Here is a 144179-nt window from a genome sequence, read left to right on the forward strand (position 1 = left end):
AAAGTAGCAGCCAACACAGAGAACCAGCGGCCCCCATATAAACAACTCAAAAAGTGAAAAACAACTGTTCCAGTTTTAACTGCCAGTTTTCCAGGTCATGTTATAGGGAAGGGAAGATGATTACTTCAGGAAACGGTGATGCATTGTGATTGATGTTACGTTAATGAGAGTTTGGATTATCCTTACCTATTTATTTCAGTGGGTAGTAAGTGATTACACTTCACACAATACTGACACTGTTAAAGAATAAAAGCATATTTACTTCTCAGCCTTTCTGTGAATGAAATATAAAATGAAATACATGCTGGAAAATGTTCCCAAGCTAATTTTCTGTGCCACAGAATCTAAACAGCCATGCAATGGCATTACCTTACAATCCCATTGTGACAGAAATAAATAATACAAAGGCACTATAGCAGCTAGCTGTACATTCTGATCTTGATATTAGCTACACTTTCAAGAAGAATTTAGTCAGTGTCATGTGCGTGAAAATGAGACACATTCAATGATCAAAGTATTTGTAGCAATAGGGTTCAAAAAGGGAACAGTGATTGCTATAATTTTATTATACCCTGAAATATCTTTCCTTGTATTGCTTTTATATTGTCATAAAGAGGAAGATGACAATCTATTTATTTCATAGCATCCATCATGAAGAAGTCACAGACAGCAAATGTTGGAGGTGTGAAGGGGAATAAAGCGATAATTGGGAACAAATTTTCTGGAAGTGCAGTGAGTTGGCTGACTTTAAGGATTCCTTGCGGAACGCACTGTCGAGTATGCTGGGTGGGCAGATTGGTCTGACGAGGGGAGATGATTTTTCTGAGCTATGATTTTTCTGAGCTATGATGCAGAATCGGAATTGCCTAGACATGGTAAGGCCTTGCTGTGTCTTATAATGGTGGCTGCCAAAAAAGCAATTACTAGAAAATGGAAATCAAAATTTAAACCAACTATACTGGAAGTACTGAATATAGTAACAGGGATAAAACACCTGGAACTGAGATCTTTAGAAAAGGGTAGGAGCAAACTACATAGAAAAACAATGGGAATCGTGGGAGCAATACATACAAGGGAGAAATGAGGTTTAAAAGACAGCAGGACTTAAATGAGCTATGTACATACCTATCAAATGTCCAGAGCTTTGCAGAATGTCCATATTCTTGCCTCACATTTTTGGTCAGTTCCTCATAAAATTTGTGGTCTTCTGGCACATCATGGAGGACTGAAGTTACTAAATAATGACTTACATTTGAGTTTCAGACTTCATGTCTTTCAGAAATTGAATATTAACAAAAGCCTTTCTAAGTTCATAAGACCAATATTTAAAATGTGTCCCCATTTTTGGGCCTGTGTCCCTCCATTATTTTATGCTTTGTCCAGATTTCTTGAGCTCAGAGGTTGAGAGGTATGGCCTATGTAATATTTGCGTGGGACAGATTGGGTAGATTATAATTGATGTATAATATTTGCAAATGGGAGTGTGTCAGTATGGTTTATGATGTAAAATGCATGTAACTAGGTTTGTGTCTGTGTGGCTTGTTTTCATTTATATAAATGTATGATTGCCTCTGTAGTAAGTGATGGTTTAATAAAGGTGTATCTTGTTTAAAAAAAGGCAGGAATTGAATAACTTATGCAATATTGCTTAGGTTGTATGATAGCAATATATCTTTGAAGGGCGGCCGCGATGGTGCAACAGTTAGCGTTGCCACCTCACAGCAAGAAGTTCTCTGGTTCGATCCTCGGCTGGAGTGCATTCTGTGCGGTGTCTGCATGTCCTCCCTGTGGTCGCGTGGGTTTCCTCCGGGTGCTCCGGATTCCACCCACATCCCAAAGACATGCTGTATGACATATGCGTGTGTATGTATCTATAACATATATATATATATATATATATATATATATATATATATATATATATATAAGCGCTACAAAATCCTGAAAGCCCAAAATCCTGAGACCAAAATCTTGAAAGTTCAAAATAATGAAAACTCAAAACACTGAAAACACACAGAATACCAACACTTACTATATTCCAGCACAAGTACATACAGAAACAAATAAAACACAAACCATATTACTCTTCTCCAAGTATAAGCAGGAGAGCAAGCCCCCATGCACTGCACTTGCGGGGGGGGGGGGGTTCACCTCCCTCACCTCCCGCTACTTAAATATATCAACTCTGAGATTGCACCTAAATATTCCGACTCCGGGACCACACTACATTGAGGTAAATGGAAATCTCCCCCTTCCATTTATCTGCACTTTCGATGTTGTGGTGCCGACAATATCATCTTCGATATTGTCGGCTTTCGACATCGTGATGTAGACCCATTTAAGTAGCAGGGGGTGTGGGGGGCATTTCCATCCTGCATATAGTTAAAGGGTAATATGTTTCTGTATGTAGTTGTGCTGGAATATAGTAAGTGTTGATACCCTGTTTTTCAGGATTTTGGGTTTTCAGTATTTTGAACTTTCGAGATTTTGGTGTCAGGATTTCGGGCTTTCAGGATTCTGTAGCGCTTATATATATATATATATAGAGAGAGATATAAATATATATATATATATATATATATATATATATATATATATATATATATATATATATATATATATATATATATATATATATATATATATATATATATGTATATTTTTTTTTGGCTAGTGTGCACACTATTTTAACTGCTGTGACACACAGCAGCAAGCAAGATCCCTATATAGCTAAACAAACTTCTTGACTACTTGAAAGATGAAGATAATTTTAAAAGACTAATGAATATTGTTTTCTGCTTTAGGTTGTTCCAGATATGCTATTCTGGTTCAAAACTATCATATGCAATCAATAATAATAATAATTTTGAATGTCGATCATATGGTCTCAGCCATATGGTTTTCTACGTTCTGAAATGTCAACCATATCAAGTAGATCTATATATATATATATATATATATATATATATATATATATATATATATATATTTAATATTTGTGAAATAATTCCTCCTTTTAATGATTTAAATATTGCTGTGTAGTATATTAACTGCTGTTGGAGGAAGTAGTTTACATCTAAAAAAGTTTGGTTAAGTATTTAGTGTCTACATACAGTCTCTCTCTCTCTGACAAGCGCGCACCCCCCACACACACATGCACATAAGTGCTTTTAAAAACACAAGATTGTAGTAAGTTAATAATGCCAGCCATTACAAGTTTCATACCAATAGCTCTCAACTGTACTGATTTTCGCAGAATGTCCATATTTTTTGCCTCATTTTTTTTTGGTGTCTTCCTCATAAAAATTGGATTTACTCGCAAATCATTGTTCAAGTCATTAAATAATGAAGTATATTACAGTTTCAGACCTTAATATCATTCAGATAACACATTTAACATAAATTGTGTTATTACACCAACTTTCTAATTGTATTACCGCAATGTTTAAGATATGGCCCTTTGAGACTTTGCCCCACATTATTTTAGACATTATCTGCATTTCTTGAGCTAAGAGGTTGAGAGGTATGCATACCTCTTAATTTTAAATAACTTGCATCCACTGCTGGATCGATATATCTCTCTTGTGTGCTCACTCGCATGTGCACACACACACACACACACACTTGGCTTTCATGCATGCAAGTACCTATACACACACACACACACACACACACACACACACACACACACACACACACAGAAAAATAAGCACACACTTCTGTTTTTTTAATTATACGTTTGTTTTCATTTTACACTCACTAAACAGCAGAAGCACTGCTTAGCAAGTGTAAACCACGATTGGTCTCATTCTCGTGCATGCATAAACTCACACACGTCCTTTTTTTCTATTTTTTTATTTTACACTTGTTAAACAGCAGAAGCTCTGCTTAACAAGTGTAAAATGATGGTGGCCATTAGCTTTCTTTCAGTCTGAACTCCACTGCAGCTGAATATGCTGCAGTGAAGCAGAGGACTCGTTTTTCAGTGGGCATTATTTGTAGAATAACACCTTGCTAGAGAATGTTCATTTTCCATTCAGGGTGCTGATTTACAGGTCACCCATTCTCTGAAAATAAAAGCATTCTAGAACTGAAAGGGAATGTGTAAGTGTAATGCGTAGCAGTGAGATCTGCAGATACATAAAGAGTATTGCTCATGAACCTCTGCCTGGACACAAAGACTACACCAAATTGAGGAGTGACTAACATGTTTATTTGTCAGACCAGTAAAATCAACATGCTACAGCTTTATTTGAAATTCAGTAAAAAAACTGCAGTAAAGCATTTTATAGAACAAATGCAGTTTAATAAATTAATATGGTGGACAGTGGTCACTGACTGCTCATCATACCTCTCAACATCTTAAATCTGGACAGGTCCTAAAACAATGGGTGACAAAGACCCAGAAATAGGGACAGACTTTAAATATCGCTCTTATAGACTTGTAAAAATGCTAAGATAACATAATTTTTGTTAACATGCATTTTTTAAAAGCTATGAAGTTTGAAACAAAAGTCTGTGCCATTATTTAGTGACTTCAATTCTCAGTTATTTGCCAGAAAACCACAAGTCTTATGATGAATAGAGAAAAAATGTGAGACAAAAATCTGAACATTCTGCGAAAATCTTGACAGTTGAGAGGTATGCTGTTCACCCTCTTAAGACAGTGTTAAGGATCTCTCACTCTTATTGCAAACTGCATCAGTAAATCTCCAGGGCCCTACTGAGTTCAAACAATACTAAACTATCTGGAATTTCTCTTAAGCACAATCTACTCACCAGATTATCTGCATGGCAGAATTTTTTTCACTTTTCTTCTGTGAACCATTCACTTAACCCATGTATGTTAGGGAATTCGCAACTATATCTTTAAGTAACAATGAAGTATGAACATTAAGCAGAACCAAACAAACATCATGTATGTGTATGATTAACATTTTAAGGGATTTTATGGAATGTGTTTTGTTAAATAACTTTATTTATTTTGAAAGGTCCATTTTTCATCAAAAGACTGGGGTAGCGATGAGATCATCATATGCCCCAGTGTTCATAGGTTCATACTAGGCTGTTGATAATCAGGGTCTTTACAAGCCCAGCTGTGCAGCCCAACCCAGTTTTATCCCAGAGTTCCTTTGACGCCTATATGATGGGGTATAATAGTAAGGAGGTAGCAAAGGATTATGTGAGTAGGGGTATGTTAGTTGGGGATTAATTGTCCAGTGATCATGGTTTCTTTTGAACAGGGTCAGGGATGAACTCTGCTTCATGTATCCACTATTCCATAGTGCAGGGATCCTTTGAGACCTATATCGGTCCCTCCAGTAGGTTCTATTTATGGTGCAGACAAAGTTCAGGTCCTTGGATCAAGTGTTTTTGGTGGTGTTTGTCTTGTGGATGTGCAAGAGTTCCATCAGTGCTGGACCTGAAGGCACCTTATATGGTAGGCATAGAGCGCTTCTTGCTAACCTGCAGGAGACTGAGTACAGAGACAAAACCTTAAGGCATTCTGTGTAGGACAAGGCCTGGATTCTCCTAGTGAGAAACTTTTGAGGGCGTTCCAACTGCTGCAAGGGCCTGGCTAGGTACATGAAAAAGTGGACGTTGTACTCAATGATGAGTCTAATAAGAGCTAAGTAGAGTGGTACTATTACTTCCTTGGACTTGGATGCCATACCCCTGCTTATGAATTGGGTGACACAGAATTATTTTCTTACTGTCTTGGCTATGTGTTGGTCAAATGCCAGATGACTGTCTGCGTATGTTCCCAGATCCCTAACTATGAGGTCAACTCTTAGGGGTGTTTTATCAGTGAAGTAGTTAGCTTGGGTGAATGCTTTCCCAAATGGCACTACAACGCATTTCTTTGCATTGAATTTTAATCCATGGCTTTCAGACCAGTCATTTGTTTTTGTTAGACCCTGTTGTAGAATGTTGGTGTCACGGGGGGAATCTATGATACCTCTCAACTTACAGTCATCTCCAAACTTGGTGAGCAAGAGGCCTTTGATATTAGCCTTGACTTTCGAAAAATAGATACCATATATGAGTGGACCCAACACAGAGCCCTAGGGTACTCTACTGGTGACCGGTCTCTTGCTGAGGGGGTCTCACTGATCCTGACTTCTTGGGTCCTATCTGCGAGCCACCTGACAATCAAGCAAATTATATATGGATTTATACCTAATTCTGAGTTACTCAACAATATCTGATTAATGTATTATATTGAATGCCTGGGCAAAGTATGCACCATTTCCCCTTATCCATAGCCAGGGTGACCCCCTCAAAGCAGTCTGCAAGGTTAAATAGGCAAGACCTTCCCTTGACAAAGCCAAACTGAGATGGGTCCAGTTTTTTTTCAGGTTACCAATGTCCTTATTGATCATTTCCATAAAAATTAATTCCATGGTTTTCGATATTAGACTTGTCACACTGATTGGTCTGTAGTTGCTGGGGTCAGCTGATGGTCCACCCATATAGGTTCATAGGATGTTACTAGGCTATTGACCCAAGGTCTGTACAAGCCTATCCATTAAATCCCAATATAATAGTAAATAAGAGATATCATCTATGACCAAGATTTTTCTAGCAAGGGCTGCCCATGTCCAGGAGAGAAGCAGGGGCAATCCCCAGCAGAAATTTACAGTTTCCCATCTAGTTGTCTAGGTTGCGCTTAAACAGGGTCATGGAGGTGCTCTACTTGACATGGATTGGAAGCCTATTCCAGTGGAGTGGCAACCTCTGACAGACGTATCTGTCTCTCTAGCATGTCCTATTTATATCAGAAACTAGATCACGGTCTTTAGAACGAGTGACTCTAGTCCCATTTGACTTACGGATGTGCAGCATTGTCATTAGATCTGCATCAGAGACAGCCCTGTAAATCAGATATAAGTTGACTCTAAGCAGTCTATACATTACTGAGTACAGTGACAGTGACATCAGTCTGTTCATATAAGACATGTATGGAGACCCTGAGCCAGGTGTCTGTTACAGTACATACCAAAGGGTATTCAATAATAGAACCAAACCAAAAGCAAGAGCCAGCAACTGCGAGCTGTGTAAAAATTGTTTAATGGAAAACAAGAAAATAACAGACAGGTTTCGGCTATGGAATTAACCTAGCCTTCATCAGTGTTAGTATGCCAAACATCTTGTAGTCCTTATATACAGATACAAATAATTAGTCAAGAAAATTTAATTGGTGAGCTCATAAATATTCATTTAGACCAGGCTGGAACAATCCACCTAACTTTACTATCCATTTTTTCTCTTTAGCATTTAATTTGCTCTGCCAGCCAGATTTGTTAGTTCTATCACCTACTATCTTATCAATGATAGTAAAATGAAATGTTGCTGTGGTATGTTTTAAAGTGTGTTTGTATAGGGCATTACTCATCCTTTTACATTTGACATCACTAACATGTTCAGAAATACGTAATCTGAGGGGTCTGGATGTCTGTCCTATATAAAATGCATGGCAGCTACAAGTAACCAGATATATAATCCAATCTGTACTGCAGTTTGCAAAAAAACTACCGTGTATATAATGTGTTCCTCTATGTAAGCCATCTACAGATCTGCATATATGGGTACAAAGGATGCCCCCATTGCAGTACCCCCGCACTTGGAGGTAACATTGTTGACCATAGAAGAAAACATTCTTGGTGAGAACGTGTTCCATCAGACAGATAAGGAAAGTGTTAAAGCCGGGTTTGTATAGACCTGATTTTTGTAACCAGTATTCAAGGGCTTCAAACCCTGTCCAGTGTGGTATATTTGTATATAATGCAAGACGTCTAATTATTTATGATGTTACACATAATATTTACTTGGGGGAAATTGATATATGGCGTAGGTACCTGGATGATTGCTGAATGGTGTGGAGGTCTGATGTTGAATACCGCATGGAATTTGTGGGGTATCTAAATGATAACAACTGGGATTTACAATTTACCATCAATTATCACTCATGCAAAATTACTTATTTGGATGTACTCATTTGTAGGAATGATGACAACACCCTACGTACTGATGTATTTCGTAAATACCCAGAATATTACACTTTACTCCATGCATCCAGCTTTCATCCGGCCCATATCACAAAAAATATTCCCAAGTCTCAATTTATTAGGATGAGACGTCTGTTCAGATGAAAACACATTTAAATTCTTTCACAAAGATTTGGCTCATAGGTTTCAGGAACGAGATTACAGCATGGGCTATGTACACACGACAAGCAATTATGCTGCCAGTTTGGATAGAGAGGACCTTCTTAAATATAAACAGAAATTGCAACATAAAAACAACACCTTACGGTTTATCACCACATATGGTAGGAACACCAACAGAGTCATTGATGCCATCAGATGACATTGTAATATCCTTTTAACAGATAATTTTTTGTCACAACATCTAGCTGACACTTGCAAGTTTTCGTTTAGGAAAGGGAAGAATCTAGGATCTTATTTAATCATTACAAGCATCATCATGAACCACCACACCAGAACATGATTCAAATTTCCATTTCTGGGGATAAGCTAATTGGCTGTATGCCATGTGGCCACTGCAGCCATTGTAAACATGTGTTGAAGACCAAACAATTGTCTAGCAGTAACTGTGGGACTATATTTGATATAAGGTTTTTTGCAAACTGCAGTACAGATTGTGTATAGTACAGTACAGTGGCGAAGTCCACTGGGCCAAGAGGAGCCCGTTTTCAGTGGGGGCTCATGGAGAAAAGCTCCATAGACAATTACAGACACACTGCTTTGTTGGGGGAGGGTATGCTAGAGGGGATTTTACAAGGGGTAGTAGGGTATTTCTGTACACTATTAAATATTACCTTTAAGATTCCTGATATAGCTGAAGAAGGCTTTGTGATTGTCCTTAGCTTGAGAGGCTATCTTGACATTGTATTTAGCCTTACTGAACTTTATTGGACCTCTTAGTTTCTTATTTAGTTGAATCAGAGCTCTCATCTCTTTGAGAGTTGCTTTTTCTGATTTTGGCCATAACTTTTTTTCTTTTGTTACATAGCTTGTTGAAGTAAGGATTCAGCTATTGTGGTTAGTTTTTGGTATTAGATCTGGGCTTATGTCTGGTAAGTGTTTTATTAGAACTTGAAAATAATCTACAGTTTCTAAGTGCAAACAGGGTTCATTTTCAGAAAGGACTGTTAATTGTTTTACTTCATTGCCAGAGAGAGTGAAAGCTTTGTGTGCCCTAGCAAATCTAGAAAACATAATTAAGTTAACTTAGATTTCCTTCTGACTTCTTAGGTCCAGCTTGCTTTGTGATTGGCCATCAGATGAATGACATTTGCTTTCATCACTAAGAATTCCAAGCTTTTGTGCTGTCAGAACTTCTACCTTTTAAAGAGCCAGGTCAGAAACTAGTTAGCATTTCTAAATGTCTTTATTTAGTAAACACACATAAGCTGAAGCCCAGCTCTCAGCAGTACCTCATTGTGGATAATGTCCCTCATTTTGTCTCTTCACTGTTCCATGTTAAAAGGGTTTGGAAATTGGAATACATTCACTATTAATATATTTTAACAAATATCCAGTATAAATAATGCTGAGTAATACTGAATGGTATTAATTAGTGTTCTACATTTTTGAGTTAGAATGTTGAGCGTTATGAGTTAAAGGCCAAATTTCTGAATGAAAATAATTTGTTACTTTATCAACTTAAATGATTTTTAGGTTATGTTTGCTATTATTATGAATTTTTTTAATATACCCAGTGTACTAACATAATATAGTAGGACTGAAATTTATATTTGGCACATTACAGTTTTATTTTTGTAGAGCCTGTTTTCACACTTGAAATTTAGAATTGTGTGCCCAAAAATGATGACCAAATGCAGCAAGCTAAAAGAACTTTCTTTATTCCAACAAATAACACAAGTACTGAGTACTTTCACAGAAAGTATCTGCTTCTTCAGGTGATAGCATCTGTACTTTTCATGTAGCTGTTTTTTATACTTACATTAGTTGAATAATCATCTAGTTAAAATTATTAACTTTTAAAGGTGTATTTCTTTATAAGCTTCAAATATGCATACTTATATAAACATAGACATAAAACAGAAACAAAACACATTAAAATACTAATAAAATGTTTAGTATATTCACTTAATACAATTATGTAAGTTATTTAATTCAGGTTTGAGACAAAATATTTCATTGAGACCGGGGGGGGAGGGTTCTTCGTATATTGAAAATGCCAGCATATGGCAATTTATATACAGACTTACTACATCAATGGCAAAATTGAACTTGAATCTTTCTATGCAGTATATGAAACTTATGAATGAGTTTTTTGAGCCAAAGGAGCAGCAGCTAAAGGAAGATATCCTTACTTTATATACTGAACTTTATGAACTAAGTGAAAATGCCATATTTTTATCTTTGTTAACTGAAACACTCCATAAATCAGTTAAATTTGAAGCCATGCTTGTGCAACAGAAGAAACGAAAACTAAAATGTAATTTAAATGATTTTAAAGCAGGCAATGTGTTCTTTTGGCCGAGAAAGCAGACCCAAAATGATCGTGAGAAGAACCCAGAGACATCAACCAGTCAAAATCCATTGAGTGAAGTGAGAGACGTCACAATTAGAGTGCAGGAAGGAGAGAAAGGAACTGATCATGCCTGTAACACAATGGAGACTGCAATGAAGATGATATTAGCATCTGGTGAGCGTACATCAGTTGATGCTAATCAAGTATCTGCTTTGGATCCTGTAGATACAACCATGCCACTTAATTTGAATGCTTCTAATTTTTTGTTACAAAGAAGATCCATTTCCACTACCACCGAAACGCAAACATTCATACAGTCAACGAGAACGGAAGAGAAGCAACCAGATCAGTTAGAACATTTTCAAACAGGTATTAATAATGAAAACATTGTTTTTAATATATCACAATGTCAGCTAACTGAAAGTGAAATAGCAGTGTTAAACTGAGGCTTAACTTTTGTACCTGCAACCAGTATGGATATTTCAAAAACGCTTACAGATTTTAAACTGTTTACATGTAAATTGCATTTAAATGGGTTCTTTTCCTGTATGCAAGCAAAATAATCTAATGTTAGAAGTAGCAAACATTATAGAAGTAGTACCTTTGAAAAAATGTTTGAAAAGGATAAATATATATATATATATATATATATATATATATATATATATATATATATATATATATATACTTTTCCATGAGAAACATAAAAAATGCTTCTATAACCTGAATGAAATGGAATATCGAGCTATAGACTCTTTACAACAGAATGACCAAATTATTATAAAGCCAGCTGACAAGGGAGGGGGGATAGTTGTACTTGATAAAGATTATTACGAAAATACAATGCTAGCTATGTTAAACACTAATGACTATGCATGTATAAGAAGAACTTATGTTTATATATATCCAACAGATAGTTGCTAATAAACTAGAGGAACTATATGAAAATAAATTGCTTACAGAACAACAGTATATATATATATATTTATATAGAGAGAAACCAGTGATTCCAATTATTTATGGAGTCCCAGAAATTCACAAAGATATGTTAAGACCACCATTGCACCCAATAGTTTCAGCAAGGGGCTGGGTAACAGAAGCTGTATCTAAATATTTAGAATCAGAACTGAAATGTTTATTAAATACATCTCTTAACATTATCAAGGACAGCACAGAGTTTCTAAAGGAATTATTTGAATGGAATGAAAATAATTTGGCAGCTACTTGCTACTTGGTCACACTTGATGTTAATTCCTTATTTACTTGCATTCCCAATGACTAGGAATAGAGATGATTAGGAAATATAGACGTTCATATTGAACTGAAACATCTAAAACTAGATTTAATATGTGACTTATTACAACTAATATTAGAACATAATGTGTTCATGTTTGGAAATAGATACTATAAACAAATGTCAGGAGTAGCTATGGGAACATCGTTAGCTAATACGTATGCAAATATAGTCATGAGTATGTGGGAAAAGGACAGCATTATGGATGCAACCAATAAATACATCAATAAGAATCTGTCATTCTACAAGTGTATTTGGATGACATTTTTCTCATTTGTGATGGTCCATTGTGTCAATTAAATGAATTTATAGAAGAAATACAGAGCAACACCACATTTTTAACATTTAAAGAACAAGTTGACTATAAAACCACACATATATTGAACACAAATGAGCAGCATGTATTTAAATTTTTAATCTTAGAAAATGTTTCTTTAACAAAGAAGAGGTAGAGACATCAAGAACTATATTGAAAGAAAGGAAAATAAGTGGATATTGCACTTTAATGCATGTACCCCCCCCCCCCAGGTCTCAATGAAATATTTTCTCTTAAACCTGAATTAAATCACTTACATAATTGTATTAAGTGAATATACTAAACATTTTATTAGTATTTTAATGTGCTTTGTTTCTGTTTTTATGTCTATGTTTATATGAGTATGCATATTTGAAGCTTATAAAGAAATACACCTTTAAAAGTTAATGATTTTTAACTAGATAATTATTCAATTAATGTATTAATTAGTAAGTATAAAAACAGCTAGATGAAAAGTACAAATGCTATCACCTGAAGAAGCAGATACTTTCTGTGAAAGTACTCAGTACCTGTGTTATTTGTTGGAATAAAGGAAATTCTTTTAGCTTGCAGAATTTGGTCATGATTTTTGGATATTTTACTGCATTGGATTGACCAACCGACTTGGTACTTGTTTTTACAAAATTTAGAATTACACACATTTCAGTTCATTACAAGGATATGTCTGAAAGCACTGCATTATTTCTTTTTTGTTTGTTTTAATGGTGACTTACATGCATACATACATGCATACAAATATTACATGCATGGGCATTAATGTCCTAGATTAACAATCTACCAAACAGTTTTTCCCATAATAAAAGTCCAGGTTGTTCTTAAAAGTATCTAAACTAGTGCTTGCTTTAATGTAATTTAGGAGTCTCTTAGACAGCCAGTAACACACTTCTGATTCTTAAAGAATTTTCTACATAGGTTGTCTGATGATTTTCTACTACTTTTTGATAACTCCAAGTGTTCCCAGAGGAAGTTGTATCTAAATGCTTATATACCTGAATAAGGTTTCCTCTTAAATATCTGTATGAAACACTGTAAAAGTTCAGATATTTTAGTCTTTTATAATAACTTATATTTTCATATCCACAGGTGCCTTTGGTATATTTCTTACTTTTTCTAGTTTACTCATACCTGTTTTCCATAAGATTTCCATATTATTATTTTATACTCATATTTGGGATGAATATAACTAACAAACAATGATTTCATCATTTCTGATTCCTAGACTTTTTCTATGTTTTTACACAACCTCTGTTTCTATAATTATCATTAACCAATTGGTCGATATGATTAGAAAATGGCAGACTTGGATCTCCCATGTACCCAGGTCCTTAAACGGTATGAAAAGGAGTATGAGCACCTGATGTTGGGGGCATTATTCATACGTGTTACACTCTGGTGCAGCCGGTATTTGTGCATGCTGTGCATCAGTGTAGCAAAGGTGCAATTCAGAGACAGTAGCGGTGCTTAGGCACAGCTCCTTGACACAATCTAACAAGTCTTATGCAAATGATAACAATAAGATGTAAATGTGGAATGTTTGAAAAATCTGTGACTGTAATCTGTAACTTAGGAAATCCTTTGAGTGATTCATAGTCACTTTTTATGTGCATCTGTGCCATGCACATAAGGATTATAGGAGAAATATCACACCTATTCTATCCACTTTGTTATCTATGGAGATGCTTGCTTAGACTGTCAGCTTAGATGTTTCACATTCTGAGGTGCTTGTTTCAGTTGCTCCAGTGCAAAATGCACCCTCTGATAATCGCTAGTCAAGAAGACAAAAATATGGGCATAAGCCAACCCATCTGAAGTTTGTGAGCAGGTTTGGAGTGGAGAGGGACACAGTGTGGGCTTTGCTGAGTTTGAGTTACAGATGAGAACAGGTATATGCATGGCCTTCCTATACATGTGGATACCAAGATATGTATAACTCTCGCTATTCCTGCTGCAAGGACCTTTCATTTGAAGACGTGTGCACACTGGGTGTTTTGAGAATACTTCAGCATTTCTTTAACATACTCTTGGCACATATAGGTCAGTACCTCTGTTTTCTAGTGTCACCTCAAGACTAAGCTAATAACATGTATGCCTTCCATGGAATGTCATGCTTTCCTGAGTTGCTGGTGGGATAAATGTCACCCATGTTTTTATCAGAGCACTATGTGGACCATAGGGGTAGTGGAAAAGGAAGAGCTACTATTCCATCATCTCCCAGGTACTGTGTGATGCATGGAAGTGCATCACCAACATGTCTGTTCAGCATCTTGGCTGTGTTGGAATTCCTACATTTGGTACATAAGCTCATTATACTATTTCTTCCTGCAAAGTAGGATCCTCATTGTCACCTAGTTTAGGTACAAACTATTTACACTTTTTCTAACGTTACTTTGGCATAGGTAGTCCTGAATAATCACCCATCTTTTTTGTTATGCATCCTTTCCTCATTTAGTTTTCCAGGTGATGCAGGCTACCCCCTTAAATCTAGGCTAATGACCTAAGTCCATTACTTCCAGTGATCTACTTTGGAGTGTTTCAGTACCACCCTGTCCCAGACGCATCTGTATTTTCTGTTTCCTATTTTAAAGATAAAGGAAAGAACTGCAAAACTGGCCCTAGGAAAGTGACTGCTGGAAGAGTACTGTCTGTGTTATTGATGTTGAAAATGTAAGTTATATTTGGAAGGTGTTATACACAGTCTCCACAAAGTTAATATGGGTATTGGTCCCATAGATCATGAGCACATGCTAACATGTGACCTTGATGCTGGGTTGCGTTGATGACTGAATCTACAGGATGCAGGGGAAGCTCTTGACATTGACCTAACAGTGCTCTGGGACCTACACCTTGACTGAAATGTTCTACTACATATTGTGATGACAGACAAGGACTGTCTGTCTTCCTGTGTGATTCTACATGGGTGCTAACAGCAATTTCATGAGATAGGTTTGGTGCCTGCACAACTCATCCAGCATGTATGTGGGCAGTTCTTCTTCTATGTCCAGCTAACTTCGCAGTGTGTGTCTGGTGAATCTTTACAAGTGTGCCCATGTTGGCTGACATAGATCCTGTGTGTGCCATAGCTACCTTAATTCCCAAGTACCGGGGAAATTCCTTGCATATACCCTACAATGCTCAGTGGTAATAGCCTGGACCTGAACTATATCCTAGTACATATGATGCTGGGCAGCCAAAGCGTTGCCTTGTGACTAGAGCTAACTGTGAACTATGTCTTTTCCTGGCACTCCTGTGCACAAGTATGTCAATGGGAACTGCTACCTTGGCAAGGGTAGTCACTTCATCAAGAGGTCAGGCTGTGCACAAGAAGCAAGATTTCAGCTGTGTGGTGTTCTGCTCTCCTGTAATGTCATGTCCTCATTCTGTTTAGTCTGTACGCATATGTCACTGTCTACAGAGTTATCCACCTGCTGTGGGCTTGGGGGCCATGCCAGTATACATTGCAGCTGTGTCTCTGTCCTTAGGCTATGCCGTGAATATGAGAGTCATGGCATCGTCATTGACACTGCCACCAACAGCCTGCCATGTAGAACAACAGGATGCTTCTGTTTCTGATGCTGAGATGAAATGCTGCTGAATAAGAAGTTTCTTAACTGCACAACTGGTCTGGGGATTTGACCATATTTAATTTTGCTGTATTAATAAAGATACTTTGGGTATAGTCTGGTTGCTACTGCTCATTTTGTCCTTATGTTGAAATGTTGGATTTTGGATAATTCTGGTGCTGACCCTGTGAAGAAATATGTCAGTATGCTGCTAATGTGATTTGTGACAAGTGGAATGATTTGTACGTGAAGGTACAATGACTACACTTGCCATGCAGTGTCTCTATACTTTGGCATGACAGCTATGTACACACCACCATTACATGTTTCATCATCAGGTGTACCATCAACTTCAGGCATGCACAAAGACATATAAGTGGTTATTTTCAATGTATTTTTGCACTTTCTGATTAGGTAAAACAATATTTGCTGCATATCTGTTTGTTTAAACTGTCTAATCACAATTCAAAACACCAAAAACAAGCTTGGAACAAACAGCTTTCTGAAAGCTGGAAATACAGGCAACAGAATTGTACTTAAAGGAAAATTCCCTTAAAAACTTTTTCACTTGACAGTATGGCAACAAAGAACATTTTGGTAAAAATGACCCATCTTAAGGAGTGAACAGGGGATAATCAAAAATGTTGGCTCATGTCCACATGTGGTACATAAAAGGGGGAAGAATTTAAAGGCATTGTTCAAAAAAGGGTTGAGTATAACCAAGGTAATTATTAACAACATCAACAACCCTGGAATGTTCAAGTGTGGGAACTGCCCTCAATGTCAACATGTTCTTGTTAAGAAAGATTGGCTTATCTCCACCCGTGAAATCACAATTATAGGCATTTTGACTGCAACACAAAATGTGTGGTGTACTGTGCCCTTTGTTCAGCATGTACATGCTTTTACATTAGTAAGACATAGATAAGACTCAGGGAGAGATTCTATGAACATAGCTATGGTATTAAAAACAGAAAAATATAAGTGTACTGTTTAAATTTGTAAAGCAAAACCCTACCCATTGTTTTAATTTCATCATACTTGAGCAAAGTTCAGTGAACGAAAGAGGTGGGGGGACATTGGACTTTAACCCATGAAAAGCCTGAACTGTATTGGCAACTTTATTTGAATGCTGATCTCCAGCCAGGTTTAAATGAAAATATATCAATAGCTTGTTTATTAAAACTAAGGGCTCAACAGAGATAGTAAATGTATTTAACATGGTTTTATTGAGGAGCAATATTCAATGATAAGTTTGAACTTATATTTATAATAGCTACCTTTTATGGGGTGGTGTTGAGCTAGGTGCTGTCATGGGGCATCTGCAGCCTGGTGGCTTGCCCCAGACGAGAGTCAAACCGTGCACCTTTTGCTTGTCGGGTGAATAACATGACTGCTAAGCTAACCTCACAACAGTGTGTCATTCAAATTTTGTAAACTGCTATGAAGCAAGTGTTTTATGAATTGGGTGGAGCTTGTTGGAATGTTTGAAAAATCACATGATTTTATTAAATGATTTTTATTGGTCTAAAATACTTTTCAAACATGAGTGTAATTTGATTGTTTGTTTGATGAAGTCTTTTACATAAAAATATGAAAGCATTCATCATTTTATGTATAAATACAAGGACTGGATTTTAAATTTACAAGCAGTGATTTTAAAAAAAGTTTTTAAGGGAATTTTCCTTTAAGTACAATTCTGGTGCTTGTATTTTCAGCTTTCAGCGAGCCATTTGTTCCAAGTTTGTTTAAACTGTGCAACTGCATTTTACTGCATTTTTTTTAAATTGTCGGCTGATTGAATTCCTCTTACAACTGTAATTACTGTTCATCTGCTTGTTTTGTTCATTTTACTTGTTTGCTGCAATTAAAAAACAATAGCATAGCCTAGGTTCAGGTTTTTGCTGAATCTAGTATAGTTTGTGACATTTGGAGCTTGAACATCAGTTAATCTTTTGTCTGGAGAGCCACCCTGTACCCTTGTGACAGGATGGTACAGTTTTGACTGATCTACCTAGAGTTATAGTTGAAGGGCTCTGTTTAGGGCATTTTGATTGGATAATTTGAACTTTGGCTTGTTCCTAATTTTCTGCTTTAAACGCCCTGTGTTTGACCCAGTTTGTACTTGCTTGTGCCTGTTTGTGCATTGCACAGCATCAAGCACTACTGCTCAGAGGGATTGCTGGTTACACATGCTCACTCGCTTCACAAATATTACCTAAACCAGATCTCTTCATGCTGAAACCTAGTAATACCTTCCCCTGATGTATTCCCTCTTCAGCTGTTATAGCCAGAATGAGATTATTCCTAGGACCATGGACTGTCAGTTTCCTACCTTTTCTCTTACCAGCCCGGTTGACATGGGTCTACTGAGGCAGTGTAGCAATTGCCTTATGTACACTGACAACTCCTTACTTCTAAATCATTTCTGCACCATTTGTGAGAGATGCACCTACTTTATGAATCTGGAAATACAGCTCTCTCATGCAACAGACAGCAAAAAAGAGCGGGTTGTCAGCCCACCTACCACTCCTACTCATGACATACAACATACACATAGACCAACATATGCGCAGGTACTCAGAAAAAATCTACCTAAACACCAGAGAGACCTCCAAAACACATACATACTAAACCATCCATAACACCCAAAACACACAATACACATAATGACACAAGCACAGATGTCTCACCATCAAAGCAAATAAGGTAACACACATCCACTCGAAATATCTCAGTCATGGGAGACTCTGTAGTGAGACACACAGACATCACCCACACTATCTGAACAAGGAGAAAGTCATGGTCAGTTGTCTTCCTGGTGCCAGGATTCATCAGAACATACAGGCACTCAAGTCTCTCAATAGCAAGTATCATTATGATTCAGTCATAGTATATGCTGGTGTGAATAACTTGAGATGTATCTCCCTGGACTACATGAAGGGAGAGATGATCAAGATCTCTGATTATGTGTCATAGCAGGTATGTCCCTAGCCTTGACCAGCATATTAATCTCACCTAGGCCGATACCTCAATATAAATAGAAAATCACTGACTTCAATAATTGGCTTTGTTCTGGTGTCATTCTATGGGGATCCAGTTTCTGTCGGTCTGAGACAACATGATTTATGGACCTCAGTGCTTTTCCAGAGATGGTCTTCATCTGTCACCCCTGGGATTTCGGCTACAGGCACCACTTTTCTCATCCCCATAGTGCCTTTTTTAGGCAATGTCACAAGGACAAAGTTCCCAACCTAAACATTTCATCAAAAAACAACCTCAAGGTTATGCTGCTAAACACTAGAAATCTTACCATGGAATTGCACTCACTGGTAACAGTCCTCACCTTGAAAGACACTGACATCTGTGCTGTCACGGAGACCTGGTTCAAGACTGTGGACAGCACCCACATCATACTGGGTTACACCTGAAGAGAAGGTGTGAAAACTAAATGAGGAGGTGTATCAATATTCCTTAACAGTAAATACATCTCCATATTGGCTAAACAGTGTGATTCCCTGGAGACACTTCAGGAGCAACTAACTGCTGGTAGAACACCTGTTCAAGTCATTGTCAGCTGCAGGACCCCTCCATGAATCAGGGCACCCGCTCTGCCTACTTGGAACTACTGGAATCTATCAAGATAATCCGAGCACTATGAGTCTGGATGATTTTAATTACCCATCCATTGGTTGGGTAAATTACTCATGTTCAAACTCACTTGCCCAGAGGTTCCTCATATTCATTAACGCCAATGCCATGGACCAGCTGGTGGACAACCCACCTAGGGGCACCAAAATCCTGGATATGGTGCTTACTAATATGGGGGACCACTGTAGAACCCCCACTGTGAGGTATTTTCTTGTCAGATCTGACCACAAATCAGTCTCATTCAAAATAACTATCACAGCTGACCCCCTCCAGCAGTAACTAAACTAAAAAATCTTCTCCAAAGCAGATTATATCCTTCTAAGGGATGATATAAATAGCTTCTCTGCATCACCTGCCTCAAATGGAACTGGCAATCCTGCTGAGTCCTACACCAATGCTTTTTACCAACACCTGTATTACTGCTTTGACGTGGCCTTACCTGATAGGACCAAACCAAGCTCTTCAAGGAAGAGCAAACCTGCCCTGTGGACAATGGCCATTAACTGGCTTTACATTAGGAGGAAGAAATTTTTGTCCAAAGTAAGGGGGAGCATGCCCTAAACTGGAAACACTCCCTTCTCAGCTTAAACAAGCAAATAAGACTTCTTGTGTAGTCCTCCAAAGCAAACTACAAATCCAAATTAATGTGCTCAACTAAGGGCAGCCATAAGTTATTTTTAGTTACATCCATAACCTAAAAGATAAGACCCAGATGTGCATCATACTGGTAGTTAATATTACTACATACACTGAGCCTGTGGACATAGCAATCCTTTTAGATGACAAGTTCTGTGAAAACTTCACTCCTTTATCCCCAAACACACATACCTCATGACATTTCTTCCACCTGTCCCTCACCTTATATCTCTAGAGAGCAGGTCATATATGCCCTCTCTAAGGCCAAAAACACAGCATCTATGTGACCTGATAACATCCCAGGCTGTGTCCTACATGGGCACCAACAAGAACTAGCAACACAATTGGGCACTCTTTTCAGTCATATTCTAAGCACCAGCTTCATCCTAGCTGAATGGAGAATGGCCATTGTTATCTCCTTGCACAAAGGTGGTGCTTCCACTGACCCCAGGAACTGTACACCTATCAGGCTGACTAGCTTTATCTGTAAAGCCATGGAGTGAATCATCATGGACTTTATCAACAAAGATATAGGTAATCGCCAAACACTTACCTCTACTCAGTTTGGATTTATCAAAGGGAAATCATGCCTGTTAAACCTGGTGGACTTTGAGACAGTCTCCAGAGCCCTGGATGAGAGGAAATCTCTGCATACAGCCTACCTGGACTTGGCCAAAGCTTTTGATGTTATTCCCCAGTCAGGCATTATTGACAAACTCACCCAGCTAGTTATCAACCCTTATATCATTAGGTGGATTGCTAACTGGCTCACCAATAGAACACATACAGTCAAAATAGGGGAATCTACCTCCAACAGCAGACCTGTAACCAGTAGTATTCCATAGGGATCAGTCCTGGGACCTCTACTGTTTGGAAACTATTTCTCCAAAGGACAAGCAAAAACTAAAGATCTGTGGCTGACAGAGTTTGCTGATGGTTGCAAATGGGGAGTTGTCATAGAATCACTAAACGATGTAAATATCTTACAAGATGGTCTTACACAAACAAATGATTGGTGCCAAAGTCACAGGCTTAAATCAATGCAAAAAAATGTATTTTCATCCCTTTTGATGAGCGATGTACCAGCTAACTATCACATCAATAGAAACACCCTAAGCATGCACTCAGTGATGAGAGACCTGGGCACACAGGTTGAGAGCAACCTTGCCTTTGATCACCATTTCTCCACAGTGGTAAGAAGGGCATTCTATATTGCTCATCTCATAAGTAAAGGCATTGCCTCCAGAAAAAAAGAAGTTATAACCTCCCTGTACTCTTCCCTCATCAGGCCAATAATTGATTACAATGCCCCTTGTGGTATGTACCTTTCCAAGCACCTACAGCAATTAGAGAGACCACAAAGGTTTCTCACAAGGAGAATCCAAAGTCTTCAGCATCTTTCCTATGTAGATCGGCTGAAATCACTGTCACTTTACTCCATTTCATAGAAACTACTCAGAGGCAATCTCTGCCTTGTTTATAAGGCAATCTCTGACTCTGCTTTACTGGAAATGCTGCATATCCATAAGTCCAATGGCTAATGGGTTACTCAATTTAAAGACCTTAAACTGGTATGTGACATTAATAAAACCTAATGGGAGGGACAGATTTGTCTCCTAGAGGTTACCATACCTGCAGAACAGACTCCCAATTTATGTAAAGCAGAGCACCACATTGGCCCTCTTCAAGAGCAGTCTGGATAACTGGATGGGTAACCAAAAATTCCCTCTGGGGATTCCACCTGTGTCTCTCTTGGACAGGGGCAGTAGGTGCTGATTGTGGAAATAAGGGCAGAAATTGGCTAGGCTTGTAAGGGCCCTAGGGCCATTAGCCTGGTAGCTGCCTATAATCCTGTGATTTTATGACATCTCAGCATCATGTAGTAAAATCATCTACACTTTAATCTTCCACACTCCCTGATCATACCTCTTGACTGTAAAGATTTGCACAGAATGTCCAGATTTTTGCCTCATATTTTTTGTGTGTTCCTCCTAAAATTCTGTATTCTTCTGGCAAATAGCTGAGGATTCAAGTCATTAAATAATGACATACATTTGAGTTTAAGACTCCACATCCTTCAGGAAATTCATGATAATGCAAAACCTATTATTCTATCAACTTTCTAAATTTGTAAGAGCAATATTTAAAATCTGTCCTATTTATCCCCCCATCATTTTAGGCTTTGTCCAGATTTTTTGCTCTAAGAGGTTGAGTGGTAGGTGTCTGGTTGTCATTATTGCAAGGGTCTGGAGGTACTAATGTCCACACCACCTCTGATGAATGCAACAGCATCCTCATATGCATCAAAGTCATCACCCCTTATAGAGAGAAAAGATTACTCATCTGCTCATCACTGCTGCTACAGGTAACTGCATCCTGTCTAAATTTTGTCCTGGTACACCCTGTCATGTCATTTCCTCTTTTCCTTTACTGTGCTAAAATGCAGTTCCTTCTCCTTATAACATTTATGCCAGCCATTGTTTGATTCCATGCTTTTTTTTCTCATAGATTCAATGGTAAGTACTAGGCTAGCTGCTCTTAGGGGATATTTTAAGCCTAGCCACTTTCCCTTTTTGTCTTTGAATTAACCTATCCCATTTGGATAGAGATTGGCCTTACCCCTCCCATGATAGATAATTATATATATATATATATATATATATATATATATATATATATATATATATATATATATATATATATATATATATATATATATTACACCTAGTGATAATTTTTGGGAAGCCCTGCATGGAATGAAGCATTTAGTAGCCTCTTGTCATTAAGATGAAAAGGGCGAGTCCTAAGTTTAATTTACTGTTCCCCATCCACAGATCCAAGTTGTACTTGAAAATGGATAAGCATGAGCTTTGTTTTACATAGATGGGGAGTCTGGAATCTGTTCCAGAGCAGTAGTATCCTCTACAAGATAAACCTGTCCCTCCAACCCATTCTGATGTCGCAGAAGAGGTTTAGTATTTCTAATGCCATTTGACTTGCTGATGTGGTACCTCCTGGTACTATAGCGATTTAAAAAAAAAAAAAAAAAAAGCTGTTGCCTAAATGACAATTCACCTAAATTAGGAGATCCCACATATATATTTATATAGGATGTACAGGGCATATTAAAGAGCTAAACCTCTTTCGATTAATGTAACAGAATTAGCCACTTATTGAACTGCTGAAATGGACAAAATGCCTAGTAATTTTTGCCATAGAACCTGATAGGTTGTCTGAGATTGTTTCTATTTTTCTATTTAATAGCTTACTTTTAGAGGTATACTACTCTCATTAACCTTTGTTTTAAATGAATCAGATTGCCTGAACTTGATACTGTGTTACTATTCCTGTATTTTATCTGATGCATTGCATAACTGCATTTTGACTCTAATTGTACTGGATGATAGTAACAAACATAACGTATTTTCTGCTGCATTTCTCTCCCCGCTTTCTCTTGCATTCTCCCTTAAAAATTGCCTTCCTCTATCTTCACCTCATTTCTCAATAACTATTTTCTTTTTCTATCCTTACCTTACCATTTCAACTCTGCCTCAAACATACCCTTTCCTAGATCCACCCTCTTTGTCTTCAAGTTTTTCTCCTATTATTCTACTCTGCCTCCTACTATCTATATTCCCCCTCTTCCTTTTCTCTCCCTACTTCTTACAATTTTTGCCTCCTTCTATTCCCCTATACTTATTTTTGATTACTTTCCCTCTCTTTCTACAGTAATCCACCCCTGAAGGTCCTGCTCTACCTCCCAAACATTCAGACTATTTCCTGCAAAAGCTCAGTAAGCTCAACTGGTCGCTTTCCATGAAACTGGGCCCTCCTGAAAAGGAACATCGGATTGGAATCAATAAATAATTTTCAATAAATGTATGTAGTCTTATACCTACCTAAGCTTCCTTATTTGTTAGCCAGTCCCTCGGTGAGTGTGACACAGCAGCCTACCACAAACAGTATAAACTCCCTTACTAGCCTCAGTAAGAAACTGAGATGCCTCATAAAATCCTCCAAAGCTAGTTACGAAAATAAAATTGCCAAAGATTCCAAAGACAACCACAAAGCATTCTATAACTATGTCAAGAATCTAAATGGCAATGCTCAGATCTGCTCTGAGCTAAAACAGAATGGCATTAAATATACTGATCCGAAGGATATTGCCAATATCCTGGCAGATCGATTCAGTGCCAACTTCACCCCCCTCTCACCCCCTAAATGGCCCATCTCAATACCGGAAGATTGCCAAATTCCAGAAATAATGGCCACACAGGTACAATTTGACTTGCTGATGTGGTACCTCCTGGTACTAAAGCCAAGAATACAGCATCCATGGGACCAGATGACATCCCAGGCTGTGTACTACATGAACTACAATATGAACTGGCACCTCACCTAAGTGTCATGTTTAATCATAGCCTCACCTCAGGTTTCATGCCCACTGAGTGGCGCAGAGCTACAGTTATCCCAATCCACAAGGGGGGATCCACCTTGGATCCCGGAAACTACCGTCCCATCAGTCTGACAAGCCTTATCTGCAAGGCCATGGAGCGTATTATCATGGAACTTATAAACAAAGACATTGGCAACCTTCAAACACTGGACCCCACCCAGTTTGGGTTTGTGAAGGGCCGATCTTGTCTCCTGAACCTGATTGACTTCTTTGAATCAGTCTCCAGAGCCATGGACAAGGGTAAGGTGGTCCACACAGCCTATCTAGACCTTGCCAAGGCCTTTGACACCATCCCCACTCTGGAATCATAGATAAACTTACTAAGTTGGGCATTAATCCCTATGTCACCCAATGGGTTGCTAAATGGCTTACTGATAGAACCCACACTGTAAAAGTAACCAACTCCAAATCCAGCTCCAGACAAGTGACAAGTGGAGTACCTCAGGGTTCAGTCCTGGGGCCGCTCTTGTTTGGCATCTACTTCTCTGAAGTACAGGTCAACACTAAGGGACTCTGGCTAACAAAGTTTGCAGATGACTGCAAACTGGGAGCCATTATTGAATCCCCAAATGATGTGGATACTCTACAAAAGGGCCTTACAGAAACAGATGCTTGGTGCCAGAGCCATGGGCTCAAGCTCAATGCCAAGAAATGTATTGTTATCCCTTTGGGAAAAACATGTATCCATGAATTACCATATAGGTGGCAGTACACTAAACACAGAAAGTGTGATAAGAGACTTAGGGACACAGGTGGACAGTGGTCTCTCCTTCGATAACCACATCGCCACAACAGTCAGGAAATCCTTCTATGTGGCACACCTCATCACAAAGGGCTTTTCATCCAGGAAAAAGGAAGTCATTGTCCCACTGTACTCATCCCTCATTAGACCCATTATAGAATACAACGCCCCATTTGGTATGTACCTCTCAAGACATCTGCAACAACTGGAAAGGCCTCAGAAATACCTCACTGAAAGAATCACAGGCCTAAAGCAGATGCCCTACGCTGACCGCCTTAAAAAACTCCAGCTATACTCTGTCACATATCGTCTACTCAGAGGTGATCTCTGCTTAACATACAAGGCCATGTCAAACCCAGAGCTGTTGGACATGCTACACTTAAAGAAATCCCAATCCCTCAGAGCTACACGCTCCAGGGATCTAAACCTTGTCATCACAATAAACAAAACATGCTGGAGGGATAGTTTCCTGACCCAGAGACTCCCCAGACTCTGGAATAGATTGCCCATACATGTCAAGCAGAGTGCCTCTTTGGACCTCTTCAAGAGGAACCTTGACGATTGGATGGGAGAAAGGAAATTCACCCCAGGGATCACATCAGTCACCCTGCTAGACAGGGGTCCAGGAAAGTAAATAATGTGGGAAGAAATAGCCAGGGAATTGTTATGGCTAGGCTTGTATAGGCCCTAGGGCTGATAGCCTAGTACCAACCTATGAACCTATGAACCTATGAACTCCCCTCTCAGTGGTGCCTATGGCCCCCAATCCCTTTTCTGTGCTTAGACCAGCTACAGTGCAGGAGGGGAAAGTGTATGTGTCTCAGTCTTCATCTTAAAGAGACTCACATCAAGGCTGGTAAAGCAGCATGACACAGTAGAGCTATTTCATGCCCAAATAACCATCAGAAAGGTCCGGACCATCTATAAGCTAGCTAAAGATCTCCTTCTATGACCTAAGAAAGCCACATCTGTCTACAGGAAGTAGAATCACTTAGATTTAATTGCAAAGCCATTATTCCGAGGTGATTTTAAACTATCCAACAATACAAAGAGAAACCTACACCACCAATAGTGCACAAGCACAGATTCCTGGATTTTGTCAATACAAATGCCCTGAAAAAAGTAGTCAGAGTACCTACTAAGAGGAATAACATATTGGATTGTGTCCTTAATAAAATGGGACCATCTTGCCCTGTCTACTGCAGAACATTATCACTTGATAGGTCAGACTATAAAGCATATCTCTCAACCTGGAATCATAAAAATCTGGACAAAGGCCCATGAAAAATAGGTATAACAGACCAAAAATGTGTGTGCTAGTTAACATAAAATTTGAATAAATGATTATGCAACCCCACCTACTCAAATGGAATTGTAGGATACCAACTTTTAAATGCAAACTGAAGAACAGACAAAATATGAAACATGAAATAAACCAAGAAAATAAAAATGGATTGCCTTAAACACAAAATAAACAGAAGAACCACAGTGTTTTATATTTACATGATCAGAATGCAATTTTGCTAGAACAAGAGATTCTCTGTATGATACTTTTTTCTTCTGTCATTTGCAGCTACAGTAAGAGAATTTCAGAGCTAAACTAACACTGTCTCAGATACACAGTCACTGAAGGACATTTTGGTGTGATAGGATTGCCAGAACAAAAGTCATAGAATCGGAAAATAAATGTTCACAGTTATCATTATAGTACCCCAACAAATGGCAACACAGATGCTTGAGACAATACATAAACCACATCTTACAATAAATGAAGTGAAGGGAAAGAGCCAGTGATACAAGACACTGACCTGAAAGTTAACACAAAGGAATCTCATGGTGCAAACCTATAATGTGTGCAATGCATATCATAAAAATCCAGCAAGAGCTGTTAGTCTCTAAAGTGTCAGGTATTCAGCAAAGAAGAGTGGGCACAGATCATGAGTCTAAGCATCTTGGTGTGTTTAAAACGATAAATAGTAGACACGCAGTGTGATAAGTGTACTCAAGCCTATATTTTCAAGGCAAGATACACCCAATGTTACTGCGACAAACAATGGTCCGCAGTACTCCAAACATAATCTGAGGATGGTATTGGGGGTTAACTCTTCCCTATCCTATTCACTGTCCTCTGCATTCAGTTCTCTGCCATTATTATTTTGTTTGCATACTTCCTCTTTGATACATTATTCAGGTAAGAGTTTATAATAGCATTGGTACACAGATGACATATAATTGCACATCTCCTTCTATCAAGAATCTACATCTACTTTAACAAATTAGCTGCAGATCTGTAACATGGATATGATTGTTCTTTTAACCATTCAAAATGTTTCCACTTCATTTTTTAACTCAGTGTTATCTACAGTGGCTAAACATTGGAATTTGTATCAAAATTGTGGAGCCTTGGGTAAAGTTTTGACAGCCAGTTCACCCTTAAGGAATAGGTGGTCACTGTAGTTAAAGCTTCCTGTATTCATTTGAGGAATGTTGCCCTTATTAGCCATCCAATTCTGTCTATGAATCTTCAGACAGGAGTACACACCTTGATTTTCTCCAGATTCCGCTGTTGTGATATCCTGTACCTGCCAGCACTGGCTATCTCCCTGGTTTAGAAACATTTGCAGCAGTAGTCTGTTACTGAAATAATCTCCTAACAGCAATCTTAAGACCCAAAGCTAGCAAAATGAATTTGCTCTCTACCTTTCACACAGTCATAAACCAATTCTCTCCAGCTTCAGTTTTGCTGCCTGAGAATTTTTTTTTTTTGCATTGTTACCTGGAGCCGGAGAAAGACTCATCATGAGTGGCTGATCCTGGGTCTGGGTCTATCTGGGGTCTAGGTCTGGGATTCCTTCCTAGAGTTGCAGCAGATGTTGGGAGGACCAGTTTGGGACTCAGAAGTAGACTCTAGCTCTGCACTAAACTACATACAACCTGCCTTGAACTACCTTGCACCTTGCCTTGCTTCTTTGTGGCTTGGCTGCCACACTGCAGAAGCAGAAAGTTTAACCTAACTTTACTAATTAAATATAAACCAAAAAAAAAACTTTACACTTTTTACAGCTCCTGACCTCCACTTCACTCTATATGTACTGGTGTGCTGCTTTCTGTAAGTCTGCTGCTGCAGACGTTAATGTGTACAGTGCAACTGAATGTGCGTACCTAAGGGAAAAAAAAAAAAAAAAAAGGTAAACATTAACAGACACAGTCCACGGCGTCCTATTCTGACAGACAGGCAGTCTCCATCATGAAGCTGATGTCATCATACACGCCCTGCACATGATGATATCAGCGACTACTCAAAAAAACAAATGTTGAAAAAAAAGGGGAATTAAAGGGGCCACTCTGGAATTCGTGGCACCCCATTAGTTTGACTTCAAAACCGGTAAATACCAAGGAATTCAGTACAATTGAGAGGTATGCTATAAAGTTGTCTCCTTTGAAATAAAATTGAAACAGAGACCCCTTCTGTTGCTTGTTTTGTCAGGATAAAATAGACAAACATCTGTGGGTTCTGTTCAAGCAGCTTTATTACATGCAAACACATCAGAAATAAGGCTTTGTAACTTAAACTCAAACTTATAAACAGACTGTCTACCACACTCATACATGTTAACACTCTGGCTGTTCTCTCAAAATGGCACTGCTGCCTGCACATGCTTACTGTTTATATGCATGTCCTTATATCTGGAAATGCTTCTTAAAGTTGCATACACATGCTCTGATCTACATCCTCCCTTTTTGAAAAATGATTCATATATGAAATGACTATATTCAATGACATGCAATTTACAGAAATAGTCTTTTGACATGCAGTTATACAGAACTAATTATTTGAAATGCAATCATACAAAATTAGACATAAATAAAACAATCATGTCCAGGTTGATGTGTATTTTACACTAGGCCTGGAAATACGAGCTGATCGTGTAACATAAAAGTCAGAATTGTATCTAGCAATGGGGACTGTTTTAAAGGAATGTTCAACTTTAGGGACAACTGGGACATTATCAGGAATGAGAATGGACACTGTTGCATGTTCTTTGCTACAAACACTGTCAGGGTTCCTCTGAGATCTACAGTCTATATTACAGGTATGATGCTGCAATATAATTTCTGATACAGGAAGAAGATGTTTGCGGTTTCTCCTGTACTCTGCACCCTCAGATTCCACTAAGTAGGATCTCGGTTCAGCACATATAACTCTCACTTGACCAATTCAATCAAAGCCTTTCGCCTTTTGCATCCTCATTGTCTCTCCTTCTTTTAACGGACAAAGAAATCTGCTCATTTTATCATAGCTGTACTTTTGTGAAGAAAGCTTCTTAAAAAGTTGGGCTTTGATTGCTCTGTTGTTCTTAGCATTAGACACCAGCAAACTAGAATAAATAGGCAAGGTTGTTGTGGTTTGCCTAGATAGAAGTCTCTGATCAGGCAAGCCAAGTAGGTTGTCATAGGGTATATTTCTGAGATTAAGTAAATTCAAGAAGATGTTGGTATCGTCATACTTTGACCTCTCCAGGAATTGCTTTGCACTCTGTACTACACATTCAGCAAAGCCATTTGACTATGGATATTCAGAACTGCTAGTAATATGGATAAAGTCCCACTAGTTTGCTAATCTATAAAACAGTGGACTGGTAAAATGAGAACCGTTGTCAGAAATAACTTTTTGTGAACTCCCAAGACTGAGAAATGATGTTTCATCTTAGTAATAACAGCAATGGATGTTAGGTTAAATAGCAAATCAATCTCAAACCAGTTCAAATAAGACTCTACTAACACTATGTAATGTTGACTATTCTACTCAAATATGTCAGTTGCTGCTGTTGACCAAGGTAGTTCAGGAATTTAACAAAAAACAAGCCAAATGGCTCAAAAACTTGTAAACAGTAATAACAATAAAAAAAGCAAGCCACCAAGGCAGCATTTGCATGAAACACTAGTTTATTTAACATTAAACACTTTCAAAGTAAAACCACTAAGCGCTTCCACCAAGAAACATGAATTGGCTTCATCAGAGTCACTCAATTATGATGCAACTTCCTTTATTAATTACTTAAGCAACTATTCATGATTTTGCTTGCATCAATGAAATTACCCTGAATAAACTTAAGGCATACTTCCCCTGAATGTCTAATGTACACAATAACATGCTGTAAACCACAATAATGAGTACATTCAAGATAAAAATATTAGTAATAGTAATAATAATGAACATAATAATATAAAACATACTTAAAAAATAAACTTAAAAATTCAAAACATAGTAGATCTATTTGTTGCAGTCAGATAAGTGTTTTCACAGTACACTTAAAATTAAACCTCTGCTGCCCTTTGCTTCAAAAAGGGAGCTATTGAACAATAATCATTTAAACCTGGCTTGCAACAAACATTTAGTCTCAGTTGCCATTTAGTTTCTCTGGCTTCTAATTCTAATTCATCACCCCCCACCCATAGAGTCACTCTGTACTCTATCAATGACAAAGATGAAAAATCTCTTGTAGTTGGGACATTCTAGAGTGTAACATATAAAGCATTGTTGATTTTTTTATTTTTAATGTCTCTAAGGTGCTCAGTAATACAATTCCGTAGCCTTCTTTTGGTCTTGCCTATGTAGAAACCAGGGAATGATAAGCATGTAGCTAAATAAACAACCATAGTGATGTTGCAGTTGCACCTCCCAGGGTATCCTATAGTACGTTCAAAACTTCCTATAAAGACATTCATACCATCATTTATATTTTTGCAGGTTTGCAAGCACCACATTTGTACATCAATAACCTGTGCTTGCCTTGTTTTCTGTTGAGGTATTTCTGTGGCCTTTCCAGTTGTTGTAGATGTCTTGTGAGGTACATACCAAAAGGGGCATTGTACTCTATAATGGGTCTAATGAGTGATGAGTAGAGGGGAACAATGACCTCTTTTTTCCTGGATGAGAAACCTTTTGTGATGAGGTGTGCCACATAGAAGGATTTCATGACTACTGTGGCAATGTGATTATCAAAGGAGAGACTACTGTCTACCTGTGTCCTAAGGTCTCTTATCACACTTTTGGTGTTAAGTCGACTATAACCTATGTGGTAGTTCATGGGTACAGAGTTTTTTACCAAAAGGGATGACAATGCACTTTTTGGCATTGAGCTTGAGGCCATGGCTTTGACACCAGGCATCTGTCTCAGTGAGGCCCTTTTGTAGGATGTCCAAATCGTTAGGAGTTTTGATTATGGCTCTTAGTTTGCAGTCATCTGCCAACTTTGGAGTGGGATAATCGTTGCTGTGCGCCATTCAGTGGGCACAAAGCCTGACGGTGAGGCTATGATTGAACATGGTACTTAGGTGGAGTGCCAGTTTGTTCTGTAGTTTGTGTAGAACGCAGCCTGGGATGCTGTCAGGTCCCATGGATGCTGTGTTCTTGGCTTTGGAGAGTGTGTTTTCTTACCTGTGCAGTTGTGATTACAGGAACTTTGCATTCTTCCGGTATAGAGATGGTCCCTTTAGGGGGTGAGAGAGGGGTAAAGTTAGCACTGAACCTATCTGCCAGGATGTTGGCAATATCAGTTAGATCTGCTCTGAGTTACAGTACAATGGTGCTAAATATACAGACCCGAGTGTTGCCATTGAGATTCTTGACATAGCTATAGGATGCTTTGTGGTTGTCTTTAGAATCAGTGGCAATTTTGTTTTCGTAACTAGCTTTGGAGGATTTTATGAGGGATCTCAACTTCTTACTGAGGCTGACCTCAGAGTTCCTCCAATCATGGGATTTTACTATTTTTTGTAACAGTTTCTTTCTTCTGTTGTAAAGTTTGTTTATGGCAGGGGACCACCAGATTGGCTTCCTTTTTTGGAGGATAGCATCTTGGTTCTGTTAGGGATTGCACAATCCATGCACTCGTGTAAGTGCTTATAAAGTGCATTTGTATAGGATTCAGCAGTCATACCTCTATTGTCCGTCAGCATGGGTGTCGTGAAGTTTGCCACTTCTGTCTTAAGAAGCATGAAGTTGGCTTTGGAGAAATTTTTTACAGTGGTTTCCCTAATGGGGGGTGGGGGTGGGATGTGGATGTCCTGGGTGATTAGCTTCTGGTCGGATCTGACCAATGAGGAACTGACCTCTGGTGTGAAACACTGGTTACCCATGTTGGTAATGACCAGGTCTAGGATATTGCTGCCCCTGGTGGGGGTGTGGATAAGTTGATCCAAGACGTTGGAATTTATGAATTCCAGAAAATGTTGAGCACAAGAGTTGGTACATGAGTAGTTTTCCCAGTAAATGATGGAGTAGTTGAAATCGCCCATTATTAGGGTGTTAGGTTGTACCCTAATATTTTACAGTGTATCAAGAAATGAGGAGTGGGAATCCTGGGGCATGGTGGGGGATCTGTAGCAAGCTACAATTTGGATTGCGGTCTTGCCCATAGTAAGTTGCACTTGGATAATCTCAGATGCATTATGCTGAGCAACTAGCCTGGAGGTGTGGATATCCTTAATGAATATGGACATGCCTCCGCCTTTAGTGTTTCAGTCCAGGTTAGGTGGCCAAAAGGTGTGGCATGAATTATAGCCTGGTAATACAGGGGTGCTCTCTGGAGCCTTGAGCCAGGTCTCTGTCACTGCACAGATGTCAATGTTCTCCATTTTAAGGAGTGCCTCGAGTGAGTGCATTTTGAGGTTTAGACTTCTAGCATTAAGTAGCATTACCCTCAGATTTTGCTTGCTTGTACCTGTTATGGTGGTGAATTTGTCATTTGAACCTTGCCTAAAAAAGACACTATAGGGGTGGCAAGAGCCTTAGCCAGTATCCAGAATCCCAAGGGCAACAGGTGCAGGCCACCTCTGGCAAAGCATCGTGGTTTGTCGATCATGTCATCCCAGGCAGACAGATACTGGATCCCCTAAGAATGACACCAGAAGCTTAGCCAATTGGTGAAGTCTATCATTTTGTCCTTGTACTGTGGTATCATTTTGGGTGATGGCAAGATGCTACTCAGGGCTAGGGTCATACCTGACTGGGCTACAAGATCAGACAGCTCCTCCATGTCTCTTTTCATGTAGTCCAGGGAGGTACATCACAGGTCATTCACACCAACATGGACAATGACAGAGTCATATTTGTACTTATTGTGGAGTGACCTGAGTGCGTGCATTATGTGGTGGATCCTGGCATCTGACAGGCAGCTGACAGTAACTTTCTCCTTGTTTAGCCTGGTGAGTGGAACATCAGTGTGCCTGACTATAGAGTCACCTATGAGTAGAGTGTTGGGTACATTGTTATGCCTTATGGGCTGAGGTTGAGTGGCACACTGAGTTTGTGGGCTATGTGTCATTTGGGTTGTGTTGGGGGGTGGAGGTTTCTTGCATTTCTGCTTTGGAGGTCCCTGTTTCTTGGGTAGATTTTTATTGAGAGCATCCATGAATGTAGGTGTGTGTTTTGTGTTTCTATGTGTGTGTTTTGGTGGTGTAGGTTTGGAGGGACTATGTGATGAGTGTGGTGTGGTGCAAGTGTTTACCGTCTCCTCTTCACCCAAGACTGGACTAGACAGTTAAGAGAGCTTTGCTTCCAGTTTGGCTATATAAGTGCATTTCTCACAGGTTGTAGTGTTGGGTGGTCCTTAAAGAAACAGTTAAAAACATGTCAAACACATTCTTATTACTCAGTAAATATAATGATTATAAATTCATGGCTCTTTTCTTCAAAATAAGTAATAAAGATATTCAGTTAACCCTGGGAGAAAAAGGGAGTTTAACTTAACAATCCATTGGAATTATTTTACTTCAGTGTCTAATTCCCACCAACCACCCCTAACATTAATAGGCACTACCTGCAGGATCCCAAACTGAAATTGATTAAACCCTTGACATACTAAAGAGCATTTGTACAATGAATTGCTCATATTTGCCTTGGAAATTGCATGTACGTGTTCATACATTCTTTTTCTAAACAATCTTTCAGTTTTCCCCACATAATATATACCACTTTTATCACAGATTGCCATACAAATCAAACCTCGGGTGGCACAATTCCCATTACCTAATCTAATGTGTCTAGAAATACCCTTAACTTCCACAGGATTAGCTCCCAAAACATAGGGACATTGCTTACATGAACCACACCTTCTAGTACCCTTCAAAGCTAGAAAGGGTTCAATGTAAGTTTGTTCAAAAAAGATTTTTGAAATTCCTTCCAGTTTTATTTATGGAAAGGGATCTATGCCCCAAAATTTCCAGAAGGCCCAGATTCCCTTTAAAAATTATCCAACTTTTTGCCATAATATCCCTAACTTCTTTAGACCCTTTGGACTCTTTCCTAAAACAACAATTAAAAACATTTCAAACACAGTCATACCATATTATAGCCAACCTTACCAGTTTTATTATGTTGTTCTTTAAACATCTGTTGAAAATGTAACTTTCTCGTGAACAACTTAAATTCAGTTTTACCATCCACAACCCCCACTTTAAAAGAGGATATAAAGAATTCCAATGGATTGTTAAGTTAAACTCCCTTTCCCCCCCAAGGTTAAATGAATATCTTTCTTTATTGCCTATTTTGAAGAAAAGAGCCTTGGATTTATAAGCATTCTATTTATTGAGTAATAAGAATGTGTTTGAAATGTTTTTAACTGTTTTTTTTTTTTTTTTTTTTTTTTTAGGAAAGAGTTGTAAAAGTTTATTTTAACATTGTTAAGCATCAATTAACAAAGGAAATTGATTTGTGGTACTTTCTGTATATAAGGGTTGTATTTTAGTAGTTAACTGTTCTGATGAAGTCCCATAAATAGCTAAAAGGGGCAAACACGGTTAACGGTTATTGTTTTAATAAAGATTTTCTGGCTCTGGACCTTATTGTGTATTATAGACCTATGGTACCACTATTACTTTGAAGTTGTTTTGTTTTTGGTACTCCCTAAAGTGTAATTTTTTTTAAAATAGTGACTAGAGATTGATGGTCAGTTTCTATCATGTTAGCTCGACCATAAAAATAATCATGGAACTTCAAACATGCAAACACAATTGCCCAAAGTTCCTTATCAGTTTGAGCACACTGCACCTCAGTTTGGATAAGAAGTCCAGATGCATAGGCAACAGGTCTGCCCTCTTGAAGAATAACTGAACCAATACCAAACTTTGAAGCATCACAGGAAAGGTTTATGGACATCATAGTATCTTAATGAAGGTGGGTTAGAAATTTGCTGTTTGAGGTTATCAAATGCTCTCTGGTGTTGCTCTAACTATGACCAAACAAGATTTTTGTGTGTCGGCTCTCTCAAAGGCACTGATAACTCACTAACATCAGGAATAAATTTCCCCAAATAATTAACCATACCAAAAAAATGCTTTAAAGCTTGGACATTGTCTGTATCTGGCATCTCAAGAATGGCTGCTTGTTTAGAAGGATCTGTACTTGTAAATAAATGACCTACATAAATAACTTCTGGTAGTCTGAATTTGCACTGCAGAGGATTGAGCTTTAAGTTCACTTCATGCACTCTGTCCAGAACTTTCCTGAGGTTTTTGCCATGCTCTGCTTCACCATTACCTCCAACCAGTAAATCATCAACTATTATTGTACATGGCTAGCCTGTAAAAATTTGGTCCATTGCACACTGAAAGACTTCACTGACAGAATTTATTCCAAAAGGCATCCTGAGGAAACTACCAAATGAGGTACTAAATGTAGTCAGTAATAAAGATTTGTGATCAAGCATCACTTGCCAAAAATAACTTTTTGCATCTAAGACAGAAAAAGCAGTGGCATTTGTCATAAGGGTGGCAATCTCTTTGACTCTATGCATGGGATGATGAGGTCTCTTTAATGCCTTGTTCAAGTCTCTTGGGTCAATGCATATTCTGATTTCATCTGAATTTTTCTTATGAGCAGCTACCAGGAAAGATACCCACCCAGTTGGTTCTGTGACTTGCCATATGACACCTTGCTGCACCATTTTATCTTACTGGACTTTAACTTTGTCCTGCATAGCTACTGAAACTCTCCTTGCTGTTCTGATCACTGGACTGACCTCTAGGTCTAACTTCATGGAGTACACAATTAGACATTTGCCTAGCTTGTCATCAAAAACATCAGCATACTCTGAAAAAATAGCATCTGTAAAGCTGGAAATGAGTCATGTGCTTACATATGATGTACTTTGGTAAAAGAAAGCAGTTTCATTCTTAAACTGTCTCTGAGACCTAATTATGACTGCACCGGTTATCAGACTAAATAAAATTGTAAGCTGCAACTGTTCCTAGCCAAATAGCATGAAAGTACTACTGAGCCTTCAGTATGAATCTCTTCACCTCTATAAGCAACAGACTTTGCACAATTGATCAAATTAAGTTGCTCACCAGACCTCACTTTAGCAAATGTTTCTGCAGGCATCACATTACACATTGAACCAGTGTCTACTTTGAGCTCTGTGGGCTTTCCATTAATCAGAACAGTACAAAATACTTCATTCTTTGCCAATAAATCTACTACATTAAACTTTTCACCGACCACTTATACACCATCCAGATAGAAAGTAGGGTTGCAGCTTTCTACATGCTCATCTTGCTTTTTGAGAGACCTTTCTTGTTAACTGAATGAGGCATGCTTGATTTGCAAAACATTTGAAAATGGTTCCATTTTTTGCACTTGTGGCATTGCTGACCGAATGCTAAACACTTCTCTTTTTAGACTCATGATTGGCTCCACAATTATGACAGTTAACAATAAGACTTGACTTGAGTTTTGTTGACTCATTCTTATACTGTACTGAGCATGCTCTTTTTACAGAGCTAGTCTTGAAACTTGTTTTCTCTGTCAAACCCACAGGGGTTGCAGCTGCCATGTCCTTATCAGTGATACAAACTGCAAAAGTTTCGCCTGGCTTATGGTCTCTTGTATAAAATAAGAACCTCTCTAATGTAACATTTGTCTGGGAGTTGCACATTTCTCTAAATTTACATTTCAAGCACTCAGGGTCTTCCCTTGATTCAGCCAGGACCACAGTATGGTGGTTTTCCCCTTCTCCTGCATATATGCCTGGTACATACTAAATGAACGCTCTCATTCAATGGCCTCTGACCCAGCTAAGTTAAGCAAAATGAATGCCCTCTGACCCAGCTAATTTAAACAAAATGAATGCCCTCATACATGCATCTCTGTCAGAAAAAGTTGCTTGTATGAAAATATTATATTCTTGCTCAAATACACTCCAATTCTCTGCTATCTTATGAAAAAACACAAGTGGACTTGGTCTACAAAATGTCTCTGCCGTATCAACACATAGTAGTGAAGGTGCTTGAAATAATGTATGAATATACACAAATATATACATATATATATATATATATATATATATATATATATATATATATATATATATATATATATATATATATATATACATATATATATATATATATATATATATATATATATATGCCAGAACTTCATGCCACTACTTGTAAATATGCCCAATATCACACCAAACTCTATGAAATAACTGCACTTTGCCAAATAAGTCTCTGTAGCACAAGAACACTCTGAAATCACTTTACTTTATGAAACCACTCCTTATCAGTGTAAGAAATACTTTTAAATAATTGTATTTTGTGAATATAACTGTACACAGCACAAGAACCTTTTAAAATGGCTGTACTTTGACTGCACTTTGCAATATAACTGTACTTTTCACACAGCAAACTCTTTGAAATAATTGCACCATAATAAAGTACACACTCTGCAAACATTTTGCACACTCTGAGATACTTCAAACAACTCTAGTTATGCTTCAAATGGCTTTAGTCAATGAGAAATAGAAGTCTGTGCCCAAACGCAGTCTTTTACTAAAAAAAAAAAAAAAAAAAACATGCAGTTGCCTTGCTCTTTAAGCTTAATTTTGCCCTTTTATTGTACACGTTATGCCCTTTTAATCTCCTGTCATGCTCAGTATACTTTTCTTGTACCATTTTACTTTAAACATGCTAATAAAGCATACCAAGATAATTATGAATATCTCTACTAGTTTTATCAAACATCATGGTTTCAAACATTCTGTTTAACTAATACTGTGGTTTGTGCCCTTTATTTCATTAATAATACGTTTTGTGCTACTCGTTTGATTAATAATGCATTTTGTGCATTATAAATGTGCTGTTTAATTTTATTTGCCAAATAAATTATTTGTACAGTTTTCTTTATATTTAGCTTGTTTCTGGCCCTTTTCTATTTATCTGAGCGCCATTTGACTCAACCTGCTTAGTCTGCCTTCACGTTCAGCTCTGCACATCATGGCTTGAAGAAGTTGTTCTTCTAATCCCAGTTCTGACACCATGTCACTTATCTGGTCAGGATAAAACAGATGAACATTCGAGGGTTCAGTTCAACCAGGTTTGTTACACACAAACATATCAGAAATGAGGCTTTGTAAATTAAACTTAAATAAACTTTTAAGCAGACTGACTACCACACTCATACATGTTAACACTCTGGCTGTTCTCTCAAAATGGCACTGCTGCCTGCACGTGCTCACTATTTATATGCATGTGCTTACATCTGGAAATGCTTCTTAAAAGTACATACACATGCTCTGATCTACATCTTTCAAAAAAGGTTATTTTACAAATTTCTCTAAGACAAACTGCCCACTCATAAGTGATACACTGACAAGCTTCAAATCCACACCAAACCGAGGTAACTCCACTGAATACTCAGAAATGTACAGGCAAACCCCAGAAAATAGCCCCCCCCGGTGGAACCATAATATCAACATGCTTTACAATAAAAGGAAGAAAACTATGAGCAAAATTAAGAAAAGTAATTCACAGAATGATAGAACTCTCACCACTGAAATAAACACACAACTCAGAAGTTTAATAAAATCCACCAAAGTCAAGTTTGAGGCTAAAATAACCACCTACTCCAAAGAAAATCACAAGGTCTTTTTTGTTATGTTTGTAATATCAGAAGCAAAACACAGTACTGCACTAAGCTAATTGCAATTAATGTTACCTGCAATGAACCTGAAGATGTAGTTAATCTACTAGCTGATAAATTCAAACTTAGCCCCTCTCTCTGCACCATCTATCCTAAAATATATACCTGAAATCAATTCAGCAACAGCTATCACATAACACCAGGTCATGCAAGTGCCATTAAATCCTAAAAATACTACATTGATAGGTCCTGAGCCTATCCCCTGATGCATCTTAGTTAGCATGAAGCATAATTTAGTCACTCCTCCCCCAAAAAACCTTGCTCAACCTCAACTTCAATACAAGTTTTGTACCACACAAATGGAGAACAGCTGCAGTCGCTCATCTGCATAAGGGAGGACCTTACACAATCCAGGACAATTACAGACCCATAAGTCTGACCAGCCTTATATGCAAAGCAATGGAAAGACTTATCATGGTGCTAATCACTAATGATGTAGGGAACCTCCAAACACTGGACTTGTCCCATGTTGTATTTGTCAAGGGGTGGTCACACTTAATTAACCTTGTGGACTTATTTGAAGAGGTTGCTAAAGGTTGGTTAGGCTTTTGACACAGTCCCCTACCTGAGCATAGTAGAAAATATAAATTGTGATTAAATCCCTTCTCCACCCCCTGGATTGCCAACTGGCTCACAGGATGTAGGAGATAAAATATGGGAAACTATTTTCTCAAAGAGTCCAGTCACCAGTGGAGTCCCCTAGTTTTGGTGATGGGACCACTCGTATTTGTCATTTACTTCTCTGAAATGAAATACAGTACCAAAGGGCTTTGGGTGACTAAGTCTGCAAATAGCTACAAGCTAGGAGCAATTATTGAATCCACAAATGACTTAGACATCATGCAGGATGATTTGTCCCAAACAAATAACTGGTTCAAGAAACACTGACTGAAACTAAACATCAAAAAATGCATGCATTATTGTATTGTTTGTGAAGCTGTCTACCCTGGGAACTACCGCATTGACAATACACCACTGATATTTGACCCACATGATCAGGATTTAAGAACTGATGTGGGCAGTGACCTCATTTTCAACCAATATATGTCTACCACCACAAGAAAGCCCTTCTATATTTCTCAGTTTAAAAACAAAGTGATTGTAACTGGATCTAGTGATGTCACTGTCCCCCTTTACTTAGTTCGCATTAGGCCAGTCATTGAGTATAAAGCTCCCTTTGGCATATATCTCTTCAGAACACTTGCATCAATTGGAATCACAAAGAGATACCTTAATAAAAGGATGCAATCCTAAACAATATATATCCTACACTGACCCCCTCAAAGCTGGGTCACTGTACTTTATATCCTACAGACTGCTAAAAGGTGACCCAAGTGTGGCATACAAGCTACCCTCTGACCCAATACTGATGGATCTACTGCACATACAAACAACATCAAAAATCCTCTGTCCAGGGATGTAAAACTCTTCTGCAACATCAGCAGAATGGTTTGGACAAACAGATATATCTCAGAAAGGATACCACTGTTCTGTAATGGAATTATATATCCACATAAAAATCCCTGTCTATATTTAAGTGCAACTTGGATCTATTGATTGGTAATAGAAAATTTAAACCAGGTCTGTCCCCTGTACTACTAATAAACAGATACAGCACCTAAATACTTTATTATATGCATGGATCCCCTCAAATTATCTAGGTATGATCCTAGTTATTCTCAAAAGGGGTAATACATAATTACCAACCCTTGGAATTGTAAAGCCAGTCTAATACCAACTGGGATAAGTTAATTCAAGCACCAAAAAGGCTTAAAATGGCCCACAAGAATGTATAAGACTACTGTCAAAGCCATGGAATGTCCAGGTCCTTCAGCGACTTTTGTCATACAAGCATCCACTTATACTGGAAATATTTGGCCATTTAGGACTACCATTCCTTCACCAGGGGATAGCTGGGTTTGTATAAGCTAGTCACTCACACAGTCCCTTGCCCGGTACTTTCAGTATCCCACTGCTAGTCAGACTTGAGTCCTGGATCATAGTCAGTACCTCACCCCTCTATGCCACAGAGCCAGCGGTCTGATAGCATTCCTGAACTTATCTGACATGTCCGCCACCCAATGTAACATGAAAGAGTGCTCCACAGGACAGAACATACCTAAACGGTTGCAGATCTATACGTAAATTCATATGGCTCTAACAAATGTGGTTTAACTAAGACGTTGTTCTAGGACAAGAAATTATAACTAGTGAGCTGCATCATGACATAGCATATTATGAAAAATAATGTGATTTAAGAGTTTTACACTGTAAGATCTTATGTTTTTCCTAGCCATCCATCTTATTGTTTTGTCATAGCCACATATTAATGAGCACCAGAAAGAGGTAGATCAATTGCAATGATTTTTTCCCATGAATATTGCAGTTTCTGGTTATCTTTGTCATTATATTCACTGAGTCAACAGAGCCGTTATATACATAAATTTCATCACTGGTGTTTACATATGCTAGAGTGCAGTACTTTTCAATTATAAGTTGTTTGATCCTGCCAAGTTTTTTGGATAAGGATTAAGGTCCTTGCAGTGCAGCTTCTTGAAGTTAAGACATCAGCGCAGTATCATCTCCAGAAACTTTCTGAATGATACACCCTCTGTAGGTGCAGATAATGGATTAATGCTGTTTTGTGAGGGAGATAGCTTTCCACAGCTCTCTGCTTATCAAATACATCACCTTAGCATTTCTCTTCTTTTTACATCAGTCTTCTGTTACTGTGCCATACAGAGCGCATGTAAGTTCAGCTTTCTGGGTTTTAGTTGAATGCTGCTTGTCATTTTAAGAGTATAGTGCGAGTGTGAGTGAAGTGGATTATCAATATACTGAATTAAGTATCAGTCACCTGTATGCAGTCCAGTCCTGTGTGATATCTAAAAATAGGAAAAGTAAATTTAAACAAATCCAGCACTTCACCACAGCAGACACACATGCACTATCCATGTACTCCAAAGAAAAACAACTAAACTGAAAATCCAGGAAATACAGCAGCTTTATTCACAGTCAAACACTCACAACAAGCACTTTCACCATAACCTGACTTCCTTGCGGAATTAAGATTGCCACATCATATTAACCCTTGCCTCTGCATATTGTTTTGTAGTCAGGATGTTAGACACACCATTCTGCTTTAAATCTATATACAGTTTGTTACTGGATACCATATACTTGTAGATTACTGACCTGATATTGATATCTTTGTATTTTTCTTCTCTGTCTCTTTTTCTTTGTTTGGTAAATGGTCTCAGTATATTTGTGTATAACTGTTCAGTATTTCTTGTGAGCATAGTCATATACAGCTTTCGCACTCTGGATACTGTTGCACCGTGTAGACTGCTGTTAATCTGCTTAGTTACAGGGTATGCTATTCAAGGTCTTGTATTATTAATGGAGTTTTGTGGCAGCCCATCTACAGAAATGAAAGTCTGATTCTTGATGTAAGACTACATTTTCGCTGTGGCATTGTTTGCATGTATGAAGGTAAAATGACTGCTTCTCCTTAAGACGATTTTCTTCAACTGCATTTGCAGAAATTGCACTTAAAATTAATACTAAGTTGCAGGTGCAAATTCAGCCAGAAAATAGATTATCATGTAGTGTGAGCCTTTACCTGTCAAGTATTCACAGTTTTCCAGAACATTTGCATGTATTCCCTTACATTTGTTACTATTCATATCTTCCAAAAGATTTACTCTAACAGTCAGAGCATTCAATATCTTCTAAATCATTAATGTGTGTTCCCCTGACCTATCATGTCATTCAGATTGCAAAACACATGTGTTCTCTCACCACTCGTATCATTTACTCCCCTCAAAAACTTAGCCTGATTTTGTAAGGTGTTCCTCCCCTACACCCCCCCAACACATGCACAAATCTCTTACTTCAGTTTGGTACATTATTGTTGTTTTTCCTAATCTTATTTTGGCAAAGAACATTACAATCGTCACTGATGCAAGCAGATTCGAAGAGACATTTTGGAAACTTGTTCAGTTTGTCCTAATGAGTGTGGCTCTTAAAGTGATACTCATTTTCTGATGCCTACATGGAAAAATGGTTTTCTATTTAAAATGGATGATATGCTGTTAAAATATAATTCCTCATAAATAATTTAGTATCAAATACATATCCACTGTAATAGACCTTTGCAGCATGTTCATCTTTTTCCTGCTAATTGTGGATTTTCTATGTCTGCATATGCATTATGGGACTTCTTCAGTACTTCTGAAATTGTAGAAAATGTCTATCTGTCTTTCTCTCTCTCTCTCTTTCTCTCCCTTAGAGAAACAGCCACATAATGAAATGCAGCTTCTCTATACCAGTTTTGTATATATTTTCCTAAAATATTACTACAGACCCTAGTTTTCCAGAAAGTTTTAATATTGCACTGTGATCATAATGAATGAGAACATTAATTAAAGGACTTTTAGGGACTTGAATTCATTATAATAAATAAAAGGCACTGACCTGGTATTGTGAAGGGATTTAATTTTGCTGAAACAAATGCTTCACTGATTTTGAATCCATACATTTTAATAAATCTTTCATTTCTTTTTCATTTGCTGGTTTAACAAAGATAATTGAATCACAGTTCTAATGTCATTTCTACAGCTGGAAATTTGTTACAGCAATTAAATTCTGACACAACAAAAAACGAGTGAGATTAGAAGACGTGTTTCTTAAAAGAATATTTTGACTACCAAGGTCAAACATGTTCTATAAGTAATTCAGTCTGCAATGATGAAATAACTCTAGTTGGAAAATGTCAGAACTAAGGATAAAGCAGGCATCACTTATTTTTTAGTACGCAATGTGTTATAAAAAAAAGAACAGTCTAGAAACATGGGTGATGACATTAAAGGTTTATTACACCTCCTCTCAGACCTTAATTAATGTGTAGAGGTTAATGCAACTTCATGGCAACAGGAGAGCTGTTTGCATACTGCATATAGACAAATCTTGTCTTTTAGCACTTGATGGAGGTCCATAATTAGAAATGCCTACATTTTCCATTAGAATCTATCAATAATGTTGCCTTTACATGAAATCAGTTTACTTCAACTAATTAAAATGATATTGCCTGAGAGGGTACTGGGTCATTATTAACCACAGCTATAGTCAATGTACACATATTGCTTAGTGTGGCTTAATGTGCTACAAAGTGCTGCCCATCAGGATCATATGTTTTTGAAACTGTCTTGTACTAATGCCCTGTAGGATGTTCAAACACATCATTATAATCATATAATAAATACTAACTGGAAATGAATATTGATAAGGAAATTGTAACATAGGTGTGGTAACTAAGCACTAAGAAGACCCTTCTGTACATTATTTATGACTGACAATTCAGTCATGTTGATTGATTTCATCTGGACTTCAGTATTTCAAGCTATGTTGTAAAAGAGTTTTTTCTCATCTACTTTTACTTCTTCCCTTTAGCATAATGTACTTTTTTTTTTATTAAGAGAAGTAAAAACATTGCAAGAGTGAGGTATAGACTGAAATTTAAGTTACTGTATATATTTCTGATGCCCGTCCTTGTACTTTTCTTTCAATCCTGACTACCTAGCCCCACTGGTGCACCACTGACTCATCTGTTCCTACCATTCTACCTGGTGTAGCTACACATATTATCCCATGGGGGAATTAGACTTTCTGAAACCATACTTCTTGACTTATTCCTAGTCTTAAAGGAGATAAACAGTGAGAAAGAGATGGCCTTTGTCCATTTCCAAAGAGGATTTCCTTGATTCATCCTACTCCCCATTGTACTGTTGTACATGAAAAGTACGGTGTGTACATATGCTGACTATATTATTACAGGAAAAGTTCCCTTGAAATCACACTCTTCTGTTTCACAGACTCTTCCAACCCTCTTTGTTCATGCAGGTCTGACTTGGCCTAACTTGCTGGTGTCTAGCAACTTCCTTCCCTCTCTCCAGGGTAGAAAGACTTACCAATGGCTGCTCAGTATTCCCCTCTGACCTAATTCCTCCAATGCCATATGCACTGCACGAACCCATTTACTTACATTTTTGTCAGGAACACAACCTCTGCACTAGTGAATCTGGCAAATGTACATTGTGCTTTCTATAAATGAACTTTGAAACTTCTTGAGTGACAGCTACCACAAAGCAATGTCCTCAAAAGAAATTCACTGATGGTGTGCTCTTATGAAACTCTTATAGACCTACAAGGGAAATTCTTTTTTCAAGCATCCTTCCTTTTACTTACAGTAGTCATGCATATAGTATATTTGAAAAAGATCTAACATGGTGATTTCTCACAATACCTTTGTTGCCCCTTTTTTCAGTTTAATCTAACCTTGCAAGATTCTGTCACTTTATTACATTAGTAACGGTTCATATTTTCAGACACTTCCACTATTACTGATACTGCATTTCTTACACCTTAATCATATCTTCATCTGTCAAGACAATTATATAGGAATTTTACATTTAGTTGTTTAATAATTTCAGTCTTGCTTTTCATGGCACATTTCTTCAAGACAGCTCTATAGTAAATGAGTGAAGATATTTGACCTTCACTTATCACAGCTATCAAAAGTCATCATACTCCTAACTAGTTCTTATCTACACCTTTTACTTCTTTTGATGAAGCAGAGACATTTTTCCTGTCAAAATATTATGCACACATTCATTATTGATGTCCCTCTCTCTTAATTTCACAGGTATTAATTAATACTTCAGATGAGAGAGAATACTTACCTTCTCCACTATAGTCTCTTAACATTCAGTAATATCTTAAATTTAGTAATCAGTTATTTTCAGGTGCAAACTGAGTTTCCATAAGGATACATAGACAAAACTGTTGTTGAAATTGTTATTTCATTCGACTTGTATTTTTACAGTATGGATTTTAACAGTTGTCCATGAGCCCTAGTGAACTGCCCCTTAAGCCAGATCTATTTGATTACTGTATTACTGAATAGCATTTCTTTTGTATTTGTTAAAGTATTTTGTGACTTTGATTGTATTTAGTTTTAACCGCTGCTTATTTGTAAATGTAATAGAGTTTGTTTTAATTAAAAAATGGAAAAGAAACACTTTGCTTTATGATGGCTGGTGGTTCTGGAGAGAATTAGGAAAGATGGCAGGTATGACGAAGAGTCTGTAGTTCCATAGTTAAGTCATCGAGGATAATGAGGGGACAGAAGCTGGAACTGTTAACACTGGAGTCACTGATGTTTATAAAGATGCATTTAGGTAGGATGACAATAAAACAAATAGTTTGCTTGTTTTATCTGTTATGTTTGCTAACTAGGATACCAAATAGATCCAAGTGAACTTATTTTAGCCACTGCATGGAATACAACAATATTATTAGATTTGCATAGCAAACTACTATAAAACATGGTATAATCCAACTGGACCAATTTAACAAGGTGACTCACGGATGGCCTCTGTCAGATCTAATGGAGAATGGTGTCATTGCAAATTGCTAAGTAGCAGTTTCATCTGTCAGTGATGCTGGAGCATTTGAAAAAATGGTATAGTGTTATTGTCTTAAGTCAGGATAATGTACCTATAATGCAGAATATTGCTGCAGTAAATTTTACCTTCAAAGCAAGAAGCAGGATACCACTGGAAAGTTGAGCTTCAAGGTTCCATGGAAGAAATTACCTCACATCCAAAGGATGTTTTGATATGAATCGGTTATTACAAATACACTAGTTACTAATACTGTGAGTAGATTGTTGTGGGTTCTTTCCAAAACAGTTCAGGAAGGTACTGTAATGCCAAGAGGTGTATGAAGAAAGAATATAACATTTGCAAATAAGGGTATAAATGTTTTAAGTATAAAAGTGCAAGATATAAGAATGGTTATTCATATTGTAAAATACAACTCAGTTTATAATACATCGGTGACTCTAAAACTGTTCTTAGAGAAATGCAAAGTTAATGGGACTGATACGTGAAAGGCATACAAGTATGTAAGAAAAATTGTACCACTGCATGTCTGATTTCTAAACTCATGGACATATGTGGCATAAGGAGTTATGAGGGGATGAAGGAGAAGTTTTATACATTGTTGAAAGGCACTTTATTCAGATAAGTATCACTGATATTAAATGGCCTAGATGCATATTTCTTTACACAGGACAAACTGTCAAGCATTGCACTTGTAAAAAATATTGGACATATCTCCAATGATTGCCAGTTTAAAATATAATTTTTACATGGGGAACCTGGGCGAGGAAATATTGTACACCTATACGTAGTAAATGTGAAAAAAAAAACGTCATGTGACATGCTCATGAATTGGTGGGTTATGTTAAAGTATTATTAGAAGAAACTATGAATGAAATTGGAAAAAGCACATATCTGTGAATAAGAACAGTTAAAAATATCTACAGAAAAGAATAAATAATACAGTTTGTGTTCTAAAAATGTTGTGGGAGGATGGGAAATGAGAGCGTCAGAGTAACTATAGTAGAGTATGTGAGAAAAGAATAAATAATACAGTTTGTGTTCTAAAAATGTTCTGGGAGGATGGGAAATGAGAGCATCAGAGTAACTATAGTAGAGTATGTGTATATTTGTACAGTAGATGAGAGAACATGAACGAGGAAAAGATAAGAGAAGACGACCACACTTTATAAATAACAGAACAAGATCTTTTCCCCTTAATGGCAGTGGAATATTTATTTATTGACATTTGTTTACCAGGATAATCCAAGTAGATGAAACAAAGTCCATTTTCAATGGGGGCCCAGGGCAAAAAGCTCCAAAACATACAGACACTAGTAATACAATGAAATGTAAATACAAAGTGAATCAACATAGATATGGTGAGTTACAAGAAATACAATAACATTTAAAATACAAAATGAATTAAGGCATAAACAACAGGCTTGGATTTTTGCATATTCTGTCTAATACTAGATACCTGGAAGAACGTCATAGAGTTATAAAAGAAGAAAGACACATGAGCGTATTTACAGGTATGATTCCAATTGCTGTTTACTACAATGGAGCACTAGAGTAAGAGTTTTGAAACTGTAGTTTAGGACAGCAGGATTTAGTGAGGGGAGGTTATGGTTAGCTGTTACATAGAAAGGAAGAGTGAGAAGTAGGTTAATATGGGCTAGAGGAAGAAAAAGGGGAAATTATAAAAGAAAAAAATGCATATTTAGTCAGGTTTACTGCAGAAGAAAATCCAAGTCTTACAGAGAGATTCTTTTAAAGTAGTTTTAAATGAAGAAAAGTTTTGGTTAGCTCTGATTGTTAAGGGAAGAGAGTCCCAGGCTTTAGCTACAGAATAAGAGATTGCAACAACTTGAAAACAGGTACCTTAGGAAACGACTTTCAGATGTTAATGTATATGTATATAGGATTCTACTTTACTAACTGCAACATCATTTTAACAGGAAAAATGAATGATAGTGAATGGTACTATTATTTTGAAGATGACTATTGTACTGCAATATTATTTTTGGTTAGTAGGGATGATAAACTGCTGGATTTGTGACGTCTTCAGGATGAAAGGTATGCTTATATTACATACAGTGATGCTAAAAGTGGCATATATACAATTTTGAACAGTTACTAGTACATTTTAAATGTAAGAATTTGCAGCATGAAGCAACTGAAAGGGTGGATTGTTTAATGATGGGGCATTATTGGTAAATGACTGCAGCTGTGACCTTAGGAAATGAAAAAAGAAAATAAATTATAGTGAATTATTGTAAGAATTCCTATGTTAGAAATTATTGTAAGAATTCCTATGTAAGGAATCATTTCATTTTGTGTCACTGGAGGGTTACAGCTATTGGAGGAAGGGGTAGAAACTGATTACACAGTAGCATCTGAGGGGTTACATTTACTAAGTGTTGTTATCTAATAATTAGTCTGACGTTTAAACAGATATGGATATTTATTTTAGTGAAAAACATGAAAAATAATGGCAATGTCTTTTGAAAGAGTACGTAGAAATAAAACTTTATACTTGGAGAGAATGTCATGAAGCCTTAATTATTACATGTAGATTAATAGACTGAAAAATTCTGTGCTGAAAAGAGAAGTTATTTTGCAAAGGCAATATCATTAGAGTTTGGAAGAAAGAGAGATGCAGCAAATCTGACAAAAAAGGATAAGATTTTTAGAGTAAAACAGAGCAGAGTGCAACAGGAGCATAAATGATTACTGCTTGTTGCACAGGGTACTAAAAAACAAGTTTGTGTCTTACTAACAGGACAAAAGCAAAAAGCTTCTCGTATGTGTAGTGTTAGAAAGCCAGTTTGGAACACATAACCCAGCAGTGTGTGACTAACAGCCAAAATGTGGAACAACCTATTTTCATCCTGTGTAAAACATGAGGTAATGTTATGGTGAATATGTGAAAATCTTTTAAACAAATTATTTTTTTTAATCTCTATTAACTGGCACTTTCTACTGCATTAGGAAAGAAAATACAAAATAATGCAATGGGGTTGTGTATTCTGCGTAGTACATGATAAAAGACAGCTAAGCACCAGGAAGAAATTGAGAGTTGCATCAAAAGTAAAGCTTTAATATCTGTAGACCAGTTTCAGCATTAGAAATGCAGTGTCATAGTTTCATAGTTTAGTACTAGGCTATCTGCCCTGGGGCATTTGTAAGCCTAGCCATAGTGATGTGGCTTTCTAAATGGTACAAAAATGCACAGAATAGATTTAGAATACTGTGCCTCTGTCTAGTAGTGACACAATGAAGGCCCCCTTATATAATAGAATTAGTTTACTGTGCCCCTGTCTAGCAGTGACACAGATGTGAACCCTGGGGTAAACTTACGATCTCCCATCCACTCATCAAGATTTCACTTGAAGAGAGTCAGTGAGGGGCTCTGCCTGACATGAACTGGAATCTTGTTCCAGAGCATGGGAAGCCTCTGGGTTATGAATCTATCCCTCCAGCATGTCCTATTCATACTTGTGCCGAGGTATCGACTATGGCGCCTAGTTTGCAGTCATCTGCGAACATTGTCAGCCACAACCCTCCCATGTTTGCTTTAACATCTGAGAAATAAATACCGAACAAGAGGGGTCCCAGGACAGATCCCTGTGGGACACCACTTGTGACTGGCTTTGAGTCTGACATAGCTCCAGCGATTTTAACTTTATGGGTTCTGTCCTTTAGCCAGTTTGCAACCCATCTAGTGACATAAGGGTTTACGTTTAAGCTGTTGAGCTTATCTATGATGCCTGAGTGGGGTATTGTGTCGAAGGCCTTAGCCAAGTCCAGGTAAGCTGTATGGACTGCTTTGCCCTCATCAGTGGCTCTAGTGATTGTTTCGAAAAGGCAGGATTCAAAAGGCAGGATCTGCCCTTTACAAAGCCGAACTGGGTGGGGTCAAGTGTCTGTAGGTCCACTATGTCACTGTTTATGAGTTCCATAATGATTGTTTCCATAGCTTTGCAGACCAGGCTGGTTAAGCTTATGGGTCGGTAGTTCCCAGGGTCTGTAGAGGTACCCCCTTTGAGGAGTGGGACCACTGTTGCTGTACGCCAGTGTTCAGGTACATATCCTGTTGTAAGGCTAAGGTTAAATAGCATTTTTATGTGCGGGTTTAGCTCCTCTTGGAGTTCACGTAGCACGCAACCCGGGATACCGTCAGGTCCCATTGATGCTGTGTTTTTAGCTTTGTTGAGGGCGGTTCTCACTTGGACATCTGAGATGACAGGGAGATTACATTCAGCTGGGATAAGTATTTCTTCTTTTGGGGGTGAGGGAAGGGAGAAATTTGCACTGAACCTGTCAGCCAGAAAGTTGGCAATATCTGTGGGTTCAGTGTATTTTTTGTTGTTGTGTACTAACTCTGAGCATATATGAGGGTTTCCGCCCAGGTTTCTAACATAGCTGAAGAAGGCTTTGTGGTTATCTTTAGTGTCCTTAGCGATTTTTCTCTCAAAGTTGGCCTTGGATGTTACGTAGTTTTCTGCTAGTGTTGATCAGAGATGTCTTCCCTTTATGGGATTTTGCTCTGTCGTGCAGTAGCTTCCTTCTTTTGTTATACAATTTGTTAATGGCTGAGGTCCACCAGACAGGACGCTTGCCTTTGGTGGAGAGGGACTTGGATTTATTTGGGATTGCACGATCCATGCATTCTTGGAGATGTCCATAGAAAGCATTTGTGAAGGATTCGGCATTGTGGGATGTGGTATCCACTGGCCCAGTGGGCTTAAAGGATACCATCTCAGTCTTAAGAAGAGTGAAGTCTGCTTTTGAGAAGTTTTTCACTGTGGTCTTTTGTGCTGGGGGTGGAGGTGGGATATTTATATCCAGGGTGATTAGTTTGTGGTCAGATCTCACTAGTGAGGGGTATACCTCTGGTGTGGAGCATTTTGTCCCCATGTTTGTGATGATCAGGTCTAGTATATTATCTCCCCTAGTGGGAGAGGTGACTAGTTGTTCCAGTGCATTTGAATTTATGAATTCCAGGAACCTTTGGGCTAGGGTGTTAGGGCTAGAATAATGTACCCAATCTATGTTTGGGTAGTTGAAGTCTCCCAGTATGATGGTATTTTGTGATACATTCATATCCTCCAATGTCTTCAGGAAGGCTGAGTGGCCTCAGTACAATCTGCTAAAAAAAGTATTTGAATTTAAATACAATAACTTATCACATAAGATGGTTAAAATTTAAAGCATAATACCACAAAATGCACTAGATCAAAAACCAGTAAGCTGGCATATTCTCTCATTCAATCCATTCCCAATTGATAAAAAAATATACAAAATAATTTAAACCTGGAAAGAAGATCCCCCCCCCCCCCAAGTAAAGCAATCCTTCTTCTCCATTTCTTTAATAATAAATCCATTTCTTTAATAATAAATCTTGAATATATTTAATCTATACAGCTGTCGCTTAAAGTAAACTTGACCTATTATAACTGTATAATATACGCTTAAATTTGTGGGAAGCTGCATTAAGCTGGCGTTATTACTAACGTGTATAGCTGCTAAGTCGCTTTCATTTTTTAATATCAAGGCAGTTTCGCCTAGCGTTTCACTTGTTCTGCTAAGTCGCTCTCATCTTTTAATATCAAGGCAGTTTCGCCTAGTGTTTCACTTGTTCTGTACAGCTACCGCTTACACTCTAATTGCGGAGAAGGCATTGCTAGCTGGCATGATTTATAACCCTTTGAATGCTGTTTAGCTCCAGTAGTGTGAGCTGGCTGTGTAATGCGACTCTTTGAGGAACTTACACTGGATTTAATGTACGTGCACACCTGCTGATCTGTCTTGTTTATTTCTGTATTACATTTTGTCATCATCCTGTCAAGATACACCAATTGCTGTCTATGATATTTGTCTGAGTAACCCAGCAGGAATACCTGGCCTAACTGTAATGCATTTATATATGTGGGCTGTCTACGTTTGTTAAACATTTCTTTCTGTAATAATTGCTTGATACATGCAACAATCGACACTAAACCTTGCCTGTGGATTGTTAGAATCTGACTACTGTTGAATTCCTGTTTAGAATGGTCCCTATAAGGACCAGTATGTGTTAGAGGTGTTTATTTTAACATTATAACAGTCTGCTTTTTTCCTTAACTGTGACACTAACACCTAAATTGCCTTGCTTACCATCTCACCTAATTTAACCCTTGAATTTCTCTGACCTTACAGCTCTTAACCTCCTCACTGACCTAGGATTTTGGGAACCAACTTGCCTGTCTTTTAAGACTTCCATCTCAATCTGCACCCAGACTACTTGTCCTGTGCCATACATCCCACCTTGCTGAAGAAATAGAGAAAGTACGTTTGACCCCTTGATATAACTGTGGATACAACGTTCTGTGTTACTTAACACCAAGAGTGTATGATAAAGCTGCCCTCCTGAGCCAAGTTCCCAGCAGCCAGTTCCAACTCTCACCATCTTATCCTTTTTTCTCTCTTCCATAACCTTTATCCCCGTGGTTCTACCAATTGACTCACCTCTTTTTCTCTCTTTCTACCTAGCCAAGCTCTCTGATACTCAAGCTGTTGTCCACCAGGTGGCTCCACTACCTTGCATTTCCTTTTCTCCTTCCTCTCCATTAATATACTATCCCTCTTTAATGTCTATCTTATCCACTCTTCATCCTCCTTTTCATTACTCCCCCCTCATTGTACTCTATTCCCTTTTCCCTCTCTACTATTTCGGTGCTACTTTATACTATACTACTACAACTACTTTACACTCACCTGGAACTACCCAGAACTCCTGCACAATCGGTAGCTTTTCTGATTGACTCCAGGAGATCTTCTTTACTTGCTCTAACCCGCTCCGTTCGCCCTACGGGCTCACTCCACTCCCCACCCTACCCCCAATTCCCACCCACCCCCAGGGGTCCTAACCTTATACCTCACAGACCACACCCCCTCCCTAATTTCCACCACTCATAGTCCCACTTCCATCACACCACTCTCACACTTTTCCCGCCAAAACAACTAAAAATAAAAACTATAACTTAATCTTCATTCTTGTCTTTTACTTTTTCTTTTTTCAATACCATGACTTTAAATAAACAGTACACCTTAATCTACTTACAAATGTTATTCTTACTCATACTTCTACCTCCTCTTACACTCATCTACTCATTAACCTCCTATGAGCACCCTATATACACAAACTTATTAAATCCTACTAAATGTACTACCTCTATTCAACACACTTCTCACACTGACCACTTCAACATCACTTCCATACCCAAGCATCTATCACCTAAATACCATAGAACAGTCCACATTAGATACAACTTCCGTAACCTCAAAAGATATCCACCACTTATTTGCAAACTCACAAAGAAATTATATCTAACAATACTCCAATCTTTAAAAGACGGAGACATTCACCCAAATCCAGGCCCAAACACCACAAATACCATACTACTCAACAACCCAAACCCTTCTAACTCTCACCCACTCATAAAATCTCCAAACTCATTCTTAATAGCTCACCTTAACACACGAAGCATTAACAATAAAATAACACAACTCCATGCTCTATTGGAACTCTACTCATTTGATATCATATGTCTAACAGAAACCTGGCTAAAACCAGCAACAAAAGATAACGAAATTTTACCACCTGGTTATAACATCATACGCCTAGACCGTGTTAAAAAGAAAGGTGGTGGAGTAGCTGTACTATTCAAATCTGGTCTTGAAATAACCAACTTTAAACTTAAACCTCCCCAAGACCCTAATGCTGAAATACTTATTACCAAATTTCAACTAAACCCAGCTAAATCTATCTATATTATTACTATCTATGTTCCCCCCAGGAAACAACATCACTACCATAGAAAACATACTTTCCTGGTTATCTCTAAACCTCCCTCAAGAAACCATAATCCTAGGTGATTTTAATATAGACTGGAACTCTTGCAATAATAAATGCCCCACAAACCATATTAATCTCCACGGATTCACCCAAACTATTACCTCCCCTACTAGACTGAATAAACATACCAAAAAAAAAGCACCTTAGATTGGATACTTATTAATAGTCAACCACAGAATTATGAAACCGGAACCCTCCCTGACGACATAAGCGACCACTCCCTAACCTACATCATCCGACTAAAGACCAACCCACCCTTTCAACCCATATATAGGGACATTAGAACCAAGAAAAATTTTAACTCAGAATTATTCCTTACTGAACTGAAAACATGTAATTGGTCCCCACTAAAACACCTTTCCCTTGATGAAGCTGTTGATTACTTCAATAATAATTTTCTTGACATACTCAACCGTCATGCTCCTACCCGCTCTATTAGAATTAGAACTAAAGCTGCTCCATGGCTTACTAGGGAAACCAAACAAAAAATCCATCTCAGAAATAAATGCTGGAATAAATCACGCTTAACTAAAAACCATACTGACATCCAAAACTTTAAACAACTGAGAAATGAGACAAAAAAAGCCATAGTGACTGACAAAAAAACTACTATTTACAATATCAACATACCCACCACAATAAACCCCAAAATTCTGGTCAAGTATTAATCAACTATTACACCCAAGTCAATCACTCACACCTAACCCTCAAGGCACTGACAAAGACAATCCCGAACAAACTGCAAACACCTTCAATACTTTCTTTGTCAAAGCAATTCAAGATCTTGCTTGTCAACTCTCTCCCCACGACATAACATCCATCTCTAAGTATAACACACCTCCAGCTTTTCTCTTCCAACCTGTCCCCACATCATTTATTCTCACCCTTCTCCAAAAACTGAAACCATGTACTCCTTCTGCTGACCAACTACCATCTGAATATCTACAGATAGCAGCCAAATCTATTGCATACCCCATCTCCATCCTCATTAATAGAACCATCACTGAAGGATATATCCCTAAACTTTGGAAAGTCTCTCACATTATTCCCCTTCACAAAGGAGGAGACTCCACTGAATTCTCTAACTATCGTCCCATAGCCCTACTATCCCCTCTATCTAAGATCATGGAAAGATGTATACATAGGCAATTGCTAGACCACCTTCTCCATAACAACTTACTTTCCAACACCCAACATGGCTTCCGACCCTCCCATAGCACTACTACTGCCCTCCTCTCCTTTATTGACACCATAAATAACAACCGGAACCTTAACATGCTCTCCTCTGCTCTTTTCATAGACCTATCCAAAGCTTTCGACATGGTAAATCACACTATTCTCATTAACATTCTTAAATCTCTATCACTAGACACACTCGCCATTAAATGGTTCCATTCCTACTTAAATAACAGACATCAAGCAGTGCTATGGAAAAACACTCTCTCTACTCAACTACCAGTTAACATTGGAGTTCCTCAAGGCTCCATACTGGGCCCTCTTCTGTTCTCCATATTCATTAATGATCTACACCAAGTAACTCCACAAGCCACATGCATCCAATACGCAGATGACTCTACACTAATATGCACTGCATCATCTGTATCTCATCTTCACTCCCTATCTCAAGACACATTTAACTCTGTAGAACTATGGTTTACAAAACGCTGCCTCTTACTAAACCCCAAAAAAACCAAACTTCTCCTTTTCACACCTACCAGTAAATCTCCACCTATAGACTTCTCTCTATCATCTCGTGACGGTACACTAATAACCCAAGATCAAACTACCAAACTGCTAGGTATTACCATAGATAATAACCTAAACTTTGAGGCCCATATCAACAACATTCTGAAAACTACAAATAAAAAAATAGGCTCTCTCTTTAGGATCAAATCTTTCCTTACTCCTGCAACTAGAATTACCATGGCCCACACTCACCTTATGTCCACCCTTCTTTATGCTTCACCCATATTTACCAATCTGTCAAAAAATAACCTTAAAAAACTTGAAAACTCATTTAATAACATAGCCAGATTTGCCACAGGCAGCCCTTACAGAACTCATCACTGTATTAATCTTAAGCTCCTTGGATGGCTTGAACTTCAGCAGCATCTGAAATATAATCAACTTACCATCATCCACAAAATTCTGTATCAACCTGAAAGAACACCCATCCTAACAAATCTTATTCACCCCTATGTAAACCTTAAATCCCTAAGATCATCACAAAAATCTCTTATACACATCAACAAATCAAACAATAGAGCAGGAGACTCTCTATTTTCTGTTTCCATTGGAAAAACATGGAATCAACTTCCATCTGAACTGACCACAATTCCCTCAATTACTCTATTTAAAAATAGGCTTAAACTCCACCTAAAAACACACTGGATGTGCCCTGTTCTAAACCAGACTGACCAACCTATCTACTGTTGACTTACTCATCTAAAATTTCTCATCTCTGAACCTACTCTTTCACGAACTTATCTTATCCATATTTCTTTATTTCTATTTTTTTTTCTAGATACTACCATGCTTCCTCTCCTCACACTCCATACTACTACTACATCTTTTAAACTGACTCATATCATTACTACACACTTTACCTAACAACCCCTCCATATATTTTCATTATCTTCCTCTTTTATCTATATCAACACTTTTACTAACTTCTTTCCTGTAACTAATACTTTTTTTTTAGCAACACATAAATGTACCGTCTTATTAACTATTCTAAGCCTATTAAAATTATTCATTACTTATTATGTACTCATAAGTGACAGACTCCCTGTTAGTAAATGTATAAAATGTATAAATATGTTTTTTTCTATTATGTTGTTTATGTTAACATTGTTGAAACTGTGTGGAGCTTTTCTCCCCGGGCCTCTACTGAAAATGGACATATATCCAGCTAGACTAGCCCGGTCAACAAATGTAAAATAAAATAAAATAAATAAATAATTGTAATCAATATGAAACTGGGTTTTACCTATCAATACCAATAAATGTATAACAGGCAGTGTCATACTTCAAAGTATGTTGATAAAGAACACTGTTGCTTGTCCCTCTATAGTATAGATAATCAACAGGTGGGGGAGATTTCTCACAGGCTAGGTGCTATGTTACAGGCTTGGACACCGGCATCAAATGTCTCTGATTCCGCCTAAACTCTGCTCCTTGTGATTCTACAATGTGTGATCTTGGCTCTGGGCAAATACTCTTCATGACTCCAATCCAATCATAACCTGTGCATGTTTACATTCTCACTGACTTTCCTTCACATAATGAGTTGAGCAGTTTGCTGGACTTGTCATAATAAGACTTCTGGGATAAGCATATCTTTAACACATGGGCTTTTACAAATCTGTTATTCTTAGCACTTGCAACCAACATTCTACTGCTGATAGGTAATGTAGTTCTGGTTTGTCTCAACAGAAGTCTCTGCACAAGTGAACCATGATGTTTATCATGAGGAAAATTTCTGAGATTCAAGAGATTCAGGAAAACATCACTATTGTCTCATTTTGATTTCTCTAGTAACTGTTTGACACTTTGATCTGCACATTCTGCCAAACCCTTTGACTGCAGATACACATGACTACTTGTGACGTGAGTAAAGACCGACTGTGTACCATTGTAGGAAATAACTTTGTGGAAACTACTATAGACTGCAAAATGATGCTTCATCTTAGAAATGACAGTACTGGACACTAGGTTAGGAAGTAGGTCAATCTCAAATCAATTAGAATAAACGTCTACTAACAAGTAATGTTGCCCATTCCACTTGAAAATATCAGTGGCTACTGTTAACCAAGGGAGTTTAGGAATCTGGTTTAGGTGAAATGGTTCCTTCTGTTGATGTGTCTTTCTACTATTACATACAGAACAAGATAAAAGTACTCTCTCAATGTCTTGTGACATAGAAGACCAAAACACTAGCCTTTCCACCCTCCTTTTTGTAGAATTAGTTCCTGGGTGACTACAGTGCAAGATAGAAATATAGTCTGGTTGCAAAGACTTTGCAACAATGACTTTTGGACCTTTTATAACAATACCATTATCAGACAAAATCTCATCTCTGTATGGAAAATAAGATTATACTTCTTGTAGTAAACTAGATTGCTTTAACGGCCATCTTCTATTGATAAAGTGGTTGAGCTTCTGTAAAACAGGATCTGAGATTGTATGACTTCTAAGCTCATTGAGCTGTGTGAAAGAAAAATTACTCACTTCCATGACTTCAAAATTAAGTTTCTCATTCTCATGCTGTTCAGTGGTATTTCTGGGTGATCTGGATAATGTATCTACAAGATAAGGAAGTTTGCCTTTCGAGTAGACAAGACTGAAACTGTACTTCTGCAATCTCAACATCATGCATTGCAATCAAGCTGGAGCTGAATGCATAGGCTTTCTCAAAATAGTAACCAAAGGTTGGTGGTCTGTTTCGATCTGGCTAGGTCTATTAGAAATATAATCGTGGAACTTTGAATATGTAAACATAATTGCCAAGAGCTCTTTCTCTATCTGAGCATACTGCATTTCAGTTTGGGTTAGAGATCTGGATGCACAGGCAACAGGATGACCCTCTTGAAGAACGACTGTGCTAAGACCAAATTTAGAAGCATCACAGAAAAGAGTGAACATCATAGTATCTGAGAGTTGGCGGACTGACAATTCTCTGTTTCAGGACATCAAATGCTGTTTGGTGTTGTTCCAACCATGACCAGGATACATCTTTACATGTTAGCTCTCTAAGCAGTGCTGCTACATGGCTTAATTCTGGAATGAACTTGCCTAGATAGTTAACCATGCCAAGAAGACGTTGTAGGGCTTGTACATTGTCTGGAGCTGGCATCTCAAGAATAGCTGTTTGCTTGGAAGGGTCTTGTCATAAGCCTGAACTGGTAAACAAATGACCAACATAAGTAACTTCTTGTAACCTGAACTTGCACTTCTGTGGATGCAGCTTAAGATTCACTTGAAGAGCTCTTTCCAGAACTTTCTTGAGATTTTTATCATGCTCATCTTCACCATTACCTCCTACTAGAATATCATCTGCTATAATAACACAGAGGTACCCAGAAAAAATTTGCTCCATTGCACCTTGAAAGACTTCACTGGTAGAATTTATCCCAAATGGCATTCTCAAAAATTTGTACCTGACAAATGGAGTAATTAACATAATAAGCAGTGAGGATTTCTTGTCAAGCAAAATTTGCTGAAATTAACTCTCTGCATTTAAGACAGAAAAAGCAGCGGCATTTGGCATCAGAGCAGCAACTTCTTCAACTGTAAGCATTGGATGATGAGGTCTTTAAACTGCTTTGTTCAAATCTCGTGGATCAATACATATTCTAATATTATCTGAGCTTTTCTTATGAGCAACCACCATAGAAGATAGTCAGTTAGTTCTTTGATTGGATAAATTACACCTTGTTGCACCATTTTGATTAACTCGGCATTGATTCTTTTCTGCATAGCTACTGGAACTTTCTGGGCTGGTCTGACAACTGGACTGACCTCTGTGTCTAATTTCATGGAATGCACAACTTGAAGTTTGCCTAGTTTGTCTTTGAAAAGGTCAGCTAGGTAGAGAAAATATACTGGGCAAAATCTGAGCAGTGGTCTTTTAAACTAACATGATGGACTTCCTTATTAAATGAAAGCAGTCCTATTTTCAAACTGTCTCTGACCCCTAATAATGACTTGACATGCCTTTTGACCACATAAAATAACAAGTCACAGCTTCTCTCAGCAGAGCAACATGAAAGCACTAGTGAGCCTTCCGTTATTGAATCTCTTCACCACCATAAGCAACAAGCTTCACACACTTTGCCAAATCAAGCTTTTCGCCAGCACATACTCTAGTGAATGTTTCTGCATAGCATTGCACTTTGAACCTGCATCAGCTTTGAGCACTGTGGGTCTCCCATTTGTCCAAACAGTGCACAATACTTCATTTTTTGCCCATAAATCTACTGCATTGACTGTTTTATGAAGCACTGACACACCATCAACATAAAAAGTAGGGTCATGGCTTTCTAATTGATCAACTTGTTTCTTTGAATGTTTCCTTTTAATAAAAGAATGTGTGCCCTTTTTTGTTTTACAAAACCTTTTAAAATGATTCCACTTAGTGCATTTGTGTCATTGCTGGCCAAAGGTTAAACATTTTTCTCTTTTAGGCTCATGACTTCCTCCACAATTATGACAGTTGGCTATGAAACTGGGTGTGGGCTCATTCTTTGATTTTGCTGACTCACTGTTATGCTTCACTGAGACTGTGCAGTTTCCAGAGCACACCTTAGAACTTGCTAGAAAACTACTATGGGGTTTCCTCATGAGTATTGCAGGTTTACAGTTGCAGCCATGTGCTTGGGCCAGTTTCTGTTAACCACGTGCTGCATACTATCAACATGGGCTTTAGAAGTTACTGGAACCATATACCTTTCATCTGTAAGCATATTTGTCTGCTTTTCTGTAAGCTCACATATCTGACAAATTTCAATGGCCTTATTCAAAGTTAAATCACTGCCATGAAGCAAAATCTTTCTCACTGCATCATCTTTAATACCACACACATCTGTCTTTTATCAACTCATCCATTAAATCAGCAAATCTGCACATTTTAGCTTTGTTTCTCAAATCAGTTATATATGCTACAAAAGTTTCACCAGGCATTTTATTCCTTGTATAAAATAAGTGCCTTTCCATTGTAACATCCTTTTGGGGGTTACACATTTCTCTAAATTTACATTTAAGCACTCGGGGTCCTCCCTTGATTCAGCCGCTACAACCATATGATGGTTCCCCCCTGTCCTGCAAGGACAGGAGGTGCATACACAAGTGAACACTCCCTTTCTATGGCTTTTGAACCAGCTTAATTAAGTAGAATAAATGCCTTTGTATGGTCATCTTATCAGAAAATGCAGCCTGTATGAAAATATTGTATTCTTGCTCGAACACTCTCCAGTTCTCCTCAATATTATTATCAAACACCAATAGAGTTGGTTTTCGAAATCCATCTGCCATGCCAACAAATTATGCCCAAACAAATTGAAAAATATGGCCCTTGTGATTATGTATGAACATGCATACAGCTAACACTTGTAATAACATTCAAATGCACAATAAACTCTCTGAAATGCTTTACTTTACAAAATATGCTCTGTAATGGCTGTATTTTGTGAAATAACTGTACTGTAATACTGCAGAAACATGAAAACACTTCATACATTTCAGACAACTTGAATAACTGATTAATGCAAAAAAATAGTGCTTAGTGAAAAAATGCAGTAATTTACCTTATTTTATTCATTTTATGTGACTGAGACTTTATTTCAAACATTTTCTGTAGTTATTTCGAATAATTCTGTTAATATATCATAATATCGGATATATCTGCTACTTAGAAATTTGTTTAGAGTGTTCTGAATGCCTTGTTTCATATTTTATGAATAAGAAATAGCTTGAGCAGGTTTTAATACCTGAAATTCATCTCTAACCAGGTTTGCGAGTTATACATGCAGTAGGGATGATTCACTCCTATATATTCCTCCAGTGTTAACTGAGTGCCTCTCAGTTTCGAACTGAAGAATCTGGATTCCCTTCTGGCCAGGTGTCCTTTTTAGACGTGCTACTTCTGGCACCATGTTACTCGTCCCCCTCTAGTATAGATGATGAACAGCTGGGGTAGTTCATTTATATGCTTTATTACACAGAAACACATCAGAATGGATACCAGCTTTGCAAAATATAAAGAAACTGATTAACATACATATATGCTTACATCTCAACAGCTGACTACAAAATGGCAGTCAGGCTCGCACATGCTCAGTATTTATTTACTTGTGCAAGCCCCTAGAAAGCTTTTTAAAGTTGTAAACATACACTTATCTGCAAACACTATGTGTCTTCCTACACGTAACATCACCAAACTGAATTAAGATTCACTCTTTAAGTGTGCATGAAGACTTACCAGTGTAGAGCCCATCACAAGTGCACTGTGTTAAGTAAACAATGTACTATTACAGGAGATTCTACTTCTAATCCTACAGGCCAAGAATTTCTAATGCCAAAAAAGGTATTATTAAGTACATAAGGACAAAAATACATTTTCCACACAGTCAAGAACCAAGCATAATCATAGATGCCTTGGAAGCGATGGATCTATGGTTATATGTAGTTTTAAAAAAATAAAATATTGTAAAACATTTGTACTTATTCTAAAACTGTAAAGGCATCTAATTGTTGGCAACACAGGGTATGTTAACAAAATATCCCAATATTTATCAATAATCTCTTGTCATTTATTGCTATTAGATTCTTAAGTCGATAAAAATCTGATATATGAGGTTTGAGAACAAACCAATTTGTCAGGAGACATATTCAGGTGAGGTTCAGGTAGGAATAGTAATGGGAGTTAAGATGGCAGTGGAAGGGAGTTAGTGTGGTGGGCATGGAAAGGTTAAATTGGGAAAGTATAAGGGCTGGGAGGAAATGAGGTAATTGAAAGGAGGGGCTTAACTGCTTTTGTGTGAGTGTAAGTGGGTAAGGGATCAGAGTTTGGTGTGAACTTGTTACCCATCCTCCCTCTCTCTTTTAGGAACATTGTGGAGCATGTGGTTATTTTATAGGTTTGGTGTTTAGACAAAGAAGAGGGATAGGTCTGTCCCTCTTCTGTTCCCCCTCTAGTGTTGGATGTTTAGTTCAATGAGTTAGGGAATAAAAATGAGTGCTGGAATGCTGCTTGATAAGTAAAAATAAGCAAGCAAAGGTGAAGACCCTGTTTATTTTGTTATGGGGAGCGAGACTCTGCTGCCTAGTAAATGGTTATATGGATGTTTATGCTGTGGTCAATAAATTAAAATATTGTTCAATAAATATATGTTTATGGAAGTTTAATAAAGGTCGTAAAATGTCACTTGGTGTAGTGTGTTTTTTGAAGGGGACCAGGACAGATTTCTTTAAATTATTAGATATCTCCCTGTATCTCAAAACGTCCAGCACATTCTACTTCTGAAATCTCCTGAACAACTGTAACTAAATGTTTCTTATCATACATTCTCTGTTTAAATCCATGTCAAATGTTGATAGGAGGAAAAAAACAGCTACCCTTGTGTTATATATGTTTTGCTCTCATGTACTTTGCTTTGGGAATATTGTTAAGACTATGACAGGAGTTACAACTATCATATGACAAAAACATTATTCTTAAAAACTTCTTTCCTATGAATACAAATTTGAAAAGAACTATCATCCGGTCATTTGAAATCTTTGCATCAAGAAAATTAATAATACAAAAAAAAACAAAGTGTACAGTAAAAGTAAGTTCAAACTTATAATTAGTAAAAAAAACAGTTAAAATCATTACACATTTTAACTTCTCCATAGCTGGCCGGCTAACATCTACCTGAAATCAGCTGGACATATAATGAATTTAAGTACACTTTTATCTGCTCTTTTGCATATAGTACCATATTTAATTTATTTATTTGTGTTTTTCACTGAATATTAACTCAACTGAAGTTGTGGCTGTCTCTCTACAGAGTACTTTTTAGAATTTCTGTGTAGCCACTGATAGCAGTGGGGGGTAGTTTCAGCTCATCACTGACATCATGTCTTGCCTTATATAAGTGGTACATTTTGAGTTATCTCTGCTTAATATCAGACCCTTGGTCGGCTAACATCTACCTGAAATCAGCTGGACGTATAAGTTAATTTAAGTACACTTTTATCTGCTCTTTTGCATATAGTACTGTATTTAATTTATTTATTTGTGTTTTTCACTGAATATTAACTCAACTGAAGTTGTGGCTGTCTCTCTACAGTTAGTTCCCCACCCGACCTCCCTGTTCTTGTTTGGGTATTAATGTTGGTAGCTTTGAAATTGCCCGCCTCTCTTGTAGATTTGTATTTGGATACTCCTTCTGGGCCCATCTCATTTACTCACTCAACTGAGTGCCGTGAGATCATATTCTGATTTCAGGCACTCCTACTGTGTACAAAGAGAGCATTTGGGAAGGACAACCCCTGTAGCCTCTTAATCCTGCTCTGTTCCTTCCCCCCACAAAAAAAAAAAAAAAAAAAAAAATGATATATCTTATTCATCTGCTCTTACTGTAACTGTCTTAGTTGCTCTTCTGTGTGCTGTTATCTGTTCAGTCGCTCTTACTCTGCACTTATTATTGCTTGTTAGTAGCCTTCTAATTTACTGCCTTCTGCACTTGTTTTTCAGTCATTTGTTAATTTAATTGCACTTATTTGAACTGTATTTGCCATAGTGTTGCTACACGCTCGGTTGTGCTGGCCAGCATAACAATTTGAATTGTATTTACTGCTGTTTTAGCTGCTTTTCTGTAACAAAAAAAAAAAAAAAAACATTCTAAGCTTGTTTCCTGCCTTTCCTGTAACTAGTCATGTCCATATACAGATGCTGCATCCAGGACTGTTGGTAAGCTTCTGAGCCCCCCCAAGCCTTTCTGTGTTGGAGGGAAGCCATCTAGCTTATCAGTGGGAGTGGTAAGCACTAGGTAGCCTATCTACTATGGGAAGAGTGGGTTTTGGCCCTGAAATTGTAGTTCATAGGACATTTGGGAAGCTTTTCCATCTCTTTCTACTGTCTGGTTAAAAGCCCGTTTTGCGTTTGGTCCCCGCCTTTCCTATAACTAGTGCAATCCAGGTACAGATTTGCTGTATCCAGGCCTGTTAGTAAGCTTCTGAGCCCCCCCCCCCAAGCCCTTCTGTATTGGAGAGAAGCCTGAAGCCTTCTAGCTTATCAGTGGGAGTGGTAAGCACTAGATAACCTATCTACCATAGGAGGAGTGGTTTCTGGCCCAGAAATTATAGTTTATTGGCCGTTTGGGAAGCTTTTCCATCTCTTTCAAACTTCTGATTTAAAAGCCTGTGTTTGTGCTTGTTTCCTGCCTTTCCTGTTACTAGTCTAGTCAAGGTACAGATTTGCTGTATCCAGGACTCTTTGTAAGCTTCTGAGCTCCCCAAGCCTTTCTGTGTTGGAGGAAAGCCTTCTAGCTTATCAGTGGGAGTGGTAAGCACTAGGTAGCCTATCGTCCACGGGAAGAGTGAGTTTTGGCCCAGAAATTGTAGTTTATTTGGCCGTTTGGGCAGTTTTCCATCTCTTTCAACTTGCTGGCTTAAAAGCCTATGCTTGTACTTGTTCCCTGCCTTTCCTGTAACTAGTCTAGTCCAGGTACAGATTTGCTGTATTCCAGGACTTTTTGTAAGCTTCTGAGCCCCCACAAGCCTTTCTGTGTTGGAGAGAAGCCTTCTAGCTTATCAGTGGGAGTGGTAAGCATTAGGTAGCCTATCTACCACAAGAGGAGTGGTTCCTGGCCCAGAAATTGTAGCTATTTGCCACTTGGGCAGTTTTTTTCATCTCTTTTAATGTTCCGGTTTAAAAGCTGCACTTGCGCTTGTTTCCCACCTTTCCTGTAACTAGCCTAGTCTAGATACAGAGTTGCTGTATCCAGGACTATTGGTAAGCTTCTGAGCCCTGCAAGCCTTTCTGTGTTGGAGGAAAGCCTTCTAGCTTATCAGTGGGAGTGGTAAGCATTAGGTAGCCTGTCTACCACAAGAGGAGAGGTTCTTGGCCCAGAAATTGTAGTTTATTGACCATTTGGACAGTTTGTCCATCTCTTTCAACTTTTTGGTTTAAAAGACCACATCTGTGCTTGTTTCCCATCTTTCCTGTAACTAACCTACTGGGTAGCATGAAGCCTTAAACTGATACAATCCTTCTAGCTTAGGAGAGAGACTTTGGAGTGATTAAGTATCAGTTTTCTGTACTTTCTTGTTGTACTTAACTGTTTTCCACCTAAACTCAGATTTTCCAGCATTTATTGTGATTTAAAAGCTTGTTTTCTCACATATAGTACTTATTTGACTGTCTGCACTTTTAAAAAGTTTTTTGTTTATATAATTTGTTTAACTGTTGTAGGCTACACACTAATGTGTGATAGCCTTTTCTGATCATTTGTAGTCATTTAAAGCTGTTTTAAGTGTATTTTTTACTGTTTTTGCCTTATCTTTTCAAAAAAAACAAAACAAAATTCCTTGTTTCCCACCTTTCTAAGCTATTATAGTCCAGTTTTCAGGCTAGTGCTGAATTCAGGGCTGTGATACTAGTTTCTGAGTTGCCAATACCTTATGTGGATAGAAGGAAGTTTCTGTGATCACCTGTGAGAGAAGGAAGATTTGAGCAACCTGTCTGTCCCTGGAGGAGTGGTTCCAGCCCAGACATTAGTAGTTTATTAGCCACTTTGGGCTAATTTCTATCTCTTTCATTTCCCTACTATAAAAACCACGTTTGCACAATTTTGTGCACCGGGCAGTGCCAGTTAGCTTCGGTTAAATTATTCCCGGCTCCACTAAGTCTACTCTTCAGTTTTTCCCTTGAAACTAGTCTAACTCTCAACCTAAGCACTCAAAAAGCATCTTACAGCCCAGCACTTGCTCAGACCTAATAGCAAGCATTAATATACCCTGACACTGATTGCCCAGCAGGGCAAGGCTCTTTATTCACCCCTCACCAACCAAGTCACTAAGCAGCTCACCCTACTATTCAGGCATGACCAAAGGGCAACTTCAGGTGCACTCTCCAGTCCAGCTGGTGAATCTGGGTATCCTGAGGCAATGTTACAACTGCCTCATGTACGCAGACAACTCTCTCCTCCTACCACAAAACACTAATATATGTGAGAGGTGCAATTATACAGCCAAACTGGAAGCTAAGCTGTCTCCACCCAAGACTGGAACAGACAGTCAAGAAGAGAAGTTTAACAATTGCACCACAACTCCAGCCGCACACAGACCTGACCTGCTAAAACAGCACTGGCGAAGAATACACATAAATGCACAAAATCATACTCGGAGGTTCTAAGTAAAAAGCTGCAAAAGCATCAGAGACCTCCTAAGCAGACATCCAAACAACCTGCACTTCCCATTACAAACCAGATAACACATAAAACACAATATACGTGTGCCGCACAGTCACAGCCCTTAAGGCAAAATAACATACCTAACACACTAGTAATAGGTGACTCTATAGTCAGGCACACTGATGTCCCACTCACTAGGCTGGACAAGGAGAAGGTTACTGTTAGCTGCCTGTCGGGAGCCAGAATCCACCTCATAACACAAGCACTCAGGTCACTCTAGAACAAGTACAAATAGGACTCTTGTCATTCTTCATGTTGGTGTGAATGACCTGAGACGTACCTCCCTGGACTACATGAAAAGGACATGGAAGAGCTCTCTGATCATTTAGCCCAGGCTGGTATGACCCTGACCCTGAGTAGCATCCTGCCCTCACCAAGAATGATACCTCAGTATAAAGAAAAAATGATCAATTTCAACAATTGGCTAAGCTTTTGGTGTCATTCAAAGGGGATCTAGTGTCTGTCAGCCTAGAATGATATGCTTGACAAGCCGCGTTGCTTCGCAAGAGACATTTGCACCTGTCACCCCTAGGCTTTTGAATACTGGCCAACGCTCTTGCTGCCCTCATAGTGCCTTTTTTTAGGCAAGGCTCAAAAGTCAAACCCACCTACATAAACAGCACAATTAACAAAAAACTGAGGGTTATGCTACTCAATGCCAAGAGTTTAAATCTCAAAATGCACACACTCGAAGCACTCCTCAGTATGGAGAACGTCGACATCTGTGCAGTAACTGAAACCTGGTTCAAGGCTCCAGAGAGCTCCCCAGCACTATCGGGCTACAACTCATACCACATGTTTCGGCCATAGAACATGGACCAAAACACAAAAGGAGGGGGTGTATCCATATTCATCAAGGATACCTACACCTCCAGGTTAGTGGTGTAGCATGATACCTCTGAGATTATCCATGTGCAACTAACATTGGGCAAATCTGCAATGCAAATTGTGGCCTGCTACAGATCACCCTCCATGACCCAGGACCACCACTCCACCTTTCTGGAGACACTGGAAAACATGAAGGTCCTACCAAACACCCTGATATTGGGTGATATCAATTACCCTACCATTCACTGGGAAAACTACTCGAGTACAAATTCCCAGGCCCAGCGCTTCCTGGAATGCATCAACTCAAATGCCCTGAATCAGCAGATAAACTCCCTTACCAGAGGTGAAAACATATTCGACCTAGTCATCACCAACATGGGTGACAGGTGTTCCACACTGGAGGTCAACCCATCACTGGTTAGATCAGACCATAAACTAATCACTCTGGATGTCCACACCCCACCACCACCCCCAACTAAGAAAACCACAGTAAAAAACTTTTCTAAAGCAAACTTCACCTTACTTAAGAGAGTGGTGGTAAGTTTTACAGCCCCTACCCGAAAGGATAATGCTGCCCAAGATGCAGAAACCTTTACAAATGCACTCTATGAGCACCTACAAGGATGCATGGATCATGCCATCCCTAGCAAAACCAAGACTCACTCCTCTAAGAGAAGGAAACCAATTTGGTGGACCCCTGCAATAAACAGGCTATACAATAGAAGGAGGAAACTAGTTCAGAAAAAAAGCAAATCCCAAGAAGGAAAGACATCCCTGATCAGTATCAGTAAGAAACTGAGGTCCCTCATGAAATCATCCAAGGCTAAAATAATAAAAATAGCCAAGGATTCAAAAGAAAACCACAAAGCCTTCTTTAGCTATGTTAAGAATCTAAGTGGCAACTCGCAGATATGCACTGAACTAGTGCAGAATATACCACAAACTATACTGAACCTACTGATATTGCCAACATCCTGGCAGATAGATTCAGTGCAAACTTCACCCCCCTCTCACCTCCAAAATGGCCCACAACAATACAGAAAAAGTGTAGTGTCCCAAAAATCACAGACGCACAGGTGAAAACAGCCCTTTCAAAAGCCATAAACACAGCGTCAATGGAACCAGATGGTGTCCCAGTCTGCGTCTTGCATGAACTACAGAACGAACTTACCCCCCCCCACCTAACCACGCTGTTCAACCTCAGCCTCTCCACAGGCTACATGTCCATAGAATGGCATACAGCAATGGTTATTCCTCCCCACAAAGGAGGGGCCACAACTGACCCTGGTAACTATCGCCCCATAAGCCTAACTAGCCTGGTCTGCAAGGCTATGGAGCGCATCATCATGGAACTCATTAACAAAGACATTGGGAACCTCCAACCACTTGACCTGACCCAGTTCGGCTTTGTTAAGGGCAGATCATGCCTACTAAACCTGGTTGACTTCTTTGAGACAGTCACCAAGGCCATAGATGAGGGAAAGGTGGTTCACACAGCCTACCTTGACCTCGCCAAGGCTTTCGACACCATTCCCCACTTGGATATTCCAGAAAAACTCACCAGCCTGAACATAAACCCCTTCGTCACGAGATGGGTTGCCAACTAGCTTACAGACAGAACTCACATGGTAAGAATAGTGTGCTCCAGGTCTGACTCTAAACCAAGTCACAAGTGGTGTCCCTCAAGGCTCAGTCCTGGGACACCTACTGTTCAGCATATACTTCTCAGAAGTACAGGCAAACACAGGAGGACTATGTCTAACCAAGTTCGCCAATGACTGCAAACTGGGAGCCATAACTGACTCTCCGGCTGACATGGACATCCTCCAAAAGGGCCTTACTGAGATGGACACCTGGTGTCAAAGTCATGGCCTCAAGCTAAATGCCAAAAAATGCATAGTCATCCCATTTGGGAAAAACAAAGCACCCACAAATTACCACATAGGTGGCAGCCCCCTTAATACAGAAGAGGTAATAAGAGATCTGGGGACTCAGGGAGACAGTAATCTCTCCTTTGACAATCATATTGCTAAAGTAGTTAGGAAATCCTTCTATGTAGCCCATCTAATTACTAAAGGGTTCACATCTAGAAATAAAGAGGTTATAGTGCCCCTCTACTCGTCACTCATTAGACCCATCATAGAGTACAATGCCCCATTTGGGATGTACCTCACAAGACACTTCCAACAGTTGGAAAGACCAAAAAGTACCTCACCAAGAGGATTACTGGTCTCAAACATATGTCCTATGCAGCCCGACTGAAAAAACTCTGGCTGTACTCAGTGGCATATCACTTACTCAGAGGTGATCTCTGCCTGACTTACAAAGCCATGTCCAACTCAGAATTGATGGACATGCTCCACCTAAAGAAATCCAAGTCACTGCGAGTCACGTGCTCTAGTGAGCTAAACCTCACCACAACAATAAATAGAACATGCTGGAGGGATCGATCCCTGTCACAGAGACACCCCATGCTTTGGAACAAAATTCCAAATTACATCAGGCAGAGCCCCTCACTAACACTCTTCAAGAAAAACCTTGAAGAGTGGATGGGTAACAGAAAATGCACTCCTGGGATTACTTCATTGGCTCTACTTGACAGAGGATCAGTTAATTAATCAGTGGGGCAGCGAAAGCCGACATACTCTGGCTAGGCTTATAAATGCCCTAGGGCAGATAGCCTAGTACCTACCTATGAATCTATGAACCTATGAACCTATTATATCAAGAAAAAATGTAACTTTCTTAGGATAACAAGTCTGATATGGAGACTGGGAATGATATATGACCATTGTTATGGTCTGAAAGCAGTATAAAACAAGAATTATCTAAGGAAACAACTGCCAGAAGTATGGTAGAAGAGATAAGAAATTTGTAGTTGAAAAGTGTTAGGGAAGAAATTTTCACACATATAATGGAAGAGGAGCAAGATGAAAATAGCCAAAGTGCTCAAAATGGTAATAGAGATGATATCTTTGTACAAGATAACATGAATAGGATTGATGTTATGAGTCAAACGCTTGGTTTGGCAGAATGCTTTAGGTGTTCGCCTCACAGACAGGATGGACAGATTTTAATTCACACATAGCTTATAAGTCCCTGGATCTTAAGGTCCTATTTGGATACAGAAGATCAGAATTATTTTGGGAAAAGTCCCCTACCCTGGTCATTAGACTAGTAACAATCTATAAATGTATGAGTGCTTTGGATATGCAAAAAAGGGATGTAGAAGTACTTTGATGGGTATGGGGAAACTAAGATATGAACAAACATTTGCAATAAAATGTAAAGTTTGAGAAAAAGAGAGTCAAATCTCTCATTAAACCTTTTCTATTGGAATCAAAATTGCTAACTACTATTTTAAAAGATAAAGGAAAAAAAAGAAATGGTTTTATGGAACATGGAAGCCATAAAGTTTCCATTTTGTGAAATTCCACTGTGACATGTTTTTTTGATTATGAATTTACAAAACTCAGTGTTTCTAATGCCTGGCTAAGAAGACAGGGATATCTAAAAGGGATTAAGGTAATAACACTATGTGCTCAATAGATCAGTTACATTTCAGTGAAAAAGTAAACAGACTTTTGTTGCAGTTATTAAAAACCATGAATATTTTTTCAGGGCATCTTATTCAGATGGGGAAAAATAAATATATGATACCTGTTTCAAGATATATGTGTATGTCCAAAAAATCGTTTTTCTCATTTGATTTCTGCATGGTGAATTTAAGAAAGTCAGTGGTGTGTTCTAAATACACCAAAAATTCATCTAGAGTATTATCCTCTCCTTGCCAAATCAAAAAAAATATCATCCACAAAATGTTTGCAGTGATATAAATGCACAAAAAAACTGTTGTGGCCATAAAATTGATGGTTTCTTAAATGTAGTAGCTTGCTCATTATTATTAGAATACGAGTGTTTATGTTCCTCATTAAAATCCATTGTTGGATCATTAAAACTAAAATACATAGGAAATACATAGGAAAAATGTTGGACTAATATTAAGGTTTAGCATGCACCCTCCACATGTATTTGAGAAGGTGACTCTGGCGCAATTTCTGTGATCTTCCTTCCTTACTAGTGATGATCAACATCTAGATAGTGTTTTTCAAGGAGTTACAACTCAATGAATAGAGGATATTTGTCAGATTTATGTGAAAAATATGCCACTAAGGTTAAGAAGGAGAGGGAAGGGAGAGCCAAACCTCACTTCTCCAAACCACGCAGTAGGGTACCCCCAACCACTGAGGTACCAAATATCAACCGGTTGACTTCAACATATACTTCAGATAATAGGCAGATTATGAACATTATCAGGAAGAATTGACACATCTTATTATCAAATGAACATATATATGAGTTGATGAGTGATCACCCATCCACGAATAGTTTATAAAAATAGCAAATCCTTGAAATACAAATGATTTTATAATGAATCAAGGCAATGAGTACAACAGATTTCTCAGAGGAAGGGAAATTATAGCTATAGAAATTTTTGTGTGTGTCAATATATGTTCAATGGTGACACATTTATACACCCAGATACAGGGAAGGAATATAAGTTTTATGCAGATTGTTCTACACATAATGTAGTTTACCTTACTATCTGCAGGGAATGCTACAGTTTTTATGTAGGAAAAACAGAATGTTGAGGGAGCTACGCGAGCATGCATACAAAATTAAGAAACAAGATCTTACAGTGGTCACAGCCAAGCATGTACATGACACTAACACAGCACATAGTTTTAGTTTTTTAGTATTACAACGGTTGAATGATAATATGAGATTGGGGAATATGATGAACAAAACAGAACAAGAGCAACAAAAATGGATTATTAGGTTACAAGCTGACAGGAAACATGGTTTAAATGAGAGTGTTTGCTTGAAACCTTTTCTAGCAGATAGACCACGTATTAGGTGATTCCCTGTATTTACTGAGATATATGTTATGTTTTAGTTTATTTTCATGTATATCCATCTTTGTCTGCACCTATGGCTTATCACAGTATTGTATTCATTTGCTTCACCATTTTATATCACTGTAGTTTAGGTACATATTGGACACATAGGTATTTGTTGCATACATTTAAAGTCTAGGTTTAGACATTTTAATTATATTTTTGCCTATGAATTTTTTATGTAGCTTTGTAATTTAAGCGTTCTCTTTTTTCCTCATTAGTTTATTTACAAGTATTTTTTTGCGTTATATGAGCATTTTTTCAGTTAGCTCAGTGAGATTGATTCATATTTGTCATTGACCACTAGTGGGCACTAATTACACTAGCTATCTTGTAATTCACAGAGAGACTCACCTTTTGAATGCTGTTTACAACCCAGATAGTTTTATACCTAAGGAAGCTTACACTCATTCAACAATTGGTTTGTAGAAACTTATGCATGAAAGTGGAGCTTTTAGTGAGTAAAAAATTAGCATAGAACTTTTTTCATGTGCAATGAGCAAGTTGGATAACAGGAAGGTACTTTATGCTCTGTGAGCTGATCCGTGTCTTCCAGATCTGTTTGCACAAACTGTAATAGCAGACTTTGAAAAAGCATTAGAATGCCGATTAATTTACAACCGATAAACTTGTTGATTTATGACAAGATGTTCTCAGTAAAGCCATGGGGGTGTCCATATAAGTATTTTTTACTTATTTTGCTGTTTTTTATATGCAAAAGACTATTGTTGAGTAGATTTACATGCACAGACTGTTTAACTTGATTTTGAAATGGCATGTGTATGTAGATTCATTTAAAATGGACATATTTACTAATTAGTCTTAAGTTGTGTTAAGTGGAAGTCATGGGGGTGAGCATATAAGTATATTTTTTTTACAAACATTGTTTTTTATATGGAAAGGATGTAGAAATTTAAACAGAAATGACACAGTGATGCAGGACTTATGTTTACATCTTGAAGGGGTTACTGAGCAGCTTTGTATGTGTTTATTTGCTAGTTCTTATGACTTCTATCAGGGGTGTCTGAGTGCTATTAATATGATTATGCCTTTGATAGTATGAAAACTGTTTGTTATATATAAATATACAAGTATATTTTAGTTAGGAACTTAATATGTTAATTTTACCAGTTTTTCAGTTTTGTATTATAAGCTGAAAGTTTTATTCTTGTTTTTTATGATGAATGTGCTATTTGGGATTTTGCAAGTTGGAGTTTAGGTCAGGTGATTTGCATAACTGAAGAGTCAGCTGATTGTTTTGTATGTCATGTGACTACTCCTAGTATTTTTATTGGTTAATGGCGACTTAAATACAAGTATTTTGGGATGTTATTTTATTGTATCTGAAGAAGCGTTGTGGAAGAAATGCAAAAGCGCTCATGCTTCATTAAATTCATGTTATTTTTTAACTGCCATGTCTACCACCTCCTTGGTTTTGCCTCTTGATTACATTCTGAACTAGGAGTTGATTTCATCCATTGACGTGGTGAGATTTTGTGACTTTTTCATATTTTGAAACAAGACCAGTAGATTGTTTTCCACTGTGGAAATGGTTTATTGATAAACAAAAATATTGCATTGTAAAGAGAAGAGATGGATTTTAACCCTATGAGCCAACTTTGATGCTAGCCTCAATTAAAGAATTTGACTGATAAGTAGGTCATTTATATACATGAACATTTTTTATAAAACTTAAAGCTTTAAATTTGTATTTGTGAACATTTTTCCAGTAAGCAGTGAAACAAACTGTATGACCCAAAAATTATAGAACTGCCCATTTCAGAACAGTTCAAGCATAAAGAGCCACTCAAACTTTTGTCATTACAATCTACCAATACCAATCAATATACTCAATCTCTGCAGAAGTAAAAGTCATCTGAATAGTTTCACATTAAACAGATTTGTAACTAATGAAGAGGTTGCTGCTAGCAAACAACTTGTTATCTCAGTCTTTCATCTACAAATTCATTGGTTGCTACCCTTTAACAATAAATTGAGTATGTTAAATTAAAAAAAATGTAAGCTGGCAATATTGCAATATTGAATGGATGGCAAACCAACAACAAGTTCCAAGTAACTAGGCATTTCATCCAAAAGAGTACAAACTCAGGACTGCAGCACTCCCACAGTATCTACAATCCATCTATGTGCTATGGGAGTAGAAACCAAAATCAGTGCACTGCCTCCTGCATGAAAAGCAAGTATGTTACCTGTCATGGTATGACTATTTGCTAAACAAAACAGATGCACATTGAAAACAGACTTAGCATGGGCAGCAGTAAACTTCTCTTCCCTTGAAGCTCACAATTCCTTGAAAATGCACTGAAGCTTGCAATTCCTTGCAAATGCACTGAAACTCAATTATGAAAATGTACCAAAACGCATCTTTCACTAGTTTGGTGGTAATTGTATGGAAATCAGGCTCTTGTTTCCTGTAACCAAGGTGCAGGTTTTTAGTCTGAGGAAATTTATTAACCTGCATATTTCTAAACTGTCCAGATTTTTGTCTCACATTTTTGGTCTGTTCCTCATAAAACTTGTGGTTTTCTGGAAAATAACTGAGATCTGAAGTTTCTAAATAATGGCATATATTTGAGTTTTCAAACATTTGTTCAGAAAATGCATGCTAACACAAACCTTGTTATTCTAGCAACTTTCTAAGGTTATAAAAGAGATATTTAAAATCTGTCCCTATTATTGGGATTTTGGCCCCACATTTTTAAGGCTTTGTCCATATCTGAGAGTTATGCTCAAACACAGCAACAAAATTGTGTATTTAAAAGCCATGCAGAAATTGTATGCAACAGGTGCATGTATTTGCCCATACACACACACACACACACACACACACACACACACACACACACGCATACACACACACACACACACACACACACACACACACACACACACACACACACACACACTCACACAAAATGTCATGTATTTAACTTATGTGTGGAATGGCATAACACTAGAATGCCAAAATGGAGTATGCAACAGGTGTGTGCATCGACACACACAGGAATGCACAGACAGAGGGAGTTCTTAAAGAAGAACATCCTTAAAGGATCCAGCTGTGGATTAGTTTGTTTCTCACATTTAAAATGTGAAAAGCTTTTAAAAGACAAGGCTGCACCCCCTTACTGTTTGCACCCAGGATGGACCTCACCCGCTGCCCTTGCATTAGTATGCCATTGCTTGTACATTTATTCCTTAGAAGGTGGCTCTTTATTTTAATGTGATATACCTTGATTTCCCCCTTGGATACATTAGAGCTTACTGCTGTTACCTAACCTTGATTCCCTCTGCCCGTCACATTAAAGTCACATATACAAAATAACATCAATTCATTATAGTTTTAATTGACTTCCTCCTCTGTTTAAATGATCATTTCCCCAGTATTGCAAAGCTGCCCACCTCTTGCATTTGTCTTTCTGCTTTCTCCATATTTTCGATTGATGTGCTTTTTGCATTTGTATCTCCTGTTCCATTCTGTCCTTTATAGAGCCATTCTGCACTCCAGCAGAATTTGTTGGCAGCTCCTGTACCTCTGTAAGTTCTGCTGACATAGATCGGTTTCAATGCTCCTGCTTTCATCTCAGCTCCTCCATTGACACCCCCTTACTCACTTCCTTCTTGGTAAACTTCATCTCCTCACTGCATTACATGCATATTCATGTTGTGTTTGCTTGTTTATTTACTCTTTACTTTACTGTGATCACGTTACCACCCTTTTCATATGTCTCTCTCCTCCATCCATGAATTGTATATGATCTTGTTCCTTTTGCTCTACATTTATTGCCTCTTGGAGGATATGTATTGCTGTTGTTTACTTTTACTTGTCCTTCCTCAGCCCTCATTTTCTGTGTACTCCCGCACCATCGCAACCAGGAGGGATTCTTGCTGTTCTGATACATGTAACTATTGCAGTGTTCTCTTACAACCCATATTTTAAACTATTGTGCCCCCTCCTCACTCTGTAGCTTGAGCCTCAGGAACCAGAGTGTGACTCTCACAAGCCTACTGTACTCAATTACCTTCAGCTATTTTACCTAGGTTAGCTGTACTTTCTATTGTATAAATAGCTTTTATCAGATTTAACACATTTTTCATATGGAATATTGTATAGTTTTCCTGCCTGCTCCAGGATTTTCTCGATACCTGCAGAGACGTGTGTGCAAGGTAACACATGCCTTTGTGGTTCTTTTGCCCCATTCCTTTTGTCAATTATATGAATCTTCTCTAGTTTTGCAGTTCTTTTTGTGTACTGATCAAATTTCTCACTCAGTAGTTAACTTTATTAGCTCCTATTCAAGTGATTTCATCTTTGTTATGTTTAGATATTTCAATATGTTTTGGGATTGTCCAGCTTTTCTGCCTTGCCATTTCATAGACTTTTCGATCTTTATTGTTTGATGTTGACGTGTTTGTGGTTCAGCCTGTAGTGCCATTCTTTTATCTAACAGGTTTTGAAATTGTTCCCTTAAACTGGTTAACTCCAAACTTCAGCTGTTGCCTTTCATCTGATGGTTTCATAGAAATGCACTTAAGCTATACAGACTAGTTTGTTAAATAATATACATATGATTCTTCTTGGAGTACCTCCAGAAATGCTACAGTGTGATCTTCCACACTTTCTGTATTACCTATCTCTACCTTTTTCTCCTTTTCATCATAAAGGAATCTTTTTTTTTATTTAACCCTGGCAACAGTCTTTGGTTTGCAGTTTAGGCTGCAATACTAATCAGGCTCATCCCTCCCTATCAAAGTACATGTTTTGAGGAAACAATTAAATAAAGCTGGTTTGTTATTGAATAAGGACATATGCAAGTGCTTTGTATATACAGATGGTAGGAATTTATTTTACAGAAATAAATACAAATCAATTTGGTATTATCTTTGAAGGCAAGGCTTTCATATATGAGATGCAGAGAGAGAGAAGATATTAAAAGCAAAATGAATAATAAGAATGTGGAAAGCTTTTAGAGATGTTTTAGAAGTTAGTATTCCGTGATATTAAATCAATTTAGTTTTTATATTTTCCCTCTTCAACAAGATTTGGAAAATGAAATATTAGATATTTTTTTAACATTTTTGGTTGAGTTAAGGTTGAATTCCATTTAACATGCAGCAATGTACATTTAGAAATAAAGAGGAAAACTAAAATCATTAAACTAATTGCTTTCCTTCATTTATTCTTTGTTTTAAATGTTGGAATAGTTCAACAGCCTCTCTACATGTTCATTCAGACAGCATATTTCATTGCCCTCATTAGTTATTGGGACATCAAGCTTGGATTCCCAGCATCCTGTAGAAAGTATCTGTTGCCACATGGGAATTATACAATGACCCCCATTAATATTCAAAAATGTGCACGCTGATTGGTCAGCGTGCACGTTGTAAATCAGAGTTATAGGAATGGAAAAAGGTCCGGTCGCCCGGACTTTTTCCATTACTATAACTCTTTTTTTTACAGTAACGGAGAATGCAAGATCTCCATTGCTTCACACTGTCTCGCTATGTTAAACTCCTTTCACATAGCGAGACAGCTTTAAAAAACGCAACGGAGATTCTTCATTGCTTTTTTAAAGCTGTCGCGCTATGTTAAACTCCTTTAACATAGCAAGACAGTTTGAAAAAAGCAACGGAGATCTTGCTTTCTCTGTTGCTTTTGCCCACAGCTCTGATGTACTGCATAGGCATATGCATGTGCAGTACATCAGAACAGCCACAGAATACCAGACAGCTGCGGAAGGGCAGCAAGGAGGCATTATACAATGCCATTATTTAAGAAAAGTAATTATTTTTTTTCTTAAATAATGCCATTGTATAATAGCAATAACCCACTTCTGGGTGTGGGTAATGCTAGATTTACCCATGGTTGGCTTTGTTTGGCCACTCGGGCTTCGCCCTTATGACCAAAACCACACCAACCATGGGTAAATCCAGCATTACCCACACCCAGGCATGAGTTATTGCTATAATATGCCATTATGCTTCTTATGGCAGTTTAACTTTATGGGGTGGTAAAAAGCATGGGTGAGAGTGATTATTAAGTATGAAGATGATTTTTTGTTGATTTAGTAGGAAATACTCAACTTTATTAACAAACCTTTGACTATTTGTAACAAATTTAGTGCATTCCACGTGCATGGCACACCTTTAAATCACTAGCAGTTGCCCTGCTTTAATTTTATCTATTAATACTTTTACTTCCTAAACAAACAAGCATGTAACCAGTGGTACACTGGCTTCATCTATTTATATCTTCCCCCCTCATAAATACTTACTAACCAATATCACCCTATATATAACACAACAAACAAAATTGCAGTCTGTTTTTTATTCATAGCTTACTTAACCTCTGTACATTCACAGTGTTTTTTATCCTATCAACTTTTAATGTAGGGGTATTATAAAGATGTGGGCAAACAAGTATTAATATTATTGAGAAAGAATGAAAGTGCTGAAAAGAAAAAGAATGTGGCAAATTTATATATATTTTTAAGTACAATGAATATTTTTGATGAAGTAAAATGTACAGAATATAGAAGAAGAAGAATAAAGGAAAATAGAACAGAATGTGAAAAGATGCTGCTTGGCAAACCTATTAAAAATGTTAATGAAGATAAGAAAAGAAAATTGTTAAGAAGAAAACAAATAGTAATGGAGGAATTAGATTACTGAAAGTTTATATGGAGATTACCCTTGCAGAAACTGCAATAATCAGCCACATAAATATAAGCAAGTTTTGCAAGGCATGTATTTAGTAAAGTACTGTATAGGAGAAAAAAATTATGCGTTTTTAACTGCAAATGAAACGTTGAATTTTGTGAACTGATTACACACAAAAAAATGGTGAAAGAAAATTCAGAAATAAAAATGAATGTGAGTGCATACAGGTATTATGAAAACAGACAGACAGACAATGATAATATAATTGATAAAATGTTGTTAAGTTGTGTATGGAATACATGGAATGATATATGTGGGAATATATTTCCTACAAAAAAGTAGGGGCCATAATGAAATACTGCAAATTATTCAGTTTTAACTAAAAATCAAAAACACATTGTAACTGCCACTGCAAATAAGTTTTGATAGCGAAAGAAAGATGTGGAGGATAAACAGTATCTGTCATTATGCAATGATGTATATTAGTAAATATGTAAATATATAATTTAATTTAAGAATAATATGTAATCTGAAAGTATAAGATGCACATATTATTAAATAAGACTACTCTTTTTTTTACAGGTGCTATTTGATCACTTAATTCTATGTAAGCTACCAGCAGCTATATCCATATGATGGCATGTCAGGGTGCAGCAATCCTTTTAGACTGTACTGCAGTGTTGCTCATGGAAAATGAATCCAAGTACTAGGTGCAAAAATAGAAATCATAACTGCCCTATTTGCTGAGCCATAATAAGATAATAAGACATTGCTTAAGGAAGCTTTTGCCATTTGTCGAGATAGTCAATGTGTATTTGATCCCATTTTACTCAAGAGAAAAAGACTAATGACATCCATTCCTATTTATGGAAATAGTCTCTTCACTAAAACAAACAAAAAAATAATAATAAGTCCGGTGGTACATTTTAGGGTTATTTGAAAGTTTGGCATTAGTAGCAAATATTCTTCACTGTACTTGGCAGCAAAAATCTGGACTAGTGCACTGGCACCCCATGTCCAAGAAGTGGATAAAGCAGGTGCTGAAAATAAATGATTGAATCTATCTATCGTGAGCTTAGTTACATCAGTGAATTAAATTATTACAAGGTCATATACCCATAATTAAAACTGTGTCCTGTCAGTGAGCCAGATTGCTATCTATCTGACAATGTAGGGGCTTATGCCTAATGCAGTAAGTTTATCTATGATTTTCAAGTGGGAAATTGTTTCAAAAGCTTTGACCAAGTCTAGATAACCAGTATATACTGTTATACCCTCATCCATGGCCCTGGTGACTTTCTTGAAGAAGTCTACTAGACTGAAATGGCAAGACCACCCTTTGACAAAGCCAATTTGGGTCAGGTCCAGTGGTTGGTGACTTCTTATGTTGTGATTGATCAGGCCAATGATAATTCTTTCCATGGCCTTGAAGATAAGCCTGTTCAAGCGTTTAAGTCTATAGTTCCCTGGGTCAGTTGATAGCCCCCCTCTTGTGCAGAGGGATGACCGTTGCACTCCTCTATTCCTCTGGGACAAGGTCCATCCAGAGGCTGTAATTAAAGATTGTTTCTAGTGGTCCTGATAGTTCCTGTTTTAAGCTATTTAAGAAGCATCCTGGAATGTTGTCAGAACCCATGTGGGCTGTGTTTTTGGCTTTAAAGTATGGAGTAAGGACCTATTCTCCTGTACTGACCAGCAGGGGAGATAGTTGCAAGTGTTTCTTTTGGTGGGGTAGGAGGTGATGGGGGAGGGAAGTTTGAACTGAACTTGTCAGCCAGGAGGTTTGCTATAGATTTGGGCTGGGTGTAAGTGTTGCTGTTCATGATTAATTCAGCACATTGCTGAGTGTTTCCCCTGAGGTTACAAAAATAATTTTAAAAAAGCCTTATGATTACCATTCACCTGGGGTCTATCTTTGCCTTGAAGTTTTCTCTGGCAGATTCGATCAGCTCTCTAATTTGTTTGTTTAGATGGGTGAGTGTCTTTTTGCACTGTTTTATTTCTTTCTTCTTGGCTTTGGAAAGGATATTTTCTCTTATGTTTAATAGCCTGTTTATGCTAAGGGTCCACCAGGGTGGTTTATTTTTGACACTAATCATAAATTTGACTTGGTGGGCAGGTACTACCTCCTCTATGCAGCTATGAAAGTGTTTGTACAGTGCTTTTGTGTACAGCACTGAGTAGGCCTCAGTGTCATCTGGGTTTGGAGGGGCTTGGAAGTTTAATAAGCTGTCACTTAGTTTGAGGTAATTGGCCTTAGCAGAGTTTGAGTGAGGTTCTAAGTTAGTTTTAATATTAAATTAGATCATTTTGTGGCCTGACCTTACCAGGGAGAAGTTAATGCATGAGAGGGAGCAGGATCCCCCATGTTCAGAAGTACCAGGTCTAGGATATTTGTACCTCTATTTGGAGAGCTAACTAGTTGCTCCAGAGTATTTGCATTGACAGTTCAAAACGTTCAAAAATCTCTGTGCAAGTTAATTATGGCTCATATAAGTCTCTCATTTTATGGCGGGGTAGTTGAAGTCACCCATTTATCGAAGCCCCTCTTCATCGAACAGGGAATTATAACTAGGTCAAACCTGCAGTTAGCCAGCACACTAAAGTGGGGAAAAGGGCAAACTCCAGACAGTCTCATAGTTGGTATATTTAGTTAGATGGGTGGTGCAGCCCCCTACATTAAGGGTGGGGGTTTAATATATATATATATATATATATATATATATATATATATATATATATTTTTTTTTTTAGGTTGCTCGGTTGGCCAACTGCTTGTTTGCACTACTTAAAATTTGCTGTTTGATGAAGAGCAGTTGAGATTAATAGGTATTCGATGAATAGCCATTCGACAAAATGATGTAGACCCTGACATTGTCTATCTTCTTATCTTCAGTATTGCTGCAGCAACAGTTTGGAGGTTATAGTGTGCTAATACAGAGTTTATTTATTTATGTATTTATTGATTATATTGAGTATTATCATTTAAAAGCACTAGCAGGGTCCAAGCCTGTGAAATGGATTATTTGCTGTGCTGTAGAATTAATATGAAATACTAGTTGTAAAAGGATCCCAGACTAATCATACAGGAACACAATTATGCTGAATAATTGCTAACCTTTTGTCTTAAATATCAAAGGCAAAGACCACAAATTGTGCTTATGCTTTATTTATGCTTTATTTACTGGCACTAATAAGTTACAAATTTAATAAAGAAAAGTTGTTTCAATATGTTTTTACTTGAATATATACAATATATAATTGTATGTCTGACCTCTGTTTTGTGATTTTTAACTATTGTATTTCTAGCAAAATGTTAAATATGGATGGTATACACCAACCTTTGAAAGCAGATGTAGTTTGCAACAGAATATTTTGTCCAGGGACATCTTCAGGTGGGGTTAGATAGAGTAGTTGGAAGCAAGAAAGATAAGGGGAGGATAGGGTTAAATAAGTATTAGTGAGGTTTTGGAGGGAATGAGGTAAGGTTAGGGAGGGACTTAAGGGGTTTTAGGCAAGGGTGTCTGGTGTAGGAGTCACATTTTTGGCGTGAACTTGCTAGTGTGAGTTTACATCCAAGACAACCTCTAGGCATGGCTGGTGCAGGCAGGCTTCGGATTAGCAATGTTTAGTATGGGAGATTGCAGTATATATAAGTAACAATTTTAGGTATATAGCAGGTGTGTGGTGCAATACTAGCCTCATACAGTGTTTTTTGTTTTGTTTTCTTCCCCAAATGGTAAGTTTGTTTAAGGTGTCTTTTCTCTGGTATGGTTATTTAAGGTGTCTTTTCCCTGTGGGAGAGCTAGATTGCTAACGACCTTGGGAGTTAGGGATGTTACAAGTTTTTCCAGGCTACAAGGGAAACATGGCTTTTGCAAAAAGTAGGGACATCAAACCAAGACTTTCTCAGTTTTTGGTCGCCCTTACTTTTTATTGGCGTTTGTTGCCTTTTCAGCTTCTGTGAGGGAACACTGTTGTGGGTGTAGTAGTGTTTTCATCTTGTGGTATGCTGGCAGTTGGGAGATGTGCAGTTGTGAGGATTTGGGTCAACTCAACTTCCATGCTGGCTCTGCTTTAAGGGTTAGCGGTATGTTCTTCAGGTCTGGTTTCTATGGAAGGGCTTCTGTTATCATTGGTAAAAAAGAGGTAGAAGGGGCTGCTTTATTACCAGGAGGATCAACATACAATTGTCTGTGAATAAGGGGTACAGGCTGCATATGTGCGGTGAGTTCTGTCTGCTTTTATTAAGTAGTTTACAGTTACGGTTAGGTGAAGTGGCGATACTTAAAATTGCCCCTTATCTTGGGCCTTCATACATTTTTTCATTCCTGGCTATGCATCTCATTGGTGTGGAGCCTTTTCTCAGTTATAAAAAAAAAAAAAAGGAACTGCACTTATGCAGAATATTAGTTAGATGAGTAGTCCCCTTTAGGGGTCAACTATACCAAATGATTGAAGCCGTTAAATGGGAGTTCCTTACTTTACCCCTTCTAAAGAAAAAGTGGAGGCAAGGAATGCAAGGCATCTGTGGCCAGTGAGGGAGGAGTAGGTCAAATATACAATTGGTAAAGCCTTGTTAGTTGAGAGCTAAGTTTGTTTTACAGAAGATGGAATGTCTAAAAGGCATCAGCTGCAGCAAATTAAAGTTTAGTGACAGGGTCAAACTGCTTTTGTCTGTGAGTTTGCAACAGATGTTTCTTTGAGAATCCAATGGAGTTAAGTGGATTTATTTCTTAGAGGCTGTATTATGATCGGATGCTTGACGCGATGATACATGTGCATTTCTGATACCTGGCAACTATTCTTATTTTAATAGAATGTCTTTTTTTTGGGGGGGGGTTGATTCATGGTGTTGTGGCCTTTGATGTGATTAGAATGGTTCAATTAGGTATACCTCTCAATGGTACAGATGTTTGCTGTATGTCTAGCATTGCCTTATATGATTGGTTACTTATGAAATATGCAATTTCGGTAAATTTCTGGGTCAATCGGAGGATCTAAGTCACTAAGTAATAACATGCAGCTGCTGTCTTGTTAGTCCTGATCTAGGTTGGCCTTCTGTAATGTACATTGATTGCTTTTGCGGGCTTGAGAGCATCATGATGACAGTGGTTGCAGTGCGCATGCACTGTCTACTTTGACTTTCTCTTTATGTTAATTAAAAAAAAGGCCTTAAATTAGAGAGGATGTGGTTTCATCTTATGATAGTTATTTATTGTTCAGTGCAGTTCTCAGCTCATTAGTGGTGGTGGTTTTGGGTCTTTCACTTGAGCATGGGATTCTCTAGTGGGATAGTCTACCACTGGGGGGTATCTGAGTTTGATGTGATTCGTCAGTGAAGCTGCAGTGGTTTCACAGGCTTTGAGCAAGTTGGTGTGACTGCTGTTGCCATGCATGCGTAGTATCAGTGATCGGGCAATTGAGTTTGTTAGCATTTGGGATAGCTGACCATGCTACAGTTGCAAGGATGACAAAATTTTTGATGTTAAGAGTCAGCTTCATACGTAAAATGGAGAAGTCAAGAGAATTTTCTCTGCCTGAGAAATGCAGCTGAAGGCGGAATGGGCAGTCGTCATTTAAACACTATTGCTGTGTTTCTGGTTCATGATAGATGGCAGATAAGAGCTTATCCTGCTCATAGTGTGAGAACTGTTGCAGAGTAGATTGAATAGAGGACAGCTCATTATATATATATATATTTTTTTTTTTTCCTGAGATCTAATTTAGTAGCTGAGGCAAAACTAGTATAGAGTACTGTTTACCAGTACCAAGGTTGCTGTGGTACGCTGGTCTACTAACGGTTTCAATCCTGCTTTTAAGTTAGGCAGAACAGAAAGTTTGCTTTCTAGTAGAGACAAAGGTCTAGGAATTAATACATTCTTGGTGGTTATAAGTTGCGTATGCTAGTGGTATGGCTGGGTTCTATAAGGATGTGCTGAAGGGGTCCATGGCGGTTAACTGAGCCCAGCATTTGGTGGAGGGGACAAAAGGAAGGGTTCCCAAATACTTGTTTACACATTAATGCCGTTTATCTTGGCACAGATATTGAAGATTGTAGTAGTTATTTGTCTAAGGACAGACAGTAATCTATATGCTTTTGTAAAAGATGCTGCCGGAATAAACAACTATTTTGTTTTCTTTGACAGGTCACTGTCACTGTGTCCAGTATGGGACTTGTGGTTAATTACTCTCCAGGTTAGTTCCTTTCATCTTTGGGCACTTTGGGTGATATAATCCCTTGTGAGCTGCAGGGAAGAGGAAAGCATGCTATTAAAGAGCCCTTTTATTCTGGCTGACTGGTTTGATGGGACTCATTGTTTTCGTGGACTATGGAGCACTGTGAGTAACAGCCATTCATCGTGCATGCATGGTGTGGTAGTAATGGTCATGGGGAAGAGTAATAGCAGGATCCGAAATTTGATGTGATATTTTGGCAGAAGCCAAACCTGTCACTTAGATACTTGCATTTTAGGCATTGTGGATAATAGGGGTGCAAATATATTTACAATGACACTGGTGGTAATTCAATAAATGGTAACTGAAGTGAGTGGTGGTACGCTGCTTCATAGTAAGTGAGCGGAGGTATGGATGCTGCTTACTGAGCAGGATGAGCGGGGTCAGTTACACTATCCTGTACTATGTTTATGTTACATGAATGTTTTCACATATGTCGTGCTTGATGAAAATGAATAAATATCAGTTAACAATCATGTTTATGGAAGTTTAATAAAGGTCGTCAAATGTCATTCAGTGTGATGTGTTTATTGAAGTGGCCCTGGAAAATTTAGCATTGTCAGAAAAGATGTCCAAGAAGAGTAAAAGTATCCTAATGGATAGATTACACCAGTATAGCGGTTAAGGCTTTTACCTTCACTGCTGCAGAGTTTGGGGTTCTATTTCAGAGTAAAGCAAAACAATCCTGACTTGTGGATACAGTATGTGTGCAGTTTACATGTTCTGTCTCTCTGCTTGGGTTTCATCTAGGAATTTTGATTTCATAGTAACTTATCAGACCACATTCTTTGCTTGGCTCTTGCACTTGACCTTGTGCTACAGGTTGTGGATGAAAATGATCTGTGAATCATCGGCTTACCTCTCTAGTTAGCAAATACATACATTGTCTATAATTGCAGAGGGATAATGCAATAAGGTGTTAATGACCTGCTTTCTGACAGTAAGCAAGTCACTTAACCAAACAGTTCTGTGCTGAACCTGAAAAAGATCCAGGTAGATCATAGTTCTGCCCCTTTAGCAAATATAAATAAATCAGGGTCTGTATAAAATCAATGAAAATCCATTACATCGAATACCAAAACAGCGACACGTATTACTCGAACCGCGAAAATACCGAATACACTAAACCACGAAATTTTAAATATCGAACGTTCATAGTCGGCCAGCCCCACCACCTGCTACATACTACCTACACAAACAAAATAAATAAACCACATACATACACTAACCAAACCCTACTCCTAACCCTAAAGTAAATCACCAAAACTCAGCTTCTAACTCTACACTAAACCCCACACACACAACTATCTATGCACTATCCTTAACCCCTCCCTAACCCTAAAGTCCGTAACTACCACACACTTCCCCTACGGAGATATACCCAAACAAAATAAATAATACACATAAATACAGTTAACAAAACCCTACGTCTACACTACACTAAATCTTACACACATTACCTATCTATGCACTTACCTTAACCCGCATCCTAACCCTAAGGTCCATAACTATCGCACACTTACCTTACGGAGCTATACCACAGACGGGCCAACCAAAACAATTTGACATTTCAAATTTTGCGGTTTTGCACGTTTGACAATTACGTATTTCACGCAATACGTGTCGATGGGTTCGTATTCGCCTACACGGAGTTTTGACAATCTAATAAGAACCCAATAAATCAAACTTAAGGATCTCAGTCTACACATGTTTTAATGGACACTCACCTAAGAAGACATCAGTATATTTTCTTCTGTCAGACAGATATTGACTGGTATTTTGACCGCATTATGGAAATTTTGACAGAACGCAATGAAGTATTTTTGTAGCAAAGTCTGCCAATTTATCCTAGCTTGTCAACAACCCTCCTGCAAACCTGCATTATAGGCAGCACATGACTTGTGCATGACTCCAGCCCATTCCATACTCAACTTTTCTCAGCATAGGGCTTCTAGGGATCTGCTTCCACATCTTTCTACAAAGGATCAGTGTCTATCTGGTGGGCATGCTGTACCTTCTGCTATTTATAGTCAATGCCTACCCGAATAGCCACCATCAGTTCCCTCAGTATCAGATGCAACAGGTATTGCAGCCCCAAGATGTGCTCTGCCAAAAAATGTAATCAGGCCATGTGTCACAGGCTTACAGCAGGATAGAGATGAGGCAGGATGCTCAGCATTGCTCCAACACACACCGATGGGAACCAAACACAAAATCATGGCTCAAGAAGTGAGCAGCTTAAAGTTTCTTGATAGTCAACATGTGCGAAGATGTATAAGATACACATATGTGGCTTTACTTCTTATTTAACTATATTTTATATATTACGTGACTCAATTATACTTTATCTTTATTTTCTTTAGCAGGTAGCTATAACAATGCTATTCAGAATTAATGTGGTTGCACGAAGAATCAGAACACAAAATATACAAAATAAATTGTAACAAAATAAGAAACTTACCATTTGAAACCACACCATGCAGCAGCACAATTAAATGCCATTTACATGTTATAAAGTGAAAAAAATCAAAATATATATATCTAAAACCAAAAGCATTTTCAAGTAAGCTGATGATTATATGTATCACCTGGAGCAAGCGTATAAAAATGTCATCCTTTCATCTAAAATGCATATTAACTTTTAGATGTCTTAGCTCCTTTTTGAGTTACTATGTGGTATTTCTTTTGTATTTTCATTATGCATGTTAAAACTTATAATTTCAGGACAGAATTAAAACTGGAAAAACATATTTATACCTGTAGTCTATATTGGCATGATATGTCAAAGGATACCAAAAAAACGATAATATCATTGTGCAGAATTTTAGAGTCCAGTGACCAATGTTAAAAGACCACAGCAATGCATATAAAACCACAGGTTTCTGGTATATGCGTTACATTTTTATGACTTTGCTAGAGAGAATGGTGCCATTGCTGAAGGAGACTGACAACTGAAATGCATGTCAGGAGATCATTTTTTTTGTACTAAAGAGGATGGACCTAGCCTTTTAAACTTAAATACACTAATGCATCATTTTATACTTCCATATATGAATAAGCATGTTTGCTGCCTGTAGAGTTCTGTCATATAGCCAATTACAATAGCATACTGAATATATTACTTGTATTTTTTACAAGATAGTATTTGGTTTCCTTGGGAAGTAATCTGGGGTTGTTATAGTAGGAACTCAGTGATGTTTGCACTGAATTTTGATTTTTCTTCCTGTGATCTCATCCTTTTAGTGTGATCGGTAGATAGTCTGAAGAATAAGAAACTCTTCCATGTGTTTTGGGGGATACTGAACAGCTAGAACAAGGAAACTCCACAGCAGGGTAAACAATAAGAATAAAATAATTGAGCATTTGATTATTACTTAATTTTTTAAGCTGCTGCACAAACCATCCTGGACAATCCAAATACATACTTTTGCTAGATCCTAGGCTGAAGCAGAGCTTATAGTCATAAGCAAGTGATCATCTGATACCAAAGTGTAGGGAATTCAAGGCCTATGGAAATGGCATTAATACAAATGGTATCAAAGTAGTGTTCCATCACTAAGCTATGTGGTGTCCTAGATGTGAAATGTAGTGGACAGGTTAATGAACTGTCAGTATATTACTCTAAACATAATGTGAGGTGAATGTATGTCATTTAAATAAAATCATCTGTTACCAGTGAAAAGTTCACTTTTACATTTAAGTGAATCATGTAATCTACAATATTTAAAGTCTTTGGTATTATTCTTCAGTTTTGAAAGATAAGTCTATCTGTAGTATTATGTGTCCTTATAAAAATGAAGAATAAATAATAAATTCCTTCTAGGCTCACAATATTTGCCGTACTGTCCATTTGCTGCTATTTTATATTTCTTTTCTTCAAGAAGAAAATATTTAAGTACCTTTAATGCTTTTTTCCTAGTGGCAGATGGGAATGAAGCTGTCAGACTTCTCAGTTCAAACAATCACAGTGAGAAGTAGCCCATTTTAGGCTAAACTGCCTTGAAGTGGAAGGATTCTTATTTGTTGCAGATGTGGCATTTTCGACAGACAAATATACTTCCATTCATCCAGACAGACTATAAGATTCTCTATCTTAATTATTCACCCTCCAGCATACAGGAAATTAAAAAATATTGAATATTTAGGTGAAGACATATTTGTGCTTTGAAGAGTTAATATGTCTGAATGTATCTTACTATAGAACGCAAGAGATCGCTCAACACATAGGAATCTATACAAGACCCAGCATAGGGACAAGGCTTCAAGTTTATCTTGATAACCATTATCTTTTTGTTATGAACATCTGCTGTTTTTCTAGCTGAATGATGTGTCTAGATCAGTTACATACCAAAGGTGGAACTGTATTCTACAAAGGGCCTAATTAGTGTAGAGTACAGTAGGACTGATATTGGTATGCTGATACGTTTATCTGATGAAGTTTCCTTTTTGTATGAAACAAAAGTGCTTATCATTTTGTATGAATAAATAGTGATTTGTACTTGCCAATGTTGCTGTGGATTTGTTCAGATTTAACAGCTATAACATCTGTATGGAAAATGTTAAATTCTGTTTTTGCAGTCCATTTTTAACAGGAGGGACTGAATCAAACTACTTTCTTTTTTGGAGGCAACTGGACTATTCCATTTTGCGAACGGGTGTTCATTTTATTTGTTCTACTTTTCTCATGCTATCTGTTACATAATCGGTTAAATTGTGTGTGTGTGTGTGTGTGTGTGTGTGTGTGTGTGTGTGTGTGTGTGTGTGTGCACGCGCATGTAAGGATGCTTTTGATCACACAATGCATGAGCTGCTAGGGAAGAACACTAACACAGTGTTCATTTCAGAGACAGGGTAGTAAACTGCTAATGATGTCTTTATCAATATGGTTATACCATATCTCTGAATCAAAATGTTTCTCTCTCACGGTAATTGATCAATTGGGCTACTAATGCAGGTGAAGAGAAATTCTCTGAATTCCAGCAACTGTAAGCAGGTTTGTGTCTCCTGTAAAACAATTATCTAACTGTGGCTGAATATTTACAACTTTTCCTATCACACAAAGAATGTATTTTTTATCAGTTGTTAAGGAAGTAAAAACTATGCAATTTTAGTATAGAAATATAACTTTTTCTTTGAAACATTTTGTTATAAAGATTGCATTTTTTTCCTAACTGTACTCCTTTACTTAGTATGCTAAATACTTGTAAAATATGTTTCAAATAATCAGAAGTCACTGACACTTACAGATTATGCAAGAATTTTGATACAGCAGTTGGATTTAAAACAAACTGTGCTTATTTTGTAGAAATTGTCAAAGATAAGTGTGTTGCAAGTTTTAAAAAACAATCAAGTTCCAGAAATAAATAGCCATACTTGGCACTTCTGTTTTGCTGGAACTAAAGCATTAAATGCATTACTTTTTAGAACAAATGCACTCAGTCTACCTACCATCAGGTACGTGCCATGCACCCCATCATGGCTTCGTGGTTAAAGCTGTGAACTGCTAAAGCATTGCATGATGTAACACAGGACTTTACATGCAAAGTGTTGACTCTGAATAAGTCATCATTCAGATAGTGCATGTAGACCATCACTGGAGTACTGCACTTTTGCCCCAAAAGCTTAGCCAGTTAACAAATGAATAGACAAATGCAAATGTCACAATGTAGGCTGAAGCTCTGCTGTGTGTACTACAGGTCTAATCATCTAGGATTCAGAGATCCGGGAACCAGAAGAAGAGGAATGATGACATGATAGTCAAGAGACTTTAAAATGAAAGGAATCTGTGTATGGAGAACAGGATGGAAGCACTGGTATGGTGACATGAAAGAAGAATGACAAAGTAGATTAAATGAAAGTGGACAATCCCAGAAATGATGGAAGAAGATAAAGCAATCATCAGTCTGCCCAGAATGGGACCAGTGCTGCTGAACTAATTAATTAGTTCAGGAAAACAAAAATAAGTAACATTTAGATGGCAAGTCAATTAAAAGATAGTAGAGAAAACTAAATTTGGTACAGTAAAGAGCTGTATAACTATAAAGTGAAAAATGGATCCAGAATGGATTATGGTTTTATATATATATATATATATATATATATATATATATATATATATATGTATATATATTTATATATATATATATTGTACTGAGACAATATAAGGTTTGTAATCTAATTGGTGTAGGTCATATCACTGAATATTCAAAACACATGCAATCAGTATCAATATCACTGCCACTGTGAGAGAAGATAGGAAATTATTTAAGTTTAAGGAAAAGGGTGTGTTTTTTTAATAAATATATGCCAGTGAGAAATGCCAAGGCATGAGCTTGTTCTAATAAGTATAACTCCTATGCACATGTGGTATGTGGCAACTCTAAATGAAGTGACTGTTGAGAGTGGGCCAGATTTATGTTAAATAGCACTTAACTTGTATTATCCAAATATAGTCTCACTTAGTGATGTCCTTCTCAAATAAATAAGGTTTGTAATCTAATTGGTGTAGGTCATATCACTGAATATTCAAAACACATGCAATCAGTATCAATATCACTGCCACTGTGAGAGAAGATAGGAAATTATTTAAGTTTAAGGAAAAGGGTGTGTTTTTTTAATAAATATATGCCAGTGAGAAATGCCAAGGCATGAGCTTGTTCTAATAAGTATAACTCCTATGCACATGTGGTATGTGGCAACTCTAAATGAAGCAGAATAAACAAGTATTTCTTGTATCTGTTGGTATTATTCTCAGAAGGACAGAAGAAGGTAAAGCTGGTTTGAAGTCTTTCCAGCTGTTATAAGTTGAGCTAGGAGTTTCCCAGAGTAAGGACAAGATGGGGCTTTTGTTCATGGGATGTTAAAAAACTATTCAGATTCCCCCTAGAAGACAAGATAAAGAACCTAAGGGAGTCCATGCATGAATTGCTGGACAGGCCAAATCATATGAGGGCACCTCGATAATTGAGCAGGGCCAAAACATCAAGGCAAAGTCAATGGTGTGAATGAACGAGGACATTCTGCTGTAATAAAGTATCTATAACAAGAGTATGAGATGTCCTTTTGTATGAAAGTAAGTCTCAACAGCACAAGTCTAAAGTTCTTCGAGGATGGTTGTGACACAGTGAACATAAGGAATTATTTGTGGCATACTACTCATGAAATCTTAATCTGAGCATCGACTGGAACAGGAAGTGAGAAAGGATAGTGTGGCTTTGCAGTCAGTGTCAGTACATGTAGTGCTTGTCATATCAGGCAGAAAACTCAAGAAAAGACAAGTTACAATGTTTTACAATGATCACTGGGAAGTTAAGGTACTTAATTCCAGGATCACTGCATAAGGAAAATGTTATTAATAATAAAATAGTTATTGTTTTTGGAGCTATTTTCAACTTCTTCACAGCTGATCATCAGCTGTTCCCAGTGCCCTTTCTCAATTGTCAGGTCTACCAATATTTCCTACCTCTACTGGACTTGTTCTGACTGCAGATTAGGGCTAGCATGTACATTAAGGCATACTTGGGCAGAATCATACTCTTGCTGAGGCAATGTTTTATTGATGTTTCTTCCAGGCCCTGCTGACACTTTGCACCCTGAAGGAGGGGGTGTGTAATGGGCGAAAGTACTGAACCACACCTCACTTTCACAAGGGGCTGACATCCACAGGCCACCCCATCCATCTTCAGGTAATGCCACATAGTTTTCCTATTCTCCACCAAGGAAATCAAACCTTGTGAGTGTGCACCATATGGTTTGCCTTCACCCCCCCAGGATGGGTACACCCTTCCCCCTGCCTGTGTCATCAAGTGCATAAAATGCTATTCATACTCGGGTAATCTGGGCTATAGCCAGGGTTTATTCCTCAATGTCACCAGTGCAAGCCAATGAAATAACTACAGTTGATAAAGCTGGAACCTAAACATGTCATGAAAATTAAATTATTCACTGATTTTGATTAATGTTATAAGCAATGTCTTCTTGCATGTACATTTTCAGGATATTTTCAGATGTTAGTCCAGGTATCTACCAGCATGGCTACAGTGGCATAACTACGAGAGGCGAAGTGAGGCAATTGCCTTAGGGCGCCAAGTGGCAGGGGGCACTTTGGGCAGGGGAGGCTCATCCTATCGGACTGCAGCCCTCCCACTTAGAAAATAACAAAAAAAAAAAAAAATCTGTAAAACATAAAAACAGATAACAACACAATTCAAGTCACTGAGAGATACTGACCAAGTCTTCACGTGCTTGAAACCTATGACAATTACTGAAACGAATGATGATGAACTGCTGAAGATGTCGAAGAGTCTGATCACGGAGTACTCGGATGACATTTCAAATGAGCTGTCTGACCAACTGCTCCTGCTCAAAATGACTTTCAGTGTCACATTGTCAGCGCTGAAATCTATCAAGGACTTGGCCGAATTCATCTTGATAACTCATTCAGAATCATCTTCCGGATTTCTGGATATAATCACTGCTTATTTGCTGTATCTGACACTTCCTGTGACAGTTGCCAGTGCTGAAAGAAGTTTTTCGAAGTTGAAGTTTATAAAGACATTCTTGCGTAGTACAATGTCTGAGGTTCGACTTAGTTCTTTAGCCATTCTGTCGATTGAGAGCTGACGCCTGAAAGACATGGACACTGACAAGATTATTGATAGTTTTGTTTATAAAGCCCGCAAGAAGTCATTCTAGGAGTAGGATTGAACAATGGAGGTACAATTCACATTCTGGTATCTGTATAATGTACTGTTTTATAATTGTTTTTTTTTTTTACTTTTTGCTGAAATAGCACATCTCCAGTTTTCAGTGTTTTATGCCACTGTCATAGGTCAAGCGAACGTGACTATATATGATTTCTTTGGCTTCGGTCATCTCGGTGGCTTGGGTTCCCGGGGGGAGGGGGATGTTGGGGCGCCTAGGAAAAGTTTGCCTCAGGGCACTTCTAACATAGTTACGCCACTGCATGGCTGTATAGTACCATGAAAAGTGTGAGAAACGAGAGACAGAGTGTGGAAACATGAATATTCTTATTTAGAAAAGAACCATCTTCTTCTCATATTGGAAAACAATAAGGAGGAATTTATTTTCTTGAAGTACAATGGCCTAAAAATAAGAGGCTTAGAATGAAAATAGTTGCTGGAATTTCTTAGTGAACAATATTGTCCCATTTACTGATTCCATTCCACAGTTTCACAATGCTGATATCATAATCTCATTCCTAGAAATCAGTAATTCAAAAAAAAACTCTGCATTATAGTCATATACATTCCCCCAGGAAACAACATCCCAGTTTTAGAAGATATACATTCGTGGGTCTCCTCTTCTATAAAAAAATGGAACTATTATTTTAGGTGACATGAACCTTGGCTGGGATTCTACGTCCTCTAATCAATCTCTGTTTAGCATAAACTTATACCATTTTACACCGCTAATCATTACAACTACTAGATATAACTATAAAACTAATAAAGGCTCAATACTAGAATGGATTTTGATCTCAGACCCTTGCAAATACCCTATGTCTGGCACTTTGGCAAACTCCCTTAGTCACTACCTTCCAGACTTTGCTATTTGAAACTGCTCATCCCTATCAAAAGTCCATAACATCAAGGTTATACAAGATCTATCTAAATTCTGTCCTCAGAACTTCAATAGTATCTTAAGTAGCTACAATTGGAACTGTCTTAAAACTCTTCCTCTAGATGATGCCCAGCGTTACTTCAATAATTCCTTTCTAAATATCCTTCACAGCTTAAATCCAAGAGAATTAAATCCAACCATGCCCCATGGCTATCTAAATCTACAAGAGAAATAATGAAAAATAGGACAAAGCCTGAAAACACTGGCTCAAATCCAAAAATTCTTCCAATCTTATCCATTAAAAACAGCTTTGAAACCAAGCCAAAAACCTATCTGCAAACACAAGCAACAATACATCTGGCATTTACAAACAAACAGGAAAAAGAATCCTAAACTTTTCTGGTCTTCTATTAATAATCTCTTACTCCCTAGCACCAGATCTAATCCTTGTCCATACCTTGACATGCCACCTGATCTCATTGCCTCTAAATTGAACTCCTTCTTGATTGATACTATAGCCAATCTTACAACCTTCTTCTCCTCAGCCCTACCATCTAATCACAACCCTTTACCAAACTCCCTTCCTCCACTACTACATAATCTCTTTAGCCCAAATATCACTGCTCAAAACTGTTGCAAAGAACATCCTCCATAAAAAAACTCTTTACAGAACCTAAAGGCCTGTTCTGATTCTGCTGACACTATTCCAGCCAAATACCTTATGATCGCTGCTGATTCAGTATCCTACCCAACAAGTATCCTTATCAACAGATCCACCCAGGAATCCCATGTCCCTTGCCTTTAGAAAAAAAAAGCTATACTCCTCCCACTTCATAAAGGTGGCCCATCCTCTGATATCTCAAACTTTCGACAAATTGCTGTTCTATCCCCTATCTCAGAAATTCTGGAAAAATGTGTCCAAAAACAACTTATCCATTACCTTCAAAATAAAAACATCCTCTCCCCGACCCAACACAGATTCCATCCAGGATGCAGTACATCCACTGCCCTGATCTCCTTCCTAGATATAATCAACAAAGCCCGTGACTTAGAACATACTGTATCAGCTCTATTTCTGGACCTGTCAAAAGCATTCAATACTATCTCCCACACCATTCTCCTGTCTCAGCTTACATCCATTGGACTATCCTCTCAATCCCTTAATTGGTTCAAAAGCTAGCTCTCAGATAGGCAACATGCTGTCAACTGGCAAAACTCTATTTCTACCTACCTTCATAACCCCACAGGCATTCCGCAAGGCTCAATTTTAGGACCTCTCCTGTTTAACATATTCATAAATAATGTATACCAAGCTATTCCAAACACCTCCCTAGTCCAGTATGCAGATGGCTCAACCATAGTCTACTCTGCTCCCAAGCCAAACTCTACAACTAATGACCCAAACAGCATTTTCTACAGTAGAATTCTGGCTCCCCAATAAACATCTCTCTCTAAACACCAAAAAAAAACTAAGCTTATGCTGTTTACTCACAAAAAAAAAATACTATTCTCAACAAAGAAGGTTTCAACATGCTCTCAATAAAATCTATAAAAATCAAATTAGTAGCCAATACCAAACTATTAGGAGTCACAATAGAGGAAAACCTAAAATGTGACCTGCACATCCAATCAAATATTAATAAAACACACAAAAAACTAGGGCTACTGTACAGGCATAGCAGGTTTCTCTCCTTAACCACTAAACAAGCTTTTGCCCTCACCTACTCACTAACATCTTTGACCTATGGTGCACCATTGTTAGTCAACTTGCAGTCATCCCTGAAACTAAAACTAGAGTCCTGCTACAACAAGATTGCCAAATTCACTACAGTCAGTCTCCACTCCTCCCATCATTGCATAGCCCTAAGGAAACTACAATGGCTAGAATTCCCTCATTACCTTTTACTCATACAGCTAACCACCTCACATAAACTTATCCATAAACCATTAGACTGCCCTGCTCTTAGTGCCTTACTTACCCCTTACTCCCCTCTTAGGCCACTACAATCAGAACACCAACACTTAATCCAAATTCATAAACCACGCCTACCTGCAGGAAAACTCCTTGACTTCTGCATCATTGCCAGATAATGGAATAACCTCCCCTCCCCTATACGCAGTGGACATCGCCACTTTAACTTCAAAACTGCCCTTCATTTCTAACTGGATATGTAACTGCACTAATGCACCTGCTACTACCTATGAAGCCATTACTTGACTCTTTCTCTATAGCAAACTCAGCATTGCTTCTATGCTATCCAGCCACTCTAATTACCTTGTATTACCCCTACACTATCAAGCCTCTCTAACCACTATACCTCTTGCTGTGTATCTGTAATAGAAAAGGTCTAACCTCAATTTTTCTCAGCACTCTTATTGATTGACTGACAATGTATTCATTTGTTTTCCTCCTGTTACTAACCTTATTTCTCTTTTGTAAATATTTTGATTTGCCTTTGATACTTTCTAGTCCTTCTGCACTCATTTCTATATTATCCTAAATTCAGCTGCTAGTGGTATAGATTCTGTAGCATTTGACTACCTGATTGTGGTATATTTTGCACATTTTAATTTGTTCCTATGGATACTCAGGAATGTTTTCTGTTTTGTTTTGCTTATTATATTGTGTTACTATGTAAACATGTACTTAAATTGTTATTTTGTCCTGGAGCTTTTCTCCCTGGGCCACCACTGAAAATGGGCTCTTTATGGCCCAGTGGACTTTCCCAGTAAACAAATGTCACTAAATAAATAAATAAACAATTGTCCACAGGGAAGAAAGCATAGGTATTGAGGATCTGTAGAGTAGCTGTTTGCAATTAATTGAAGCTGACAATGAAGAAAGATTTCACCAACAATTGAATGATGAGTATTAAACCCAAATAAAACCAAACTATTATCTTGTCCCCTACTCGCAAACTCTCCTCACCACCTTTCTCCATAATTTCTAACAATGGCGCCATAATTTCCCCGGAATATTGTACTAAATTACTAGGAATAACCATCAACAACAACCTAAAGTTTGATGCTCACATAGACAAAACTATCAAAACAGTTAAGAAACTAGGCTCTTTATGCAGAATTAAATAATTCCTAACCCCAGCTGCCAGAGCTGCTATTGCCCAGACACACCTGCTATCAACCCTTCTTTACACATCACCCATATTCATAAACCTAAGCAAATCAAACATCAATAAACTTACTAGCTGCTACAATAATATAGCCAGATTTGCTACAGGTTCAGCTTATAGAACCCATAACTGCCTGAACCTTAAATCCCCGGACTGGCTAGAACTACCCTATCAACTTCAATATAACCAACTTATAGTCATTCACAAAATTCTCTTCCAACCAGACAGTACACCCATACTGAAAAATATTATCACTCCCTACAATAACCTAAAATCCCTCCGCTCTTCCAACAGATTGCTAGTACAAACTACTAGGGCTCACAACACAGCTGGAGACTCACTGTTCTCTAACTCAGCTGGCAAAAACTGGAACTCACTTCCTACTGAACTTACTACTCTGTCCTCCCTACCCCAATTCAAAATATCCCTAAAGAAACACCTAAAAACTCACTGGCTTTGTCCATGCACAAACCCTGACTAACCCCACTCAAACAGAAGCAACATATGAGAACCTAACTACATGTGTAAAAATTTCTGTTCCCCAAATTGCTCTGAATTAATTTGTCTCACACCTGCTGGTATGATTTGTAATAAGATTCTTAGCATATATGTTAGCTACCTTAAAACTATGTGTTTCCTCTTTCTAGATATAATCTCTTCCCAGATGCATTCTCCATCTATTTCCTCCTTAACTATTTACTTTTTCTATTCCCTATCTGTACTTTAGAAAAGCATGTAATTGTGTGTATCTAGCATTAAACATATATCTATGTTGTTACAATACAAAATAAGAACTTCACTGTAATTACACTTCTTTATGTATATTTGGAGCTTTTCTCCCCGGGCCTCTGCTGAAAATGGGCATGTATCCAGTCGGACGAAAATGGGCATGTATCCAGTCGGATTTTCTCGGTTAACAAATGTAAAATAAAAATAAATATATAAATTGTTGGAAAGTTGGAGCACACTGGAAAAACTGCAAGATAAGTTAAATTTAAGCCAGTAGAATAAAAGTCCTCACAAAGGTACTGAAAGTAATATGGGGCATAGCAAGTGGCAGGGAAGAGGCCCTTAGATTTTGGATTCTGGTTATGTAGCAGTACTTTGGCGTGTTTGGAATAAGCAAAATATTAGGTGGAGAATGTGATTTCATGAATATATACCTTAAACTGGAAGTAAGTGGCAGTAGTCAACAGGGAATCGATTGTCCTTCATGACAAGACCAAGAGTGATTGAAATGTATAAGAGGCCTTAAAGTAATTATGCAAAATCTTGTCATGAACACTTAAATGAAAACACTGAAGTACTTTAAGAAATATTAAAATATGATATTGAAAAAATGTTTTCTTTATCAATTATCTTAGAACCTCTTTCATGTTGTTGTAGCTACATCAATAAAAAACACATTAGTTGCTAAGAATGAACAAAATGCTGAAAGTGAACAAAGAAAATTAGTACTCTTTATCCATATTCCAGTTTGAACAACAGCAATATAAGATGTGTATTTAAAAATAAAGGCTCAGCACTTATCAATGTAGTGGAAAAGTCATGTTGCAGTAAATGACACATTCGTTCTTCTAAATGTATCACAGTTAGTAAGGATTCATTTTGCAAATATGTTTAGAATTCTGGTATCATCTCTGTTCAGAGCTCATAAATGGAACCATAGAACTGCCATTAGCTTGAACAAATCAACCATAATTTATAGCCTTCAGTTTAGATTACTTTTTGGTACAGATTTGAAAAATTTATCAGCAAACAACATGAGAAAAGAAATGCTGACAATAATTATACACAGAAACTCATTTAATGCTGGCTTCAGTAGAAGTAGAAAATGCATGTTTAAAAGGTAATGCTGGCATTGGACTAGCAATAATATATTCCATTGCTGAAATCATTCACGCTTACAGATTTAAACCAGATTTTTGAAACTGTACAACAGCTTTCACATCCTCATCCTGAATGCAAATATCAGACAGAGAAATGGATACACACACACACACACACACACTAACACAATATTGCGCTTCTCATTTTTGCCAAACTGACAGACTTAAGAAAAAAGAAAAAAATATTAATAAAATGAAAATATGGAAGGGTTTTTATTTAAATCTTTGCAGACTGTACTGCATAAAATGAATTATTTCTGAATTGTGTATGCTGTGGCATGTATTGTTTATGCTTAAATATGTTCTTGCCTAAACTTTTGTTTTATCTGCCATGCACCTTTCCTAAAAGTGTGTGCATGAATACACATTCTACATGCTATCCTGATGGAAATCTAATTATTTGCATATTTTCATAATAATAACCTCAACAATGATTGAATAAGACTGAGAACAGTTCAGTGGAGTCATTCCTTAAGCTTCTTTGCAGCTAAATCCAATAGACCATATTTTTCCTTTCTATGGTGTCTTGCTTGTAAGATGTTCACCCATTATGTGAATGCATAATTAGTGCTGTAGGAAATATCTGACAGGTGTCTGACACTTATTCCCAAGATAAGTGGTGTTTACCAGTCTCTGGCTTGATCTAAATGAATCTATTAATATATCTCAAAGGCTTTGTCTGTAAAGGTAAGAAAGCAAGTGAGTTGCAATGCAGCTGACAGCTAAAAGAATATCTTTATTTGTGATAAAAGAACATGTAAGCTTAGATAAGTAAATTCTGCTGTGGGGAAAGCACATTCCTGTGGAGTAAATCAGTGAAGTATTGCAGTACAGTATGTAGAGTGGTGATATTTCAAGTGCCTCTGTACAAATATAGCATGAATTGCTTCTCATGTAATGGTATTTCAAGACATGCCCCATGCATAAACCATATTACAAGATAAAAGTACTGTTTTCCTGAATATATACCTTCTAGAATTACAGGTGAAATTACTGTCAGCAGTGTTAAATCAAGTAGTTATATTATTCCTAAAACATTCTATAAAACATTTATGACCAGGGTTGTCAAGCGTGATGAGTAGCAAGTCATTTTAATGTAATGCTGCTCTAGAACTCCAGTTTGAATAATGCTTATTTATTTTTATTCTGCACTTCACTTTTCAAACTAACCAGATGTTCTACTGGTGTGTGTAGGTAACACAATGTATGCTGCTCAGTGTTGTGAGATTGCAGTGGCAAACTAAATAACTTATGTACCATGCAGTACAAAAATCTTTCAGTTTGCCTGGAATATTGAGAATAGGCAAGAAAAATGCCTTTTCACTGGAGGCTTGGGTTGTAAAGCTCAGAATAATAAGAATAAAGATACACATAGTAATATTCTAATGCATACCATTCATAGAAAACCCTACAAAAAAATAGATAACATGATAACATATAATCCATCCAGCTAACCAAAATCCCTTTTTTTCATTTTTTTTGCACACAGGATGAGGGTGTCACTTTAACAGTAACAGTCATCTAAAGCCAATATTTACACTTCAGTGTGGCTAGCCCTGCTTCAGTTCTTCCATACCACACACACCTGCAGCCAATTTAGAGTGTCTAGTCCATCTACTGCATGTCTTTGGAAGGTGGAGGAAACTGGGCTACCCAAAGAAAACCCACACAAATATGCACACTCCACGCAGAAGGCATCAGAATATAAAATCAAACCAGAAGACCTCTTGCTGTGATGCAAGAATGCTAGCCTCTGCTCCATTGGTGTTCCCTAGATAACATACAATAATGTTCTAATAAATAGGGTCCTAGTGAAACACAGCATTAAGAATAAAAATAACATTTTGTAATGTGATGCAGAACAGAATGAAGATGTACTGCATATGCCCGATGACTATGGAATTGATACAATTGTATACAACAGCCCACATAAATGAGCATATTTTATAATTAACTGAAAACTTAAGATATTGCTTTCAGCATACAGAGCAATAAATCTACAACATTTTATTAACAGCACTGACATGGTATATGCTCAAATGTGATGAGTGACAGCTGTGCTTTGTCAGCTACATTTTATTGCCTAGCATGAGCCATGTTCACCAATATCAAATATATTGATCCATGCTAGACAAAGAAAGTGATGTATGTTCAAGAGAATGTCTTCCATGTTTATTATTTCAGTTCTGTCCATTGTAACATCAGTTGTTCTTCACAACACAGTCAGTTACAAATGATAGCTAGGAGCATTGAGAATAGCGACTCAAATGTCACCGCTGTTCTATAGATGTCAATGATAAATGCTTAGAAAAAAATGCTGAATTATACATGTATGTATATTATTTTGGCACATTTTGTGGGAATGCTTACATAAAAATCCATCTCCTAATGCATTTTAATTCTTCTGAGTTTTCAGTTTACAAAGCAATCTTTTGTCCATGTCTGGAATTTTTCATTAGAAAATGTGATGTGCAAATCTTGCTGCCTTGCTTTTCATGGTGACGGTCATTTCATTGTAAAAATGTCTTAGAGATTGATGTTCAGGAGCCCGATAAGAGTCCGATAAGTGGATTGAATCAGGGATTAGGCATGTGATACACTGCCATAAAATGTTGAAAAGATATAGCTTAATGTACCTGCACATGCTAGTCTGAAATGCACAAATGTTTACTTTTATAAAATATTGATAATGAAGGACTATGTTGAAAGATGAACATGTTATTTCAGTGCATCATTTAGCTAGCAACAACATTGTGGAATAGAATATTCTACTATACTACCGTGATTCCCTGGTCTCTGTATAAGTGACTAAGGTTTAGTACTTCTACAGAGGTTTGTCTTATATACCTCTTTGTTTTCATGATCATTAATATGCAAGAACAACATCTGTGGGACGTTGTCATGGAAAATAAAGGTCAATGGCACTCTTCTTCATCTGCTTTTATGTGCTTCTTTATTCGATTGCTGTTTTGTCTTTGGGTATATGGCTGCAATGTCCATAACTATGTGCACTTCACATTGATAAACTTAGAAAATCGTGACCCTTTATATGTTACTGTCATGCTCAGTGATCCTTTCAAATTGTAAAGTCCTCTTGTTGGTAGATATGGAACACTGCCACCAACCACAAAAGTGGGATAGACTCTTGAACTTCTCATACACAGTAGGGCATGATGATGATGAAGGTACGACCTCTGTTACTGTGAAGTGATAGCACCACCATGCATCTATACAGAATGCATCACCTCATTGTTGCTTGCTGCACATGTGGACTTATTGTCTTCATCTGCAGTGTTGTTCAGGTTGATGCTTGTTATGGAGTATTGAATGAGAGGCTCACTGTGTACAGTGTTGTGCTATATAAGATTCAAGCCAGGTATGGCATGGCAATACTGTTAGTTGAGCATGAAAGTATTTTCTTATCTCAGTGCACATCATTTTATTTAGATTTTTATATATATATATATATATATATATATATATATATATATATATGCACACACACACACATTTAATGCTGTAGTCACAAATTCTATTAAAATACACAACACGTACAACACATGATCCTTTGCCATTTTATACTATATGATTGTGTTCTGCATACTTGCAAGTCATATATCATTGAGGGACAGGGAAAGCCATGAGTACTATATTACATGATTATTGGGGTGTTCCATACATGCCTGTAATATAGCTCAACTTTCGTTTGCAAGGATATTGACCTGGTAAACATTCCACATTCCCATGATCTTTAGAAAATTAGCAGTTGTGGTACTAGCATTTTCTTAATAAAGACAGTGGGGTCTCAAGGATGTCATACAAATCTGCCCTTTTCTGTATGATTCTTGGAATGTCTGGTTATGCATAATGTGAACCACTGGTAAAGGTCTGAATGGCATTACAGAAGCATGCATGGCTGATGTTTTTGCTGGGGCATAAGTAAAAGTAACATGCTGCACAGAACATTAACTTAAACAGATGCATCCAGATGATATGAAACATGTTCCCTTTGTAGCCTTTAAAATGCATTTAAATCACAAATGAAACAGAATTCTACTAGGCCAATAGACTCTTTTAAAAGGGCATGACAAACATTCATGGTTTATTATTCTGCACAAAAATTGCTCTGCAGAAAGGCCTAAATGAAATCTAAGGAAGGTTAAGGCCACTGAAAGCCAGGAAACACTTTCAGGAATTCTTGGTGGGTACCTTGTGTAGTACACAGAAGTTAAAAATAATTGAGGTGCATTATTTACATTGCTGGGCTGAATTCACATCTGATCAAAAGAATTACCTCCAGAGAAAGATTGGCTTGGTGAAATGTGAACATCACATTTATATTTCATATTTGTTAAAATTAATAAAAAAAAACAATTAGTCTTACCTTTTAATGTAAAATATCTATTCCACCAGCTTGAACTGTTTTGCCCAAGGATTCCAGATAAAAGTCTTTGGTAAAATATTTTGCATTGTTTTACTTAGAGCCAACTACAACACATTAATTAATTGCAGACTAAAAGAAAACATAGTGTATTGAAATAATCGTTATATAAAAATGTTTCATAGCATGTTCAACATTTGAAATATGACTTAACATTTAGCTGTTAAATTTTCTGAAAAATTAATATTGACTTGTAATATCCTGCCTATTTCGAGAAGCAGTTAACAATAAACAATGTTCCTAATACAGCAAGGCTTAGTGGAATAATGACAACTGTGTTTGCTGAGTATCATTTGCTTAACTAATCCATAATCTCCCACTTTAACCTCATGCTGTGTGCGATGAGAACCCATATATGTATATTCCCTTATGTTGGTTTCTTTCTGGTCGAATAAGCTGTAACAAATGATTTTCAGAAGTCTTGCTCTGAATAAAAGAAGGAAGCTTTCTTCTAAACTTAGTTTTCTGAAGTATTTATGTGGAGGCATATCCTGTGAGTTTTGGCTAATATGAAAATCTGCATGTCCTGTTAAGAAGCTATCCCTTTAGAAAATTATTTTATCAGTTGTTTCTTAAGCATGGACATAGGCCTTTCAATTGCCTCATTTGCTTTTGGCAAAATAGTGGTACCTATCTTTGGGCCAATTTCCAAAAGACTTGCTTTCAGTGTAAGTAACTTACTCCGATAGGCTATGCACTGGAGTAAGCAACTTACACCGAGAGCAAGTCTTTTGGAATCTGGCTCTGTGTCGCATGTCAGAGAGGCTATCAAAATCATTGCAGTGGTTCTGTTGCATGATGGACTAGAAACCATTTTTAGAATTTCATGCATACAAGATAAAACATTTTTGCATGATTATAGGTTCATAGGTTCATAGGTAGATATTAGGCTATCTGCCCTAGGGCATTTATAAACCTAGCCAGAGTGTATTTGGCTTCCGCCTCCCTTTTAGATTAGCCTACTGTGCCTCTGTAAAGTAGGTCACAGAAGGTACCCTTTTAAGATTAGTTTACTGTGCCTCTGTCTAGCAGGGAAACAGGAGAGATCCCAAGGGTGAATTTGCAATTTCCCATCCACGCGTCCAAATTTCACTTGAAGAGGGTCAGCGAGGGGCTATGTCTAACATGAATTGGGATTCTATTCTAGAGTGAGGGGAGCCTCTGGGAAATGAATCTGTCCCTCCAGCATGTCCTATTTATTTTTGTGCTGAGGTTTAGGTCCCTGGAGCATGTAGCTCTAAGGGACTTGGATTTTTTGAGGTGGAGCATGTCCATTAATTCTGGGTTTGACATGACTTTGTACGTCAGGCATAGATCGCCTCTGAGTAGGCGGTAAGCAACTGAGTAGAGCTGGAGTTTCTTTAGTTGAGCTGCATAGGTCATCTGTTTGTAGCCCATGATCCTCTTGGTGAGGTACTTTTGGGGTCTCTCCAGTTGCTGCAGGTGTCGGGTAAGGTACATCCCAAAAGGGGCATTGTATTCTATTATGGGCCTGATGAATGACGAGTAGAGGGGCACAATGACCTCTCTTGATCTAGATGTGAACCCTTTCGTGATAAGGTGGGCTATATAGAAGGTCTTTCTGACCACTTTGGCAACGTGATTATCAAAGGAGAGATTACTATCTACGCTGGTCCCCAAATCTCTAATTACTTCTTCCATACTTAATGGATTACCACCTATGTGGTAATTTGTGGGCACCTTGTTTTTCCCAAGGGGGATGACTATGCACTTTTTAGCATTTAGCTTGAGGCCGTGGCTCTGGCACCAAGCATCTGTCTCTGTGAGACCCTTTTGGAGGATGCTTGTGTCAGCTGGAGATTTGATTATGGCCCCCAGTTTGCAGTCATCTGCAAACTTTGTCAGCCATAATCCCCGTGTTAGCCTGAACCTCAGAGAAGTATATACCGAACAAGAGAGGTCCCAGAACTGAGCCCTGTGGGATGCCACTTGTAACTGGTTTGGATTCGGACATGGCACCTGTGATTCTGACCATGTGGGTTCTATCTCTGAGCCAGTTTGCAACCCATCTTGTGATATAGGGGTTGATATTTAAGCTGGTAAGCTTATTTATGATGCCCGGGTGGGGTATTGTGTCGAAGGCTTTTGTGAGGTCCAGGTAGGCTGTGTGGACTACCTTGCCCTCATCTATGGCTTTGGTAACTGTTTCAAAGAAATCAACTAGGTTTAAAAGGCAAGATATGCCCTTAACAAAGCCGAATTGGGTAGGGTCCAGTGTATGGAGGCTCTCAATGTCTTTGTTTATGAGTTCCATGATAATATGCTCCATAGATTTACAGACCAGACTAGTCAGGCTTATGGGGTGATAGTTTCCGGGGTCCGTTGTGGCACCACCTTTGTGGAGTGGGACCACTGTAGCTGTACGCCATTCTTTGGGTACATATCCTGTAGTAAGGCTAAGTTTGAACAGTGACTTAATGTGAGGGTTCAGTTCTTCTTGGAGCTCGTGTAAGACACAGCCTGGGACACTGTCCGGTCCCATAGATGCTGTGTTTTTTGCTTTGGAGAGGGCAGCTTTCCTGTGCATCTGTAATGTCAGGGAGGTTACATTCAGTTGGGATAGGCGTTTGCTCCTTTGGGGGGAAGGGGGGGGGGGCATTTGCACTGAATCTGTCTGCCAGGATGTTGGCTATGTCTGTAGGTTCGGTATATTTTGTACCATTATGCAACAATTCAGAGCATATCTGGGAGTTTCCGCCCATGTTCCTGACATAACTAAAGAAGGCCTTGTGATTATCTTTAGTGTCTAGGGCAATTTTTCTTTCGAAACTGGCCTTTGATGATTTTATGAGGGATCGAAGTTTCTTGCTAATACTGATCAGAGATGCCTTCTCTTTTTGGGATTTTGCTCTGTCATGTAGTAGCTTCCTCCTTCTGTCGTATAGCTTATTTATGGCCAGGGTCCACCAGACCAGTCTCCTGTTTTTGGAGGAGTGAGTCTTGGTTTTATTTGGGATAGCACAATCCATGCATTCCTGCAGGTGCTCATAGAATGCATTTGTAAAGGATTCTGCAGATTGGGCTGTATTATTCTGTGGCCCAGGGGCTTTGAAGGATTCCACCTCAGTCTTGAGAAGTGCAAAGTTGGCTTTTGAGAAATTCTTTACAGTGTACGAAAAAGCTGTACAGATGCAAAAGTGTTTGCCTGTTTGGCAGAATACCTATTAACAATTATCAGAATATCTAAGTGTTTGTACCAAACAAATGCTCTTTTAATCATTGCAAGTATTCATACACCTCAAGTGTACCACAACACAAGGACAATTCTTCATTTTGAGTCTTTTGAGCACTTATTCCACATTCGGACAGCTAATGTTCCACATTTTGGAGATGAAATTGAGGGGCTTCATATTGAAATGTTGCACTAGAAATGCCACATGCTGACAGAATGAAAAAAAATTAAAAATCCAGGAGAAGATTGATCTCTAACATTGCGCTTCTCCTTTAAACTTTTTTGTAGGGTGAATGGTCCTCCCTGCACTCCTCAAACTTATGTATACAATCTGTGAGATTGCCATACATTGTAAAAAAGGGAATGTTCTGGGAAATGGACATCTTGGACTTGGTATATATAAGTCTGTTCTTTTGGCCATTTAGTCTACCTCTTTTGGGACTCACACTAGTGGGCTACATCATTTCAAATGGTTACCAGGCTGAGGTCTATGCAAGTGCTGAATGTATACATAATGGGTATTTTAAATAAACTTTTATTTTTTGATTGGTTTTAGCTTCAAGGCTGGTTTTATACTATTCTTACAATTTAAAACCAGGTTCCTTATCAGATCTTAAAATATTAATCCAGCTGTATTATGAAGAATATATGTAATGCTGCTGATTAGATCACCATCTACTGTATCTCATGCAGTACCTGCACTCAGAAGTATAGCTGGCTCAACCAGCTCCTGTTCATTCAAGTGAAGAGCAAAACAAATGTATTAAGCCGATTGCAGTGATCAGCTTGTTAGAGATTCACTCACCTCCCCCAGCTGTTCAATGGGCCCTTCTTTTTCTGACACACTACTGAAGTGTCCAGATGCACAACTCCCTCTCCCCGCCCAGCCACTCAGATCCCATTTCTGTCCCCTTTTTTACTTTTAAATTGCAGCAATATAGCAAGCAGCTGTTAATAGTTTACACCACACATGGAGCAATACAGCACTCAGGTTTGGTTGCAAATGCAGTACCAGCTTTTAAAACCTAGTATTGCATTAGAAACCATGCCCCTGAGCACTTTGCAGTTGCTCTTCTTGCCCCACACTAGGTATGTTACTGCCTGCAATACAACATCAAAAGTATGTTCTTCATTATTTTTTGTTATGTTTTTACAGTACATTTTGTCTGTCCTTATTACTTCTGACAGTTTTTAATTAAACAGAACAACTAAAGGTGAAATGGAAACAGTACCCATAGGTTCCAAAGATTTCATTTGTATAAGGCAAACACCTTAACCATTAGGCCACCCTCCTAATTCAAAAAACATTAAGCATTTTCATCTGTTTATAACAAGGGCTTCATCAGAATGTAATTACCAAAGTAGAAACCCACTTTTAAATTTCCTCAACCTTAATCACATGCTAAAAAATTACCAGTCAGAATATAAACTAGAAACAACACCCACATTCAACATGTCATCTTAAGAACTAATATAATTAAATTGTCCTAAAACACTTCAAAAAATAAAAATAATCACACTTTATAGGACTATATGCTTTAGGACACTAATATTCATTCAATCCTGGGGGTACAAGGGAATTAAGCCTAATCTAGGCAAACAAAGTGCGAGCATGTAACAATCCCTCTCCACAAATTCCGGTTGAAATCTTAAATCAAGATTAACTGCTGAGAGAAAACAAATAATCCTTCTATTTGCACAACAGAGGATTTCGTCCTGCTAAAAACTGGAACTTCTTCAGATAAAACATTTTATAAAACCAAAACCATTTAAAAAGACATTAAACCAATGAAATCACATAATAAGACACACCTTTGCGTTGTACCAATAAGGTTAATATTATAACTGAATGATACGGGCTAGAGAAAAAGACACCCCCTCCTATGCACATCTATGAGTGATTAACATTAAACCAATAATCTCCCACATCAAACTTATCCAGCAACTCCACTCACTAGGATGCTCTGATGCCACCCTAACCTGGTACACTAGTTACTTGGAAAACAGACAGCAATCCATAAAATGGCTGAATAACCTCTCTTTCTCCCAAATAACATAGGAGTATTCCAGGTGTCAGTCTTGGGACCCCTACTAGTCAACATTTTTTTTTATAAATGACCTAAATAAAGTTCCCTCTGACTGTACTACCATACAATATGCAGACGATGCAACCATAATCTGTACCTCCAATAACTTCTCTGACCTCCAAAAGTTAACATAAAAGGCCTTTACATCCATAGAACTCTGGCTAAACCAATCACAGCTATTACTTAACCCTAATAAATCTAAACTACTCATCTTTGCATCTAAACCTGTTCCCACAGACTTTACTATATTCTCCATAAACAAAGCCCCAATAGAGTTAGTAAATCAGGCCAAACTGCAAGGAATTACTATTGACAGCAAACTTAGCTTTCACCTGCATATTAATAACACAATAAAAAAGACTCACTTCAAATTAGACAAACTGTACAGAAACAAATAATACTTGGACAAATCCATCCGAATAAAACTTTCAAAAAGTCTTCTCCTTCCAACCTTACACTATGGGTCTCCTATCTTCACCAATCTCCACAACTCTTTGCAACACAAACTACAGTCCTGTTATTATAAGATTGCAAAATTTGCATCAGCCCAACCAAATCGCACCCACCATTGCCAGGCCACTAAAGAACTAACCTGGCTAGAATTTGCACATTACCTACATTACACACAACTTACCTTTGCCCATAAACTCATTTATAAACCTGAGTGTTGCCCTTCCCTGAAAAATATCATTGAACTTTATGTCCCATACAAAAATCTATGCTCTAACAACAAACACCTACTTAAAGTATCAAAACCTAGTAAAAGAGCAGGTAGCTGCCTCTCTTCCCATTCCATAACTAAGCTGTGGAACACCCACCTATCATCAGTTACAGAATTAGACAACATAATCTCCTTTAAAAGAAAACTAAAATAACATCTCACTTATAACCCCAGCTGCACATGCAACACATATCTGCAGCCTCCTTAATCTAGCAAAACAGTTTCACGTAGCAAATATACTTATGTATATGTTATGCCATACGAGTTATCCCTAATCTTTAGTATCATAGTCCACACATCAATATAACCATTTTAACACATTTTCTCTTCTCTGTCACTTTCTACTTTTAATATTACCATTAAATATATGCCACCTATAATCTACTTATTCCCACTACCTAGCTATAGGATTCTAACATTATCTATCTTACCTTTAAGTTTAACTCCCTAATTCTACCTTTCTCTTTTCCTACCCCCCAAAAAATTGTGCTGTATTGTTAAATATTTCTAACTGTATAATTTTCTACATGCTAGTGTTCCATTGTTACTGTATTTGCTGTTTAGATAGTTTTCTGTATTATTTCACTTGCTTTATAATTTTGTTTCCTTACAAATTTATGTAATGATTTTCATGTAACTTGGAGCTTTTCTCCCTGGGTCTCCACTGAAAATGGGTCTCAAGCCCAGTGGACTTTCCCGGTCAACAAATGTCAATAAATAAACATAAGTAGCATCACTTAAAGTCTCATAAATCTTACCAAAACAAGAAAAAATTCTCCAGTTCTTTTTCAAAGTACTTAAAATATCAAAAGAATCAACAGTAAATGCTGTAATAAAAGAAATGGTATACTGGTGTTTATCAGATCTCTTACCAAATTTTAGTCACCCCCTTACTCTATGAAGAGGTCTAAATGTACCACTCTGCCTTTTACAGTAAATCTCTTTATTTCCTCTATTAATTTATTGGGGTATCCTCTAGCTAAAAACATATTGGCCAGTTTGCTACCCTCAACTAAAAAAAGGTCATTTTCAAAGACCATTCTACCCAACTGAACATATGGCCCCTTAACAATTCCTCTTTTTTGAAAACTTTGATGGCAATTGGAATAGTGAAGCAAACTATTAGAATGCACGGGTTTACAGAAGACGTTACTAATATGTACCTTATTTCTGAAATCTATTGTAATTTCTGCATCCAAAAATCTAATATTAGTACAAATGGAAGAAAAAGTAAACCTCAAAAAAGTATTTGTAGAATTTAAATAAGCAATAAAGGACTCAGTTTTGGCTTCAGTTCCACTCCAAGCTGCAAATATATCATCCAAATAATGAACATTCGTCTTCCATGGAGGGATTGATCTTATTAAATAAAGATTTCCTTTCCCATTGTAGCATAACAATATTAGTGAAAATGGAGGCATACAAAACCCCCATCACCACTCCTTTCTTTTAGAGGAGATATTGTCCATGCAGAAATGCAAAGTTACTCTAAAGAACTACCTGCAAGAAAATGTATAAAACATTAAAATTGTTATTGTTTCACTTGCTGGAGTCCACCATGAATTCAGAAAACCAATCTAACCCTTCATCACGTGATATTATGTTAAACAAATTCACTACATCAGTGGTTAAAAACACCATTTTTTCATCAAAACCCACATCCCGAATTTCACTAAGAAATCCCAGGAATAACTATAAATATGTTTAACAGGTTTTAAACAATTTTTTTTCACTTTACTTCTATAAATTCTGCAAGGAGATGAATTTTGGATTTTTCAAAATCCACAATAGATCTCATTAGAGGATCCTTAACACTTTTGTGGATCTTGGGAGTTACAAAAAGGGAGGGTGCCATTGGAAATGCTACTGTAAGGAATTCTTTATATTCAGGGCTGATCTGCCCTTGGAGTACCATGTCATACAACATATAGTCAATTTTTCTGTAAGAGATATTCATAAAATTAATTGACTTCTCCTCATAAAAATCATCATTAAGAACATGTACATTCGTGAAATAGATATAGTCAGATTGATAAAAAAAATCCATACTCATCTAATTTAACTAAAGAAGAGGAAGATTTATTATATAGGATCATTGGGAACAAAAACATCAGACTTATGAAACCTGATAAGGGGGGTGGTCTGGTTGCTATGGATCAGAGGGTACACATAGAGAAAATGTTAACTCATCTGTATAGTGACATTTATGAGGAGGTATCTGTTAACCAACTAAATATTGCCTATAGAAATGCTGACATCACATTAGATGACCTTTTATTGGACAATCAGATTACCATAGTTGAGTTGAATTTTATGCAACAAGATAATCCTCATATACTGATGATATTTGGAATACCCAAGATCCATAAGTCAACCCTAGACCCCCCCCCCTTATAGACCTATCGTGGATGCAAAAGCATCCAAGACATTTTCAATGGCTAAGTTTATTGATCTGAATCTTAAGGATGTCATAAAAAACTGTCCTCATATTTTAAAAGATTCTTGGGATTGTCTTAAAAAATACAAGACAGCTTATATTCAGACAAGCTTATATTGGCCACAATAGATGTTAAAGATTTATTTACTGTTATTCCCCACAAAGAGGATACTATGATGTTTCATAATTTTTTTATGCAGACATACCAACATTGGACATTCTAGAATGTTGATGTATAAAACTGTAATGGACCTCATTCTGAAAAAAAAATTAATTCTTTTTGAAGGGCAACTATTTAAACAAAAAAACAGTGGTAGCTATGGGGGTGGCATGCGCCCCCTTATTTGCTAATGTAGTGCTTGCCGAATGGGAAACATCCTTGGTATTTAGGTCCGAATTATTTACACATTGTAAATTTTATGGAAGTTACCTGGATGATATACTTATATTTTGGGAAGGAACACATGAAGCATTACAGGAATGTTATGATTTTTTTTGAATTCTAGTACCCATTTTCTGCAATTCACTATGGAAACAAATGAAGACAAGATTCAATTTTAGACATTACCATTGCCGAAGATAGGGAGAAACATTAATTTACCTCTTGATTGGGTTGGAAACCAACTTATTCTAATACCCTTTTGCATTTTAATAGTGTACATCCTGTGCACCTAAAGAGATCTTTGGTGAAGGGGCAAGGACTTAGGTTGGCAAGGACAGTTAGCAATAATGAAGTATCTTTAGAAGAAGTGAAAATATTAAAAGACATGTTAAAAAAACAGGGCTATCTAAAACAGTTTATTGAACCCATATTTAATGAAGTGATAAAAAAAGTTGGATGGGTATTTCTTCCCATTGTTAGGGAAGGCCGCTGAGGATGACAGAACAGTGGCTGAAGTAGGTTCTGCGGTCGCTATAGAGATACCCTTTCAAAATGCAATGGTATTAACATTTAACCCTCTTTATGGGAGAATACAAGAAATAATTAATCATAATTGGGTTTTATTTGATAGTGACCAACACTATAAAAGTAAATTCAGTGATAAGCCATTAATTGTTTACAAAAGAGATATGTCCTTCAAGAATTTATTGGAAACAAATACACCAAGAGAGACAAAAGGAAGGATGAGGAAATGTGTCCACTGCATGCAGTGTCCCTATATTTTAGAAAATGAGGTGATTGACATCCTAGGATATTTCTGAAACAAAAATTAAATTGTGGTAGCAAACTTTTGATATACATAGCTATATGTCAGCAGTGTCAGCATTTTTATATAGGTAAAATTATAAACAGCTCTAATAAATGCATTTATCAACATTTGTATTATAAGAAGGAATAATATCAAAAATGCACTTTGTAAATCTATTATGGAGTTCCCTGAACATCCTTTCAAATTTAGTGCCCTTGAACGGGTCTATATCATATGAGCAAATTGTACAAATTGCGAACGCTCATAATATCGAATGTACCAGACATCTAACTTCCTATTGTGAGGGGCTGCGCCCCCACACCCCCCGCTAAATATATATTCCAACTCCGAGATCATACTACAGTGAGGAAAGGGCAAATATCCCATTCTTCACTGTACCTTGATCTCAGAAAAAGTACTTCAAGGTCCAGTACGTTAGATATTATGAGCATTCGCAATTTGTGTGATTCACTAATATGATGTAGACCCCCCCTTGAACAAGTCTGTAATAAGGGAAGATGGGGCCCTATAGATTTATTTCTTGAATATAGGGAATTAATGTGGCAGCTTAGATGCAATGCCATTCATCCCCCAGGGCTTAATGAAACAGTGTCTATCTCCAGTTACTTGAAATTAGAAGCAGATTTTCAAATGTAAGTGGAATATAAGACTAAGTGTTGTTTTGAACACCTCCTGTGTTTTGGTATATAATGTTAAAAATGTTATTGTTTGAAAGTCTTTTTTTTTTATTTTAAAACATTACATAGATAATATATTTTTATTGTATTAAATATTCATATGAAGAATGCTTTTTAAGTTGGATATTCAGGTCAAGTTTTTGACATGAACGGTACCCTGGCTTTTTCTAGAGTTGTTGCTGTTTTAACTTTCAATTGAAGTTTTTTATGAGTCAATTATTTTAATGATGTCACAGGATATGATGTTTTAATATTTAAGCTCCTCAAGATGGAGTGTTTTTTTATTCTGAAGAAGTCTTTGGCTTAACGACTGACAAAAGCACTCACTAAAAGTGGTTTTGTGGACACCTGTGCACCGAACTGCTCTTTTCTGTATTTACTAGTTACTGTGGTTCATTCTTGGTTTCAGATTGATACATAACAACTACCCCTTCTCCCTTTGTCAGGTTTTATCATCCTTATAGTTTTCTGAACTGCTTAAAAAGTTAAGCAGTTCAGACTCAGCAACTGTAAGACTGTAATCTAAAGATTTCACTCTGTTGTTGGGAATAGTCCAAAAATCAAACTCACATATTTTTTCAAACAGAATTAACAGCAAGAGGGGGTGATGCATTAAATATACTCTGTCTACTTAATATATTAGGAGTAAATTCAACATTACTATCTTGAAATTATTTTTAAGAAAATTGAATTTTAGGTTGATATTTAAAGTCAATAATTAATTGGTCTATGTTAGACCTTGAGGTAGGTACAAAAGTAAATCCTTTACAAAGCAGATTCGCATACCATTTGTCATATTCATTTAATGTGTAATTATAAACTTTAAAGTCACCTGCAGCACTGTAAACAGCATTAGGTCCAGCAACGTCAATCCCATTAGGACTCGTGGTCAGAGAGAAATTCAAGCCGCTTAAATTTTCCGTCTCGCCTATCCATTTCTCTGATAATCCTGTCTGTTCTGATTCCCCACATCCAATTTGGAAGAATTGTGCTGTCTCCCCTCCTGATTCCTGCATTTCCATATTCTCTCTGAATAGCGTAGCTTGATTCTGCTCCAAAGGAGGAAGTTCCCTGTTATAGTTTCCCATTGGTTGGTGAACTGGACTATAGTTCACATCTCTCATTGGTGCATCTCCTCATGAGGGATTTGGTTCAATGTAAGCCACACCCCTTTGGCATTCCAACCTATCCCTCACAAGTTTCTTTTCTTTCCTAGCGGGAATATAAAAAATTACTTTGTCCACTCTAGCAAAAATGTTTTTGTACTCCTCAAGGTGCTGATCAAAGATAAGGTAATTGGTAATATTTAAGTCAAGTTCTGTAGCTTCATGGACCAAGGCTTCAATAGATTTTTTATTGTGCCTCATAAGTAGCTCTAAAAGTTTAAGTCCCTGTTGGTCAAATAATTCTATTAGGTCTTTATGTAATTTAGAGTTAGAAACTAAGCTGTAAGGGTACTGCCAGTTCCTCAAACCCTTAGGTATGATTCTGGATTTAATATATTCTAAAAAAAATCCATTCTTGATTTGTAGTTTCTGACATTTCAACAAAAGATTTTAAAGTTTGTAGATAGATTGTCTAATAGTTCTCAAGTGGTTTTATGTTGTAGAATTGAAATCTACACTTTTATTGATCCAAGATGCAAGATTAAAGCTACTAACTTTGTTTAAGTTATTAATATCACCTATACTCAAGTCGCCAAAGTCAGTCTTGTTCATAAACTCAGTACCACTGGGATCACCTTGACCCGGAGGGATAGAAGAACACTCAGTAACCATAAAGGATGTTTCTTCTGCTCTGACCCGATTAATATAATGGTTAACTTGCTGCAAAAGTTGTTGAACCATTTGGGGTAACAAAGCCATGCAACCATAATATCATTGTGACCTGTAACCACCTGGCCATTATTTCCATGTTCCAACTCAATAAAGGACATCACAAGGAAAACCCAGAACCAGGAGAAGTCAAACCAACAGAATAACTAAAGCTGAAACAGAAACAGTACCAGCAGGTTTAAAAGTTCGGATTTATTCAAAAAAGATTAAGTGCTTTTGTTGGTTTATAACTAATGATTTTATCACACTCTAATTACAAAAGTAAAAGCCCACTTTTAAAATTTCCACAACTTTAATTAGGTGCTAAAGAATGACCAATCAGAATACAAACTAAAAACAACATCCACATTTAGCTTATCCTTAAAAAGACACGTTACCTTAAGAACTAATACAATTAAATTGTCCTAAAACACTTAAAAAATGTAATCATATTTAAAAGGACCAGAGCTTTAGGACACTAATAATAGCTGGCGGATTAGGCTTAATTCACTTGCACCCACCAGGGATTAAATTAAACCCTTTCTAAGTTCCCTAGCTTCTATGAGGTCTTCCCATGGTCCCACTTTTGGACTCATTCACAATATCAAATCCAAAAAAACAGAAATTATGAGATGGATACTTAGAAATATGCTTAAATAAGGCATTATGCTCTTTTTTATTCTTAATGTCCAAGTTATGCTCATAAATCCGGTAACTCAAACACATTTTACTTTTTCAAACATTAAAACCACTGTAGCATTGACATAGTGTGAGGTAAATCACACCACTGAAATTACAAGTGCAGTGAAATGAAGCCCTTATCTTAAGACTTTTGACTAACACAGTGTCTTTTTCTAGTAATCATCTGCACTGAGGGCAGAAAACACATTTGTACATACCTAACTTTTTAGCAGTAAAAATCATATGGTCTGCATCACTTTTTTTTTTTTAAAAACTGTTTCACAGACTTCCTAAAGCATTACCTAAAGTCTCATGAACTTTAAACAAAACAAAAAAAAATTTTACAGTTCTTTTCAAAATACTTAAAGTATCAAAACAATCAACAGTAAATATAGTAATAAAAGAACTGTTTTAATTCAATTTATTTAACCTTTATTAAAAAAGATCATATACATTTCTTAAGCCATCAAATGATTGTAGAATATGCAAAGTTTTTCTTCTTACTACATTCTTTACCATAGAAGTATGTCTATTATACAGTGACATCATTTTAAGCTGAACGTATTTCCATTTCAGTTCGTGTTCAGCATTTAAATTTGGTCTTTTTTAAATATTTAAAAAATACATTAAGGAAGTACTTAAGAATTTAAGTAACAATAAATCTTTCAGAGTTTCACAAACAGATAAGGGAAATACCATACTTCTGGACTAAATGTCAAAAATATTGAATAATAATGCTGAATATGAACAGAAACATTTTTTTCTTCTTAAAAAAACATTTCATTAGACACTTCATTTGTGCTTAAAGAAAGGTTGGATAGATTTTGAGTTATCTAATTATTTTATGTTGACAATGCACAAGCTTTTTTGTTTGGATTATTTAAAATAAATAAGGAGTTATTATCGCCCACCTTTTTATCCAATTGTATCCAGCACTGGGTATAAAATGGAAACAGTAGCTATAAATGTTGACAAATATATTAGTAAGGTAGTTAATGAATTTAATAATTTATCATACAATAAAATTAATTTTGAAGGGAAAAATGTTATCTTCAGAGAAATAGCATTGCCATAAGAACAGTAATGGCCTTAAGTTTTGCATATGTATTTATGGCAGTGCAGGAGGTAGTCAAAATATATATATATATATATTTATAAATCACAATTTTGTTCTCAGATAATCTCTATATTAACATTTTATTGCTGACATTTTTGTTGCTTGGGGTGGTTCCTTAACTGACTTGGATATATATCTTGAATGGCATTTTTACTTTTTAGTAATTTACAATGAAATCTGAGTTTAAAAAATATCTTATTTGGACAATTTAGTACCATAAAGAGTTGAGATGATTTTCACTTCAGTGTACCATAACAATTTGATCTGTAACACCCCACTTAGCTAAAAATATTGGTAACATTCAGCTTATTAGAACTAGTAGACTTACATGTGATGACATAAAATTATATGAAGTTAATGTCCTGAAAAATAAATTATTAATGTGAAGTTACCTTGAAATTGCTATAGATGAAAGTATATGGAAAGTAACTTTACAGAAGTAATAAATATAAGTCTTATTTATATAATAAGAGCCATAGAAATAAAGTTATTAGTATTAATACCATACAGATCAGAAATATGAAATTACATAATTATCTGTACAGTGAAGATATTAAATAATTATTTTTAATACTCAAGATTATTAAAGGTTTATGAGAATATAGCTGAAATAATAGGAAATCATCCTGAACTGGTTTATATTAAAACAAAAACTATAAAGCATTGTTTAAATGAGGAGAGAAAACAAGCTGAAATGAAGGATAGGCCAGGAACATGTAGATACTGTAATTATTAATATTTAATAATTAATTAATTATTAGGTATACATTGAAAGGGACAAATAGGATATTAATAAGAGGATGGCATTATGATATTCCAGTTATTTTTATTGTAAAAAATAAATATGATCTATGGAGCTTTATGTGACAAATATTGGTAAAAACATCAAGACTGTTAAACAAAAGGATCTATGAACATTATTATGCCATTAGATCTCTTGATAGTATAAATTGCTTATATAAGCATACCTTAGTATGTGAGGGTGTTTAATTATTGTTTCCAGTACTGAAAATTTAAACAACCATTCATGGCTAGGGCATTATTAATGAACTGCTTAAATGCAGAGAGTATTTTGGCAAGTTATTTTGGAATCCTGTATTTCTTCAGGATTAAATGACAACACAAATTGTATTTATGTATTTATTTATTTTTAAAGAATGATGCTTAAACATTACTTAGGTCGGTATATGATTTTCTTTCATTATTTATAGGGGGTGGTAAAGGTTTAATTCACAGTCTAATGAAGTCATTGTGATGAAAGCATTTACAGCGATGTGATTTTTTATGGGGAATAGAGTAATTGGTTTTTTTTTATCTTTCTATTTTTATTTCTTGAATTTACAAACAGGCTGACAGTCATTACCAGTCATTACCATAATGATGACCCAGGTCCCAAAAAAAGAAAACAAGATCCAACAGAATGAGGAATGGGATGGCAGAATCATGGCCAAATGACCATGGGAAAATTTTATCAGCAGAACAGATATAAAAAAAATTAGGCTGTATGTAGAATTTATTGAAGTATAAATATGACAAACATAACTATTTTTCCTACAGAAAGAATTATCTGTTATACCTGCCTGGAATGGTTGCCTATAAGTCACTTTGACTAAAATTAGACTTTTTACAATACAATTAAATTAAAACTTTTATTGTTGTAGAACAAGCTTAGGAACAAACTCCCTAATAGATGCCATATTCTTTTATACTAAATCACCTCCATAAAATGTATTTCCTGTGGAGAACATGTGCAGATGATATGTATAATTTATTTGATAACAAAATGCACTAAGCAATTTATTTCAGAATAAATGTAAATTATTAAAATACTGATAAAACAGGTGTGATATTATTTATTTCAGAATAAATCTAAATTATTAAAATACTGATAAAAGAGGGTGTGATCTTACTTTGAAAACAAAAAAGTATTTTGAAACAATAAATTTAATGTTGAACAGTAGAAGTGCTTATTCTAGGATCATTATAAGTGATGAAAGAAAATTATTTTATTAATGAACAGTGTAACATATAATATTTACTTGAATAATTACATTACCCAGGATAATTGACCTTCTTGTGCATACCCCTTACAAACATATCAATTTTTATGAAACAAATATTCTGCTAACCTGCCCCCTTTAGACAATAGTTTCTAGAAGGGGATTGTTAAGAGACTCAATACAGTTTATTTAGAAATCAAGTTAAATCTGTTCATGCCACAGAAAGCTATATATAATATAGTGAAGCCTTCCTATAAAAGCTCAATAAATGAGTATACAAAAATAATACTAATAACTTTATTCTTACTACAATGGATGTTGAGCCATTATGTATAGTAATACCAAATGATGTTGGTGTAGAAGCATTTAGAAAATATTTATGTAAGAAAACCAGCATCCTTGATTTAAAGATAAGACACATTATCCCTAACCCCTTGTGCCTAACACAATAAACACACTTTCTTAGCCATTGTTACTAAATTTTATTGTAACTCAGAAATAACACAAGAATAATTCAATTTATTGTTATATTACAACACACAATAATTTGTTGAACAAAGAATACAGTAACAAAAATGCATGGACAATGTGGCAAAACTGTGGTGGTGGTGCTGCGGTAGCATTGTAGCCTCACAGTAAGATGTCCTGTTCGATTCTCAGTTAGAGCGTCTTCTGTGTGGAGGCATGCATGAATGGGCGTACCTTCGTTGAAGGTTGTGCATCAGGGCTGGCAACTCGGCACTTAAAAATCTACTGCCAATCATTAGCGGACCGGAGTTCTGCTGTGGTGACCCCTAACCAGGAAAAGCCGAAAGACACAACAAAAACATGAACAATGTGGCAGAATGCCTAGCTTTCCTAAGCTAAACCAAATAGTAGTAGAGTTAGGACACTACACTGCTCACTAAACAACTAACAATCCCATTAAGAACAGTATGATCCAGTGCTCACTCTGTATGCCAGGAAGAAAACAAGGGAAAAAAGGACTTCCCATCTTATCCAGAAGGTAAGATCACCGTTTCCTCTCACCAGGCTAACAAAAGAGCAGTCAATTTCCCCATTCCTTCCTAGACAAGACAAATAACAGTAGTCTTTCAGAAACGTATACCTACACCAAATCATTCAAGAAAAAGGACAAATACACATTAAATAAACCTGTCACTGTTTAATTCAGAAGTATTCCATCCTATCTGTATGAGATTGGGTACCTGTCTAAAAATTTCTAATACTCAAGTACCAAGAAACCCTAACATAGGGTAGTCCAAGCCTTCTTGTGATTACTAAACTTTCCAGCAGTTTCAATCACCTTAAAACTAACAACACACCATTACAGTAATCTTGGAATTATCACACACCAAAATTAAACTGTTACTAGTAACTTTTACTTCTCAATATAAGATCTTGTATTATCCAAGACAGTAGCCTATTCTTGTGTGCTATAGTCAAGTCATTACCCCCTACATTTTTTCAGCAAAATCTGAGGGATTTTACATGATGCCTACACATACCCACCAACTGGCTGTAGAACAGACCTCTGCACCCATATTGCTGGATCACAAGCATGCTACCTCAGGACTCACTGCCACTCACTTAGCAACCCGGAACACATACAAAAGGCCCAAAAGGGCAACCTTATTCCTACCTGTAAAATAAAACAACATTAAATTGACTAAACTTACAACAAAGTAAAAATAAACTTACTCTTCAGCTCTTCTATCTAATGTAGGACATTAAGGCATTAGACAACGATCTACCAACTTTCTACCCCGCACTATCTTGACTATCTAATGCCCACCTAGTCAAGTTGACAAGCTGTCCCACAGCTACTGACCTACCATTTTGCCACTGAAATACCAAATCCAGCCCTACACCCACAAATTGGTTCCTCCAAGCTTCCATCCATACTACAGATCACAACATAACATCCATGTTCTTACCCAACACCACATGTTGCCCTCTTCCAGTCTGATCTGCTTTAGTCCTACAAAGACAAATCACAACAACTGCTTCAGTAATGTATACACCCTTCTATGGTTCCCCATTATTTCACTAACCTGAATGGTACCTGCATTCATAATGATAGTCATCACAGGCATGTTTTGTAGGCTTTGCTTTCTAAGTATTTGATCATAGAAGCCCTTCAACAATACATGCAACAAGTGCATCAGGAAAGGAAGCCTTGTATCAGTTAACAGTCCCAGAATCCCCTACCAGACTTTAACATTCATAATATGCACCAGTGCTTTGTAGAATCCCCTGCAGCCACAAACATAACTATAGCATTTATCGGTTCCACGTGTACCCTAATGGATCTCACTGCTTCCTATGCTGCCAACTAGCGAATAAATACCTCTCCAGTATCTGCATTGATCAAGTCCATTTTCAAGAAAAGCCCTAAATGCTACCAAAACTGCCCTGTAAACTCTCTTAGCTGATGCAGCTCAGGATTACTGCACTAGCCACATAGCTACATTTATTACAACTACCCGTAATTCCACGTCACTGCCGCTGGTTGCACCTTTGCCTCTGGAATCAATGCGATGCAGCTCAGGATTACTGCACTAGCCACATAGCTACATTTGTACAACTACCCACAATTCCACTTCACTGTCGCTGGTTGCACCTCTGCCTCTAGAATCAGTAAGATGCAGCTCAGGATTACTGCACTAGCCACATAGCTACATTTATATAGCTACCCGCAATTCCATGTCACTGCCGCTGGTTGCACCTCTGCCTCTAGAATCAGTAAGATGCAGCTCAGGATTACGGCACTAGCCACATAGCTACTTTTATACAACTACCCACAATTCCACTTCACTGCCACTGGTTGCACCTCTGCCTCTGGAATCAATGTGATGCAGCTCAGGATTACTGCACTAGCCACATAGCTACATTTATACAACTACCCATAATTCCACTTCACAGCAACTGGTTGCACCTCTACCTCTGGAATCAATGCTGGAAACTTGGGGAATGAAAAAATAGGACAAGTCGTCAGCTAAAACATTAACATGCCCTCATATATATTTAATTGAGATTAACAAATTAATTATAAGGAAGTGCAATCCAACCTTTCTCAGTAGCCCCTAAAACAAAATGAATTTGTATTAGCTGCTCTCTTTCTCAATACCTGTGCTGTAGCTAAACTGTTAGAAGAAGAAACAGCTTCCTGTTTCATAAATCTCCTTGTGAAAGTGTTGTACTATCCCAAATGGACATTAGTTCCAAGAAGCTGATATCCTTCCACGAATCACAGGCCACCACATTTGCCTTTAAAACATGCATCTACGGTATATGTAACCCACAAGGCTGCATTCATGTATTGCTGCAGATCCTCAGAGGACAGACAATCTTCCTGCTAATAAGACACTCCATTAAAGAAGTGAAAGAACTCCATCCAAATGGCCATGTCCTCCGTAACAAGTGTTGACACCCTAAGCCTGTTATATTTCCATTTATCCCCCAAACATGTTGCTGAGGGGCCTGTTGACAGCTCTCTCTTGTCCTATTAGTCAAAATACAACACTCAGTAAACTGAACACTTCCATTGCTTCACTAACTATGATCTTCTATTTGGACAGCATACCATGAATCCTAGTTTTTAATTTGTCTAGCTTCTTATCCATAAGTTTAAACAGACCAAGTTTAGTGTCCACTTCCAGCCCTAAGTGAGATGAGAAACTAGCTCGCCACTCCTGCTTAATTTCTGTCAGAGTTTCATCCATTTCTTTGCACAGCTACCCTACTCATCCGCCTCCTTATCTTCATCCAATAACAAAAACTCATCTAAGTAATTCACTGCCCTCTGACTTACAAACATAAATTTAGGTAGGTGGAGGCGAATCTGGCAACCACCCAAGTTCAAAGTGTTAAGGGGTGCATTTCTTGATTCTGTCAGTACAAAAATGCTGCAAAAAGAATATTTTAAAATGTAGAAGTCCTTTTTTTTTTCTCTTTACTTGAAGAGCTTAGGTGGTGAGCATCAGATCTGGGTGCTAGATGAGACAGCTATGGCTCTGCCCAAAATCCTTCTCTGCCAAATCCTATGTAAGGTTGAACAAAACTTCTCAAAAATGGTGCTTGCCACTGCACAGTCCATTGAGAACACTAAGTCAAAGTCAAACTTCCCAGCAAGTGCACATTCAGCAATGCCTTCCAAATGAGAAGCAAGTAAAAAGCTGACTCACTGCCTACCTTGTTTAACAACTCATCAGAAAACTCTCAGGAAGCCTGCACTGCATCATCTAATGAGTCATACTGGACCTTGATATCATCATACTGGACCTTCATATCATCATACTGGACCTTGATATTGCCATACTGGACCTTCATATCATCATACTGGACCTTGATATCTACTTTGTCAGTGTAGTCATTCATTGAACTGGCCCCAGCAATGAAAGGTTATGGAACAGGCAGAATCCTCCTAGCCTCTTTTTTGGGGACTTAATCCAATGGGGAAATCCTAACCAAATCAAATGGATCTTAAATGGTCCTAGAAATTTCAAGCATGCATTTCATAGTCTAATAATGCTTGAGCTACATTCTCTGTACTCTAAACAACTGACTTATAATTACCATACACCCAGCAACAGCGACCCGCCCTGACCTAATTGAAAAAATAAATGTGAAGCCCTTTAGCACACTCAGACTCCAACCTTATCCGAGTACACCCTGCAGAAAAGCAATCTGAAAATGCCAATTCAAATAGGGAAATGCATGGACTAGCTTTCTGACTTCTCCATGAAAAAAGGAAAACTTCTAACTCCCCTTGTTCTGGTTCTGCCTCTTCTGGCTAAATCCTCCAACCCTCCTGATCTGCTGTTATCCTGGAAAGTGGGTTAATGTCTTCACATTACAAGAACTTCAAAGCCCAATGAAAGCCCCATAATATGAAAAAAATATTAAGTATTAAAACACCCACAGAGCTTTCACATCTAAAGGTATATGTGGCATAATAAATATGCCCACTCCTCTGGACAGAAAGGTTTACAACCCTCCCATCCCCCAATGGCACTACTTGTCTAGCATGATCTCAGAGAATTACAAAGGTGAAGCAGCATCCAAAGAAAGACTAAAGAACCCTAAAAGCTACCTGTGTTACAGGAAAGAGGGCCAAAGCCATGGAATAGCACCCAGTATCCCCAGGCCTCTACCAACGATCACACAAAAGGCCCAGGGCTACTGGGAAATGATGCCTGATATACTAAACCCCACAGATCTAAAAAAAAACTGCAGAAAATGGTCATCAACCCTCCAGCAATCTGCTTCCCAATCACCACTGGAAATCAACCAGTTGAGATGGGACTACCTCAAAAATCTAACTATCCTACCAAGATTTTCACTGGCCAAAGACAAGACAATGAGGTAAACCCGAGACTCTCTTTCAGGACCAAAGAAAATGACTGCTACCTGTCCCACATCACTAGCACACTAATGAGCCCACACTCTTTCCCTCCCAATTTCTAATCCCCAAATCCAATCTCCCATCCTAGTCTGTTTCCTTTTTGTTTGTTGCTGACAACTGGGTCTCAAAACAGTTTTGTACCTTCCTACTTTATAAGTATAACATATTCCTCAAGTAGTTTACATGAGACTGTCAGCTCTAGCAACTCAGCCAACATAACTCATCATTCATAAGGGTTTATATGCTAAGCATAATTAGCCTTACGAATACCTATAAGTAAAAGAAAAGAGACCCAGATTTTGTAACCTGGAGGTAAAAGAATTTCCTTCAATCTGTGGGACTCTCTCAGTGAACTTTTGCTTTATGCTCTAAAGTGATATTAAATCACATTTACTGAACATACAGATCAACATATATTTAATAATCGGTCAAACATATATTAAGAATTCCTTCTTTTTTATGTCAAAGTTCATAAAATTTAAACCAATTGTTGCTTTATTTTTCTGAACATGCTTTCTAAAACATATTATTACTTATTACTGAGAATTACACCCAGATCTTTATACCGAGTCAAATCCAGTAGTTCAGTATGTCCTAATTTAATGGTGGTATATGCATTTATTCTACCAAAAATATAAAATACCAGTTTTCTCTTGGTTAATATTCATCCCATTTTGTTTTTGCCACAGTTACCTGGATCATGTGCTGTATAAAATGATGAGTGCCTTTTGAATTAGTAACCACACATCCAGTTTTTATGTCATCAGCGTACATAGCCATCCATACCTTGTGAGATTTTGGAGTTAATGAAAAAACAGTAATAAAACAACAAATGGACCAGACATGAGCTGTGAGGAACACCTCTCTTCACACAAACTCAACCTGAGGTATAATCCTGCCCTGTATTTTTACCCTTTGTAACTAACCTGCTTTCAACCAAATTATGACACAGTGTACCAGACAAAGGTTAATTGAATGCTTATTGATTGCATCTATAATAATATAATGTGGAATGCAATCAGAAGCTTTAGATAAATCCATATAAATGACCAATGCAGATAAGCCTGAGTCTAATGCCAAAGAAACAAGTTCATAAAAGTTGATCAAATTTCTGAAGGTTGAACGGTTCCTCATAAAATCATGTTAAGTTATATCCATTAAGATTCCCTGGAGTGCACAATTCATAATTGTTAGAAGACACCTCTCAAAGATTTTGCCAATAATTTTAGTGAGACTGATAGGGCTATAGCTGGTAATATTATCCGCAGCTCCTCCCTTGTGAATAGGTATAATAGCTGCAAGTTTCCAGCTAAATGCTACATAACCCTGTTATGTAACATATTTTTCAATAAAGATGTGATTGTTGAGAAAATGTGTATACTACAAACAACTCAGAATGAGCTTGAAAGATTATTAGGACCTGCTCCACAATCTTGCCTTCTATGCCCCTAACAATGTCCAAACTAAAGATGGGGTAAGCATAATTAACACCAATTGGTGTTCTTATGTCCTGCTGGGCATTTACACCTGTGGAATCACCTGTCTGAAAATATTGTTAAACACATTAGCCAGTTTAAATCCAGCATGGATTGTCTCCCCATCATGTTTTATTGGGTCTAATGCTCTAACCTTACTCATAGGCTGGTTGACATAAAATAATTTCTTTGCTGAGACAGATGACACAAGCTGCATTTGAAAAAAAATAATAATATATATGTGTGTGTGTGTGTGTGTGTGTGTGTGTGTGTGTGTGTGTGTGTGTGTGTAAATATAAGTTGAACTTCATAACGAGATGAAGTTACCAAAGATGTAGTTTCATGAGCACCCAGATCACTGTAAAATAATTCAGAGAAATGAACTACTTGTCCAACAACACTTCAAGAACAAGCCAAAGCAAATCAAACCCACACCTCCCTACCTAACTCTATCAACTCTGAGATGGCAATATAGTGGAGAAAAGGACCATGTTCACCATGATGGTCGAGTGATTTAATTCCCAGAGTTATTTTATGGTGATCCAGGTGTTCGTGAACCTACATCGTTGGCAACTTCGTCTCATCGTTATAAAGTTTGACGAAGTGGGATTTCAGTAAATAAAAGTAGATCCATATAAATGAATGAATATATATATATATATATATATATGTATATATATATGTATATATATATATATATATATATATATATATATATATATATATATATATATATATATATATATATAAAATAGGTCTACTTCAGATACATGAAATATTATATGATTGACTTTCAAATGATTGTGACCACTAAGCTGAAATTTCACAACACTGAACGTTCACTCAACCGACTTTAACATGTGTGAAACCCAGAACACCGAATCCCAAATAATAGACAAATAGCAATCAGAAGTGTGATATACATCCATCACCATACACAGCAACATAGTCCAAATGTGTTCTTGAAATATGTCCTTGCAGTGCAAAATTCTACATAATGCCATCACTGTTACTCTGCAAAATCTCCATTAACATATCCAAACTTAAATTAACAACTGTGACATTGCAAACCTGTATCCAAAGATTACTTTGGAATTCTTTAAGTTTGTTTGTTTGTGTCTTTGTTTTTTCCTGGTTAGGGGTCACCACAGCAGAACTCCAGTCTGCTAATGATTGGCAGTTAATTTTACGTACCGGCTTGCCAGGCCTGATGCACAACCTTCAACGAAGGTATGACCATTCACGAATGTCTCAACTCAGAAGACGCTCTAGCTGAGAATCGAACCGGACAGCGTCTTACTATGAGACGACAACGCTACCGCAGCACCTTGCAATTTTACACTTTCAGACAGTTATCCAGCACTTACATATTTAAGCATTTGGTCAAGAATATGTTATTCCAGTCTTCACTACTGTGAAACATCTTCACTAGCAAATGATCAGCCAACACTGGAGTTAAACTTTTTACAGGCATAACAGCTGATATGCATCCTGCCATGTTAAAAAGACAAATAGCTTGATGCAGTAGTTAACTGCACAGTGTATACTTCACGGTACATCTTTAATAGTTTGGCAATAGTTCTGAAAAATTCCATGGGAGAGTATGATTCCTTATTTTTCAACACAGTTACCAAATCTGCAGATACCTGCAAGTAGGGTCCACTGACTGATTACTCCAAAGATCAACATATCAATGACGAGGGTCTGACAGCCAAGTAACTGGTGCTTGAAACATAGCTGAAAACTCAATGCCAGACATTGCATGTTTATACCACACATTACTACATTCATGACACTCTCCTAGGAGTAGACCCACTGGTATGGGACTTTAAAACTCCGGTTGACAGTAACCTCACCTTTGATGACCATGTGTCCACAGTGGTGATAAAATCCTTCTATGTCAGGCAAGCTACAACTTATGTAATGCCATCCACATCTAAGGAGATCATAGTCCCTGTATGTTTAGCCCTTATTCGACCTATAATCGAGTACACTATACTCTTTATCATGTCACTCACCAGGCCTTTTCAACAACTATAGTGTCCACAACAATTTCCTTGTGTTAAGAATACAGGGTGTACTAAACATGTCGTATATATAACTTCAAACACACTTGTCCCTATACTCAGTCTCCTACAGACTACTGTGGGCCAATCTATACATAGCCTCCTAGGCCTTCTCATATCCATCCCTGATGGATATGGTACACATTCACAAAACAAACAGCACAAGAACTACTCATTATAAGCATCTAAAACTCATCTGTGACATACGCAAAACATGTCAGAGGAAGAGGTGTGTGTTTTAGCATTTAACCTTTTCCAGGCAAAATAATACCCATTTATGTGAAACATAGCGCTTCTTTAAGCCTATTCCAATAACTTTTGCATCAATGTATGGGAAAGTATAATTTCACCCATGCTTGTCACTTCTGTCCTTTATGCACAGCAGCAGCTTATACTTGTTGGAAGACACAGACGTACACCAAAGTCTTTCTAGTTATTGGGCAATGACAATTACAAAAACAGGTACATGAATAGCCAGGCTTCAAAAGGCTCTAGGACCATTGCACTGGTAACTGCCAATCATGAATTGTTCTAGTGACTTGCAAGGGCATGACATTGTTTTCCTTTAAATTTTGTGTAACAACAAAATGCTAGAATCTATTAATACATATAATAACCAAAAGCAGCTATGGTGGAATGTAGTAAAAGGTAACATACTGGTTAGCAATGTATGTTTTATTTTTTTAAATTAGCTATAACTTACTAGGTTACACACTGTTGTATACAATGTATTCTATATAGCATACATCATGGACAAAACTAGGTTAAAATAAAAAAAGGAGGACAGCTGGGTACACAACTCCCAGGATAAAAAAGTCCACAATACTCATGGCCACTGTTTCCAGGAAAGGAAAAAACGACAGTGTAGAATCTTGAAGACGCAGAAACATACCAACATTGGTGTTAGGTGACATTCAGGTGGCGGCTTCCCCTAACCCATTGTCGAACAAAGTATTAGTCCATATAAAATTGATACACTAGAAAAGAGCTATACATATGGTGTAGTGGACTAGTGAGGATAACAAAGAAATTATGTACTGTTACTATTATGCAAGAAGCCCAGAATTTCACGTTATCTATGCAAAGGAGAAGGCAAAACTATTCAATACCATTAAGCTTCTCCAAAGACATTTGAAGAGAAATACCAGCAAAGTATCTGAGTATGTAAACTTTGCAGCACAAGCAATAAGATCACCGAGGGCGAATGAAATCCACAAGATTACTACGTGACAACTTAAACAAATAGAAGTAGAATTTATGAAATACTTCCTAAGTGAAGGATTTAGTGTAAAAGGTCTACCACAGTATACGGCACAGCATCAATGAGCAATTATTCCCCAAAAGTAGGAAGAACTGAAATGAAGAAATATGGACATGTGGAAAGCATTATGATACCTCTGCATTTGTAATCATATCAGCTCCCTCAGATATCATCTTCCTTCAGTCTGTCTTTTTGCGGTTAGGGATCGGCACAGCAGAACTCCGGGGCACTAATCATTGACAGTAGATTTTTATGGTGCAGAGTTGCCAGCCCGACACTCACCCTTCAGCGAAGGCACACCCATTCATGCATGTCTTTCAAATGACACTCGACCGTGGGGAGGACATGCAGATTACACACAGAAGACACTCCAGCCGAGAAGTGAACAGGAGAACCTCTTGCTGTAAGGCCACAATGCTACCACTGCACCACCGCAGCTTATCTTCCTTCAGTGGTATCACCAAATGCTGGTCTGACATTATCAATGTACTACCCAAGAGCACAAGTACATGACCCCAAGGTTGACCAAGAGACAAGTTCATCATGATAACAAACTGTGCAGGTGATGACACTACTGCCTCAGATCCTTCGCAAAGAAACACCGCTCTAACTGTTCCATTGGGTGACAAATGCCAGAAAGCCATCTCTACCTGTAGCATTCAGGTTTTCATATTGTTATACTTCCTAGCTCCAAAACCACACCACTCCATTGCTTTGCTATCATTACCACACACAATGGCATGTATTTTGTAAATCTGTTCATACATTCATCTGAATTGTCAACAGTTCATATCTCCCCTAATTTTTGCACTCCAATACTTGCTTATATCCATGCTGATACAGTTATAACTATCTGTTGTGGCTGTGACATGTACAGCTGAATTACTTCCTTTTGTCTGCCTTGTTTTGTTCCATTTGTATATTTTGATTTTTTTACTTTGTTCCAACAGCCCGTTGGTATTAGTCTACCCACAGTTGTACTCACATGTGTAATATGAAAAAAATCAACAGTCCTGCTAAACACATGGATATCTGATAAGAAATAATATGTCTACTACACTGCGGTGCTTACGTACCTCAGTCAAAAACAATGCAAAACCTATGTATAATGATAAAAGGGCATATGATTTTATTATGAATAGAGAAACACCTACCACCTGTGGTGATGGCACCACAGTGGTATGCATAACACTTAAATGTCTGTCTGTTTAATCCACCTGTTTAATCTGTTTAAGTACTTTTGAATAAAGGCAGCTACATATTTTATGATAATGAGACTTGGTAAATGCAACCCAGTTAATGCACAAAGTAGGACTCATACTGGTGTGATCCACATTGTCACTGAGACTGTCTGCAGCTGAATGCAGTCCTCACTCAGAAACCACAGGGGGTTGCTTTCAACTGAAACAGGGTTCTATCAAAAAAAAAATCTTTGAAGCTGGGTACCTGGGAAGCAGAATGTATTTATCATTCATTCCATGTTCGACAATTCTCTCATACTCTGTTTTCATCTTTCCGTATAACAAAAGGTTTCTGTAATTAGCCCTGTCTCACACAAAAGGTGAAGTAGAAATTCTGTCTCAGGTAAACTTCATTGATAAAACAAGTAGCAGTGCCTTTGATCTGGCTGCATACTTATCATCATTTCTCACCCACTATGCTTTCACCATTCCATATTGCATCTCTTTCCCACAATGTATGTTACATATTACACAGCCATCCACATACATAGCATGGGTTATCTGTCCCACAATGTATGTTACATATTACACAGCCATCCACATACATAGCATGGGTTATCTGTCCCACAATGTATTTTACATATTACACAGCCATCAACATACATATCATGGGTTATCTGTCCCACAGTGTATGTTACATATTACACAGCCGTCGACATGCATAGCATGGGTTAGCTGTCCCACAATGTATGTTACATATTACACAGCCATCAACATACATAGCATGGGTTATCTGTCCCACAATGTATGTTACATATTACACAGTCATCGACATACATAGCATAGGTTCATAGGTTCATAGGTTCATACTAGGCTTTCTGCCCAAGGGCATTTATAAGCCTAGCCCATAGTTATGTGGCTTTCGCCACCCCTTTAGTTTGAATAAAAACTATGCCTATCATTTTTCTGTGCCTCTGTCAAGCAGTGACACTGAAGTAATCCCCGGGGTATATCTGCGATCTCCCATCCATTGGTCAAGATTCCTCTTGAACAAGGCCAGCGAGGTGCTCTGCCTCACATGTACCGGGATTTTGTTCCACAGCATAGGGAGTCTCTGGGTGATGAATCTGTCCCTCCAGCACGTTCTATTTATAACCGTGTCAAGGTTTAAGTCTCCGCCCTTGTGGTTCTGAGGGATCTAGATTTTTTGAGGTGAAGCATATTCATCAAATCTGGGTTTGACATGGCCTTATATGTCAGGCACAGATCACCTCTGAGCAAGCGGTATGAGACTGAATAGAGCTGGAGTTCCTTCAGTCGGGCAGCATAAGACATATTTTTGAGACCCTTTATCCTTTTGGTGAGGAACTTTTGGGGCCTTTCAAGCTGCAGCAGGTGTCTGGTCAGATACATTCCGAACGGGGCATTGTACTCAATCATAGGTCTAATGAGTGATGAGTACAGGGGGACGATGACCTCCCTTGATCTATGGGTTATCTGTCCCACAATGTATGTTACATATTACACAGCCATCCACATACATAGCATGGGTTATCTGTCCCACAATGTATGTTACACATTACACAGCCATCGACATACATTGCATGGGTTATCTGTTCCACAATGTATGTTACTTATTACACAGCCATCGACAGACATAGCATGGGTTATCTGTCCCACAATGTATGTTACATATTACACAGCCATCCACAAACATAGCATGGGTTATCTGTCCCACAATGTATGTTACTTATTACACAGCCATCGACATACATAGCATGGGTTATCTGTCCCACAGTGTATGCTACACATTACACAGCCATCGACATACATTGCATGGGTTATCTGTCCCACAATGTATGTTACTTATTACACAGCCATCGACAGACATAGCATGGGTTATCTGTCCCACAGTGTATGTTACATATTACACAGCCATCGACATACATAGCATGGGTTATCTGTCCCACAATGTATGTTACATATTACACCGCCATCGACATACATAGCATGGTTTAGCTGCAACATTTCATTCTTTCCATTGGCTATCATATTCCGACAAGGAGTTATTCTTTATTATTTTTTAGTTGCTTTTTTTTTTTTTTTTTTTTTTTTGCATAGTTTGACAAAAGTTTGGCATCCGGTACATTTATACTCAATAAAAGTCACCCAATCTAGTGGTAAACTTCCATTAATAATCTCAACAACAGAATAAAGAAACTGTTGCAGAACATGGTGTAGTCCCAAGAGTGCTAACACTCCCTTCTTTGCCTCAACAAAAAGTTGAAATACCTCATCAAATCCTCGATAGCCAGCTATGATGGCTGAATTGCAGCAAACACTAAAAACAATCACCAACCATTCTATGCCTATATCAATAGCCTCCCTGTCAATACCCAAATATTGGTCTGAGATAATGCACAACAGCAGCTCGTATACTGAGCCAACAGATATTGCCAACACACTGGCAGACAGATTCATTGCCAGCTAAACCCTTCTCTCCACCCCTAAAGCACATATCACAATACCAGAAGCATGGCAGGCACCAAGCATTACTGCAGCACAGGTTGCAGTTGCATTGACCAAGGACAAAATTACAGCTGCCATCGGACCCAATAACATCCATGGCTGAGTTCTACATGAGCTACAAAGTGAACTGGCACCACATCTGTGTGCCCTCTTCAGTCACAGCCTCTACTCAGGTTTTGTCCCTACCAAATGGTACACTGCTGCAGTCATCACACTAAAGAAAGGGAGTGAATATAGACCCTGGTAGTTATCAACTGCCCCTTAGCCTCACGTACATTTCTAAAGCTATAAAATGCATCATCATGTACATGATTAACAAATATTTTTGAAATCTCCAAACGGCAGACCCCACACAATTTCATTTTCTGAAAGGGAGAAATCATACCTCTTCTACCTGCTTTACTTCTCTACATAAATCACCAGGCTGTGGATGAAGGTGAGGCAGTGCATACAGCCTACCTCCATCTGGACAAGGCCTTTGATATAATTCCTCACTGTGGAATTATTGAAAAACTACCCTAACCAGGCATCAACCATTATATCACTCGGTTGGTTGTAAATTGGCTCACAGATAGAAGACACTGCATAAAAATAGCAGACTCATACTAAGTCTGTCGACTGGTTACCGGTGAAATTCCACTTGGATCGGCCATGGCTCCTCTGCTACTCGGCATCTACTTCTCAGAAGTACATGCCTACACCAAGGCACTCGGGGTGACAAAGTTCACAGACAATTGCAAGTTGTGAGCTATTAAATACACAACTGATGTTGACATCCTACAGATAGGCCTTACTGACACCACCAACTAGTGTCAGAGCCATGGCCTTAAGCTCAGTGCCAAAAAATGTGTCGTCATCCCCTTTGGAAATAACTGAGTTCCCATGAATTCCCACATCTACTGACCACAGAAGTCATTAAAAGAGATCTAGAAACACAGGTTGACAGCAACTGCTTTTTGTGACCACCAGATTGCCACAGCGGTCAGAAAGTACATCTATGTGGCGCATCTCATTACTAATGCTTTTGCATCCAGGAAGAAAGAGGTCATTGTCTTCCTCTAGTATTCCCTCATTCAACCAATCATCGAGTACAATGCCCTATTTGGCATGTACCGCACTAAACACCTGCAACAATTGGAGAGGGCGCAAAACTACCTCACAAAGAGTATCCTCATCCTTAAACATTTGTCCTACATTTTACAGATTCTAAAAACTTCACCTTCTCTCTGTCTCATATTGACTACTTAGAGGCAATCTCTGTTTGACTTAGAAAGCCAAGTCTGATCCACCCGTTAGAAATTCTACATCTGAAGAAATCAAAAATCACTCTGCACTACACAGTCCACACACCTCAACCTCATTACTACAATCTAAAGTGCTTGAGGGACAGGTTCATAAACCTGAGACTGCCCATGATTCCTAATATAATTCCCATACATGTCAAACAGAGTACCTCACTGGCCCTCATCAACATAAATCTTGATGAGTTGATGGGAAATAGAAAATTCACCCCAGGGATCACTACAGTGTCTCTACTCCACAGAGGCAATGAACTAAGGTTGGGGGAACCTATGACTGTGTTCATGTTGACCATTCAGTTTAACACTCCTACTCAAGTTATTCATGGCCTACTTAAGAAAGTAAGACCCTCTACCCTGGCTGCTGACCTCCTCCCAGCAGACTATGTCCAAAAGGCTGCTGACACTATAGCATACCCCATCTCAATATTGCTCAACAGAGCTGCATCTGAAGCTAAAGTACCCACTATATGCAAAATCTCCATGTCATACCTCTCCATAAAGGAGGCAGTTGCACTGAACTGTCAAACTTCAGACCCACAGCTACTCGGTCACCTCTAGCTAAAATTATATAGAAGTGTGCACACACAGCTCATGTACTACCTCACACAGAACAAGCTGTTGTCCAACTTTCAATGTGACTGTAAGCCACACCACAGGACTACTTCTGCCCTCCTATCTTTGGCTAACGTCAGTATCTACAACTGCAATAATAACAAACTATCCTCAGCAGTCTTTCTAGATCTATCCAATGCTTTTGACATGGTTGACCACAACTTGCTGATAAATACCTTGAAAGTCTTCTCCTTAAACAACCATGCACTCTAATGGTTTCAATCCTACTGGCAGGGCAGGCAAAAGGAAGTCCTATGACAGGACAAGCTTTAATCTCGTCTACACATCACATTCATAGTCCACCAGACCTCAGTACTAGGACACCTTCTTTTCTCCATCTTTATCAATGACCTTCATTCAGTCATCATAGATGCTACCTGCATTCAATATGCGGATGACTCTGCCTTGACTTGTTATGACACCTCACCAGCTGGTTTATCCACATTAACCCAAAATATCTTCAGTACAGTGGAAAAATGGGTGTCCTATCAACATCTAATCGTGAACGCCCAAAAAAAGTAAGCTGCTCCTCTTCTCCCCCACACGCAGGACCCCATAGCCATCCTTCAACATTATCACAAACAATGGCACTATCATCTCCCCAGAAACCCAAATGACAATGCTGGGTGTCAGAGTGGATAACAACCTGAAGTTTGATGTGCATATCAATGCAAAACAGCAAAACCATTAGTAAAAACTCTTGGCTCGATTGTAAGACTCAAACCTTTCCTTACTCCACTTGCTAGAACTGCAATTGCCTGTTCTCATCTACACTCAACTATTCTGGACCCTCCCCTCTATTCTCCAAGTACAACAAAATGGATCTTAATTAAAATATCGTCCTGCTACAACTGCATAGCCAGATTTGCTACAGGCACGGCCTATCGGACACACCACTGTCACAACATAAATCCCCTCAGATGGCTTCAACTGCTTAACCTAATTCAGTTCAACATGCTAATAGTGGCACATTAAGTCCTTTACCAACCAGAAAATACATAGCACTAAAAAATATTATCAGCCCCTACACCAGCATCCAACCACTGCGATCATCCACTACAATCCTAGTTCAAACATAGAAATCCAACAAATCAGCTGGGGGACTGTTTGTTCGCTAACTCTGTGTGAAAACCATGGAAATGACTCCCAGCTTAATTGGCCATACAACCCTCACTAACTACATAAAAACAGAGATAAATACCTCAGAACTCATTGTTTATGTCCTTGCAGTAACCCCGACTCGTGACCTCTCTATTACTTTGGTGCCTAACTTTCAGCTACTTCTAACTTTTTTCTCCCACACCATTTCTGGATGTGTCAATTGTATAACTGCTGCACATTGTGTCTTAAACCTGAATGTAATGTTATGTATATATAACTTTGACAATAATGTAATTTATTTGTACAGTGTTTTATAATAACTAAGTACTATGTGTGCTAAATGCTGGTATTGCTTATGAATGTTATCTGCTTGAAGCTAACATTCACTAAATGTTCAAAGTATATTAATATGGCCCTTCTCTCCACGGGCCTCAGCTGAAAATGGACATATATTGAGTATGACTATCCTGTTCAACAAATCTACAATAAATAAATACAATAAAATATATAAAAGCTATGTATAGTGATACCATGGGGAAATGACTCCACTAACCATAGGGAAATAACTACCTGCAATGGTGCCGGCATCCTACTGGTAGGCTTACCAGTGATCAGCCCCTTTTCTCTTTGATTCCCCTCTGTCACCTACTTACATACATTGTAATAATAGCAGCTACTGTATTTATGGTAATGACATTTGGGAAGGGCAGCTACTTTATTTACAAGGTAGGAGTCATACCGGTGTAATACACATTGTCAATGAGACTGTCTGGACCTAAACGGATTCATGCATCTGTAAGCTGTGGGAGGTTGCACTCATTGGTTCATAGGTTGGTACTAGGCTATACAAGCCTAGCCATAACAATTCCCTGGCTATTTCTTCCCACATTATTTACTTCCCTGGACCTCTGTCTAGTATTATTGAAAAAAAATAATCCATAACAATCTGCTCTGAAGCTGGCTATCTGTGAAGATGACTGCATTGATTCATCATTACCCTCCTCTGGCTTATCACAATGCCTGTTTTCATCTTTACATATTACAAAAGATATCTTGTATTACTCATGCATCACACTGTGGGTTACCTACAATTATTACTGCTTAGAGAATGCACTGACCGAAGAAGTAAAAAGAAGTTATGTACCTACCATAACATTCCATGTTAGTTGTCTCCTCTCGCCTTCTTTCTTGCTGGTTGGGGTTCAGAGCTGATCATCGGCTCTGACTCGGCCATCTTCTAAAGCTAGAGAGCTGTTTACTGGCTCGAGGCCTCCCCATATCCCATGATGCCTGGCGCTAGATACCCAGATCTTGTTTGATAAGTCCAACTGCAGACATAAAAAGGAAAGAATCCTATCCTATAATACATAAACCCTACCAAGAGACTACCAGGTAGAGAGGAATAGCCAGAGAAGACTCAGCCAGTGAAAAACCATACAGAACTCTTCTCGGTCTACTAGGATAGGGAGATGGAGGGTGGGACGCAAGAAAGAAGGCGAGAGGAGACAACTAACATGGAACGTTATGGTAGGTGCATAACTTCTTTATGTTAAGTTGTCTATCTCGCCTTCATTCTTGCTGGTTGGGACAGTGTCCCTAGCACCTAAAATCCTGGGTGGCTCATTGGAACAAACTCTTCAGAACAGTGGAGCCAAAATCAGCTCTGCCCCTGGAAACCACGTCCAACTTATAATGCGAAATGAAAGTATGAGGGTTGGCCCACGTGGCCACTGCACAAATAGATTCCATGGGCAACCTAGCCTGAAAAGCCACAGAAGTGGCTAAAGCTCTGCTGGAGTGACCTTTTGGTTTAACAGGCAATTATTTATTCCGTAGCTGATAGATAAATGTGATGATAGAAGTCAACCACCTAGATAAGGTCACTTTTGAGACTGGTAGACCTTGTTTACCCTCAGCATAAGAAAGGAAAAGCTGGTCCGATTTTCTGATGTCCTTAGTCCTATGCAAATAAAAGCACAGCTGCCTGTGAACATCTAACTGGCGCAACTTATATTCTGCCCTGTTGGAGTAGTTGGGAAAAAACACAGGAAGGTCAATGGACTGATTCAAGTTATTCTCAGAAGAGACCTTAGGAAGGAAGGAAGGATTAGTCCTGAGAGCAACCCTGTCATTGTGGAACACTAGGTACGGAGGATGGATACAAAGAGCCTGGAGTTCTGAAACTCTTCTGGCTGAAGTAATCACTACCAGAAAAAGGGTTTTCCAAGATATAAACTTCAAAGAACAAGAAGCTGCAGGTACGAAGGGGGGCAAAATTAGAGAAGCTAGAATCTAATTTAGATCCCACAGGGGTGGAGGATCTCTCACTGGGGGCCTGAGCAGAGTGGTTCCTTTGAGAAAAGCTTTGCAAAGCTTATGAGACATTATATTACTTCCCGAAAGGCCAACATGAAAATTTGAAATTGCAGCTAACTGAACTCTAATTGTAGTGGAAGCGGACCCAGCATGAAAGAGTTCCACAAGAAATTCCAATATGTCGTTTACATGGGCTGAAAAGGGGTCTATACTCTTACCCTCTGCCCAGGAAGAAAAATGTTTCCACTTACTAGCATAAGTTTTTCTAGTGGTAGACTTGTGCGATGATAAAATGATTCCACACACAGAGTGGGAGCTATCAGGAAGCCTGGCTAAGGTTGGAAGTGGAGCAACCAAGCAGTGAGCTGGAGAGATTGTAGGGAATGGTGCAGCCTGCCCGATTGATGGATCAGAAGGTCTGGAACTGGGTCCAGAATCCAAGGCTGCTTGAGAAGATGATGATGATGCAGGAATGGGAACCATATTTGTCGATGCCAGTAAGGAGCAATGAGGATCATTTTGCAGCCCAATATGGTAGCTTTCTCTATCAGCTTGGGGATTACCGGAAAGGGAGGGAATGCATTCAGAAGTCCCTGAGGCCAATTGTGGACTAGAGCGTCTCTGGGGGAATTTCCTGGAAGTGGAAGGAGAGAGAAGAAATTGTTGCACTTGCTGTTGAAGGGGGTGACAAAGAGGTCGCAGCAAGGCTGTTACCATTTGCAGAAGATTTGGTCCGTCACTACCTGATTCAGAGACCACTCATGAAGCATGAGAATTGCTCTGCTCAGCCTGTCTGCTATGACGTTGGATCTCCCAGGGATGTGCGCTGCAGTCAGAAACCATTGGGAAGAGATCGCCCACTGCCAGAGTCTGAGTGCTTCTCGACATAGGGGGTAGGACCTGGCTCCGCCCTGCTTGTTGATGTACCGCACGACTGGCATATTGTCCTTTTGAATTGCAATGATCCCAGTAGGAAGAGAGTCCTGAAGAGCTTGCAACGTTAAAAGCACGGCCCTCATCTCCAAGACGTTTATGTGCAGCTGGTACTCTTGAGGTTGCCAGGTGCCCTGGACTGTTCTGCCCTGATAATGCCCCCCCCCACCCAATCAGAGAGGCATCCGTGGTCACTGTAGCAACTGGAGGGGGAAGTACAAATGGTCTGCCCTGGGGCACTGATGTGGAGACCATCCACCACGCAAGGTGCTACATGGCCCATGAAATCAGACCTCATCTGCATGGTATACTGCATGGTCATTCTTCATCATGAAGCAATAGTCACTCAACAGTACTTAGGCTTAGCTGGCTAAGCATCTACATCGGATTTTGGACAAGATGCCTATTATATACCTATGAACACAGCTACCTCATATATACTTACCATGGTGTTAGCACTGAAATACTGCTCAGAAGTTGATTATAATGTATTAGGATGCTGGTATAAATAGCTTCACTGCACCTTCTACCCAAGATGGAACTATCAGCTATGATGAGGTCGACACCACTGCTTTATACGAACACCTGTATACCTGCACTGACTTGGCCATAAGTCATATGACCCATACAAGCTCAGCAAGGAAGAGCAAGCATGCCTGATGAACAACTGGCATTAAGAGGCTTTACAATACGAGATAGAGTGTAAGAGTGGGCAAGCCATACTAAATGGATACACAACGTTATCAGCTTAATCTAATAAGACTTGTTGTGAAGTAGTCCAAAGCAAAGTATGAGTACAAATTAGGACAACCACAAGACATTCATTAGTTACAACTGGAACCTAAAAAGGAAAGGCATAGATTAGTGCGGAACTGGTAGTTAAGTTAACACATATACGGAGCCTGTGTACATAGGTAAACAGTTGGCTTACAGCTTATGTGAAAACTTCACTCCCCTGTCCACACCACACATACATCATGACAACCCTACCAAGTGTCCCCTACCTTGCACCTCTACAGAGCAGGTCATAAATACCATCTCTAAGGCCAAAAACACAGCATTTGTGGGACCTGAGAACAAGGTAGTGCTTCCTCTGACTGTGAAAACTATTGACCCATTAGCCTGACTAGCTTTCTTTGCAAGGGCATGGATCTTATAAGCCAAGAAATAGTTCCTCTCCAAACATTTGAACCTACTCAGTTTGGATTTGTGGTCTGGGAGATCATACCTGGATATCCAGGTATAGTTCAAGATAGTGTGCAAGGTGCTTGACAAAGGGAAATCCAAACATTCAACCTAGCTGCACTTATCCAAGGTGTCATATACTATCCCCTACTCATGCATCATTGACAAACTCACCCAAGTAGGTATCAATCCCTATATTGTTATCTGGGTTGCTAACTAGCATAGTGATGGAACTTTTATAGTCCAAATAGAGAAATTCACCTCCAACAACAGACCTGTAAGTGACTGGGACTTTACCGTCTCTGTAAGGCACATGCTGGAGTCACTTGATCTTGTTAGTTAGAAACCTCTGAGATGTCTCCAATTGCTGTAAGTGCTTTGTACGGTACATGTCAATAGTCAATTATGGACCTGATTTGTGGCAAGTATAGAGGGGTTATAACCTCCTTTGCTATACAGGTGATGTCTTTGCTAATCAAGCGTGTTACGTAGAAAACCTTAGTTACCACAGTACACATACGGTGGTCAGAGTATTGGGTGCAGTGTAATTCTGATACCAGATCTCTTGCACCTTCGTAGGTACATAGGGTGGTGGTTCAATTATCAGTCACAAAATGAGTGCCCCATTTTTAAGTGGCTTGCCTGTACAAAATTGGACTAGTACTGTAGATGGCCATGACAGACCTTTACCACATCATGACCACCAAGAACTTTGGACTTCACAGTCACTACATATCCATGGTAAATCTTACCAAACTAGTATTTGCACACATTTTTTTCTGAATTAATTAAATGAGTTACACCTACAGAGTGAAATTGTAAGTATATAACTGTCAACCTTCGTTCAGCAAAACAACTTGGTGGTCAGTCTGAGACTCATAACTTTCACCCCTAAGCGTAACAAGACCAGATCTGTATCCCTAGCCAAGAACCCAACCCTAATCCTAAAACACTACATGTGACTCATACAGACAGCTTCACTGACAGTTACACTAATTTCATAAAGAACTTCCTGTCCATTAGGATGCAACAAAGCCATGTAAACAACCATGGAAGTATACATGCAAAAGGAAAATATGCATATATCTCTGCACAGCTGATTTACTGTCTTAGCGTTGTCGCCTCACAGTCAGACACTGTCCGGTTCGATTCTCAGCTAGAGCGTCTTCTGCGTGGAGACATGCATGAATGGGTGTACCTTCGTTGAAGGTTGTGCATCAGGGCTGGTAACTCGGCACGTAAAAATCAACTACCAATCATTAGCGGGCCGGAGTTCCGCTGTGGCGACCCCTAACCGGGAAAAGCCGAAAGACACAACAACAACACACTTAGTTGTGAAGTAAACCAGGAATGGTCCCAAATGCATGTGATAGGGGAAAACATGGACTTGTAAACAGAATTTATGCAGAAAAGCCTCCTCTAACAAACAGTAAAGGCAAGGCTTAGTATTACAGTCTGCAGATAAGACCATTTATTGTTAGTTGCTGACACTTCTTGCGCATTAAACTGCACACAACTGCACCATAAGGGACCAGAGAAACAAACAAAACATACATACAAATGTATCAAGCATGCACACGCCCTTCAAGCTTTCCAATATGCCAAAATATTTGTTCCCATAATAAATGTCCAGGCTGTTCTTAAAATAATCTAAAATAGTACT

This window comes from Protopterus annectens, chromosome 13.part0 (assembly GCF_019279795.1).
Source record: "Protopterus annectens isolate FY-2018-M chromosome 13.part0, PAN1.0, whole genome shotgun sequence".
In the NCBI taxonomy this organism is placed as follows: Eukaryota; Metazoa; Chordata; order Ceratodontiformes; family Protopteridae; genus Protopterus; species Protopterus annectens.